Genomic DNA, 121896 nt, shown 5'->3' on the forward strand with positions numbered 1-121896 from the left:
TCATTTCTTCATGTAGGTTCCTTGCTAGTGAGCACATCTGATGCTGAGTAAAGTCAGATTGACCCCCTGGCACAAGAAGAACTAATTGATTGGCCAGAGCTGTTTGTGGTTCAGGGTACAGGAAATTATCAAGGCCTGTGAGGTGGGACTCTTTGGATTGGCATGTGTGATAGAGTAGGAAACCCCAAGTAAGCACAAGCCAAGAAGAATGACTAACACACATGACAACCAGTAATTCCTCTTTTCAATTTGCTACATAAGTTTAATTTTTAGGGCACTCTGTTTTCTTATTTATTTTAAATTACAGACTTGCAGCTACAAACATTAAGAGTGAAACATATTACGTCTTTCACCAGAGAAAGAAGGGTTGATTTATTGTATCAATTATTGATTTTACTCTCCATATTCCTTTCCTCCATACATAGCCTATAGCTAGATTTAAAATATTTATTTTGCCCTCTTTGGCCTTCTCCCTCATGCACCATGCCCACCATGGTTGTGTGGAAATACCCTAAGCTCCTATATCAGGTCTTGGATGTTAGATTTCCTTCCCGTCACATGGTACTATGTATGAATGAAATGAATTCTGACAGTAATCATAGGAGTGGAAGGGAGCCTAAGAAATTATCCAGTCCAGCTGAGAGAGGGGCTATAAACAGAGAAAATTGGCCACTTAAAATTTGGCAGTATTAATTTTCTTTTTATTTCACTTCCCATTAAATAAACACTTAAAGTCATGCATTCTGTTAATTATCCCTTGTTTAAGTATTCTTGTTCCATAACATTTTAAAATATCTATATTTGTTAATAACTTGGGTGCCACAGTGGCACACGTCCAAACAAACGCACATGACCTCCATATTGGTGCACAAGACAAAACTCACTCCGCTCTTGGATGGAAAATCTTAGAGGAAAAGCTGGCTGTCAGCTGCACAGCTCTGCGGGCTGGCTACCCCCGGCCTTGCCCCTGCCACCTGAGGCCCCACCCCTTCTGAGAGCATAAAGCCAGGCCCCCAGCTACCTTGCCCAGCGGCCCACAGGGGCTGTCAGCTCCCTTCTGAGGATTATAGGGGACACCTATGTACCCAAGGTAGACAGATACATCAGCAACTTGCTGGGAGGTGAAGGAACACATCGCACTTTTATAAAATAGGGTAGCCCTTGCTGTTGTCTTTCAATGGTAAATCATTGCGAGAAGAGCAACTCAAAACTGCACTTCCCCTACACTCTTTTAAATGCCTCCACGATTGTTAAATTTGTTTACAAAAATACAATGTGGATACTTTGCACAGCACTTTTCTGCCCAGAAGAACTTTGTCAGCAACAAACGCATGGGTTTATAATGGAAACACCGCCAATGCCTAAATAACAGCAATGCTGTAATTGAAAGCAAGACTCAGCTAGTGAGCACACTAGGCTTGAGTCAGCAAAGTGCCAAAGGAAGGGCTTATCTTTAAGCAGAGGGGAGATCCCAACTGTCTTGCAAGATTTATTGTGCTAATACCCTAAACGTGCATATTAATTTTTGGACCATGTCTCTCATTTAAATGGTTGGTTGCAGATAATTGCTCTCTGTGATGTTGTATCTGCATTACCCTGATTCCATGTTCTAGCTCAGTGGTCCCCAATCTTTTGGGGCTGTCAGGCGCCCGGGGGCAGGGCTGCGCATGCGCCGCGCGCTCGGGAGTGGCACAGCGCATGCACTGGGCGCCCAAGGCGCAAGAATGGCTCGGGCCACCCCTGGTCACTAGGCGGGTGCACATAAATGTCCCAATGGGCACCATGGTGTCCGTGGGCACTGCGTTGGGGACCACTGTTCTAGCTAATGTATCTATCTTCTTACAATGATCACCTAGCTGCCTGACCTGGATCTGAAATTAGCTCTGCACTCCTCATGCAAAACTTGTTGAGAGCATAAGGGTTAAAGCGCATCAGTTACACAGATTCTAAAATCACAACCAGAACTGGTAAAACAGCCGGAAGCACAAAATCAGGGGCAAGTTACTTGTATCTGTGGTACCATAACTGCTTCTGCTTTCTCATCCGCATCAGATGGCACCACAACCATCTGCAGGCCTGTCTCAGAATTAAGTGAATCTAATTCTGGGGAAGTTTCATGGCTTGGCCCTTTGGGCCAAATTCATCCCTGATGTAACTCCACTGATGTCAAGGGCATTACACTGTCGTTTGTCATGTGCTGTAATAACGCCTGTTATGCTCCAGCCATTTGGCAACTCTTCTTTTACTAGTTAGGTGAGGCAATGAAGTAGCATCTCCATTGGACAGGACACTAAGACTGGATTCGGGAAGCTGTATCTATGCCTGGTTCTGTTACTGACGGCCTGTGTGACCTTGGGCCAGACACTTTATCTTTGTTCACTCTCCTACCTTTGTCTGGCTTGTCCACATACATGATAAAACTCTTTGGGGGCAGGGATTGTCTCTTGCTGTGTGTTCATATAGTGCTTAGCAGAACAGGGCCCCATATCAGTTGAGGCTTCTAGTGGCTACTGTCATACAAATGAATAAATATAATAATAGTAGATAAATACCTTTGTCCTTCATATTGTAAATATTCCTTCAAGCCAGTCATTGTTCTTTTCAGGCCAGTGACCACTGCTGTGATGACTGTAGTAAGGTGGAATCCTTCATAGCGTTTAATCAACAGCAGTGCACAGTCATCCTATGGAACTCCTTGCCAGAGGATGTTGTGAAGACCAGGACTTTAACAAGGTTCAAAAAAGAGCTAGATAAATTCATGAATAAATTCATGGTCCATCAATACTTATTAGCAAGGATGGGTAGGAATGGTGTTCCTAGCTTCTGACAAACGGACAGGAGTGACAGAGAGGGATTGCTTGATGATTACATGTTTTGATCATTGTCTCGGTGGTATCTGGCATTGGGCATTGTCGGAAGACAGGACATTGGGCTAGATGGACCTTTGGTCGTTCTCTTCCGAAAAAAGGTTCTTCCGAAAGAAGCCTGCAGTCTAGACGTAGCCAGAGAAGCAGCGAAGTGACAGGAGCTGATGCTGGGGGCAGCCAGCTTAAAAGCCAGTTCCCCCAAGCACTGTCTCTGGGGTGTCTCCTTCCCCCTCTCCCCCGCTGTCTCTATCAGTCCCGGCTCATGCTGATCGCTGCACCTCTGCATTTTAAATGTAGTAAAAGCCCAACCGCTCTTACTACATTTAAAATGCAGAGCCACAGTGAGGGTGGCTCCAGAGCTAGGATTGCTCATTCAAATTGTATCAACTATACAGTTAGCCAGATAGTCATGTTTTAACATCCTGAGTACAACTCCCTCCTGTATCTGACCAATGAGGTACAGGATCACCATTTAAAGTAATTAAAAAGAAAAGGAAGGAAACCTCACAGAAAACAGGTTTGTTATAACATTGAGGCAGCTTTGTATATAACATAGATCTGTAGCTACACCTCACCTTCCTTTTTGCACACAGTGTGAATTCCTTCATAACATTCTAAAACAATTCTACCCTCTTCATAAAAATATCAACATCCTGTTCCCATCCATAATAAATACATCATAGTAAAAGCATGTTGCAATTTCAATGGTCAAACGACTGGTCATCGTCAGCAAAGTGTCCTGCAGACAGCATCTATCTTTAGTTCCAGCATATTTGTAAAGTCATGAAATACCTTCGGTTCTGCTCAGAAAAGACAATATTTCTATTTATTATTTCACATATATAACACTTACTTACACAACATATTGGGTTGACGTCCTGGAGCCAACTCGATCATAGTGAGAAATACAAAGTCAATTGTAACATGTGTTAGAAGATTTGGAATTAAAATACTCCAGCTCTGAACTTCACATTTTAGAATGCTAGAAAAAGGATGCAACAGATTGACTTTAAAAATGGTGTCCCCTGCCAATTCTTTTAAAATAAAATGAAGCCACCTTATGCAATCCAAGCTGTAGTTTTTACATACAAACATGAATGTGAGGGTAGAATTTGGGACACTGGGTTGAAAAGTTGAGTACTGATACTGATTTCAACATAAACAGAAGCACGTATTCCTTGATATTGGGCTATTTCAGCAAGCCAGACAGAGGGATGTCTATGCTATGCAGCTTTTAACAACAGGACTGTGTTGACAAAACCCTGTTGCTAAAAGTCCAGTGTGTGTGAACACTGTTTGTCAGCACTGTGGCCAATAAAATACTTCCAACCGCAATGAGTGGGTTTCACTTTGCCAGTGGGAGAGTGCTCTTGATGAGAAAATAGCGTTCATATGTGCACTTGCTGTGGCAAAACTTTGTCATTCACGGTACAGGGGGAGGCTAAGCCTCCGTGAACAATAAAAGTTTTGTTGAACCAGTGCAAGTGTAGATAGAGCCTTAGAATTCAGAAGTGCCTAACTCCCAGCTCTGCACTCAATATGCTAGACCAAACACCCTTCTAATGATAAGAAACTAGCATGTTATTAAAGACGTGGAAGTTCTCGTAATGCCATAAAATGACTCACTGTATGTTTTAAAGTTTTAAACTAGAGCAGTGATGGGCAACTAGGCTAATGAATTGGCTTTGTGAGGGGTCCTCCCTCATTTCCGTGGGATGCAAGATTGTGTCCAAGATTGTTGTAATCAAGATGGTCTCCTGGGATAAGCTACTTTTGCTAATTGCGCTTGTGTACTTAGCATTTGCGGGGTGTGCCAGTTGAACAATAGCAGTACTTTGATTGGATAGAGAGGGAGCACACGGCTCTCACAATCGATATTGTATGCAATCAGCACGCCTCTCACTTCACTGGCCCTTATATTATATGTGTGTAACTTTAGTAATAGTAGCAGGAAAAAACCTTATGTGGACGGAACCAGCAGAATCTGGCAACTCTACGCATGGGTAACAGTAAACAAAATGTCTCGTAGAATCCCAGTGAACCAGAGTGGCCCATGAAGTGCAGCTTGCCCATCACTGAACTAGAGTGAAAGAACTGTGTTTTGTACATAAGCAATATTAGAGTGCATTTAAACACAGCACACAATATAAGACTCTTAATACCACTGCAGATTTTTTTCTTCATTAACAGCCAGTATTTGGTTTTGCATATGTATGCAATTTTCCAGCTCAATAAAAAGGCACAGTAAGCACTGTAATACAGCTCATCTTTTATTGTTATAGACAAAAAGGAGTACATATAACATAATGGCACCAACCATCACAGCTGTGAACTTGCAGTGAATTCTATCTAGGAAACATCAACTCATTGTTCGCTCTGCTTCTAGCTCATGGTATGCTGCTGCATATGTGAAAATTCAAATGCTATCGATCACTTTATAAATGTGACATATGACAGACCGAACAATATCATTTGTTTATAGGACTTTTCAGACTCTTAAAGTTGTTGTGACAGTAATAAGCATGCAAAATATTGATACAAAGCCATAGATACTATATCCTCCCTCTTCCTTCTCCCTCCCTCCCCCCCCCAAAAAATAGTGAGGCTGTGATAGAAAATCCACAGGTTCAATGGTGCATACTGGGTGAAATTTATCCTCTGTGCAGGGTTCAGCACAAAGCCATTTACGTGGCAAGTGGGATTTAAGTGGCACATTGACCTTGTGCTCTGTCTCTGCACGTGTGGGTTTCTCCCTCATGTGTCCTGCCTGTCAAAAAACATGAGATCTGCAATAGAGATCTGCAGCTACCCACTAGCCATGGTAAAGTACTTCAGAAAATGGTATATTGAGACTAGGAATCGTTTTCTATTTTATAACCTGGTCCCGTGGCCTGATTTCATTGGGAGGATCTGTACCTGAGGACTACATAGGAGAACTCAGTAAATACTGCGCCCCTCCCTCCCACCTAGGGACCTGCACAAGTGGCTTCTCCAGAACACTGCAAGATGCAAAGCCTGGTTCACACCTGTAATGGAGAACGAGAAGAGGTTTAAGCTTTCCTTTCCCTAGAGAATATGGAGTCTAATTCTAAAATCTTTTCTAGGCAAAACTCCTAGGGAAGTCACAGGGTGAAAATCATCTCAGCAGAAAACCAGGTCAAGCTTTATGCATTTACATTTCATCTGGGCCCCATAGCCTACGGAGGATTTAAACAGTGCACAAGATCTACAGCTGGCTCTCCCCCCTGGGCTGAACATCATCTAAACCAACCAAGGACCGCGGCATCAGGCCCAGGAGAGCTGCAGCACTGATCCTCCACCACTGACAGTGAATTCAGAGGCGATGAATCATTTCTGTTTTCGGGCTGTTGTACGTGACAGCTTCTGGAGATGTTCAACAGGATGTTGGTGTTTGGTGGCAGGATTTCAGATGAGTCAGGTGTATCACCCTGGAAATTGTTTACAGGATACCTCCTTCCAGCTGTCAGGACATAAGCCTCAGAGTGGTTTTATAATTACAGCCCTACACATGGTGTCCCAGTAATGCCTCATCCTCCAGTCTTGCAAATCATTTAGCAATTTGGGTACCCTTTGTAATCTAAGGGACTCTGATAACCCCAAAATGAATCTGGGCTTTCTTCTCCCCTCTGAGTTTGCATGTAATTTATACATACGTTATCATGATAATAAATGGTTTGCAGCTAATTGTTTCATTAAGGAAAAAAAGATAGAATCCCCACCATTCTTGAGCAGCCCAGCAGTAACCTGTCAGTTACTTCTAAAAAAGTGCTACTGAATTCAATAAGAATTAAACAATAAGATTGAGTTGATGTTACGTTGAAAACCTGTATCATTTCACACAGAGAATGCTGTCATTTCTATAGAACTTGTAAACTAGCCTATAGCAGTCTATAGCTAGGACATAATTCCCTAGTAAATCTACAGGAGGGTTTTAAAAACCCTGGAGAACATTCATTGTTATCTATAAGACTTTCCATGAGAGGTTTTAAAGAGTAACAGGGCCACCTACTGCAAGCTGCTGCATGTCTCCTGAGAGGTTCTCCTGAGTATTCTACTGACTGCAATTGGGAGCTGAAGACATTTAGCAGGATCACCAGGCAGGAAACAATCAACATCTCGCAGCAGACGGCCCCTTGGGTGAAATTCATGCTCATTCAGAAGTCTCACTCAGTCCCTGAAGTCCTATTTTGAGGAATTAAGTGAGGCACAGGCATTGAGTATGGCCTCTGCCCAATGGTGGCCCATCAATACAGGCAACCTAGGCAGTTGCCTAGGACACCAAGATAAACAGCCGTTGAGGGCTTTGGAGGCTGGGGCGCCGATCACGTATTTCGCCTATGGCGCCAGTTGCCGGCAGCTTGTCTAGGGCCGCTCCTGCCTCTGCCAAAATCATCAGAAGGTCATCTAGAATGGTATGACCCACTACATAGTTTGCTCAATAAAGGACACCCCTTCAGAAAATTTTGGCAGGTACATCCTGTTAAGCTGCCAGGCAGCATTCATGTGACTGATAGCGTTGCTGATTACTTCCTCCTTTCTCCTGCCCATCCAGTAAACCCCTCCTCCTCCAGGCAACCCCTCCCCCCCAAGATCAGATCTATTATATGTCTCTGAAGAAGTTAGTGATGTGAGATACAAATAATTGTGTATAACATACTAGATACTGTTACAACTGGTGTACTGACATGATCAATAACTGCTTTGCAAACACTGCAAAGCAGTAAATGTTAACCATTATTTTCTACATAAATGACTTTTTGTGAATAACTCTTTAGCGGTGCATCATTGTAGAATAACTGCTTTTGTATGTGTCGGACCATATTTTGACAATGGCTACACTCATCATGAATCATCAGTAAAGTCAATAGGAACACCTTGGGGCCTCCTCCCCAGTTGGTATGAACTTGAGTGGAACTATGCTAAATTACATCTGCGGAAGACCTGGCCTGAACATCAGTGGAAAAAACTAGGACTTGAAATTTCAGAACAATGCAAATCTATTGTTATATCAATCCTACCAGTGCAGCTTTGGCACTCTCTCTTCTTTGACATTTCAGCATGTGTGACAAGAGATACGGCAATGATCAACTATGTCAAAGCAAAAAAGATCTAATTCAGCTGAATCAGTTCAGATAAAACATTGTTTTCCTTACAGTGTGTCATATGCTCACAACCTGTACCTAATAAATCTGTCCGTAGTTTATTCAATAGCATTTTTAAAATGAATAATGTCCATTGGCCGCTTCCCAGGGCTCATTTCAGTGCATTGCAGGAAAGCAATCACATAGGCCTCTCTTTTCTGCTCTCAGCAGGAGGGTTTCTGTCTGCAAAAGAACATTAAATCATGGAATTGAATATATCACTTTAAAGGAATACCATATATAATTGATTAGACCTAATCCCTCCGCACTGCTATAGTCAAGGTGCCTTCATGGTAATTATAGCTAGTCTACATGGTGACTTACCTGGCAAACTGATACATAATAAGCATGTTTGGAGCTAAGGAATACAAACTAAACTTTGTGGAAAATATTTGGCGTTTTCAATGTTTTCACTTTCACAGTTAACCTCAAAGGGTTAGACTGTGGGAAATGAAGTGTCTTTCATAAATGCCGGGCAAAAATCCACTCAGTTACACTCTTAATTGCTTCCACTTAACAGCAAGACATCAGCTATTGATGCACCCAGAGCTGTACAATTTAATAGTACCAGTAACTGTGCTAAGGGTTCAATTCTGCTTTCAGTTTCACGCATATAAATCCAGAATAATTGCATTGAATTTATTTGGGCTGACAATTTAACTCCCCTGCGCCACGTTTTCTGAATCTGGACACTGTCCAGTAGGACTGGACTGGAGCTTGTGGTCCTCTTATAATTTGAGAGTTAATTTATTGCCAGTTACACTACTGCCAAACCCAAGTGTTCAAAAATCATGAGTCAGGCTCTCTCCAAAACCCAGGAAACTAGCTCAAACCACAAGATTAACACAAACAAACAAGTTTATTTGACTTTTTGTTTTGGCACTTTTAAGGACCATGTTTAAAGATTTTCTCTGTACTCATAAGGGCTAGAGACCTACTTTAAAAAAAATGAAAGCTGAAATTCTCACTCACCCCCATCATTACAGAAGCCAGGGCTTTCAGACTAAATTTCACATGATTTACAATAAAATCATGACCAACACTATGCACTAACTCAAGATAACATGGGGTGTGTCTAGATTACATCCCTCTTTTGACAGAGGGATGTAAATTAGGCACTTCGAAATTGCAAATGAAGCTGGGATTTGCATTTCCTGCACTTCATTTGCATAATCACGTCATGACACTCTTTTGAAAAAGTGCTATTTCAAAATTTAAACTGCAGTCTAGACATGGTTCTTTCGAATATAGAAGCTTTTTTCGAAAGATGCTGTGAACCTCATTTTTTGAGGTTTACAGGATCTTTCAAAAAAGGCTTCTATTTTCGAAAGAATCGTGTCTGGACTGTGGTTTCAATTTCGAAATAGCACTTTTTCAAAAGAGCGTCATGATGCGATTATGCAAATGAAGCGCAAGATATTTAAATCCCCGCTTCATTTGCACTTTCTAAGTGCTTCATTTACATCCCTTTGCCGACAGAGGGATGTAATCTAGACGTAGCCTAAGACAATAGTGTCTGGATACATCACTTGTTACTGGAAATAACTAACCTTTTAGGGCAGGGGTGGGGAACCTCAGACAGTCCCCGCCTTGCCTGGACCCAGTCCCCAAGGCTCAGGGCTCTCCCCACCCCAGCACTGCAAAGCCTGTGCTGATGCTCCAGCCCTCTTGTCACTCCATCACAGGGCTGGAACACTCAAAATCTACTAGCCTGCTCCCCCAAGCTCAGGGGGACGGACGCTGACTGATTTTTCTGTGCAGCCCCTGACTGATTTTTTTGTGGGTCAGCGGCCCCAACCCTAAAACAGTTCCCCACCCGTTTGGGGCTAAACTGAATCCTAGATCAGGAAGGGTGAACTTTGTTCCGATGGAGAGAGCTGGCACACAGCTTACCCCGATGGGTTAGGATAAATCACAAAGGGTGTGTCTAAATTACATGGCTCTGTTGATGGAGCCACGTAGATTAGGCTGATCGGCAAAGGGAAATGAAGCGGCGATTTAAATAATCGCGGCTTCATTTAAATTTAAATGGCTGATGCGCCGAGCTGACAAACAGCTGATCAGCTGTTTGTCGGCTCAGCACGGTAGTCTGGATGCTCCCGCACTGACCTGAAAGCCCTTTATCGACCTCCCCATTATGCCTTGTAGGATGAGGTTTACCGGGGAGGTCGATAAAGGGCTTTCATGTTGGCAGGGGAGTGTCCAGACTGCCCCAATCTGCCAACAAACAGCTGATCGGCAGAGCGGGGCAGCCATTTAAATTTAAATGAAGCTGCGATTATTTAAATCGCGGCTTCATTTTCCTTTGCTGAACAAACAAATCTACATGGCTCTGTCGACAGAGCCATGTAGTCTAGATGTACCCTTGTACCCTGGGCATTTTCAATAAGGTGTTCATTGATCTGAGTTAAGAGCCTGAATGAACTCACAGGACTTTTAACTAGCCAACTGTCCTTTGCCATGATGCTTACTTTGGCATTCGGTAGGCAGCTGTATCGTTCTCTTACACTACTCCTGTCTTGTTTCCACCGGTTGTCTTTTGTTTTAGAGCTTGTGAACTCTTATGTGCAGAAACTGTCTTTTTATTCTGTATTTGTACAATGCCTAGCACAACAGGATCTCCTAGGCACTGTGGTAACGTATCTCAGTATGCACTATGAACTCCAGTTCAGACATATTTTAGGGGGAAATTCACCTTTGTGCAGAGAATCAGCTCATGTTCCAGGCCTCCGCTAACTCTAACTGAAGCCCTGTTTTGTAGATTTAAACAGCATATTGGCTGTGCGCCAGCTTTCAGCACGAGGTAAATTACACCCTTCCTGAGTTGGGATTTGAGTGCTTTCCCTTCTTCTCCATGTTCCCCCAACCCATTTTTCTTTTAAAAGACAAAAGCTTTGCCTTTCACCATGACATTAGAACAGAAAACTTGCTCCTTATGCCTGTTCGCTTTCAATTATTGGCTTGATGCTGCCGCGTGTGTCATTGAACAATGCTCTTTGGAGGATGCAAAGCTGTGTGAGGCGAATGTTCTTGTCATAAGCCTGGCAGACAACAGAAGATGATCTTTGTACCACAGCAGCTCCCTGGATTGGAATACTCATGTAATGCCAACACACTGATATTCCCACCACACGCTTCCTAAGTGAGTCTCATGATCCTCATGCAAGCTGTGAGGGCTGATCTGGGAGTATTCAATGGCTACCGCATGCAAAAGGACCCCCAAAAATGGCAACACGGGTCCCAGGAGCCCCCTAAAAGAATGCTTCTCTGCAGGCATCGCTTGTCAAAGGTATTCTGACTATTTAGAATACATGAATGACATGAATTTGGTGTAAAACATCACCAAAAAATGAGCTGTCATTGTAGGCCAAACGTGGCTTTGAATAAGGATAACTGAGGATGTAATTTTCATAGGTCATATGGCCAGAGGTGACACTTGGATCATCTGATCTTGTTTCCTGTAAAAACACCAGACCTAGTTACCTCCTGTGTTGATCCCACTAACTTGTATATGGCTAAAGCACATCTTCCAGAAAGGCAGTTGGTCTTCACCTGAAGATTTCAAGAAACAGCAAACCCACCAGTTCCCTTAGTCATTTGCTCCAATAGTTAGTCGCTATTTGACTCCTATCATGCAAGATGGAATTAAAGGAATGTGAAAAGGACCACAAAAAGGCATATAACCCAGCCCCCTGCACTGAAGCAGGACCAGGTCCCTGACAGGTGTTTCTCCATCCTGTTCTTAGAAACGTCCAGTGGTAGAGATTCCACAGCCTCCGTTGGTAACCTATTTCTGTACTGAACTTATTGTTAGAAAGAATACCAAATCCAAATCTCCCTTGTGGCAGATTACTTCTTGTGTCTTCCCTTTAGGGGACACGGAGAACACTGGTCACTTATGGTTTAAAGGACACAGTCTAAACTAAACTCACTAGTAGGGACATCCTGTGGAGAAGGATTTCAAACAGTATTTTTAGATCTGCCTCACTTAGAGGGACAGATCCTGACACAGTGTAACTCAAAGGCCAATACACTCATTAAATTCAAAATGGTGAAAGATCCAGCAAAAGAAGAGGGTCCGTAAGACTCATTCACATCTTCAACAGCCTTTCTGCTTTCCTGGAAATAGTGTTATCCTCCTTTCTCACCGCACAGAGAGGAGTCAAACAGCACTGCTGAAAGTCTCATTGTACACTGTAAAGCATGAGCTCTATCAACTCTATCCTGTTGAGATTTATCTTTTAAAAACTCACAGGGATCTGTCAGTTGTAACATAGATAATGCTTTGTTATCTCTTCCAATTCTTCCCCAGTAGGCCCCATCTGCATTAAGGAAATTCGCACTGGTGTCACTGCATCTTTGCAGTGGAAACCCCTAATGCAGGTATACTGCATCAGCACAAAGCTGGGCTTACACCAGTGCAGCCTCATCTGAAGTAAAACAGTATCAGCCACACCTCCCCAAGAGAAGGCCCTCTGGCATAAGCCTCATCGCATCCCCCTGCAGTAGGGATTAGCACTGGAATACCCACATTGCTTGTCTTGCCACTCACTAGTTAAGTATTATTATTTTAGTGCCTATATCAAAGCAAAGCTCTTTTGAAAACATTGCCCTTAATGTACAGAGAAGCCGGACATGATCAGTTTGCTCCTGATAATCAATGGAAACTGAAGGCACGCAGGTCTATAACCAGTACCTGCCAGTACTGGGCCTCCTTTCACTTCCCAAGGTCACAGAGAGCTGTGGCAGAGCAAGGCAATGGTCATGTTTGACACGCACTGGCGATATACCGTCCTTCAGACTAACCAGCTGTGAATGATGATTTCAGCAGAACACGACCTTAAAGAGACAGGTGACTATAACCTCCAAAGGCACTGCAGTGATCAAAAGCACTGAATAGCTTTGGACGGGGGAAGCTGTTTAAAACTGTCAGCTTGTCAGTGGCTATTGAGCACACAGGCAGAGAGAAGAAATTTCAGATAATGCACACAGAGAGATGCTTTATTAAATAATCATGATTTTTCCCTTCTGACAGAGCGCAGTGCATTTTAAATCCATAAATTCCATCCTGTTCAGATTGTCCATTCACGCGTCTGAATTAATACCCATAGTCGTCGTTAACAATAGTAAATTGATCACGCATTGATTTTCTGTACAGCAGGGCTCTCTATTCGGGTTCTGCAAGAACTTAAGTCACACCCAATTCCCTTGCATCTATCTCTAGGTTTACGTTTTGAATAGCCTCATTTTGTTTTTGTTGCTTGCATCATGGAGCCATTTATAATGAGAAGATAAATAAATCATAGTGTTTGTGATAAGTAATAGCCAATGTGGATTTGAAAACAAATCATATCAGACTAACCTAATTTCTTCTTTAAAAGCTTCTTAGATTAGCAGATAGGGGAAAGCTGCAGACATGATATATGTTAATTTTAATAAGGCTTTAGACACAATTCCAGAGGACATTCTCAAACAACAGCCTAGGGAAATGAGATCTAGATGAAGTTATTATAAGGGTGGTGTAAAACTGGTTGAAAGGCCATACACAAAGAATTGTTATCAATATTTTCATTAATAACTTGGATAACGGAGTGGCCAGTATGCTTATCAAATCTGTAAATGACACAGAGCTGTTAGGGGTTACTAGTGCTTTGATGGACAGAATTAGAATTCAAACAACCTTGCCAAATTGGTCTAAAATCAACAAGATGAAATTCAGTAAAGAGAAGTGCAAATTATTACACGTAAGAAGGAAAATTTAATGGCACAACTACATAATGGGAAGTAATTAGCTAGGTGGTAATTCTGCTGAAAAGAATCTGAGGATTATAGTGGCTCGCAAATTGAATATGAGCCAACAGTGTATGGCAGATACACATTCTGGAGTGCGTTAACATGAGTCCGTATGTAACATATGGGAGGTACTTGTCTCCCACTACTTGGCATTGGTGACACCTCAGTTGGAGCACTGTGTCCAATTCTGGGCATCACATCTTTTAAAAAAAAGGTAAACAAATTGTGGTGAGTTGAGAGGAGAGCAACAGAACAGTTTAAAAAACCAGACCTTTGGGGAAAATTTAAAAAATCCTCACTTAGACAACCACACTCAGGAACAGTCTAGAGCAGGGTGGCCAAGACATGGTTTGCAAGCTGCATGTGTCTCTTTTACAGGTGAAAGTGTGGCTCGCGGAGCCCTCCAATCCTTCCCATTCTCCACCCACCAGACAGAAAGGGTTCTGCCCTGCAGCAGAGCAAGGAAGCCAGGAGCCTCTGCCAGAGATGACTGTTGCCTGCTGAGAGTTGGGGGACACAATGCAAAAGTTTGCTCCCCCAATAGTTGGAAGTCATGCCCTGCCAGGCACGACTCCCTCTTATCCTCAGTGGCCTCCCTGCAGCTTCCAGGTGTTAGCTCCACATGGAGAGACAAAGGCAAAGAGCTGAGAGCTGCAGGGAGGAGCTGCCACTTTTGTTCTGTGAGAAGAGGCAGAAGCAAAAGCGGCGGCTCTCCCTGTAATTGCTTGCTGCTGCGGCTCCCAGCTTGCTAGCTCCACCCACTGCTGTACATGGAGGGGTCCCAGTGGTGCCATGTGACCAAGCCCGGGCAGCAAACTTTAATAAATATGTGGGGGCTGGGCCACTTTACCTCACGTGCCTCACCCATGTATCACCCGTGGGAGGGAAGTCTTGGGAGTTCCAATCCCATGCACCATTTCTGTGGGGGTGCAGGGCATCAGCAGGAGTGAAGCTGACACCTCGGGCCAAGAGGGACACCCTAGCTCTCTGTCGGATGCAGCTCAGAGTATGTTTGGCCACCCTTGCTGAAGGAATACTTCATCCTGCCTCAGCAGAGGGTCAAGGTCCCTTGCAGTGCTACATTTCTATGATTATGATGTGAAAGGTAAGTCCCCTTCATGCTCTTCTCATCTCCTCTATCTCTCTTCATCTCCTCCTCACTCTGTGAGCTCGATGCAGGAACCAGTTGCTGTAATTCTCTAGCCTGTATAATCAGGCTAGATGGTCATAATGGTCCCTTCCGGCCGTAAAACCTACTAAGCTCTGCTTGTGCCCAATACATTTGCCTAGTACAGTCCTATTTATGGAAATGAGAATGAGTTCAGCAAATGATGCTATGTCCGCTCTATGCTGTCAAGGCTAGTTGGTACATCAAGGCCAAGTATCACTTCTAAGGTAACACCTACCCGTGTGTCTAGATTGTACGCGGTCTTCTTTAAATCCTGCAAGGCCCTCTGCATGAATTCAAACGCATGGCAGTCAACACAGGGACGACCTGGAAAAGGGTGCAGTAGAAAGAAGTTGTCACTGAAATGGCTCAGAATTGATATCATGGCTCTTCCAAGAGAATCTTGTATTTTCCTGAAAATTACATTTACCAAAGTGAATGCACCTGGGTTGCACATGTTAGTGCCCCAACTGCATGCACAGGATGCAGCTGCTCATGCACAAAAGCATACGCCTGTATGTACAAATCTCCATTTCACAGGTCATGCCAAAGTACAGCATGTTTTTACCCACTTGCTTTTTGAACCCAGAACCATGTTGTTGAAGAACCTGATTCTGGAATGTGCTGAGTGCTTTTAACTCCCATTTACTTCCCAGGAGTGAAGGCGCTCAGCCCCTCACAGAAAGGGGTCATCTCCCTGCAGGACAAGATGCTAGGGAGATATTTTAAGTGATTCCAGAATTGATACACAACAGTTATTTGTTCAGAAGCCCCCATGCATGTCATGGCAAGAGAGAATCCTTTCCCTCGGGACCATGTTTTCTTTCAGCTAGGAATACAATGCACCTATTGTCTCTGCAGCTGGTGTCCATGTAGGTGTGTGCCCTTTGGTGGAAGGGCCCCCTATTAATTATTAGTATGTGTTGAGGGGGGCAAAATTATTCCTGCGTAGGGCTCCCAATGGGCTAGCACCACCCAACACAGATCTAGGTCTCAGTCTCCTGTGTTTGATCAATGAATGAAGCAAGCCTGCCCTCTGAAGGAAGAGACATCTTATAAAATGGCAGGCTCTGGATAAACAGGAAACAGAGGATTTGTGATGTATGATGATAACAGGGTATCCATTCCTAGAGAAGGGGGACCAGATCCGGGCCCGTCTACACCCTCTCTGTGGGACTCTGACAATGCTGAAGAGAACCCCAAGATGGAGGAGTCTCTGGGTGGTGCAAGGCTGGTACAGCTGTCACCCAGGTGTGGCCTCCCAAGGCAGGGAGTATATCAAAAGAGGGCCAAGAAGGATGTAGCCAAAGCATTTTTGTCAATCCTCAGCTCTGTCAATCCTTGGCAAAGCATATCCATCCTTGGGGGCCATTACCCACCAGGAGAAATTCTGGCAGCCTCCTCTAACTTGCACCAAAAGGTAAACAAGTGCCTTGGTTGTGTGGATGAGGCAAGCAAGCATAGCTCACATTCTTACACACGGATCCTCACATCTGGCAGAGCTTTGAACTGGGGAGACTATGATAGCTGGAAACTGCCTTTAGTCAGCCAGACACTTTATGACAATTTTGCAAGAGTGACATTATCCTTTTTTTCCCCCCTCCTTCTCTCTTCCACCCAGTCCGAAAGGACACCATTGTGCTTCAAGGATCTCTGATTGTTTAATATATTTTGCAGTGTTGAAAAGCTTTAGCGATGGCATTCAACCCCTTGGCAATTTATAACCCTATCTACTGCAATGAGTATTTTTCTAAATTAACCCACTGTATCATCTATAGCTTGTAGTTGTATTCTCATGGATTAATGTGGATTATTGTGATGAGAATTAACCATTCTCTTTTTAGCATGCCTATACATATGTGGACATCAGTTTAGCCAAGACTAAGATGAGACAGGATTCCTCAGAGACATTTTTCTAAACCTCTGCTATTGCTTTCCTATGGTATGAACTCAAATTTCTAACTCGTGTCCATTTTGCTCAATCCTTCTTGCAGAGGATGACTGCTTGCACTTGAAACATGCCAGGCATGGACACCATTGCAGTAAGAGGCATTCCCCTACAAATGACAAGTGTGGTTTCAGTAGCAAAGGCATTACTCTCCAGGGCTGGGTTGAGTGGTGGAGAGGGGCTGGCGATGATCCAGTTTTTAAAGGAACCCAGATATGCAGTGGTTTAAACTAATGGATTTTTAAAGGGTTTCTGATTTAATCATTTTAACTTCTGAGCACCAAATGAGAACCAGCAGAAAGAACACTATCTACCTCCATCTTTTATCAGTACACATATCATTAGCTTGGCATTGCAGCCTACTTTCTTAAATTGCTATCTGTCTTTTGTAAGAGTGTCGTACGATGACTCAGTACGATAAGGAGCTGCCCACACTGAAGTTGTGGTCATTTCAAACATTTCTGGCATCAGAACTTGGTGGAGCAAAAATGAAAGTAGGAAATGCTCATCTCAAAGACACCTGTCTCTGTCTGCATAAGGAAGTGACACTGCAATCTGCAGCCAAATGCTGACTACGCCCCTCACAAAAATCATCAGCAAGCAAGGCTGCAGTGGACGGGCATTAGTTTGCAGAACTTCACTAATTCACGCTGATGGCTAGGAGGCAGATTCCCAAAGGACACATGCTAGAATGAGGCTGAAATTCACCTCTGCAGAGGCTCAGCTCAAGGTCTATGTACCACTTTACTCCCAGTTACACCCTGAATGTGGAACTGCAGCCTCATGCTCTCCCTCTGCACTAGGGATGTTAGAGTGTAACCAGCTAACTGTTTAATAGATAAGCTGATGCTTATCAGTTAATTGTATCAGTTACACTCAGCAGGCTCCTGGGGAGGCAACTTCCCAGGAGCAGAGCTGGCAGGGGCCGACCATCAGGCTACCTGGTATTCTTCACTGCAGGCTCTGCAGTATAAAGCTTATTTAATCTTTTTACTGCAGAGCTCGCAGCAGATGTAACCACTGAGATTTTACCTACTTACCCAAATTTTAACATCCCTAATCTGCACACAGGCAAATTTCATCCCAAACAAACTAGTACAGGGCTTCAGAGGAGTGGTCAAGATAGTCTGTAATTGAAAAAACTAAAAAAAACAATGAATAGTCTTGCAGCACCTTAGAGACTAATAAAACATGTAGATGGCATCATGAGCTTTCGTGGGCACAGCCCACTTCTTCAGATGGAACATGAAACCAGCTACATATTTTGTTAGTCTCTAAGATGCTGCGAGACTATTTGTTGTTTTTTTAGTACAGGGCTGTTTTAATAGTGTTTAATGATGTGTAGGATGCCCTGTATTCAGGCCCATATGCAGGAATTTCTGGGGGTTTGGGTATAAATGTGGAACTCAAGGGTGCAAATGCACCCCCTTAATGATCTCCCAAGCAAGTGTGCTCCAGTTGGCTGGGGGAAAGGCAGGAGCAACATGCTGCCCAAGCATCCCTCCCCCAAGCTCCAGCCAGCCGGGGGAAGGCTGAGGCTGATTTCCCCACACCCAGGAGGATGGGGGAGGGAGGCTCGGGCAGCACGCTGGTCTTGCTTTCCCCCAGCCAGCAGGAGGGGGCAAGTGGGGCAATTAGCCCCGGCCCCCACGAGAATGTCTGAAGTCTGAGGTCTGAGACAGGGAGTATCAGGAAGGGGACCCCGAAATTGCTTTACCCCAAGCCCCCTGAATCCTCTGGGCAGCCCTGCCAGCCAGCCAGAGCACACTTACTTGGGGGAGAATGGGGGGTGCATTTGCCCCCTTTGCTTCTCCCCACATACAGGCCTGGTATTGTAAGTCACTCCAGAGCTCAGTACAATGTTCTGAATCCGCTATTCAGTCTTTGCTGCTATTCAATCTTTGTGGGGATCAGCTGGCATTTGGCGGGGTGGGAGAGACTTAACATGTTTGTGGATTAGCAGAATGAGAATACTCAAGATTCTAATACAATGAAATGTTAATGGCTCTGGTCTACATGGAAATTGTAAAATGTCTTCCTTGTGTTAATGCTGTCCTCGTAAATGACTGCCACTGAAATAATTACTTAAGTCTCATTTATTTTCTGTTGCATGTGCAATTTATTTATTCTTTGCAGTTTATGCAGCTTGGACTGTGAAACAAAACTGGCTGATTCTCATTCTCAAGCTCTCCTGCACCAGCACAAGGCTGTTGTGTCGTGTGGTGTTTGAGTTATAAACACGCAAGGAGAAGCGGCGAGGAGTCCTGTGGCACCTTATAGACATGTTGGAGCATAAGCTTTCGTGGGCAAAGACCCACTTCGTCAGATGCAAGGAGAAGGTTTTCATTTTAAAAAACAGTATTCGATGATATTTAAGGAAAATTATTGTAAAAACATTGAAATTTTTTTAAATGTTTGCACAGTCCTTTGCAGGCATTAAGTCTAAATACCCCAAACAGCAAGGCAAATTATATCAAGAGAAGGTCTAGCAAAGGCAAGTGAATTCTAGCAGGCAAGTCCAGTAAATTCACTAGCCCATACACCACTTGCCCAAGAAGGGAAGTCTCTCAGCTAGGGAGTGCATGCTATTCACCAGAGCACTCTTATGTGTACTATAGTCAGTAACACACATTAGCAGAAAGCTACGTGGCCCTCCTGCTCATAGCAATAGCAAAGTGCACTCCATCATGCATCTCCCAGACCTGCCCTGCTGCATGCTGTCTTGACTGGCAGGATTCCCATACTGCAGGAAGTATTTGCCAGTGTTCTTGTTCTCACTTGCAGCAGAAAAGCAGGGCATATGCTCTCCTAATTTAACACCTCCACCATCACACCCTCATTTGTGGGGTTCCTCAAGGGTCAACACTCTCTCTAGACCTATTCAACATCTATGTACAACCACCAGGTGAACTGGTCAGATGACATGGACTTAGATACAAGCAATATGCGGGTGACACATGGCTTTACTATTGTACATCCCATGCTGTCAGGACTGGACAAAACCAGCTCGCAGCTATAGCACAACAGATTGAAGATGATCCCACACAAGACAAAAAATAGTCTAGTCGCCCCTTAAAAACTAACAAAACATGTAGATGGTATCATGAGCTTACGTGGGCACAGCCCACTTCTTCAGATGACATGATACCATCTACATGTATTTGTTAGTCTTTAAGGTGCTACTAAACAATTTGTTGTTTTTTAAGTTTTTCCTGTTACAGACAAACACAGCTACTCCTCTGAAGCTTCCAAACAAGACAGAACTTACATACGTGGCAGAACAAAGTGATTTCAGCCACAATGACATCAGCCACAATGATGTCTCCTTTGGTTAAAGCAGGGTTTCCCAACGTATGGGTCGGGACCCAAACAGGGGCGGCCCAAGCAAAATGCAGGACAATGTAGCACTTTAAAGACTAACAAGATTGAGCCTAGGCGAGCTAGGCAGCTGCCTAGGGCGCCGCTGGCCCAGGCGCCCGATGATGACATCACGGGGCCGCTCCTGGACCGCTCCTGGACCCAAATATGGGTCGCCATTACATTTCAAAAGGGTCACCAAGTGTCTCCCTAGGTGGCTCTGCCCCCCCTTGTCCCTCATTCTTGAATTGCCTTGGGTCACCAAGTCTTCCTGAATTGTCAAAATAGGTCTCCATCTGGAAAAGGTTGAGAACCACTGGGTTAAATAGTGATAGAGATGCAGCTGTGTTAGTCTGGTCTAGCTGAAACAAAAGACAGGACTATGCAGCACTTTAAAGACTAACAAGACGCTTTATTACCCCACGAAAGCTCATCACCTAATAAACCATCTTGTTAGTCTTTAAAGCGCTGCATAGTCCTGTCTTTTGTTCCACTGGGTTAAAGACACTTGTGATCAGTGTTCCCTCTGTTCAGTAACACAGCTTCACAGGTGATTAATCAGCCCCTGCAGTCAGTCAGCTCCCTGCACAGAGGGAGGCTCTGACTGGGTGGGGCTAATTAATCACTAGCGAAGCCGTGCTGCTCCCCAGCTCAGAGGGAACACTGCTTGTGATGTTGCTCTCCATACTCTTTACGGAAATATGACATAACTGGAACATGCTTTATGCAAAACACTTCACGTGACATATCACAAAAGTTATAATCTGCTGAGTGTGTATATTCTCTTTGTGTGCATGTATTATTCCCGTATTTGGAATTAAAAATATGAAGTATAAATCTGTTTTATTAATCTAGACTTGGTGAGAGCCATTAAGGATGCTTCAGAAACTTCATGGCTCGTGGATAAGGACAATGATCTAGGAATGGGTTTGGTTTTCCTATAAACCAGCTAGTAGGAGGGTCTCAGAGTCCCCACAAGGACATGTGTTAAGGTCACCTGATGCTGGGACCCATCTTGGACATTTTACTTTTCCACTGAAGGTGAGAAAAGTTTGAACTGAACACAAAGGATTCCCACATTGGGCAAAATCTATATAAAGGTGGGAAACCAAACGATAGGGGCTGCAGTCAGACACCAGGACAGCCCTGCTTACCACCCACAATGACTGCTGGAAACATCTAAGACTAAATGGAGGAAGGATCAGACCCAAGCTGGGAAACTTTCCATCTTATGAGAAAGATGGTTAGAGCTACTGTTAGGGTAAGCATTGCATGTAATAAACTTCTTTGAGTATTAGGCTGCCTGACGTGTTTAGTTTTATTTAGTTTAGTAAGTTACTTTGATCTGTCTGCTCTCTTATGACCACTTAAATCCTACTTTATACTTAATAAAATCAGTTTTGTTTATTAATAGACCCAGTGTAAATTATTGTTGGGGGGGGGATAACAGCCGTGTGTCTCTCTTTTTTCATTGATAAAGGGGGTGGACATTTTATGTAAGATGGAGTCATTTGGGGTTCTGGTCCCACAGGGACTGTGAACCTAGGTGCTGTGATCAGTCCATTTGACTGAACCTTACCAGAACTGAACTGATCTTTTGTCTATGTTTCTCTGTTGGGCCCCGACTCTGGAGGAGATCAGAGGGTCTGGCTCAGCAGGACAGGGTGGTACATCAAATGACAGGCTCAAGAGGCTCTCTGTGACTGAGCCTGTCATGATATTCACCAACAATTCACTGAGGAACGCCCCCGGATTCCTCGCTGGTGTTAAGTTCTCACATTGCAGCATCTACCATTTATAGCAGTCCTGACAGATGATGACTGTCCCTGAATTATACACACCTGTCTCATCTCCCAGCTAGATTGGGGCAATGCTGTCTACTTGGGCAAAATGTTACAGGCCCTCCGGAAACACCAGCTAGAACCTATGCGGCAGTGCATCTCCTCAGCAGCACAAGCGACAGAAGTACATCAGACCTGTCTTCCACTAACTACACTAGCTTCCTCCCGTGTCATATTATGTCAAAGGCAAAGCCTCGTTCTGAATCTTCAAGATGCTCATTAGCCTGGACCCAAAGTATCTAACAGTCAGCGATGAGGTGCATGGTTGATGGTGCCATTCAACAGAACCTTCTACCCCACAGGTGGAGATTGTCTGTGGAGAAGTCAGAGCTTTCTCTGCCAGCCCATGTTTGGGGAATAAACTGCTCCACAAACAAGGAACCACCATAGAGCTTCACTACTTTCCATTCAACATGCAAAGCACCCTTCTTTGCCCCACCTTTGCTAATATTATCACATAGTATGGGGCACATATAATTTAACCCCCAACCCCCTCCCCCCCAACACATACATACAATTTTCCCTCTCGTGAATTATGTTAGGGTCTAGTTTTATATATGCAGTCATCTTCTACTCTTTTTTAAATTCCAAGTGAGAGCTGCCTGATATTTTTAGCATTCTAGGGTGTGGACACTCTGTGTTTATGTAGTGCTTTTGATTATCAAAACACTTTATGACACTATCTTCTCAAAACATCTTCTCATCATCTCTGTTACTGTTAGCCTCCTCTGTTTACACTGGGGAAAACTGAACCAGTGACTGGGCCAAGGCCACAAAGGCAGTCAGTGATAAAGTTGGGAAGAGAATTTAGGAGTTCCTGGCTTCCAGATCTGTGTTCAGACCACTGGTTCACATGTTAATATTTTGGTCTGAGGTACAGCAATGCAATTCCAGAATTCCATGTGCATTTCAGGGATAAACTTTGTGGATCAAATTCCTTTGTGTAAATACACTGGGGTTACAACAAAGATGCAGCAAGCTAGCCTAATACGCCTTGTTCCAACCAAAAAACAAAAGACATAAAGACCATGCCTGCAACACCCTAGCAGAACTAATCAACAGTTTGCCTGTAACAGTATCCAGACCAGTAAGGTTTTCTCGTATATAGTTGCACACCTACAGTATCTTCTTGCAGACTTCTGGAAGAAAACAAATATGACCGAAGACTAAGATAATAGCAGATAAACATTTAGTCTGTAATTTGTTGTCAAATAAATGGTGATGAAATAATAATAATGCACAAATTTCATTTACTATCCTGGCGTGTTACAAAGCAGTTTGTACTTCCCAGCAAAATTAGGAAGGGCAGCCTAGCCATGGAGTTTATGAAATGTGTGCATTCACTGGAGTAAGCAAGGTACATAAACAGTGCAGAAATACTGCTTCTGAATCCGAGCATGGCAGGGGTACATACTTTCTGCTGGAATGACACTCCCAGATTCTTGACTGGCCCCGACCAGGTTCACACTCAATAGGCCAGCCACTGAAATTAACAGGATTGTCAGCCACGTCGCTCTCCAGACAGGAGACGCCATTATTATCATCAAGAATTAAAGCTTCTTTCCCAGCCTGAAACAAGAAGAAATAGCTAAGATCAATTGTTTGCTTCCAGCACATTCAGCTTAACAAAGCAGATGTGAAATGACAGCTTTAGGTGCACGCGCGCGCGCACACACACACACACACATACACACACACACCCCCACCCACCCCCCATTACAGCCAAGGGCCATGCACTTGCAAATGAAACTCACCCAAACTACTAATTTGGTAAATGCCTGATCTTCTTCTGTCTTTTGTGCAAGACCCTTGGAAATGGCAGTAGCAAGCAGCCAAGGGAAGCACTGCAGCCATACTGAGCATGCGTCCCCTGCATTCCCCCATTCACTGATTAGGGTCATTGCCATGGAGATTCACTATAGCAACATATAAGAACTAAGCAGCCAAGCAGAGGAGAAGATTTAAAGGGACAGCGACAGGACATATAGTAGCTGCTTTATTTATGAATTGCCTCTGTTCTGGGAGGATGATTTTATGAGCGCGCACACTGGCACGCTTCAGCAACTGCTGCAACCTCATAATACAACAAAGATTTTCATGAATGTTTGGATTGTTGCCTTGTTTCCAAAATGTGGCAATGCTGAAATGTGCCACTCCTGCTCCTTGCTTCGCTGTGAGACATTTACAGCAGGATTTCAGATGCAGCAGAATCAGGCACCTGGTGTCAAACTCTTCCTCTCTGTGGCAAAGATTCTGTTGTGTATCTACAGACAGGAGAGGCTCATCTTTGGTGTTTAACAAGCAACACTAGTTAGAAGCCCATCTCTATGAGCAACAGAAATGAATGTGAGCCAATCAGCTGGATCATGCTTTCCAACTGGTTTCCATGAAGCAGATATAGAATCACAGGAGGTCACATGGATGTCCCAAGCCAATACAAGATAAACACCCTGCATTTTTGGGGGGGAGGGATTCATCATGCAAAGCCAACTCTGAGTTTCTGTGGATGGACCTGGAGAAGGTGTACAGCCATCAAAAAGTGCTGCCTTGCAGTCAGGCAGTGGTTGGCAGGATGGCTCCCCCTGTGAAGTCCAGTCCAGTCCAGTCCAGTCTATTCCTTCAGTATCTCCATCCCAAGAGTTTCTCATCCTCCCCTTTAGTACAGGGGCTTTGAGGGCTGGAGCCTTGAATAATCATAGCTGGTCTCACCCACAGTGAAGGCTATTGTAGTATTGTCCTCTTGGAATTGTAGTAAGATGAGGGCCTGAAACAAAAGCCCATGTAGCACAGGCCTGGTTTGTGGCTTGAGGCCTAGCTAACAATGGACAACACTTGGCTAATATAAAGCAAAGCTAAGCTGTGAGCAAGAGGCAGGCCCCTGCTCACAGAACTTGGCATGAACAGGGCTGAGAGTGTAAGACATTAATTGGTAATAGGCCCAGGTGTAGAACAATAATAGGTACTGGTTGTAAGTGGAAAGCACAATTCAAAAGGATGGTAACACCAGCTCGTTAAAAACGATCTTGGTACACTCTTCCCACAGATACTGTCCCCGGTTCAGGAGAGGGTTTAAAATGACAACATGATGGATAGAGATGTTCTAATCTAACCACAGGGTGATGGGTGGTATCTAAGTAGCTCCAGAGTGTGGTAACCTGACAATGTCAGGGGGTGGCAACCGGACACATCAGGAGTGATGTGCAGTTTGTTTGTACCTGTATATAAAGTGGATCTTGGTGGGACAGTCTTTGTCCACCCAAGGGGGCAGTGGGACCACTCACTGACTGATTGGACTCTGTGGTCCCGTAACATCCCTGGCGTAGGACTCTCTGTTGCCAGAACAGAGAGTCCCGGTTAAGGGAGGTACAACTTGTACCCGTCTCCTTCAGCTTCCCAGAGTAAATCACTTCAATCACGTCTCTGACCTACTTTGTGCATTTGCACAGGTCTTGCTCCATCCTCTGCTTCTACTTTGTGCATTTGCACAGGTCTTGCTGTCAGTACTCCTGGGCTGTAATTTCCCCTGAGAACAGCCATCCTGTACTGCTCTACTCCCCTTTTTACAGTCCTGCCTCCTAATTGTGCAGGCTTTGGGGCTGCCTGGGTCCAGAACTGTTCCTTAACACCTTGCTCTCCACTGTATGGGATTTGCACACCCCATCAGAGGGCCTAACCACCACAAGAACCCAGATCTGAACTCAGGAGTGCTTGAGATCCTTGCCCAAAGCTGACTGAATCCAAGCCCTAACAGGACAGAGGTAATGTTTGTTGGCAGCTGGAAATGATTTGAAAAGCAGGTATCCAGAGTGCAAGTGCCATTGGCTAAGGACTCAAACCCACAATTCATCACTTCAGTCTGCATTTGAAAAGTTCTTCCAGACCGATACCCTGGACTGTGAGTATGACGAAAGTATTCTGCCACCTCCAGCTGGCTAGGAGACTGCATCCACCTGGACTACAGCAACAAAATGTACTTGGGTTTGAAAGCCTCAGCACTGAGAAAATGGCAGTTGGGAAAGAATTCATCATCTGGACTGGCAGCCACACACCACTCGCTCCGCTGGCTTCCTCCAGAATTCCAAGCTCAGCATCTATCCTCACATTCGGGGGGTGTGTCACGTTATTGGATTTTAAGAGGAGCATCCAGATTACTGCTGCGCCCACAGGGGAGGGTTGCCCCAAAGTCTGTACAAAGGGGGCATGTGAGGTGTACAAATGAAAGCTTATGTTCTACTGATTCTATGCATGTTGCTCATGTACTTGTACAATGTGAGTATGGACTGTGTGTGGATACTGGCCTGGACTGCCTGTTGTAAAGAACAATTGTTCAGTCGATGACTATGCTAATTAGCAGGACCCCGAGGACAATGGCTCTCAGAGAGGCCAATACACACCTGAGGAATGTGTCTGGAAACCTGCAAACCAGCCAGGGCAAAATGGCTGCTAACATGTGAAACAGAGATAGGTCACTCAACCATGTGACCTGCTCCACTTGGGAGATAGCAGGAATGGATATAAAAGTCCTATGTGGCGGTCTCCATCTTGTCTTCAATTCTGCTACTGATCCCAGATGCAGCCTTGCGAGGGACAGAAAGCCAGGAAGGATTGTTGGCCCATCCTGACATAGGATATACACTAGACACTTTTAATCTAGCAGTTTATAACATCTCTGCTGAGAGCCTGCATCCAGAACTTGGTTATTGGTGCATGTAATGTATTTTCCTTAACAACCTTACTCTCAACCTATTCTTTCTTTTATTAATAAACCTTTAGATTTTAGATTCTAAAGGATTGGCCCAGCATGCTCTTATGGGTAAGATCCAAAGTGTAAACTGACTGGGGATTTATGGCTGGTTCATTGGGACCAGGAGGACCCATTCAAGGTAGGTGAGATTGAGTTCTATAGTATAACCCCTCACCTATGTGTAGGCCCGGGGCTGATTGTGGCACAAGGGGAGCTGGGATGTCTGAGGGGTTTTGCTCGGTGTGACTGGTTTATGGCCTATTTAGGAAAGGTCTCCAGTCAGAGGCTGTAAGGAGCCCTGGTTTTGAGCAATTTGCCCTGAGTGGATGCCCTCAGTGGTGCCCAGACCCAGCCCGGTCTGTCACAGGGTGGGACAACTTAAAGACAGCCTCACACTCTACCTAGGTGCTTGCCTGCCAGTCACAGTCCTACTGCTTTGGCAAAATGGAAATGTGGCCTAGAACGATGAAGCTCATCTGTGCAGAAAGAGAGGGCTTTTCAGAGCTGACCAAAGGCTGTGAGACTCATGCCCGTAGAAGCTACAACCCACACCACCTTTTGGTCCACATTCAGAGTGCATTCCTTAGCTCTTGCTTTAAAAATACCCACAGCATGTGAGCATATCAACTGAAATATCCTGCCCCCTCCAAACAACTCACATCCAATTTTCTCCCTGAGGAGGGGATCTGAAAGAGGTCTACATTTGACAGATTCTACTCACTTTGTGTCGTTTACATTCTGAAAAGTACTCAGAGTTGTGGGTGTGGTATAACAACCTGGAAAAAAACAGTAACATTTGGCAATTTATGCCCATTTTCACTCTGGTTATCTAGTCCATCCCACACTGCAGGAATATTCCCTGAGGGGCATTTGTGAGTGCTTTATCCAGTCTACCTTTAAATAACTCCAAATGGAAATTCTGGCACAAAATCAGAATGTCACATTTCCATTCTCCCTAGCATTCAGTTGTGTTCTTTGTGCACAGAACACTGGTGCGCTTGTACCATCCTTGGGGTCATACTGTTCCTTTCATTAATATACTAGGATGTAGCAGAGTTCACCAGAAAGTTATATAGAGATAGAGGGACTCATCAGTTTTGGAAGGGAAAAAGGTAATGTCCATTTTAATACTTTTTCCAGAGTTCAATGCAGACTGTTCTGAGCCAGTAAGACATTTGCCAGTTTTTCCTTTATAATTGCTTGATTGTAGCACTTTGAAGTAGGCAGGTGGAGATAGGTGCACAATAATAACTTGAGTTTCAAGAGCTAGAAACAGAAATGTAGCTATTGTGGTACTCACGTATGTTCTCCCACTAACGAAAGAAAAAATCTGTCTCTTGTTAGCATCTTGGGATGACCTTAGAGTTTTCTGCAGTCCAGAGGTAAGTGATTTAGCAGCTGTCAGAGATGAAGGTGGCAGCAAACAGCTGGAGAGCAAATAAGATATAGAAGATATGAAGGAAAGCATTGCAAGCTCTGTGAAAGAGCTGTACAGGGGTAAATCCATCCCCTGCATGCCACTGGGGAGTAATGTGGTAGAAAGGAGTGGAGTAACGCCTCCCCCAGGGTGCATCTACACTGCACCAGAGGTTGAAATAAGATACGCTATTGAGCTATTGTATATCTTATTTTGAAAAAGCTTATTTTGTAATTTGGTGTAACTGTGCCAAATTTCAAAATAACCCGCTATACCAAAATGTGCCTTACTCCTCGTGGAATGAGGTTTACAGGGATGTCAGAATAGCAAACCCGTTATATTTTGAAATAATGGGCTTGCTGATAAGAGACAGGATACCTATTTCAGAATACCTCCATATCCAGAAATAGCGTTGCAGTGTAGATGTAGCCCCAGGCGGTTTAATGACTAGAATAGCCACAATGCCATCATTGTCCATAGGAGAGAAGGGCAAAGGGATCCATACAGTGGTGGATCTTCTGGACCCATCCCCAAGCACATTGCGTGCACTGCTACAGAAGGAACGCCTCCAGAGCTGGAACCTTGAATACAGAGAGTGCACCTGTCCTGTGAAGCTCCAACAGATCCTGCTGCCAACTTGTATAGCAGAACTGCTGCCAGGGGCCCTTCAACGTTGCCCAAGGTGGGACCAGGACAACAAAGCTGAATTCACTCCAGTTGCTTGAGCATTCACATGGCTGGATTCACTGCTTCAGGACATGTACCAATGACAAAGCTTTATGTGGAAACTATTTTTTTAACTTTTCAGTTGAAAAAAAAAACACATTTTTTTGCAGGCCTGCTGTAACTGTGTGGTGTTACTCACCGTATTGCAGAGATGTGCCACTGTCAGGATGTGAGTTCACTGGCCAAGACTGTAGACTAATCAGAAGCCTCATCTGTATTCTTTGCGCACCCAACATTCCCACTGAGGCAGCTTAGGAAGTACAAGTCATGCAGGATCAGATCCAAGAAGCAGAAATATAGAGCCAAATTCAGAATCGTAGAAATTCTGCTGCACTCTACTGATATCAACAAAGTGGCTCTTGCTTAAGTCAAGTGAGAATTTGGCCTATAATGTTTAAACCTTAGACACCTGTGATTTCAATTGGATTCAATATATTCCTCTTGCTTAAATGGTTGTGTAATGTCACTCTGCAGTATTAAAGTGCCACCCTTTTTATCCCATCAGTGGAGGATGAAGTAATTCCTGCATGGAAGACAAGTTGATCACTGGTAGAGTAAAGCACTATTCAATATGGTAGGGAGAACAGATTCTGGATCTTTAGGGTCCTCAGGGATAAAACCCATTTTATATGTATATCTATATCTATCTATATATAGATAGATATTAGGTACTATGAATGAGTCCGTTTAAATTATATGAGAATATTCCTTTTCTAACTGCTGGTTGCTCAAATAAAGTAAAACTAATACTTTGAACTTTTCATTTGAGGACCCTACAACACTTGGAATAATCATAGAACTGGAAGGGACCTCGAGAGGTCATGAGTCTAGTCCCCTGCCTTCACAGCAGGACCAAACACCGTCTAGAAACTCTAGATCAGTGGTCCCCAACCTTTTGGGGCTGCCGGGTGCCTGGGGGCGGGGCCGCTCACACGCTGCGTGTACGGGGGCGGGGCCATTCACAGGCCACGTGACTGGGGGCGAGGCCAAGCATGCGCCGCACGCCCAAGGCCGGTAGCGGCATGTGGCGCCATCCCGGGCAGGGGCTGCCCAGGTTCCGCACGGCCGGGGCCGGTGTGGGCACGAGTGGCGCGGCCAAGGCCAGGGCCAGGGCCAGGGCCAGGGCCAGGGCCAGGGCCAGGGCCAGCAAGGGCACGTGCGGCGCACCCGGGGGCGGGGCCAAAGCCAGGGCCGGCAAGGGCACGCGCGGCGCCGCCAGGGCCAGGGCCAGGGCCAGGGCCAGGGCCAGGGCCAGGGCCAGCAAGGGCACGCGCGGTGCACCCAGGGCTGGGGCAAGGGCCGGCCATGCGCCCGATGCTGGCACCTGCCACACACCTGGGGGCGGGGCCAGCCCAGATTGCTCCGCGGGTGCACGTAAAGGCCGGCGGGCGCCATGGCGCCCGCGGGCACCGGATTGGGGACCACGGCTCTAGATCATCCTTGACAGGTGTCTGTCTAATCTGCTTTTAAATATCTCTAGTGATGGAGATTCCACAACCTCCCTAGGCAATTTATTCCAGTGTTTAACCACTCTGACAGTTAGGAAGTTTTTCATAGTGTCCAACCTAAACCTCCCTCACTGCAATTTAAGCCCATTGCTTCTTCTCCTATCCTCAGAGGCCAAGAAGAACAATTTTCACCCTCCTCCCTGTGACACACTTTTAGATATTTGAAAACTGCTATCATGTCCTCTCTTAGTCTTCTCTTTTCTAAACTAAACAAGCCCAGTTCTTTCAGTCTCCTTCATAGGTCACGTTTTCTAGATCTTTCATCATTCTTGTTGCTCTTCTCTGGACCTTCTCCAATTTCTCCACATCTTTCTTGAAATACAGTGCCCCAAACTCCAATATTGGAGTACTGGACACAATACCCAATCACTACCCATTCTGTATATGTGAAACTGATTGTTCCTTCCCTAGTGGAATACTTCGCTTTTATCCTTATTAAACTTCATCCTGTTTACCTCAGACCATTTCCCTAGTTCAGGGATGGCCAACCCATTTAACGAGAGCCAAAACAGCGGTGGAAAAAACACAAAGAGACGCACCAGAATTGTCAAGGGAAAAAAAAAGGAGGCTGCCCCTTTAAAAAACAAGCGTAGGCTTTTTGGCCATATCAGGCTCCCATCAATGGCTGCCACCTTGGGCGCCATTTTGAATCGCCGCCCCGTTGAGCACAGGGGAGCCAGGGGCTGTTTGAGGGGGGTGCAGGAGTGGCTTTGCGAGCTGCACTTTTGGGGAACACGAGCCACATGCGGCTCACGAGCCACAGTTGGCCACCACAGCTCTTGTTTGTCCAGATCATTTTGAATTATGGCCCTATCCTCCAAAGCACTTGCAACCCCTCCCACCTTGGTATCAGCTGCAGATTTAATAATCATACTCTCTATGCCATCATCTAAATCATTGATGAAGACATTGAACAGAACTTGTCCCAAAGAAGACCCCTACAGAACCCCACTTGTCATGCCCTTCCAGCAGGATTGTGAACTGCTAATAACTATTCTCTGAGAATGGTTATCCAGCCAGTTATGCACCCAGTTTGCAAAGGTTGCTAAATATCATTATTCCCATTTTACTGAGGGATGATGTGAAACACTGAAATCAAGCACCTTGCCCAGTATAGCAGATGAACCCATTTCTTTCTAATTCACAGGGCATCTATGCTGGTATAAGTGAGTACAGTTCCGCTTAAATCAGTGGATCTCTGCTGGGCTAATTTACACCACCAATAGGTTGCTCTAAACTGCAGGTTATGCTGCTTACCTTCTTAAAATATTTGGGGTTATTATTATTGTTATTATTATTATACGTTATTTTTTCCAAACCAGTGAACATTTTTTAGACAGCAGCAATCACTCTCCACTAGGAGCATTTTCAGAACACAGCATTGTGCAATCGCTTCAAATAAAACTGAACAACAGTGAAGCATGAAAGTGACATATGCCTTGGTTTGGCATTATGTATATCATAAATTCACATTCTTACTGTGCCTTTGGATAAAGGCATCTTCTCTCTAGTTACCATCAAGGATATTTGAATTCTAAGCCATCCACAAGAGTCCATTTGGTGTCTAAAGAAAGAAGCAGTGAAATCCCAAATGGCTGTCCAATCAGATTTGCAAGGAGTTTAATCTTCCCCTTCTTCAGAGATGGAAGAAGTTTCTATACATAGTAGGAATCTGATCACAAAAGACCAGAGAATATTCAGCCAGCCAAAAGAATGAAAGGCACCAAACAACTCTTTGGGAAGATGTTTAGTGAGGAGAGACCTCTGGGAGCACTGTAAAATATACTATTGATTTTTCAGTGCCCAGAATATCACCGGTGCTGACAGAACTATGGGAACTAGCACAGATTTGTCTGTGCAGTAAATTAATAAAAAAAAATTATACAGCTACTTCCAAAATTGCTAACATTAAAGGGCATAAGTTAAATACACATGCACAGAAAAAGGAATATTAAGAGGGCAGGCTAAGTGCTCCAGTTTTAATGTATGCCCCAGAATATAAACATTGCTAACATGACCACGGATATAAAGTACATGGTTATAGATACCACTGGGTACATTAGCAAGCTATCTTGTACCACTGCATTACATACCCCAGAACGACATTTGCCTCTTTCACAACTGCATCACATTGTTGGCTCATATTTAACTTGTGATCCATATTAACCACCCAGAGCCAGTTTAGCAAATACTACCACTTAGTCAGTCAGTCCCCATTTTGTACTTGTGCATTTGATTTTTCCTTCCTAAGAGAAATATTTTGCACTTAACTTTATTGAACTTTATCTTGTTGATTTCAGGTCAATTCTCTAGATTTTTAAGGCCACTTTGAATTCGAATCCTGTCTCCAAAGTGCTTGCAATCCCTCTCAGCCTGTTGTCATCTGCAAATGTAATAAGTGTACTCTCTATCTCACTATCCAAGTTATTAATGAAAATATTGAGTAGTACAGGACTAGAGCAGATGCCTGCAGGACCTCACGAGATATGTTTGTTTATATCTCAGAACATTCTCATGTTTTCAATTCCTGTGCGGATTTTTTCTGTCCATGTGCAGAATAAATGTTATGTGCACCAAGGCATGTCCAAATGTGCATCACCAAGAGAAACAAAACCTAGCTGTGGGCTCTTTGCTAATCAGCTGGGCAGCATTGGAATCTCTCCTGAGTGGCTGCACAAGTGCACAGCTTACAGAGAACACTGATCTCAGTAAATAAATACTATGGAGGCCACTTTGCTTCCTTTGAGAGTGAGTGGACCAGTGAGTACAGGAGAAGGGCCAAAAATCAAGTAGCTTAGGAGTTGTCTTGTTCCTCTGTCCAATCAGATACTGGTTCAGCCTTTCTCTTTGCCTGAGAAATGATTCAATGTCTTTTTCAAACATGAAGTCACAGGCTTGGAGAGGAAAAGAATCATGGTATGTCAGCATATAGAATGAACTCCTGTTCATTGGCAGAATGACATTCAGAACTTCCCCCCTTTGAGTTCCATGAAAAAGTCACTACAAGAATTGAAACCCCAGAAGTACTACAAAACCTTTCTGACCCTCAGGGACTAGGAAAGTTAGTACTGTCCACAATATCTCAGTGCAACACAGGAAAATTGAGATATTGATATACTGGTACGACAAATCAGGAAAGAGATCTTGGAGTTATCGTGGATAGTTCTCTGAAAACTTCTACACAGTGTGCAGCTGCGGTCAAAAAGGCAAATAGGATGCTAGGAATTATTAGGAAAGGGATAGAAAATAAGACCCAGAATATCTTACTGCCCCTGGATAAAACTATGGTACGCCCACATCTTGAATACTGTGTACAGATGTGGTCTCCTCACCTCAAAAAAAAATATTTTGGCCTTGGAAAGGGTTCAGAAAAGGGCAACTAAAGTGATTAGGGGTTTGGAACAGGTCCCATTAGGAGAGGTTAAAGCGACTGGGACTTTTCAGTTTAGAAAAGAGGAGACTGAGGGGGGAATATGATAGAGGTATATAAAATCATGAGTGGTGTGGAGAGGGCCGATAAAGAAAAGTTATTTATTAGTTCCCATAATAGAAGAACTAGAGGACACCAAATGAAATTAATGGGTAGCAGGTTTAAAACTAATAAAAGAAAGTTCTTCTTCACACAGCTTGTAGCTGTGGAACTCCTTGCCAGAGGAGGCTGTGAAGGCTAGGACTATAATAGACTTTAAAGAGAAGCTAGATAATTTCATTGAGGTTAGGTCCATGAAAGGCTATTAGCCAGGGGATAAAATGGTGGCCTTGGCCTCTGTCTGTCAGAGGCTGGAGAGGGATGGCAGGAGACAAATCACTTGGTCATTGCCTTCGGTCCACCCTCTCTGGGGCACCTGGTGCTGGCCACTGTTGGTAGACAGGATACTGGGCTAGATGGACCTTTGGTCTGACCCAGTACGGCCGTTCTTATGTTCTTATGGGTACAATAGTAACAAAATTAAGAGAAAGTTTCTCCCTGTCAAGGAACTGATTGACTTCAAATTATACTTTGCTTCACTCAGGTATGATGGAGGAAAGGATCAGGTCAGAAAAACATGTTTGCAATTGATGCAAGAAATCCTTCTTCACCTCTTTAGCATTGCAGGCTGCATAGGCAGCTCACTCTGTTATGTGGGTCACAGCCATACTCTATATCTTGTATGGCCCTGAGGCTGTCACATGGGCCTCAACTGTGTGCTGATTGGGTTGACAGTAGCAAGCACAAGCTGTGAGTTGAGAACCACCAATCTAGATACAATGATGACAGGCATATTAAAAATACGAATCTGATTAATAGTTTTTTTTTCCCATTGCACAAGAAAGGTCATTGTAGGGTTATTGTGGAATGAAGCTCTGTTTTAGGCTCTTGTTTCAAATGAGGAGAAGGTCCATCAGGGCAAACTATGGCTTCCCTACCCTACACTTTGGGCTTGCAGTGGACTTGTGTAGCTACAGCAGAAGCTAGCCATTGCTTGCTGGAAACTGGTCAAATTTCCACTGAAGACAAAGCTTTTATATTGCCCGTGTACACGCTGATTCTTCTGAAAAACCCGTGTACATGTTGATTCTTCTGAAAAACCAGGGTTAATAGCAGCTGGAAGCAACATCAAAGTTTGGACCTGCTGCAGCCAGGTTTAAACTACATATACTGCATTTTCAAAGCAAATTTTTAATAATTGGCACCTTGCGTATTGTCTGGAGAGACTCAAGCAAGCAATATTTGCTTTCTTTGGGTTGGTGTGTTTGGTTTTTTGATCAAGGGGAACAGGTCTGTAAAATCTCTTCTGACTTGTTTGTTTGGTTCATGACAAGTTAGAAATGCTTGCATTCTGAGAACATTTTTTTCTAGGAGGCTTATTTTCTTAACTTCAATTTTTTTTATTAGATTCTTTATTCTACAGCTGCCAGCAACAAACCATTATGACCTGGAGCTGAGGAAGAGGCAGCAGTTTTCCTTCCTAGCCTAGGGGTTCAATCAGACTTTTTTTCAGCTTCAATTCACCTGAATTCATATTGTTTGAGTTTTGCCTGGAAAAGTGACCATGATGCTGAATATGATTGTAAACCAAAATGGTTAAAATACTGTTTGGTCTTACAGGACTGATAAGACAACCTGTGTTTTAACAGCAACATGCTACAGTTATTGAAAACACGGTCAAAACATTGTCCAGTTGCATCTATAATGTAAGACTGTTTGTTAGCTGTGTGTTGTGCTACCATATTGGATGCTACAACATGGAAACTTTCCACAAGGTATGTAGGTCCCTGATAGCCAAGGAAGAGGTCACCATAGTTACTTTTATCTTTGAGTCAGCAAGAAATCACAGATTTACTATATGAATAACTTGCAGGCTTATCATTTAATTAAGGAGGGGAAATATCAAACCTCAAAACTAAGAGGTATGAAGATTTAATCAGTCAAGATTGGTCTCAACTAAAGCCTTGTGTCTGAACACTCAAAACTTTGGGAAATTTTGAACCTGGTTCCATATTTTGTGGATGTCTCCAGGTCTCTAAATGGACCACGGTCTTAGATTTAAACAACACTAAAGTTTGGCTTAGGATTAGGATCTGAAATATATAGGTTGGGCCTGTCTCTATCTACTAGCATCTTACTGCTGTGGTCAATCAATGGACATTTGCTTGATAAACTTGTCTGATTTCATTAAAAATTTGAAACTCAGCAAAGGTTTACTCAAAGCAAAATGACATGGTTCTAACTTTGTGAAGAAACCTCATGCAATTATAAACTTCGTCTGATTGTGTTGTACAGCCATAAATCAACACTGTTTCACTTAAACCTTGGCATGGACTTGAACAAAAATTTCATGAACCTTAGCAAATTTTTCAGAGAACATGGGCAGAATACAGAGTCTTGATACATAAATGCACTCCATCACTTTCTGCTGTATTTTTGTATCACCTCCTTATTTGTACATCTTTTAGTACCTTGTAGCTAAAATGGGTGCTTGTGTTTTCTGTGTTCCTTCTAGCTAACAATCAAAATAAGAGCCAAATTCCTGTGATGCAACAACTGGTACTTTATGAATATGGGAGAGAGAAAAAATATCAGCAGGTTACTGCTTCACAGTCATTGTATGGTTCCAGTGGCCCAAAAGGCATAACACATGGCCAAACATTTTGTGGGTTGAGGAATAAAACACAGGATACAGTACAAAAATAACGTTCCATCTCAAAAAACAGCATTCAGTTTTACATACTGAAGTTATTACTCTAAAAATAACATGAACTATAATGTTTAGACATCAAATTATCATTAGTAAAGTACAGCTTTTTCTGTGCAATAGTCTTTGGCAGTACAGAGACAATCAGTGTAATGTACAGGAAAGAAAACACACACATACATACACATTCAAAATATTCAGGTCCTTAAAAGAAAAGAACTTTAATGCAGGCTTCTCTTGAAATGCATGTCCTGCTAACCCTACAGAACAGCTTACATCACCACTCACACTAGATGATTTTAAACTCAAAAAAGAGCAACTGTATAAAGAGTGAGTTTTCAGCACAGATCCATTTTAAGACTTCACTGACAAAGTAATAAGAATGTAACATGGTTTTACCACCAATTGGCTACTTAAGTGAGACTCAGAGGGTGGTATCATGTACCTTCCTTCAGGGGGTAGCTTGCATTCAAGGCTCATGCAGACACTTTGACGTGGTGGAAGGTTTTCAGCAAGTGCACTGTTCACCATAGAAATCAGCGAGTGACATCAGGAAATAATGAATCAGTTGCAGGAAACAATACTTTGCCTGGTGGGGTCCTGTTTATACCTATTCCACAGTTCAGAATGAAGAAAAGTTTTAAAATAAAATGTTTATGGTGGGTTGTTTCCTTACGCCACTATTGCTGCATGGCTTTGACCACACAAAGACTTACCAAGGGGGACTGATTAAATAAAGAAGTATTTGCAGATCTTGTCTTCTTCATGGTCTCTGACACTTGGAATCTCTCTGACCTACTCTCATGTCTCCACCCTCAGTTCCTTCAAGTCACTTCTTAGAACTCAATTCTTTCATAAGAACTGTGCCCTTCTCGATGCTGTTCTCCACTCCCATGGAGTGACTGTGAGAAGACGGTCATAATATAGAAACTGACCATCTCCATGGATCAGAGGAAAAGAGGAGGAGTTTGGGGTGCATTATGTTATATTTTGCATTTTTGGGTTCATTTTTGTGTATGTATGTTATCAAATAAATAAGGCCCTACCAAATTCACAGCTATGAAAAATGTGCCATGGACAGTGAAATCTGATCTCCCCCCATGAAATTTGGTCCTTTGTGTGCTTTTACCCTATACTATAGGGATATCATGTGGGAAGACCAGCATTTCTCAAACTGGGAGCCCTGACTCAAAAAGGAGCTTCCAGGGTCATAAGGTTATTTTAGGGGGATTCACAGTATTGCCACCCTAATTTATTCACTGCCTTCAGAGCTGGACAGCCAAGAGCAGTAACTGTTGGCAGATGCCCAGCTCTGAAGACAGTGCCCCATCAGCAGCCGCGCAGAAGTAATGGTAGCAGTACTGCAGCGTCCTCTACAGAAACTTTGCAACCCCCCCACAACTCCTTTTTTGGGTGAGGACCCCTACAATTACAACATGGTGAAACTTTAGATCTAAATAGCCGAAATCACAACGTTTATGATTTTTAAAATCCCACGACCATGAAACTGACCAAAACGGACCGTGAATTTCTTAAGCTCCACAAATAATCATTGTATATGAACCTAGAACAACAGATTGGTACATTTAAAATAGGGATGCTTAGTTTATATATTTACAGCATCCTAAAGTGTGCTGGGCACATTCAATACAAATAAGACAAATGCTCTTCCTCAAAGAGCTTCTATTTTAATTTTATAGCAGCACAGCAAGGGGTTAACCAACGCACACTTGAAGGAAAGGAGGAGGAAGGACAAAGCTTACAGTAATCAGATCATATGCATGCCCTGATAGGTCTGTTAAATGTATAAAACCTTTAGTTGTTTGAGGAGTTTTAGATTAATTAACATATTTCTTGTGGGAGGCTTGGCAGCAGCCACCAGAAGTGAGTTTTCAGGAGGGATGGAAACAACAGAAGCTAAATAAATAAGCTCCCTTCCAAGGATGGTCTTAGAGAGCTTGGGGGCATTATTTGGGGGTCAGAAAAGGGGATTTGAGAAAGATTTCTGTCAGGAAGGGTTTAACAGGCCACTTCACCTTGAACAGTCCCTTAGAATACATGCTAACTACTTACCTTCAAGCAGTTCATGTATTTAGCTGTAAGACTGACTACGTTTCCCAAACCTTAAAAACAGCTCTGTGTAGCTGGAGAGCTTCTCTCTCTCAGCAACAGAAGTTGGTCCAATAAAAGATATTACCTCACCTACCTTGTCTCTCTAAATTTTCTCTCTAAATGTGCAAAACTCAGTAATTTCTAAACATAACAAGCGGTCCTGCGGCACCTGAGAGACTAACAAAATACATAATATCATGAGCTGGGCTCGACAATAATGCAATCTACTCGCCCATGGCAAGTAGATTGCAACCCGGAAGAGCCGGGTTCGGGCGATCTGTGCATGCGCAGAACGATCGGCGAATGTGCAGATCGCCAGACAGCACTGCTGGCGAGCAGGGCTTGCTGTGGTTCAGCGAGCCCTGATCATGAGTATTCTGTTAGCTTAAGGTGCCACAGGACCACTTGTTTTTTTCAAAGTTACAGATTAACATGGCAACCCCTCTGAGACTCAGTAATTTTTAATGCTTTCATTTCTCCCCCTTTCCATATTGACAACAGGTTTGTAGAAGGCAAAGAAAACAGCTGTCTAGCAAATAAGCAATGACTTCAGGCGGCACTTAGAAGACATTTTTGATGTGTATAAGGCTTGGCATGTTCAGTAGAGTGTTGCTTTGAGACACCATCTAGGGTTGCCAGGTGTCCGGTATTGATCCGGACAGTCTGCTATTTTCACCTCCTGTCCGGTAAAAAAGATTCAGAAAAAACCAGACACCCAAAATGTCCTGTATTTTCTGTTTTTTTCCTGGCCAAGAGGCAAAAATACTGGGTGCTTACCTAGTTCCACAGGGGAGCTGTCTGGCCCAGAGCACCGGCAGCCTGTTAGGGCAAAAAAAGCCGCAAAGGCATTTCTTAAAGGGGCGATGCTGTTTTTTGGTTGTTTTTTAAAAAATTTTTTAGCTTAATAACTCTCGTGGTCCTTTTTTGCTCAACTACTTTGGTCTCCCCCCTTTTTCCTCTTTTTGGGGATGGAGGGGTGTTCAGTATTTTCTGGCAACCCTAACACCAGCTCAGTGGCAACATCTGAGTGCCATGTACTGGGGGGGCTAACAGACCTGCCGGGCCCCTGAGTAATGTGAGCGGGTGACTCCATACTCCCAGAAGGGGCAGAGCCTCAGGAAGAAGGGCCTCAGCACCACTTGGAGCGCACTGCGCCCTTCTCCACCGCCAGCCCTTGGGAATGCCTGGAGTGCAACACCCAGCACTCCAGCAGCAATTTAAAGGGCCTGGGGCTCCAGCCATCACTGCTGTAGCTGGGCCCTTTTGAATTGCTGGTCCCCAGGGCAAGCACTCCCTTTCTTCCTCCCCCCATCAGTGGGCCTGGCCATGTACCTTTCTACTGTGAAAGTACTTTCTCAAGGAAAAGCTATACAACACAGTGATAGTAAATTAAAATTTGATTCTTCCTTCTCCCATTCACAGTGAACTTTTAGCTTAGCCTATTGTCAAGATCTCATTCAAAGGAAACAAGGTACCTTAGGATATGGGGTTATCTATTTTGCTAATACTTTTATTCTCCTTTTCCTTTTGTACACAAAATGCATTTAGATTGGCAGAACAACAGCTATTTTTACAAGTGATGGCATACAGTGGGAGACTAAGTGGGTAGTGACAATGTACAATTTAATTCATGCATACCTATATTTTCCAGCCAAGTGGACAGCTTCCCAACAGTCCTATTTAGGGCAAAAGTCAGTCCAGTTTTAAATAGCGCCACTGAAATCTACAGAGTTACAAATTGGTTGAATCTGGACCAAATCTACATGATAAACATGCAGAATGAATTGTAGCTGCCATTACCTTTAATATGGAGCTGGAGCCTGCAGAGACTAAAGATCCCAACATGTAATGCCCTGTCTGGATATGATCAATCAGTCAAGCCACAATAGCAGCACCTTCATCCTGGAGCAATCAGGTACAGGCTGTGCTGTAGAACTCTGCTGTAGGCCACATCTGTCTGATGGGTTACACTTGGTCAAACCTAATTTAATCAAAGGAAATAGGCCCTCAACCACAAGCAACAGATTTAGTAATCTGAGCCCTTAGTGGCAATGCAAAGTGAAAACAGAGAGTAGTATAAAAAAACAAGCATAAGACAAACCACCCCACACTCCCACCTGATTTCCTCACTACATTGGGCTTACATGCTTGCAATATGTACTCCATACAGCTGTCCATATTACACACAGCAGTATCTTAAAAAACAGCTGAGCAGGTGACATTCTTTGGCTGTTCTCCAGTGTTCAGTTCAGCGTTTCTGCAGTTATACAGTCACAAAGAGTTCTCTTTTCCACTTGAAAAAGCAGTGTTTCTGTCTGCAAGGGGGGGAGGGGGGAATAAAAAAAAATGAGTGGCAGAATTAAAAAAATAATTAGCTCTTAAAGAAAAGCCTGTTTTATTTTTGTCACAAGAGATATGAGTTTGGTTCTACATGATGAGGCTTGAGAAAAACAAGCAGACATATTTGTTTAGTTTTAGTTGGTAATTAAGCCTTTGGCTATTACATAAGCACAAGAGTATGGCACCACTTCCTGTGAGGATCTGAAAATTATAGGAATCTGGTTTTATTTATTTAATTTCACATTAAAAAACATTAATGTATGTAAGAGGTTTTTAATTATTATTGTGCATTTTAAAAGGCTGTGTGTTTATAATGAGCCCATTTAATGTAGTACCCTGAGTGTTATAGCAGATTGAGGGGAAGTGTGTGGGGACAAGACAGTGCTTTTGTATAAATATTATTTAACAGGAAGTGGTGGATTTCGGGAAGGTGAAATATTTTATGCATGCACGATACAGCATATGGAAGGATTTTAAAAATCAGAAATTTGCCCTTATTTTAGAGGGGAAACAGACAACGAAAAGAATCAGGAGTAGAGCTGGGAAAATAATTGCATTTTCATTTACCATTTCAGGCTCTGGAGCAGAGTATGCTCTAGTGGACACAGATTTTCCTGTACATTCCCAGTCCAGTCTGCTTGCCCAGCAAGTCCTAAACTCCCAATCCCAGAATCCTGCACTCCCCTCCCACTCCAGTTTCTCCTCCCTATAATAAGTTGCACATTTCTTTCCCAGCCAGGCCCAGTCTCTCCCTCCCTATATCCCAACTCCTTGGCTCTACTCTCCTTGTACAACCATTCTCAGTTATCCCTTCCTGGATTGTCCTTATATCTGTCTCTTCTCTCCTTTCACTCTGGTTTCCAATTTCAATCTCCTCGCTGTCACATAAAAAGCCATATGTAGGCCTGAAGGGGTTAAATTTGCATTCCTCTAGGCCAGCCATGAGCCCTGCTGGCAAAAATACCAGGTGTTCTTTATCAGACGGCCTTCATCAGCTGCAACTTGCTAACTGAGAGTCTACTATGGGATAAATAACATGACCTCGGTTCTCAGCCCCGTGGGAATGTTGAGAGTGGCATTGGGCCAATATGTGCACACCCAGTAAACAACTGTAGTATGACTAGTGTAAGGACTCCCATGTCTGCTGAATGTCATCAGGGACCTGGACCTCGGAAGGTGCCCTGGATACCGCTAGCTGGGGTCTCATCGACTGCAGCCAGGTGCGAGGTAACTGGAACAGGACTCCCACAGACTGAAGGGGCGTAAGTATTTCCAAGTGCCTGTTACTCTTTTATGCACTGATCTGCCTATGCCTATTGGCGTATTACTTTGCAGTAGCTGTGCAACCATCTGGCAGTATTAAGCCTATAATAGTAGTGACGTAGTGAGATTAATAAAAGCAACTGTCCCTAATCGACTGTGTCTTGAAGCGAATCTACAACCCTGCTGGGCCCTGGTCCTGTGAGCTGACACTCATCCTGTCAGTGGCAGCCCCACCCCAAAGACCCAGCTCTCATTCTCCTTTCTCTCTTCCTGTCCTAGTCTTCCTGTCCCCTGCATTGGGTTCCCAGTTCTGGCTTCCCCGTACACCTTATCCTAGCATCACAGGCCCTCTCTTAAGGTGATGGAGTTTGCTCAGCAGGGATAGAATCTTTGGAAATTTTAGCTGAAGTCTCTGCAAGAACATGTATAAGCTATGATTTTCAAAGACTTCTACTATGGCCAAATTTGGATGGATTTTCATTGACTTCACTGAATTTCCCATGTAAGGGTACGTCTACACTGCAATACTATTTCGAAATAACTAGCGCTATTCCAAAATAATTTAGTCCGCATCTGCACAGCAGGCAGTTATTTCAAAATGGTGTCAAAATACCGTCAAGTCGGAGGACTTCTTACTCCGACTCCTGTTACCCTCATTGTACGAGGAGTAAGGGAAGTCAGAGAAAGAGTGCTCTATTTTGAAATAAGTGCTGTGCAGACACTCCCTGTTTCAAAATAAGCCATTTGAAATAAGATGCAATTGATATAGCTCAATTTGTGTTGCTTATTTTGAGTTAAGCCCTGCAGTGTAGACGCATCCTTAGACAGGCAGTCAGGAGGGGAGCTGGCATTAAAACCAGAATGTCCAGGGCAGCCACCTTCTTCTCTAACTAATAAACACTTTCTCCCTATACAGTACAAGCGGTGTTATCCGGCACTTTAAAATCCAGAAAACTCTGTTAACCAGCATCAGTCATAGATGGCAATACAATTCCTCTTTCAGTTAACCAGAAAAATTCTGATAGCCATCCAACCTCATTTTTCGACCTTTTCTGGTGCTTGCAGAAGTCAAGTGTGTAAACTTATGGCTGTAAAGTTTGTTCATGATGTGCTTTTGTGTATAATACCATTACTGGTTAGCAGTCAAACCCATCTTCCAACTATGGCTAGTGTAAGGTGAAAAAGCCATGTATCATCAGTGAAAAGCTTGAGTAACTGGCACATTTGATTAACCGGCAACCCCCATTCCTCATGATTGCCAGATAACAAAGCTTGTATTGTATTAATCTTTTGACAGATGTTAAATCATTAAAATACAATTATATGGTATCTGTTTCAGGTTGCCACTCATATTGAGCCACTCTGATTCTGAGTAACAGGGTGTTAATCACCTACAAACAAACTCAATTGTCTACCTTTTAAATATCACCTTTGCTTTACTCATAAAGATTTGTATGATAACCTGACAGCTTGACAATGGTTTCTGAGCTAAGTCTCTAGGCTGCTTTTATATTTCTAGTAAAAAATTATAAACTCGGTCATGGTTAATGTTTTTATTATCTAATTTGATATGATTTGCTCCTGCTAATAAGTAGCTTAGACATGAATAAACAACAAATAGCAGGCTTACTAGCTGTTGTTTGAGCATGATCATAAAACTACACACAAAAAATTAAAATATCCTTAAAATTATTCCTAAAAATTAGAGATGGGCCTCCACTGCTAAATTGGAACCTGGATTGTGACTATCAACATTTAGGGCTGTTCAGAATTGACGTTTTGGTTAGGGCTATTTCAGTGAGAAGAATACACTAGAAACTTTGAATCTAGACCCAAATTCAGATTCTGAGCCCACACAAACGTTCATGGTTGTTTGCCTCCTGTTTTTTGGTTCCTTTATTCTAAATATTCCCAGTCCCTGAATTCTTAACCTTTTTGAATAATAGTAACATATCCAACATCTCATGGCTAACTTTACAAAACACCCATTAGAATTTTGAAGAAGTGAATATCAGTTTAGCCATTATTTATGCAGCTAAACATAACCCATCAAAGCTGACTTCATTGCAAAGGATCCATCATGTTCAGCTAGATATATAAAAAATAGTATTAGACCTTGGGGGAACTTTAGATTAGGGAAGGGAGGATAAAATTCAGCTAAAAGGAGATGGGAGCTCAACTCCTTTCAATGGCACTTTCCCAAGCTGGGACAGGCGGAGAGTGTACATACTGGTGCCCCCCACCAGTTGCCTGTGATTTCTGGGAGTGTCCAGCAAGAGGGACTGGACTCTGCAGGGAGACATCTCCAGGGAACTCAGGAATTGGGGTTCCCTGATCACTAACTGCAAAGCAAGGTTTAGATGGGCAGAGCCTTGAAAAGTTTGCTGGCAAGGCAGACAGGCTGGTGTGTCTGGGCTGACACACACCATAGTAGCAGCAGAGGCAGACGGGGTAGCATACTGTCCTACAGTTCTTAGTGTCCTGAGTGGGACATCTCAATACCAGCAAGGGCAATGTATCAACGGCTTATGGGACAGCAGCAAAGGAACTTGAGTAAGATAACCAAACACATTATACATAACCTGCCAAACATACAATGTCCACCAGTCATACGATAAATAAACTGTCAAACTCTCACATTAATATTTTTGCAAAGCACTAACACTCAGGCTAGAATGAGCTAGTGAGAACAGATAACTCAAAAGCTCCATAAGCCATTAGCAATCACCTGAGCCATCCAGTCCCCAACAACTATTACATGCTTTTTTTTTTCATTTTGAGAACATATGGAGGGAATTCCTAATGGACTCTCCTAATCCAGACATTCAAGGATTCAATCGTTATGATTTAAACAAATTAAGATGGAGAAAGACAGTGTGATGTTCTTAAACTCAGCGGTCACACCTACAATTGGGAAATAATGTCCATGGAGTTTCTCTCAGCTGAACCTCCTCCCATTTCACTTAATTTTCTATCTGCCATTCAGGTAAAAACAGCTTAAAATAACTTTAATTTTAAAAAATTGGGTGAATTAAAAAAATTCACCTCCTAATGTCAGGTGAATGTAGAGACCTGAGAGCCTCTCTTTCATTCAGCCTCACTTCTTCTTTGCTACAGTGACTGGGGCCATGCCATTATAGAACTCAGAAGGGAAACTGCTGAGAATCTTTGTTCACATAGTCAGTCCTGAGAAATCTCCGTGCACACACAAAAAAAAACAAACAAACAAACAATTGAGTTTGAAACTAGTTGGGCAGGTCAGATCTATTTTTTAATCCTCTTTCAAAAACCTAAGTATCAAGGACCTGATGCTGTGTTGTGTGCCGCTTTCTGCAGAGATTCAGCTATGTTTGTAACAGAAGGAAAGATGTACTGACACATTTTGACATGGCATTAATATGTAGTTTTGGCTTTAGAGATGCTCAGCAGATGTATTCATTAAGCAAATTGGTTCATGGAAGAAGCTGATGTACATTTGACTTGTATTCTTATAAACAAACCTGCTTAATAAATACGCCTGCTGTGCACCAATTGGGGCCCTACTGAAACACATTTTTCCATAGTAAAATCTTCAGGGTATCTTCATCCCTGAAGTTTCCTTTTTGTTTAAACATTATGGCTCAACTTTCAAAGGGTCCTCAGGCCAGTCTCTAAAGATGTGCTTTTGGGAGCACAAAATGTGTATTTGTGCTCCCAACCCTGTAAAATACATTTGCTTATATAAATTAGATATCATACAATATAATGCTCAAATTTTAGAGGCTTCTTTTGAAAATGTGCATGAATAGAAAACACAGCAAATGAGCTTCAGCCAACTAGCTCTCATCCCCGCCCCAGCCCCAACCGCAACCAGCGACTGGACCAAGGGCTGATAGCACTAGCTGAGTTAGATGAGATAGAGAGCTGGGTGTCATCAAAATACTGAAAGCTTTGCAGACCAAAGTTCCTCATGAATCCCCTCAATGACCTTATACAGTAAATTGAAAAAGAGGGAGCTAGGGAACTAATGCTATTATCCTGACCAACAAACAGATATTGCCCAACACCATCCCTTAAGAACAGGTACGTATGTTAGATTGATATTGCCCAAACAAAATCTATCCATTTTACCCACTTCTAAGCAAAACAACTTTGTTATATAAAAAAATGCCTCCTTACCCGCGTGTCTAGATTATAGGCTGTCTTCTTTAAATCCTGCAAGGCCCTCTGCATGAATTCAAATGCATGGCAGTCAACACAGGGGCGACCTAGGGAAGAGTTTTAGTAGAGACATTCCTAAATGGTGTGAAATAGTAATCAAAGGGAACGACTATGACTTTTGACTAGGGCTGTCAATTGACCTGCATTATTTTTTTAACGCGTTAATCACAGGCATTAATGCTGCGCTGCCCCTTTGTAGTGCCGCTCCAGCACTTCAAAGGAGCTTTGCAAGGAGGAGCCAGGGATCAGCTTGAGTCCCCGACTGATCCCAGGCTCCTAATGAGCTGTCCCTTTAAAGCGCCACAACGGCATTTCAAAGGGGCAGCGCAAGTGGAGCCCCTTTGAAGTGCCGCTCCGGTGCTTCAAAGGGGCTTTGCAATAGCGGAGCTGGGGATCAACTGAAGTCCCCAGCTGATCCTTGGCTCCTAATGAGCTGTCCCTTCTTCCAAGGGACAGCACTGCATGGAGCCCAGGGTAAGCTCGGGACTCCAGCTGACCCCATACTCCATGCTGTGCTGCCCCGCTGAAACACCGCCGTAGCATTTCAAAGGGGAGGCACACGCGAATAATCGCGATTAAATTTTGTAATTGCTTGACAGCCCTACTTTTGACTGAATCAGGCTCTTCCAAAAAAGCAATAAGTGAGGCAGTGACAAGAACAGTCACTACCAGTCATGGTAACTACTTTAGAAAAGCAGAGAAAGAATACTGTGGTTTAAAAGAAATGAAAAGTTGCAAGTGAAAGTCCGGGAAGCAAATCAACCTATCCATGTGTTTATACCATGCCTATCTCCCTTGTATCTGAGTTCCCCAAAAAGAATTCACAATAAAAAATAAAATTGGGGGTTTAATTTTCCTTTCACTTCTGCCTGTGGCAGTTTGGATTATGTTTTAGTAAGTCATTTAAAAACATTTTTAAATATTATTTTTCCTCCTTTCTCAGACCAGAAGAGTACAAAAGAATAGTGGAAAATAGAGATGTAAAATCCCGTTTAATTGGTTAACTAGAGCAGACGACCGGAGCAGCCACTGTCTGTGATGTGCCAAGGCTCGCCGGAATGGAGAGGATGCTCCAAATGTTGGAGGTGTGGAATGGAGTGCCAAGGTGTGCCACGCTGGCAGAGTATGGCATATGAGTAGTGTAGGGGATAGGACAGAAGAAATACAGAAAGGTGCAGAGCAGTGAGGGGCCTTGGAAGAGTGAATGGGGAGTATGAATGTGATTCAGAAGCCACCCTGGGACTGATGGAGGGGGTACATAGAATATTATGCAGTTTTTTCTTCTAATGCAATGGTGTCCAACACAGTAGCCACATTTGGCTATTTGGCCAGTTGTGTGGCTAGTTCAACTTAGTAGTAGCCACTGCTTCAGAATGGGTTGGATACTACAGCTCTAGTGCTGTGAAACCATGATGTTTCCAAGACTTGCTGGATTGTTTAAAATATTTAAACACCTGTAAATGCTGCATCATTAAATTTGCATTATGTTCAAGGTGTGGTTATGAGAGATCCTGCTTACAGATCAGTACGTACTTTCAGCTGGGATTGCTGTTCCTGCTGCTTGGTCAGCTTTAATGGGCTCCATCATGAGCAGCACAACTACATAAATTAAAGGAACCATGAAGAACAGTCTTCCCAGGAGGCACAGTTTCAGCATCCTAGTAATTGGGGCTTCCTCCTTTATTAGGGGTAATAAACAAGTTAGTGAGAAACATCAAGTTCTGTAAAATAAATTCTTTTTGTCTGTAATGTTTCGTGACAGTTACAAAATGCACAATCCCAGAGATTAGATTCCTCTTTTTATTACAGAACAGGTAAAACATGGACAGTGGCAAAGCGAAGTTCCCCGTCCCACCCCACTCATGTGCCTCAAACCTGATCTAGAGGGACTTCTTGTAGGAATGAGATAGAAGTTGATTTGCCCTGACTCAGCTAGTCTCTGGCCTATTCTGAGATGACCAGTTATGCTGCTAGTTTCATGATATTTATACTTGTTCGATTCTACACAAACCAAAACCAGCAGAGGTTGGTTCATTACTAAGCCATAGGAACTTAAACTCTGTATCCATGGTGCAGCATCACTACTAAACTGATCTGCACTGAAACCTACAGATGAAAAATGCTCTTTCCCTCTCACTTTTAATTAACCATCTTTTCACAAATACCTACAAAAGTAAAGCTGATTTTATAATGACTTCGCAACTAAAATCATAGAAGTTGGTTTCACTCAGCTCCCTTTATGCTGAAGTTTTTCTGAAATCCCAACTCACAGAGCCATAGGCAAAGTCCCTGGTCACAACTAAAACAAAATCAGCAATTTGTTCCTTGACATAAATTACTCTCCCTTGTCTCTCCTCTGATCCCTGCTTGCTTGTCATCCATTTGTTCCTGTATATAAGAGATGGTCAGAGCATGGTCAGAAGTATTACCAAAGTTACTTTATCGGAATACAAAGGTGGAGCCTGTGAAAACTATCAGCGCTTGTATGCAGTGTTTCACCTTGACCCAAGCAAGTAAATTGTTTAATTCAAAATGGAGCATTGTATCCTGGGATCAGTAGATGTCCATTCAAACACAGGCAAAGAGGAAGAACTGTGAAAGTTTAAGCAGTTAGACTAAAACAAAATCCATAAACAGAAAGTGCAGATTCTCATTAGCAGAGCACAGGAAAGCAATAGAATAAGTTATCTGTTCTTTTTCTAATTTTTAAATATTAAAATTGAGCAAAAACGTGGCACAAAAATGTTGACTCCTTGTGCTCGGAATGTGATGCCGGAATACAGCATTACACAGTATAATTTTCATTTCCCTGTCAGAAAAGGTGATTTTTCTCATATTACAACAGAAAAGTAAGGGAATAAACCTGCTGTTTAGAAAGCTACAGGACCACATTTGAAAACACTGGCAACTGAGTTGAATCTGCAAATTTTGCATGAACACCTGCTGCATATGCAAATTGGCAGCTGGGCAAGCAAAGGCGTATTGGTATGTGCAATCATCTGTCACCTATGAACAACCCCCCAGTTGTAAGTATAAGATTATAATGGCAGACATACACATTTTGCAGCCACAAATTCAGGGGACCAACTTCAGGAAAAAATGGGTCCCTTTACTGGGCTCCATCATCTTTGTTTACAAAGTGAAATGCAGTATGAATATTAACACAGCACAAAAGTTTTTTTTAATCAATAGTGATCCATGTGAAAACAAGTCCTGTGAAATCGAAGTCCTTGTAATGAGCTGCCGCAAAGTGGTATCCTCCTGAAATAGCAAATTAGGGAAGTGCCACTGCTGCACAGAAGCATCATGAACAAGGGCCTAATTCTTATTTACTTGCTCATGCTGAAGCTTCAGCACCAGTGAGGCAAATGAAGCAGATGCTCAGTTAAACTTTTTCAGGGCACCTGAGACATGTTCAGTCCTTGCCCCAGCTTAGCTTTTTAATGATCCTCCCCGCCCTCTCCCCCAGCTGGTAAAAGAAACATTCGCATGGGCATCAGTTGTCTCACACAGACTGTCTGTGCAGTATAATCACAATGCGCTTCCCGGCATTGTCTGCCTCTCCATTTGCAATCCGCAGTGGATAAATGTCTGAGCATGGCCTGTTTGGAGTGTTATAAAACAAAAGTCACCCCATCCGAGAAATAATATAGATATATACCTGATCTCTCTTGTCTTTGTGATGGTCTCTTTGACATGGCCGCTGCAAACTGCCAACAGAACAAGTAAAGCATCTCTGAGCATGTGCACTGCTGCTTTTTAACCTTCCCTGAAAAAGGTTATTACTATGGTGAAGGATCTGCCATGGCAACAGTGCAGAGCACTGCAATAACAGAGGCAAGATTTAAAGAAGAACTGGTGGCTACGGCTCAGTTTTACATGGAAGTTTCTTTTTTAAAGTTGTTAAGGTTAGTGTCTGCAGAAGCTACCCCTCCCCACCCACGCTTGAGTCTCAGGAAATTTCTCCAGATTTGTAATCGCTACCACTGGATTAGCAAGACTTGAAGCACTGAACCGGAGTGCAACTAAGGGGCATGCAGGACATGCTGCGCATGCAGGCCCATGGCCACAAGGGACTTTAAAGCCAGAGGTGAAAACTGCCGCACCCTAGTGCGGCACTCTGGCAAGAATTAGCTGACAGACAGGAGGCACTCTGCTGCTGCTCCTAGCCAGGCTCCTGGGACTCTCCTGCAATTGCTTTGCTAATAAACAGGCAGCCAGCCAGTCAATTAAAAGGGATTGGCTAGGGTGTGCAACTCCCCCCCCATCCCCAGTACAAGGCTGCCCCAATCTCTAGACAGCCCCCCTTCCTCCACATGCCCTTTAGGGTATGTCTACACTAGCCCCCTAGTTCGAACTAGGGAGGCTAATGTAAACATTTGAAGTTGCAAATCAAGCCCGGGATTTAAATATCCCACGTTTGATTTGCATCTTCTCGGCCGGTCACCATTTTTTTGAAATTTACAAGTCCGGGCTAAATGCCCACGTCTACACGCGGCAGGGACCCGGTAGTTCGAAATAAAGCCCTAGTTCGATCTACCTGTTATTCCTCCTGGAATGAGGTTTTTTTCCTTAAAAATATTCTTGGGATTGTAAACTATTTGGGGCAAGGATTGCGCTTTAAAAATGAGAAGAGAATATTAATAGCAGTGGGCTGTGCTCACGAAAGCTAGGTTACCAGGTAGACCCCGCCAAAAAACCGGAAACACTTGATCATGGGCGGGAGGGAGGCAGGGCAGGAAGCAGAGTTGGCGGGAGGAGTCCGGGGGCCACAGGGCTAGCCGGGAGGAAGGGGGGGATGGGAAGCAGAGCTGGGAAGGGCCGGGGGCCGGAAAGCAGAGCTGGGGAGGGTCGGGGGCTGCGGGCCTGGATGGGAGGAGTAGTGGGCCCGGAGGAAGGGGGGCAGGAAGCGGAGCTGGCGGCAGGAGGAGGCGTGCAGCAACTGACCGCAGCTGGAGTCCAAGGGGCCACGCCCCCGGCAGGCACTCTCTTTAGTTGCGAGGAGAAGCCAGGCGGGGCAGGGCTGGGAGCCACTCCCCCCGCCTGGCTTCTGCACGCAGCCAGAGGCTCCCAGCTGAGAGCTGGGGCCGCAATTGGCGCTGGGAGTCTCTGGTCACGTGCAGAAGCTGGGCGGCGGAGTGGCTGGGAGTCCCAGCCCCCGCCCCTCCAGCTTTTGCACACGACCACAGGCTCCTAGCGCTAATCATGGCCCTGCCTCCCAGTCGCTCCTCCGACCCCTCCAGGCTTCTGTCCGACGCCCAGCTGGAAATTCAGAAAATACTGGACATTGCACATTTTCTAAATTTTTCTACCGGACAGACGGTGCAAATACCGGACTGTCCAGTAGACAACCGGACACCTGGCCACCCTAACGAAAGCTCATGATACCATCTACATGTTTTGTTAGTCTATAAAGTGCTACCAGACCATTTGTTGTTTTTTAAGTTTATCCTGTACAGACTAACTCGGCTTCCCCCTGAAGCTTGTATACATTAAGGTAGGGAAAGATGAAGAGAATTTGGTATGGAACTCTCTTTACAACTAGCCAGACAGAACAGAATTCTGCCTGCATGCGGATTATGGGACTTGACTAGTTAAGATATTTAATATACCAATTACCCACAAATTAATCTCTTTATTCAGGACCATTCTCTTCTATCCAACCCCATATGACCAGCCTTATGTGCCTTGTGCATGTCCAGCCATCATCTTAAACTCAACATGGCCAAAAGTCAGCTTTTGATCTTCCCTCCTCCAAAGTGCTCCCATCTCCTCACTTCCCTTATCACTGAGAACCACATCAGCCTTCTCCCCATTATTCAGACCCATTAATCAGGTGTCATCTTTGACTTCACCCTGTAGACCGGGGTTTCCCAAGCTATGGGTCAGGACCCAAATATGGGTTGCCATTACATTTCGAAAGGGTCGCCAGGTGTCTCCCCAGGTGGCTCTTAAGGAGTCATTCACACATTTTTTTTAATTGCCCTGGGTCACCAAGTCTTCCTGAATTGTCAAAATGGGTCCCCATCTGGAGAAGATTAGGAACCACTACGTGTAGACCCACATATCTGGGCTGTGTGCAATTCTCAACATGCCTTTCTGTGTAACATTTCAAAGTCTGGCCTTGTCTGTCTGCACTACAGGTTGAACCGCCCAAATTTGGGACACTCTGGTCTCGCAACATCCGTGGCTGTTGCTGAATCAAAGAGCCTGGGAGGCCAGGCGTGGGAGCCAGCTAGAAGAATGCAGGGCCGGGGATCCCTGGCTGGGCCAGCAGCAGCTGGGCCAGATGGCAGCTGCGGAGCCCCAGACAGGCTAGGGAATGCCTGGCATCATTGGAGCATATGGGGTGGGGATCCCCACCCTGACCAGGGAACTCCCAACATCAGTGGGGCCAGGCAGCAAATGGGAAGCCCCCACCCCAGCCAGGAAACCCTCAGCGGCAGCGGGGCCAGACGATCCTGGGCCAGGAAACCCCTGGCAGGAGCAGGGCTGTCTGACTGGCAGTGCTGGGCAACCCTGGACCGGGAACCCCGGAGAAGTCCCAGCAGCAGTGGGGCCAGGCAGCTGAAGAACTCTAGCCAGGGAACCTGGGGAATCCCCACTGGCAGCAGGGCTGGAGTGGCTGGATGGCCCCAGCAAGGGAACCTCTGGTGGGAGCAGGGCCAGGCAGGGGAGCCTTGGCCAGGAAACCCCAGGGAACACTCAGTGGCAGCAGGACCGGTGGTGGAGGAGCTGGGCTGGCGGTGGCCGGGCGACCCCAGCAGGGGAATTCTGGGGAACCCCCAGAGATAGTGGGACCGTCTGAGGCCAGACACCCTGGCCAGAATCCCAGGGAGCTGTGTCAGCAGCGTGGGCAGCAGGGTGGGAGCCCCAGCCTTGGGAATCATTGATCTCCTCTGACCCGGCAAACTCCCTGGTTCAGGACACCTCAGGTCCCCAGGTGCAAGACCAGGGAGGTCCAACCTGTGTAACCACTCTTGTGCAGACCCTTAGCATGTCATGCCCCCACTACTAGAATCCCCTTCTCTTTGGCCTTGATGGCTCCAGCTTTGTCTGTCTCAAATCCATTCATAATGCTGCTGCTAGGATCATCTAGCTGCTCATTGCTCTGACCACTCCCCTCTTTGAGTCCCTCCATTTGCTCCCCATCTTTCCAGCATCTTCTCTTCACCTCTCAGGCCCTTGACTATTTGGCTCCATTCATCCCACCTCACATATCTAGTATTCTATCAGAGGGAGAGACCTTTGCTTCTACCTTAAGCCTATTTTTCCCACCTCCGCCTCACTTTTTGCATACCTTTTTCGGAAAAAGAAACACAATGTAGCTGTACCCTAAGGGAGGATATGATAGAGGTCTATAAAATGGTGGCTAGTGTGGAGAAAATGAATTAAAAAAAGGGAATTTCTCATATCAGAAGAACTAATACAAGAACTTATAACACAAAAACTAGGGGTCATCAAATGAAATTAATAGGCAGCAGGTTTACAACCAAACAAAAAGAAATATTTCTTTACACAATGCACTGTTAACCTGTAGAACTCCTTGCCAGAGGATGTTGTGAAGGCCAGGTATTAAACAGGCTCAAAAAAGAGCTTTCCAACTGTGCTTTGGAAATTGCCTCAGGATAAAAAGGAAAAGGACTGTGGGGGGTTAAAGCTCTTATTTTTCAAAACACATATTCTTGCCATGTCTGTGCTAATGGGACACTTGTGATATGCTAATTTTTCTGTCACAATACTGCCACCTTTGAAGAGTTACAGTACAATCCAACACTGCTCTGAGTCATGGAGGGCAAAATTTGTTCGCACTCAGGGCATGTGGTTTTCATAGTCAGGTTTTTTTAATGTGTGAGTTGAAGTGAGAATTTTTCAAGATTCAAAATGGGAAAAGAAAAAAAAACAAGTCCCAGTGGATTTATGGCAGCTTTACAACATGGTTCAGGTAAACAAAGGTTAAATAACAATAATAAGAACAATTTCTCTTTAAAACAAACAAGGCCACGACTGCATTCCATATCTGAAAAACACACACTGCACATGACAGATAAATTATCATGTGCTACTGCTTCAGTTAAAGCTGAATTCCAACTTCCATTAGAACCCCACACTTAACCTCTTCAATTGCTCATGGCTCTTGAAAACAAATGCATTTAACACTGTAATTTTCCATACTCAGTCTCATCACAGAAGTGAATCATGGGGTAGGAAGAGACAAGTTGAGGAGAACTGGTGCCGTTTGTGCAAAAACTAAACAAATGTACTAATCTTTATTTATTCCGATAGGTGCTGACTTGTGGTTGCTCTGGGCCTGGAGCACCAACAGAAAAAAATTAGCTGATGCTCAGTACCCACTAGCAGCCAACTCACTCCTCCCCAGCACCTCCTACCCACCAGATGAACACCTCATCCTCTCTCCCAGCACCTATTGTCAGCTGCAATCAATTGTTTTGGAGGCCCTGGGAGAAAGAGAGAGGGAGCAGGGATGGGAAATGCTCAGGATAAGGTGCAGGAAGAGGTGGAGATTTGGGAGGATGGGTCAAGTGAGAGCAGGGTGTTGAGCACCCCCAAGGTCTGGAAGAAACTGGTGCTTATGCTTATTCCAGGCAAAAATATTGGCCCTGCATCATTCACAGTTGGCTCAATTTTTTTTATTTAAAGTGGGGCTGTTTTGTAGCAATAGTACAAGCCACCAAAATCCGCCCTATAAACACGCAAAATATGCAGGCACGCAGGGCACTTCAAAATTTGGGACACCAAATTGCCCCAAACTTCATGGTCCCCTAGGCAACTGCATGCTGCATATGCAATAGCACCAGCTCTGGCAGCCAGTCCCATTCCCTGGCCAGCCTCCACATGGGCTGTGCCCAGAAAGGCCATCCCTAGGGAGGCGCAGGATCCAGAACCATCCTCTTTCTTCCACCTCCACTCTGCCTACATTCCACCCCTTCCCCGAAGTCCTTCCCCTGAGCAGTGTGGCCAAAGAGATTAGCAGAGGCCTGGCATTGGCAATGGGGAGGGGGCTTGGATGAAGGGGTAGAATCATCCCCCCAAACTCACTAGCGGCAGGAAGTGGAGTGATGCAGCTGGGAGTCAGGAGAGCGGAGTAGGCTGGGGCTGGTCACTCCCCTTCTTACTGTTGCCAATGCCACTGATAAGTGTGGAAGTGGGCTTGACCCCCTGTTGCCTCCGTTTCTCCCTGCCCTGCTCTTGTGCTCTACAGCTCTGGATCTGCCTCCCACACAGTTCTTGGCGCAGCTCCCCATAACTTCTAGGGGCTGCCCTGCAAGCTACATATGAAGAAAATCTGTTCAGCACTTTTAAAAACAAGATGAGCATATTAAGGGTTTTTTCACATACATAATAGAATTTTTGACTTGGAATTATTTCTGATTTTGTTAAGAACATCTTAAACAATGCAACTCTTATTAGGACTTGGGCTCTCTACCACCTGCCTTTTTCTAAAAGTAAAGACTAAATTGTCACCTTTTCCTAAAGGTAAAGTCATGGAACTAGAAGACTCAAAAGTTTGGTAACATGAAAAACATTTTACTTCTAGGTTAGTAGTGGTTTAAATCTCTCCCAGAATAATAGTGATTAGCACTCAGTATTTTAATAAATAGGTGCACCTCTGGATGTTTTACTGATAGAATGACATTCTTGAAGGAGTACTAATTCTGCCTTCTAAACCCAAAAAGAGAAAATAAATTGTACATGTCAGTGGAGAGAATGAGAAGTATAAAAGGACTAGGGAGCAGAAATAATTCTTCAGAATAAAGGAAAGGCAGCTGTAAGATCCCAATTAAATCATCTTCATTTAGATCAGACACAAGCACTGCAACTTTGAAAAGTGCCTTCATCCACATAACAAACGTAATAGAGTAGTATTGGGACACTGCCCTGCCACGCCAAATTGCATTAGCATTCTTATTCTCACATGCAGACTTGTAAGTTTTGTTTAGTTTGTGCATAACTTTGTGCTGCAGATGCTTTTCAAGTAAAGGAAAATAGAATTCCTGTTCACAGTGGAATAGCTAATTAAAGGTCAAAGACAGACTGAGCTGAACACAACTGTGGGTCCATGAAGGCATGAAAGTATCCACTAATACACAGACAATTCTCAAACTGGAGTATTTTAATAGTGCAGCAAGGGAAAGAGGGGAGAGAGAGAGAACATATTGAAGTACCTCTGTCCCTTTTTTCTCAAGCTGGCTTTGAAATCTCCCAATGGAAATATTTCCTCTGTTTCTAGAGACCAGCTGTTCAGCAAGAGATGGGAAATAGAGCAACATGCAAGCAGCTTTGAAATCTGCTCATGCTGGCACAGTGAAATATATATTAACTCATGCCTAGGATGACAGCAACTAAAGAAACAACAAGACACCTCATGAAGTAATTCTCATTTCACCTCCTCCTCCAATATAATTGGGTGCACAAGGCAATGGGGTTTTGTGACAGGGTTCACTTACTTGTGAACGCCTCCTGTTGGCTGGGTGTGACCCTGCCATCTTTTTTTCTCTCAGTATCCTTCATCAGCTTTTGGCCTGACTGGACATACCTTCAGTGACTCTGCCCAAATCACACACAGCCAAATGCTGTGTCCTTTGTAATGTCAGCCAAATACGAACCAACTCCTCTCAGAGTAAAACGTCCAATAGGGCCTGTCCCTGTGCCCATGGGAATGTCTGCAGTCCTGTCTCTGGGCTCAGTTCTCAGCCTCTTTTAGGTTAGCTTTAAGTCCCTCCCTACCCTATTTTAGAACAGTGCCTCAAGAGCTACCTCCCTGGAAGTCCTGATCTTCACTTGAGCCTGTAAACAAGTCTTATCTGCTTTTGGGGGCTTAGGCCAGACCACCCACTACTCCTGATTCCAACCCAGGGACCCTATTAATAGCAGGAATGTGCTGCTTCCTGTAATAGTTGCTGCTTCTATTCTCTGGGCTACTTTCCATGTAGCCCCTTCCTCCTCACCCCTACCTCAGGGATGAAGTTCTTCATCATGGAATGACAATGTCCCCAGAACCTGTCTTCTGGTTTTCCATTGAGCTACAGCAAGGAACACCTTTCTTGCTCCTCTAGTCTCAGCCAGCAACTGACCTGTTCAGCCCTTGAAGCATCTTTTATCAGAGTCTGCTGTGCTCCAATTGACTGCTTTCCAGCAGCTTTTCTAGGCAGGCCTGGAGGACCCACCTTTACTGCTCCTCTTTGGGGTGGGATGTGGTAGGAGGACCGTGAGGCCTCCAGGAGGGGGCCTCATACATCCTAGTACCCTCAATCACAGGCATATTCAGTGTTCTCCCTCTCTCCTAAACCAGAGTCTAGGGAGGGTGTAAACTAGCCTTAGTGTAATTTGTAGTGGCTGGTGCTAAATTTGTATGCCACCCAACCATCATAACCTTCTCAAGGTGCAGGTCCCAGGAGTATATTAATGGTAATATAATGGGCTATATAGATTAGAATAGGACCTCCTGGGTTTTCATTCTTGTGTTATGTGAACTTGAATCTCGGGGGGGGGAGGGAGGGGGAGGCGGGCAGCACAGCTAGGGATAACAGAGCCAGAGGTGAAAGTAAGCAGGTGTGCCCAGGTGCACAACTCTGGAAAGAGTAGGCTGAGCTGCAGCAAAAGCAAGCAGGGAGCTATTTAAAGAGACTGACAGCACAGTAGAACAGCCACTAGCCCTCAAGAGATACTGAGTGAGCTAAATATTTTCTAGCAAGTTCTCAGTACTGCCTCAGGGAGAATAATGCCCAAAATATAGCAAAAAGTACATCCCAAGTTCCAGCCTGACAGCTCCAGCCTACCCCCCTTCCCCAGAGATTCAAGTTCACATAACACAAACATAAAAACTCCAATCTATATAGGTCCTTATACTGTCATTAACAACATGTGCATCTGTGCATTTAGCATTAAACCATATGACATTTTTTTTTACACATGTACCCATTGCTCTGTGGTCATATTAGATAAGGCTGGTCAAAGATGGGTGCCTGGCACATAGTACAGAAAGTGGTGATGTGTATGATCGTCCTGGGTTCCTTCCTGTGGAGTTTGTTCCACAGTTTGTGAACAGTCCCTGAGAAAACTCTGTCTCTTGGACAGACAAGATTTACCCATGTGTGAGAAAGTTCCACTGTGTATGGGGAGTAGAGTTGTCATCCATGGGCAGGGGCGGCCCGAGGTGGTCTGCGATAGCTGGTGCCTCAGGCAGAACACGCGATAGGCACCCCCACCTGCACGGCTCTCAATGGCGTGACGTCGGCGTGACATCATCATTGGGCGCCCAAGGCGCCCTGATGAAGGTAGCGCCCTAGGCGATGGCCAAGTTGGCCTATACTCACGGGCTGCCCCTGTCTATGGACCTTATCCCAGAAGATTAGGTGAGCTTTTAAATAGGGATGTGAGTAGTCAAATATCCGACAAGCCTAAGCTTATTGGGTAGTCGAGTCGACTACTCGCTTCCCCCCTTTGCAGCCTTGAACAGCAAATGAACAACCTGCAGCAGCCTGGACTAGCCATGGGCAGAGGCTGCTCCACCAGCCGCCCCTGTTTGTGGTGGCTCTGGCTGGCTGTGGGCAGGGGCTGCTAGACCCGGTGTGAGCCAGGACTGAGCAAACCTGGCACAGTCCCAGCTCATGCTAGTCTGGGACCTACCCCCGCTGCAGCTCTGCAGTTTAAATGTAGTAGGAGCTGGGCTGCCTGCATGCCCGGCTCCTACTACATTTATACTGCAGAGCTGCAGTGGGGGTAGCTCCTGGACTGGCATGAGTCAGAACAGAGCACCTTCCCTCAATTACCTGCCCCTTAACATCCTTACTTTTAAATATCCTAAGCCCAGGACACTGAGTCCGTGGAAGGTGAAGACTGAGACCAGGAACTAGACTCAATATCCTGTGGGAAGCCAGCAGAGGGCATGGAAGAGAAGGCTCCAGTGCATGGTGGCTGGTATTGCTGAGAAGTCATGTACTGCAGTGCTCTGTATTAGTTGGAGTTGCCTAAAGGCTGCTGACTTCATGCCCACAACACCTCCCACATACCACTTACCACTGAAGCTGTGCACTATATATCTGCATATCTTTCAGGAGCAAAGAAACCCTTTAAAGAGATAGTCGCTCAGCAAAAACTCAACTGGCATATTCATAATTTTTTACTGTTGTATACCTCTTCATGAAGGATTTCTCCTCCCGTCCTTGCCCCCAGTACCCAGCCCAGTTACCCAAGAAGGGCACTAGATAAAAAATTCAGCACAAGTCTCACAGATCAATAACACACCTCAGAGCCTTTTCAGATAGTCTGCTTAGGATGCCTAGATTAGTTAAGAAGTAAAGGAGATGCTCTTGCCGAAGCTGCCTCGGTAGACTAATAGTGAGCTAAAATGTAATCTTTGTTTAGAGGCGTTTCCTATCTTGTGTCAAACAAATGAGATACAAATCACTGAATCAAAAGAGATAAACTGAAATAAATTACAGGTCTGTATTTCATGGGAGTACATTCCATTCCCACATTTCTTTTAAATGGCAACAAACAGCTGAATTCACATTAGTCATCACCTACATGCCTTAGTCAGCATGATTATGCCAGTCTTCCTGGCATCTTTGCAGACTGATTGGAGTAAAATTGAGTTGCTTATTGTTAGTGTTTCCCTAAAGTGAGAGAAAAGGAATAGCAGACAATATGCTGCCACCTTTTGGTTACAGTTATGGTTCTAGATATTGCTTGGAAAGTTTTTTTTAATGGAAATTAAAGGAAAGCTAAACCCATTTTACACAGTGAAACACTTTAAAATTTCACAGGATGGCAAAAAGCATCCCTTCACATTCTAACCAGTGTACTTAAAATTATCAGAGCAGTTTAGTCATTGGAGGATACTTGAAAAAATGTTGTCTTGTACATTTGCAATCTATTTACTACAAAACTTATCCCTACATTAAGTTTAGTATTGAAAGGGACACCATGAGGACACAAATACATGTAGCTTTAAAAAATCAAAACGCAAAACCCCTTCACTGCATATTTGTTGTGCAAAAAATAAATGCCAGAAAGGAAGGGTATAGGTTCCCCTACAACAATACCTTGGAAAAATGTGTTACTGTATGTGAAACTTTTAAAAAATTTAAGGAAAATACAGATTTCAAAACTTTTTCCAAAATTTTGGCTAGAGCAGTTCATCAAATAACAGAAGACTCTGAGTCCTTTAATTACTTTTGCTTTAGAGGTGGATAAATAATGGTGGCGGGTTTTTTTCTAGTAATTCTGAATAAAATTGAGGAGAAATAGTTTCCGGTTGAACCAAAACCAAAATGTTATGGCATATCACAACTTTAAAAAAAATTGTTTGGGGTTGAGCAAGACATTTTGTTTAACCCAAAACAAAGTGTGTCATTTTAATATTTTAAATTAAAGGAAATTTCTAAACAGTCATTTCAAAGTGAAAAATAAAAATGTCTTATTTTAGAAATGTTTATTTTTTTTGAACATTTATTTTAAGTTTTTTTTACTTAAAACGAAATTGGTACATATTCGCAAAATGTTTTTGTGTTGCCTAATCCGCATTTTTCACTTTAAATTGTTTTTATTGAAACAGTGTGTCCAGCTCTACTTTTCTTGTCCTACATGGGTAAGGCACTTAAGTTGAGGATTGGTTCATTTATAACACAAACGGTGGATGGCAGTTGAAAGTTTTGAAGATTAATTTTTTCTAGGGTTCATTATCAGTGGCACAGGTAGCAATGCCTATACTTAAAGCCTGACACTTTCCAGATCTGGTGTTCAAAGCTTATAATTCTTCCAGGATTTTAATCATTTGGGCCGACATTTTCCATGGCAGTCGTCTGCCTCAAGCTGAGGTTAGTTCAGCTGCTTCTGAGAACAAACGTAGGGGAAAACACGTTGTATTGTTTGTTAGAAAAAAATCATACAACCATTTTGTAGCAATGCTCTTGTGCCTCCATGCTTTGGAGAAGGGAATTCACATTTGGCCTTTGTATCAAGGATCAGAGCCATCCCATTCATAGGATGGTTCAGGGCAGAGTTGTTGACTCGAGTCCCACGACTTGAACTCAAGTCCGACTTAAGTCGCCTAGGTGACTCGACTTGAGACTCGACTCAGGTTCATTGTTTGTGACATGAGACTCGACTTGAGACTTGCTAATTTTGTTAAATCGACTTGGTGAAAAAATTGTCCGAAAATGCCGATATTGATGGCTGTACAAAAGTGACTTGACATTTTTTAAATTAAGACTTGAGACTTAACTCGAAAGTGACTTTAGGGACTCAAGACTCAACGTGAGACTTGAACTGTAGTGACTTGAGACTCGACTTGGACTTGACAATGATGATTTGAAGACAACACTGGTCCAGGGCAACCATCCCAGGCCCCACGCTTTGGGGTGGAGGGGCCTGTAGCAGCCACCTCAACAATCCTAAGGACGGGATCTGCAGGGTGCAAAGTGGCCTGGGAGATTACCTGGGTGGCCTGGCAGGGGGAGGCAGCAGGATCAGGCCACCTGCATTCACTATAGTAGCAGGAGCAGCAGCCAGCAACCTGCTCCACTCTGTCACCATCTCCCAGCCTGCTGCATTCCGCTTTACCATGACAGTAGGAAGCAGAGTGCTCTGGGACTGGGGTCAAGGTGCTGCGCTTCCTATTGCCACAATGAAGTGGAGTGCAACAGGCTGGGAGATGACGGTGGAGTGGAACAGTTTGCTGGGTGGTCTGGCTCCTGCTGATGTGGTAGAAAGGGCTGATCCCTGCTGCTGCCCCACACCAGGCTCCCTGTGTGATCGACCGGGCCAGGTCTGTGCACTGCTGAGGGTGTCAGCTCAGGACGAATTGCTCAAAACCAGGGCTGCTTAAAGCCCTCGACTGGAGACCTTTCCCAAAATAGGCCACAATCCAGTCACACAAAGCATTTCAGCTGCCAATCCGGCCAGCAGGAAGCCACACAAGCAAAACCCCTCAGACACCCCAGCTCTCCCTGTGCTACAATCAGCCCCGGGCCTTACGCACAGGTGAGAGGTTATAAAACCCGATCTCACCAACTCCAAACAGATCCTCCCTGTCCTAAAGAACCAGCCACAGTTCCCAGTCAATTTACACTTTAGATCCGTGGTCACCAACAGGTCGATCGTGAGCTACTGGCTGATCTCGAGGCCTCGACCAGTCGCTCGCAAGGCATCCTGTCCGCCCCGCCCCCATTTCCCTCCCACCCCCCAGAAGCCCTACTTACCTCAAGAAAAAACGGAGGTAGTGTCAGCTTCAGAAGTCCCGCAGCTTAGCGCCACTTCTGGCAATTCCAGAAGTGTGCTAGCTGCTCTGCCGGGTGTACTGCGGGAGGAAGCATCAGCTCCCTGCACCGCACAGGAGGGGGAGTCAGCCACGCGGGAGGCGCGCAGGGGGTTTTCTGGCACGTGCGCAGTTGGGGGGGTTGGCCCCGGGGCAGACGTTTGCGCGGGGCTTCCCTGCGCGGGATCGGCCCCGGGGCAGGCACACGCTGGTTTCCCGGGGGGGGGGGAGGGAGAGAATGCTGGGAGGAGGGAGATGCAGGGGACTCTCTGCCTCCACTGGCACCACACTCCCCAGCCCCCACTTCCCAGCCACAGAACGCTGTCCCAACTCCCCTGTCCCCAGCTATAGAATGCTGTCCCCAGCTATAGAATGCTGTCCTCACTCCCATCCCCACTCCCCTGTCCCCAGCTACAGAATGCTGTCCTCACTCCCCTGGCCTTAGCCACAGAACTCAGTCCCCATTTCTGTCCCCACTCCCCGAACTCTGTCCCCACTCCCCTGTCTCCAGCTACAGAACTTTGTCCCTATTCCCGTCCCACTTCCCAAACTCTGTCTCCACTGGCACCCTGTCCCCAGCTGCAGAAACCTGTCTCCACTGGCACACTGTCCCCTGCTGCAGAACCCTGTCCTCTGCCCTCCCAGCACTCTCTTCCCTCTCCCCTGCCCCCAGCCGCAGTACTGTCCCCACAAAATGTATAATTATAAATGCTTCATTTTAGATTTAAATAGCATGAATAAAAAACAGACAATTTATTTCATAACTATAAACACGTGATTTTAATTGTATGTATCGTATAATTTAAAAATAAACTGTTTATCAGAGTGTGTAAGTAAGGGCTGGGGATAGCAAGTGATGGACAGGAGGAGAATAGAGGGCGGGGCTTAAAGGAAGGGGCGAGGTTTCAAGGAAGGGGCGGGGCAGTAGATCTTCGCCTGTTCTGAGATTTAAAAAGTGATCTTGGGTGTAAAAAAGGTTGGAGACCACTGCTTTAGATCTTACCCACAAGAGCATGCTGAGCCAGTCCTTTAGAATCTAAAATCTAAAGGTTTATTAAAAAAAGAAATAAAAGGTTGAGAGCAAGATTGTTAAGGAGAATACATTACATACATCAATTACCAAGTTCTTGATGCAGGTTCTGAGCAGAGATGTTACAAACTGCTAGCTTAGAAGTCTCTGGTGTACATCCTGTATTAGGATGGGTCAGCAATCCTTCCCAGCTCTCTGTCCCTAGCAAGGCTGCATCTGGAAGCAGAAGCAAGATTGAAGACAAAATGGAGATAGATTCATGGCACTTTTATATCCCTGATGTCTCCCAAATGGGAGCTGGTCACATGATCCAGTGACCTGTCTGTGTTTCACATGCCAGCAGCCATGAGGTACTGGCCGGTCTGCATGTTTCCAGACGCATTCCTCAGGTGTATATTGGCCACTCAGAGCCATTGTCCATGCAGCAGTGCTAGTTAGAATAGGCATTCATTGAACAATGCTTCCTCACAATAGGCAGTCCAGGCCCATTGCTCTCTCCCAGATGGAGAACATTTACAGCTACACGCGGCACAGACTAGCTAGTTCGGATTAGGCTTCCTAATCCGAACTAGCTGTACACCTCGTTCCTCGTTTGTAGGAAGCCTAATCCGAACTAGCTAGTCCGTGCCGCGTGTAGCCGCACGGCACGGGGTTCGACCTAGCCGGCATTTAAAAATGGCGCCAGCCGGCTTTATGCAAATGAAGCCCGGGAAATTCAAATCCCGGGCTTCATTTGCAACTCCGTATGACTATATTACCCCCCCCTAGTTCGAACTGGGGGGGGGAGTGTAGACATACCCTTACATCCTTACTGAGGCCCAGCACCTGTAGTACTGGGTATGTTGCCCTGTGTCCCCCTAAGGATGGCCCTGTCAAGGATGGTCTCATGAGAAACTCTGGTTTCTAAGGCTTATAGCTTGGCCAATCTCATCTAACACATTATCAGCAGACTTGTTAAAATGTTGGCAGCTAAATTCTCTGAAGAATCTGTCAGTACTGGACCTGCTCCATCTCTTCACAGCTTCTGTATGCCAAAATAACTTTGCATATACTATCCCCACAAAGCAACTAAGCATACACCATCTTGAGTACAGGGGCTGAGAAAGACTTCCTTTGCAACTGATGCTCCCAGTTTCTTCAAGTCACTATAGTGCTGAAAGCAGGGAGACTCTCCTGTACCTTCTAATACATTAGTTCCTCCTACTCTGGGTAACTGTAATCCAGAAAGGAAAATAACCACATGAGAGGGTAGATTGGAACACAGATCCCAGGACCAGACTAGAACTGGGAGTTAAGGGAGGAGAAAGGGACAGAAGAGACAGGCTTTCAGCAGGGTTTTGAAGACAGAATAAGGGCAGAAGAGTTTATGACCACTTGAGAATACACCCTTCCAGAACCTTAAATAGAACCAAAGATGAATCACAAACTAAATGAGTTAACAATGTAATAGTGTTGCAAAAAAGTAAACAATCTTGGATGTATAAGCAGGAGTACTGAATACAAAGCATGTTAATTAATTATACCGTATTACTCAGCGCTAATGAGGCCTCAGCTGGAATACTGTGCCCTACACTTCAGGAAAGATGTGGACAAATAGGAGAAAGTCCAGAGGAGAGCAACGAAAATGATTAGGTCATAATTTTTAGGTCTTTATCTGGAAAGATTGAAAAAATTGGGTTTGTTTAGTCTGCGGAAGAGACAACTAGAGAGGTACATAATAATGTGATAAACTGTTCTCCTTAACCATTGCATAAAGGATAAGTAGTAATGGTCTTACACTTCAGAGATTTAAATTAAACAAACAAACAAAAAAAAACCAACCCTTACTATGTGGATAGTTAAGCATTAGAACAAATTACCTGGAGACATTGTGGAATCTCTGTCATTTAAGGTTTTTAGAACATGTCACAAAAACATCTGTCAGGGATGGTCTAGATAATACTTACTTCTAATTTAGTGCAAAGGACTGAACTAGTTGATCTATTGTGGCCCCTTCCAAACCAATATTTCTCATACCTGAAGCCTGCTATTCCTCTGCTATAAGCAAACATCTGTAAAACCCACTGGCAAATTGTGTGTCTCAGACTCATCCAGTGGCCAGTCAGCCTACAGAATGATAACTTACAACCACTACTAGTTAGCGGAAATGTCAGAGGTCTTGTGCTATAGAGGTAAAGGTTCCAACTTTGCTGATGACTCATACTAGTGTCTAAAAGTTTCCACATAATGGATTTTTTTCCACTTTGTTGTTTTACAAACTTAAGAAATTTCAAAACATGTTGTGTGCAGTGTTGTTATAACTGTGTTTGTCCCAGGATATGAGCATTCTCTGGATGAGGGGATAGATTGCACCCTCAGTAAGTTCGCAGATGACACTAAGCTAGGGGGAGAGGTAGATATGCTGGAGGGCAGGAGTAGGGTCCAGAATGACCTGGACAGATTAGAGGATTGAGCCAAAAGAAATCTAATGAGGTTCATCAAGGACAAGTGTAGAGTCCTGCACTTGGGACAGAAGAATCCCAAGCATTGTTACAAGCTGGGGACCAAATGGCTAAGTAGCAGTTCTGCAGAAAAGGACTTGGGGATTACAGTGGATGAGAAGCTGGATATGAGTCAATGGTGTGCCCTTGTAGCCAAGAGGGCTAATAGCATATTAGGGTGCATTAGGAGGAGCATTACCAGCAGATCCAGAGAAGTGATTATTCCCCTTTATTCAGCTCTGGTGAGGCCACATCTGGAGTAGTGTGTCCAGTTCTGGGTCCCCCACTATAGAAAGGATGTGGATGCATTGGAGAGGGTCCAGCAGAGGGCAATCAAAATGATTAGGGGGCTGAAGCACATGACCTATGAGGAGAAACTGAGGGATTTGGGTTTGTTTAGTCTGCAGGAGAGAAGAGTGAGGGGGGATTTGATAACAGCCTTCAACTTATAAATAAAATAAATTTTTAAATTAATGGAGATTGCCTATCTCCTAGAACTGGAAGGGACCTTGAAGGTCATTGAGTCCAGCCCCTTGCCTTCACAGCAGGACCAAGTACCATCCCTGACAAACTTTTGCCCCAAATCCCTAAAATGGCCTCCACAAGGATTGAACTCACAACCCTGGGTTTAGCAGACCAATGCTCAAACCACTGAGCTATCCCTCCCCCCCTTTGGAATTTCCTGAAGGGAGGTTCCAAAGAGGATGGAGAAAGGCTGTTCTCAGCAGAGACAGGTGGCAGAACAAGGAGCAATGGTCTCAAGTTACAGTGGGAAGGGTCTAGGTTGGATATTAGGAAAAACTATTTCACTCGGAGGGTGGTGAAGCACTGTAATGGGTTACCTAGGGAGGTGGTGGAATCTCCACCCTGAGAGGATTTTAAGTCTCGGCTTGATAAAACCCTGGCTGGGTTGATTTAGTTGGGATTGGTCCCGCCTTGAGCAGGGGGCTTGACTTGATGACCTCCTGAGGTCTCTTCCAGCTCTATGATTCTATGAGCAACAGAAGGTAGGTAATCTCTTTTATTGAACCAACTTCTGTTGGTGAGAGAGACAAGTTTTTGACCTGTACAATGATCAGAAGAATTCTGTGAATGGCCATCAGAACTTTCTTGCGCAAGAGCGTCCATGCAGTGTCGACACTCTTCTGTGCAAAAGCACATTGCTTTTGCGATGAGCTTTTGGGGTGTGGACGTGCTTTTGCATAAGAAGTTTTTATGGAAGATCTCTTCTGCAAAAAGCTTTTTGCACAAAAACCCTGCAGTGTAGACTAAGTCTTAGAGAAAAAGTTAGAAGTGACATCTCCTGCCACCAAATAACCTCTTTGTGTTTGGCTCTGTTCTCAGGCAAAAGGTGATGATTTCCTGATTTCTTCCTGATTTCCATAGCTGAGTTTCAGGACAGGTCTTGTAATCTCCCTTCTTAAATGCCTGATCCTTCACTGTAAAAAATAAACAAGAAAGGGGATGAGGGTTAATTTTACTTGAATGAAAGGAGAAACTCTTATGCTGCCTTCTTGATAGCTAAAAACACTACCGTACTCTTAATTAGGAAGCTCTGCCAAAGGATAACCCACAGCAGCCATAAGATATGTGATTGGGTTTGTAGAAGTTCAGATCCTGGAGGGAGGTGGTATAATCTTGCTTTCTCTCTCCCTCTCCAGCCAAAACAGATCAACCATTTCCAAAAAAATGAGTTGTTTTGCCCATGTTAAATTCTGGGTACCTTTTCTCTGAAAGACTCTGGCACCTTCATGCTCTGTTGACATGAGTTTTAGTAGTTACATTCCTGGACAGTCATTGCTCATTAAAAGTACTGTCATATGGGTGGAAATCAGGTAAATATTGCATTTTACTAATATCAACAATGTAGATAAATCTATGTATTATTTCATATGACTTGGCATTGTGCCTCTCCATATAACCTTGTAATTTTGTATTAGAACCTGAATCCATATAACCTTTTAACTTTGTATTAGAACCCTATATAGAAAACTTGTAGAAAACTGAGTATATAGTTAAAGTGGTAAAAATGTCTTTTGCTAGGAGTAGAATAAGATCTTCCCCCCACTCTGTAATCAATTGCCCTGTTGAATGAATGAGGTGAGAATGAGTAAGACTTGAGAGCCAAGCACCTCCAGACAGCTACAGCAGTTGAAGAGGGGGTGGAAGCCCGGCTTCACCCCTCCCCCATCTAACTCACCTGGCCAGTGAAGTTAAGGGGAGCAACTACTTGGTAACAACAGCAAGACGGAGTGTGCTTGTGTGTGTGTGTGCATGAGTGATAGATAGATAGATATGTCATATGCATATGATAAGTATTGATTATTCTATGGCTGCGTCTAGACTGGAAAAACTTGCCAGCTGTCTACACTGGCCGCTTGAATTTCCACAAGAGCACTGACTTCCTACTGTTTGAAATCAGTGCTTCCTGTGGAAATACTATGCTGCTCCTGTTCGGGCAAAAGTCCTTTTGCGCAAAAGGGCCAGTGTAGACAGCTCAGATTTGTTTTGCGCAAAAGGCCCCGATCGCAAAAATGGTGATTGGGGCTTTTTTTTGCACAAAAGCGCGTCTAGATTGGCACGAACGCTTTTCCGCAAAAAGTGCTATCAGCTCAGTTCCCACAGCAAAGCCAGACTGTGAACTCTGCAACTATCTGGTAGTAAAGAATGAGCATGTTTAAAACAAAAACAAAAACAAAAAAAGCCTTAAGCATGCCAAGTTTACCAAGTTCATTCTGTCTCTATGCATCCCCAGAAAGGTTCCCCCATTTTGTTTATTGATATACTAAAATATGCATTTGAAGCTGTATTTATAAAGGTCCTTAATCTAAGCATGTGCTTATCATTACACAGGTGCAAGAAGCTGAGACCCCTTTGTTGCACAGGAAGTTAGGCTTGTGTGTGTACACTTGTATGAAAAGGGCCTGTTTCCCAGTTTCTCCTGTTTATGCACGGAGATTACTTCCTCCTCTTACCAGACACCCCCTACTAAAATCTTTGGGGAGATGATGAAAAAGGGCTTCAACTTCGCTTATGTCAAAGCAGAGCATTGCAAGTAGATTTCATCACCTGTCAATTGGGTAGCAGGCTGGGTGTGTTGTTTGGAAAGGAAGATGAGAGGGGGGGAAACAGAGGACCAAAGGAGAAGAGAGTTGCCCAGCTGCCAGCGGTGGGTACAGATAAGAGTCCCGTGCTGGAGTCGGATCAGTTGTTTTGAATACAAATTTCTATTTTTTCCGGCCAGCTCTACCAAGCCGCCACCGAGTCAGAAAGGGTCGGAGCCGTCCAGCGGGCACAGCCTAGCCAGGCTGCGGAGCAGGGGCGCGCGCAGACCAGCTGTGCAGCGGGGAGGCAGGTGTGGGGCTGGAAGCGGGAGGACGGAGCAGAGGGGCGGGGGCGAGGTGACAGTGTGGGGAGGGAGAAGGGCTGAGGGAACGGGCGCAGGCTGCAGCCCCGTCCCTTGGAGAAGCGCTGGGGGACGCCAGCAGAGGGCGGGGAAGCCAACCTGCGAGGCTTCCCGCGACATGGGGAACGCCATGTTGCAGTACGGAAGGGAGGCTCCATTTCGCACTACGGAAGGCGTTGCTCCCGAGCTCGCTGTTCCTCTCCCACAGGGCGCCGCCATTTTAGATTACGGAACTCCCTGCGCCCCATGGCGAAGCCTCTCCGCGAGGGAGCCGCCATTTTGGGTTACGAGCGAAACGGCGGCCCACAGGGGTCCTCGCCCTCCCTTCGTATAGGTGTCTTCATAAAATGCCTGCTAAAAATCCCCCCTTTTTTCGCCCCGCTCCCAAGATGGCGTCGATGCGGGAGAGCGACACTGGCCTGTGGCTGCACAACAAGCTGGGCTCCACGGACGAGCTGTGGGCGCCGCCGAGCATCGCCTCGCTGCTCACGGCCTCGGTGATCGACAACATCCGCCTCTGCTTCCACGGCCTCTCCTCGGCCGTCAAGCTCAAACTGCTGCTGGGGATGCTGCACCTGCCCCGCCGGGCGGTGGATGAGGTGAGAGCCGGGCAGGGGCTGCGCGGGCACCGGGCGAGGCGGGAGCGGCTCCAGCGCGCGAGTCCTGCCGCGGGCTGGGGGGGGGGGGGGGGCAGGGTAGGGCTGCGAGAGCGAGTGAGGTGCCCGGGGCCAGTTGCCCCAGCAAGCGGCGGCTGGGTGAGGGCGGCAAACGCCCCCGTGTGGTGGCGGCGGCGGTACCCGCCCCCTCCCCGTTAAATGGCGTCGGAGGAGCCGCCCGCCGGACACACCCCCGGGTGGGGGAGGGTATCGGTAACGGCCCGCCGGACACACCCCCGGTGGGGGAAGGTATCGGTAACGGCCCGCCGGACACACCCCCCCGGGTGGGGGAGGGTATCGGTAACGGCCCGCCGGACACACCCCCGGTGGGGGAAGGTATCGGTAACGGCCCGCCGGACACACCCCCCGGCTGGGGGAGGGTATCGGTAACGGCCCGCCGGACACACCCCCCGGCTGGGGGAGGGTATCGGTAACGGCCCGCCGGACACACCCCCGGGTGGGGGAGGGTATCGGTAACGGCCCGCCGGACACACCCCCGGGTGGGGGAGGGTATCGGTAACGGCCCGCCGGACACACCCCCCGGTGGGGGAGGGTATCGGTAACGGCCCGCCGGACACACACCCCCCCCCCCCGGTGGGGGAGGGTATCGGTAACGGCCCGCCGGACACCCCCCCCCCGGTGGGGGAGGGTATCGGTAACGGCCCGCCGGACACCCCCCCCCCCCGGTGGGGGAGGGTATCGGTAACGGCCCGCCGGACACCCCCCCCCCCGGTGGGGGAGGGTATCGGTAACGGCCCGCCGGACACCCCCCCCCCCCCGGTGGGGGAGGGTATCGGTAACGGCCCGCCGGACACCCCCCCCCCCCCGGTGGGGGAGGGTATCGGTAACGGCCCGCCGGACACCCCCCCCCCCCGGGTGGGGGAGGGTATCGGTAACGGCCCGCCGGACACCCCCCCCGGGTGGGGGAGGGTATCGGTAACGGCCCGCCGGACACACCCCCCGGGTGGGGGAGGGTATCGGTAACGGCCCGCCGGACACACCCCCGGGTGGGGGAGGGTATCGGTAACGGCCCGCCGGACACACCCCCGGGTGGGGGAGGGTATCGGTAACGGCCCGCCGGACACACCCCCCGGGTGGGGGAGGGTATCGGTAACGGCCCGCCGGACACACCCCCCGGGTGGGGGAGGGTATCGGTAACGGCCCGCCGGACACCCCCCCCCCCCCGGTGGGGGAGGGTATCGGTAACGGCCCGCCGGACACCCCCCCCCCGGTGGGGGAGGGTATCGGTAACGGCCCGCCGGACACCCCCCCCCCGGTGGGGGAAGGTATCGGTAACGGCCCGCCGGACACCCCCCCCCCGGTGGGGGAGGGTATCGGTAACGGCCCGCCGGACACCCCCCCCCGGGTGGGGGAGGGTATCGGTAACGGCCCGCCGGACACCCCCCCCCCCGGGTGGGGGAGGGTATCGGTAACGGCCCGCCGGACACCCCCCCCCCGGTGGGGGAGGGTATCGGTAACGGCCCGCCGGACACCCCCCCCCCGGTGGGGGAGGGTATCGGTAACGGCCCGCCGGACACCCCCCCCGGTGGGGGAGGGTATCGGTAACGGCCTGCCGGACACACCCCCGGGTGGGGGAGGGTATCGGTAACGGCCCGCCGGACACACCCTCCGGGTGGGGGAGGGTATCGGTAACGGCCCGCCGGACACACCCGCGCGGAGCGGGGGGGGGGGCGTGTCAGTATTGCCCCCCCCCCCGGGTGCTCCTTGGGGGCGCTGCACTCAGTCCTGCCCGCCTGGTGGCAGAGGGGTGCTCAGCACTGCACCCGCAGCCGCTTTTGCCCCCTGGGGGTTACGTTCGGTACCTACTCGCCCCCCAGCCAGTTACCTATACTGTGCCTGGTGCCCCTTCTCCACCTCCCCTGGCAGGGGGCCCTCAGGCACCCTGGCGCGCAGCTGGGGCAAAAGCCAACAGGGCACTATTGAAAGAGCTGGCAGGGTCCCGGGCTGTGGTAAGACAGTACCTGTAAGAAACGTTGTTACTTTTACCGCTGCCCGTAGGATACATAGCTGCCGACCCCTGAGCGGCCAGCCCATGGTGGGATAGCCTGCCCCCCATGTGTCTTAGAGGAGAGAGTGCTAGCTGTGCGTTCATAGGGCCTGGGCACTTCTGGCCTGATGGGTGACCTTGGCGGAGTGTGCCTCTCACCTCGCTTTGCCCATCTGTAAAATGAGTATATTGGTACTGTCCTCCTTTGTATAGTGTTTTGATTAAAGTGTTACCTAAGGACTAGGCATTGTTATTCCTGTGACTCAAGTGTGGCGCTCCTGTGAGTGCTGTGCTCTTTTTCAAAAGGTTCCACCGTTGCCTTCTTGTCTGAAACAGAGAGGGGAGAGAGGAACAGGACAGATTATTTTTCGTATTTAGGCTGATGAGTTTCACCATGTACAACAGCTAGTGCTTTTGACTGCCTTTTTGGGGATTATGTCTCTGGGCCAGCAGTACTTGTGCTTGGAACTAGGCCAGAGAAACAAATTATAGAGGGCAGTGGTTTTCAATCTGTAGTCCGCAGATTGTCTGAATTTTCCAAAGGTGTCTGCGCCTCCATTTGAATTTTTGTAGGAGTCTGCAAATGGGGGAAAAACCACTGATATAGATGTTAGGCCATGCCAAATTTCCTTCACCTCTCTTCCCTCAAGCTGCCATCAGTACAGGAACTGAGTCTAAGGCAAGAGTGGGCAAGATACATTCTGCCCACTCTCCCTGCCACTCTACAGGCCAGTCAAGATCAGAGTTGGGGAATACACAAAGTCATTTGCTGTTCAAAGCGGCTGGCTGCTCCCTTCCCTCACCAAGGGCACACAATGCCTAAAGGGAGCCACCAGCTGTTTTGAACAGTGAATGACTTCATGCATTCTCTTGCCCCGGGTCGGAATTGGCCTGGGGGTGGTGAGTGCGCAAAGTCTCCTTCCCCCTCCAGGGGCGTGCGGGCCTAGAGGAAGCTGACGGCTGTTTAAAATAGCTGGTGGTTCCCTGGGTGTTGCGTGCCCCTGGCAAGGCAGGGGGACAAGAGACTTCATGCGGGAAGCGGGAAGTGCACGAATTTTCCTCCCCCCACTAGGAATGCACGACACCTCTAGGGAACCGCCTCTTTCAGCAGAGGCCTTGCCCTTTCCGGGGGACCTGGAGCCAGTCTGCAGCCACTACCACATTTTTTTAATTGTCCCCTTTGCAAAAATTATTGCCCAACTGCTGATCTAAGGCCTAGTTTACACCTAAAATTTAGGTCACCTATCAACATTGTTCAGGGCTGTGAAAAATTCACACCTTTCAGAGGCATAGTTAAGATGATCTAAGCCCCTTATAGACACCAGCTGGGCTGTGTCTACACTGCATCCTTTTTCCGGAAAAGGGATGCAGATGAGACAAGTCGGAATTGCAAATGCAGCGGGGATTTAAATTTTCCCCGCTGCATTTGCATGAACATGGCTGCCGCTTTTTTCCGGCTCAGGGCTTTGCCGGAAAAAAGCGCAAGTCTAGACAGGGATCTTTCGGAAAATAAAGCCTTTTCCGAAAGGTCCCGTATTCCTGATTTTAAGAGGAATAAGGGACCTTTCGGAAAAGGCTTTATTTTCCGAAAGATCCCGTCTAGACTGGCGCTTTGTTCCAGCAAAGCCCCGAGCCGGAAAAAAGCGGCAGCCATGTTCATGCAAATGCAGCGGGGAAAATTTAAATCCCCGCTGCATTTGCAATTCCGACTTGTCTCATCTGCATCCCTTTTCCGGAAAAGGGGTGCAGTGTAGACACAGCCTAAGAGTCTTAGCCTAGGGAGGACAGCAGCAAGTGCTCACACTTGAGAGGGGAAGAGCAGGGATCTCTCTGGCTATGTCTAGACAGCAGGTCTATTTCAGGATACTGGAAGTATCCTGAAATAGCATTTCTTCATCTTTAAACACACCCATTATTTCGAGATATATTTCAAAATAACAGGCACACTATTCCGGAATCTCTGTAACTCTCATTCCACAAGGATTAAGGGATTTGTTGGAATAGCACTTTATTTTGAAATTTAATTTCAAAATGAGCTGTTTTGAAATCTCAAAATAAGCTACACAATTTGCATAGTGCAAATTGCGTAGCTTAGTTTGAGGTAAGGGTGCTGTGTTGACGCACCCTATGGAGGGGTAGGAGAACGATGTTGAAGCTCAAATGGCTAAGGGCTAGGAAATCAGAGTTGGCATGGCTAACTGGTGTAGGAGGATGTTAACTAAGTAGGCTGTTTTGAAGTGGTGTTGAGTTGGAAATCAGGAAGCGGCTGATATATGGGGGAATAGTTTAACAATGGAAGGTCATTCTGGAGCATACATTTCCACAACTTAAGTCTTGAGGAATCTCTACTCTATTTCATTCCCCACATTGTTCTGTTTCCTGACAATACCAATTCAGATAATGTGCTGGTTCATCTTGATTCTCCTTTTCGTTCAATAGATATGTGTGCTCTTTGCAAGAGACTCATGTTTATGGGTACCACTGTCAGTATATGTTTGTTGCTGAGTTGTGACAGTAGAATTCTAAACAGGGTGTGGGGAAACTGTAAATACAGCAAAAGCCCCTTTTTTCTGGCACTTAACCAACCAGCATGCTTAATTAACCGTCATTTCTGATCTGTACACAGTCTGGTTTATAGTAGGGATGTCAATGAGGAGTCAACTATATGATTACCTGATAAGCCTAGGCTTATTGATTAATCTTGTCAAGTATACACATTTCCCCCCCCCCACCTTGCTGCCTCTGTATCAGAGGCAGCAAGTGGGATGGGGAGCAGGAGCCAGCTTAAAAGCCTGTTCCCCCAGCACTGGCTCCGCAGTGCCTCCCACCCCCTCTCCTCGATACAGAGGCAGCAGCACAGGGTAGCAGGGACCTCCCCAGGAGTGGGGCTACAGTGCAATCTGCCAATCGACAAACTGTCGAATTGTCGTGTAACTGATAAGAATTAATGTATTTACACAACTATTCAGTTATCCAATATCTAACATCCCTGGTTTATAGTGCAGTCGATTTGGGGCCTGGCAGCCGGCTGGGATGTGGGAGGGGCTTAAGATGTCAGACGGGGGCGGGGCAGGGTGCTCACCTACAGCAGCCTCCACAAGTGGCTCCCTGTTCTTACTTTGCTGGCAGAGTCATGGCCAGGTGGCTGTTCAGGTACACTGCCTCCATCCCCCCTTGTAGGGAGCTGACTCTGTGCCTTCTGGCCCATGAGCCGGGAACCACGGCCAATGGAATCTCCAGGGGGCACCGCCTCTGCAGATGGTGGCAGCGTACCTGTTTGCAGCAGAGCAATCTGGCTGCGCCGTCAGGAGGAGCATGGATGGGGAGCTCCTTGCGGAAGCCACTAGAGGGGAGCACTCACTCCCCCATCTGGCACCCTGAGCCCCTCCCAGCCCCCAGCTGAACCCAAGCCCACTCGCAGAGCCTGTGTCCCATACCTTCCGTACACTAACCCCCCCCTTAGTTAACCGATATTGTTAATTTACTGGTACCTTTCCTCCCACATGCTGGATAAAAGGGCTTTTATTGTAACATGCATTAGTGCACGCTGCAACCTTGAGTATTGACAACCAAATGTCCTAGAAGAAGTGTATGCACAAGCATTGTGTTTTGACCAATCCGTTTCAGGGTACTGTGACTCAGCATGACTCCTGTAGGTTTTTCTGTGTAGTCATTCATTCTATTATGTGGTGTTGCAGTCTGTGTTAAAAAGATACTTACTTAGTATATCTGCTTCCTGTGTAACTTTGAGACATAGTCTAACTCCTTGCTAAGTGTCTGTCCCAGCTCTAGGGTCTTTCTTTTAGTATAATTGAATTTGTAATGTAATACAAACACAATAAAATAGCCTTCCCAAAACCAGAAAATAGGAATAGCTCACTCCAGCCATATATGATCCCTCCATATCAAGACCCCAGCCCTCATTGCATGAGAGTTGGCATAAAAGCACCAGTAAGCTTAAGTTTAAAAAAGGGGGGGGGAGGCGGTTGGGAGGTAGGATTTCTTATGTGACCTGAAAGTTACCAGATAGAGGCATTTGGGAGCAAGAGAAGTGAATTGAAAAGTTTAGGGCTCTTTGTGGGGTATACTTGACTGACTCTTGTCTCAGACTGATGGAACTGCAGCTCAGGTGACACTATAAAATAATCTTTTGAAATGCTGCAAAGCCGTCCATATTTGAGATACTCTTTATTAAAATACTGCCTCAAAATTAATCCAAATGTAATAGGCTTGGCAGGTAACTTCATTCAGTTTTGACTTGTTAGTCTTGCAAACTCATTAAAACAATTGAAGAGTGGGCTAGTTTCTATTCCTTGTGTATCGTCAAAAAAGCCAACTAAGTTTTGAATATAGAAAGTTGTACTAGTGTTATTAATGGAGGCAGAAGACAGCTGGTGCTTTCAGATCCTAGATGAAGTTTGTGGAGATAGCAGCTACAAGTAGTATTGTTCGACTTGTAAACTTGAAGGAGACTTGCCAGCTGTCATTTTTAATCCCTTTATAGAGTATTTGTGATTAGAGATATAAGCAACTAGTCAAGGAGTCAAGTGACTACTTTACTACTCCCTTCCCTCCCTTCCCCTCTGCTGCCTCCGTATCCGAGACAGTGGAGGGGGAAGAGATCAGGAGCCAGTTCCCCTCAGCACCATCTCCACGGTGCAGGGGGGAGGCAGAAACGCAGCAGTCCCGAAGCCAACAGCACCGTCTCCAGGAGCTAATCCCACTGCAGCTCTGCACTTTAAAATTTGTAATATTTGGACTGACTTTGGGACTAGGTTGCGTATGAGTTGAATTGACCTGGGAAAATGACTTTGATTCAGTGTGATTGGACTTCATTAGTGTAATGCATGTTTTTCTTTATTCCTCATTAAGGGTGTCAGTGGTTAAAAGTGGTCACGGTGATGCTCACTGGTTACCAGTTAACCAGTGGCCTGTTCAGGCCAGAGCAGCTCTCCAACCACCTGTGATGTGTTGCAGTAGCTTGCTGCACCGCTGGAGGGGGTGTTCCTGCCTTACCCAACCTACTACCTGCTCCCATTTAAATTGTTAACCACTTAAACCTAACATTTAACCGGTTAACTGATTAACTGGGATTTTACATCCATATTCACCATGTACATGTCTGCACCAGTCAGGTGTTAGGACTCAGAATACTGAGCTGGTGTCTGAAAATGGTATGAGATTAGAAAACATGTTGTATCAGCTTTGTGGCTCTGAATGTTGTGTAGACTATGTGTAACGTGTATCGTTTACTATAAGTATTAAACGTTAAATTTTCCTCTGAATGCTAGTTTGAATATAGGATTTTTAAAGTGACAATGTCGTTCTAAAATGACCACCGGGATAAATATATTGTTTAGCGGTGGAACAGGATAATTTGGAAACCACTTCTGGGCCCAGTTCTATGACTACACTGAATGTTGGAATTAATAGAATACATGGTGTTACTTGGTTTGGTTTAAAAAGGATTTTTTTTGACAGTCACTTGTCCATTCTTAATCCCTAACCCTCTCTGGGAAGTATCAAGTCTATCTAAAAATATATCCAGTGAAGGTGATTAACAAATCTTCCTTGGCAGTTTGATCCATTGCTTAAGTATTCTGCTCTTTTTTTTTTCCCTAATATTTTGCAACTTCCTTGATACCTTTCATTCAGGAACTCCAAGTGTTTTACAAGTATTAATGAATTAATCCTTCCAGCACTCCTGTGGGGTAGGTAATTAACCTACATTTTTCTTACCACACCATAAACCCATTACTATTTGTTTGTCCTCACTGACTAATGAGAATAATTGGTACCTGTCTTCTTAACATCACTGTGTATTTGTAGCCAGTGTTTAAATTCATTCTTCGTACTACTTTTCTCTAAGCTGAACATAGCAGCTCTCCTCACCATTTCCTAATGAATTTATTTCCGTAACCTTTTGCTCTTTCTTCTAAAACCTTTCCAGTTAGAGTTTTGAAATATCTAAAGCTCATTCAGTTCATAAGAATAATCTCCCTTATTTTGCACAATATACTCCTGTTAACATGACACAAAGTAGCATATGTACTTTTGTTCAGGATTGAATTCACTACTTTATGGGTAGATTGTGTCATTATGATCAAGCCCTGCTGTTTGGGCAATGTGTTGTAGTGATGCCTCTGGAGTATCCTGGGAGAGTGATTGTCTAAACCTGGAGCAGTGTGTGCACTCTCAGCTACACTAGCATAACTACATGAGGCTTTTCCCTCTTGCCTCCCATCCATCTGCATGGGTGGGGAGCCAGCTGCTCCCTGCACACTAGAAACAGTAGTATAAAGCACCAGCACTAAGGAGGTGTATTATGCCACCTTAGTTCCATGAGCTGCATATAAGACAGTCACTATCTGTCTTAATTTGTCATCATTTACATTTCTGTGGCCTCTACTTAGATTTCCTGTCTTAATTATTTATTGAATCTGATTTTATATTGGCCATTTTTCCATTTTATCAAATATGTACTGTATTGCAATCCCTTGCCACTGGAGTATTTATGATCCTTTTGACCTTTATTATTTGCAGATATCAATATACTTACTCACCACTCCATTCTTCAGGTTAATGAAAATGCTGATTAATAATAGACCTTTGTGGGCCCCTATTCAACATCACCTTCTTAATGGGCACTGAACCATTAAAAACAGTTTCGGTTTTTAGCCAGTTGTGAAATCACTTTATTATTCTATGTAATCCACACTGCATTAGTGGTAGAAGTGGAAAGCAAAATGAATAGGATTTGGTTAGATGAAGTCCTTCTGGAGTGCTTGTGTGGTTCTCGTTTACAGCCAATAACTTGTTCCTTCTCTCTTACTCCTAAGTGCTATGATTATTTAAAGCAGGGCTGGACAGTAAGTGATCTGCTGGCTGGACAGTAAGTGATCTGCTGGCTGGACACTGTTTGTAAGGGTTAGCCACTGGTAGGCTGTCAAATGTTTTATTTACCTGCACATTTGCAGGTACAGCCGTTTGCAGCTCATGATGGCTGCAGTTCACCTTTCCTGGCCAATGGGAGCTGCAGGAAGCAATGATTTCTCTTGTGCTGCTTCCCACAGTTCCCATTGGTCAGGACAAGTGAACCATGGCCAAAGGGAACAAGCAGCCTTCTGCAGACACACAGGTAAATAAATTGTCTGGCAGCCTGCCAGGGGCTAACACTGCCAAGCTTTATCTCACCCGTGGACCACTTATTGCCCACCACTGCTTTAATGTGTCTATGGCTGTTTGTTACAAGTGAAAATGAATTTGGTTTTTCTCATGTTAATCTATTTAGAGATGTTTGTCCGAGTTAAAGCCTTGCCATATTTTTGGCTATACTAAATGTAGTTAGCTCCTTGAATTCATAAGTACTAATGTCACTCACTTCCCCCCTCCCCCAAGTATTTTTGCTAATCATTGATATTTCAGACCAGACCTATAACAACAACTGAAAAACTCAGTCTATGCTTAGCAAGACTCACTGGAATCAGTGAGAAATTAGCTTGAGTAAGGATTTCAAGATTCGGTCCATAATGAAATTAACAATGTTGGAATGTAGTTCTTCTTTGAAAAGTAACTGAAAATGGCATGTGAAATTCTGTGTGCCTCTGACTTCTATATATGCTCAGTTTGCAAATAAATACATACTTTTCTAATTGCCAGATCTGTAAATTTAACCTGAAATCAGTGTCAGTGGTGTTCTTCCTGATGCAAAACTAGAGAAACAAGGTGTTTGAGGAGGGATATAGAGAGGAGGGCATGAGAGTGCGTGACCATACGTAGAAAGCAGCCTGAAGAAAAAACATTAATAGAATGGTGAAAAGAGGAGAAAAAAAGATGTTGACTGAAGAAATGTATAAAAAAAGAACTATCAGTTCAGCTGAACCAGTGTTAAACTTGTGGGAATCAAAATATACTCAGCTTAGTCAGGTTCTAGCATTCTTGCCTTAAAGTTACTGAAAGCAGTATTGACTATGTGCTCACATTTACAATCCCTGAAAATCCCTATTCTCAAGTTTTAAAATTTGCACTGTTGACTGGAGAGGTAAAAGCAATCCTTTGTCCTGAGAACTATCATACTCTTCCTTCCCATTCCCTACTTTATTCCGTTTTATAAAATGTAGCGGAAGCAGCTCTGATGAAGTGTGAAGCCCAATTTGGCCATCTTGCCCTCTGTTCTATGCTGATACTTTTTTTGAAGTGGTTAATTTGTTGCAGGGTTGAGCCTGGTACTCTAGACTTGGCAGTTCAGAGCCCTGGTACCTCTGGGCTTGCTGCATCAGTTATGAAAGTAAACAAAAAAAAAATTTGCTTGAGCTCTGGCACTTCTTTCATTACCAATTAATCACTGTTTTCGTGGCTATTTGGGAGAGGGAGGTTTGGAAGGGGAGCCAATATTTGAAACTCATGGAGATTTCTGTATGCAGCATATATGAGGCCCTAAATTAGCTTTATGTAATTTGGGGGGGGTACATATTGGGGAACGGGGGGTCATTATGTAATCAGCAAAATCAAAAGGAACATGGACTTTTTCTGAGATCCAAAGATGCTTGGAAAAGGAAGAGAGAACTAGGATATAATATAATGGTATTCTATATTGATGTAATGCTTTTTTTTAAACAAGCAAAATATGTTCAAATTACAAAAGGCCTGTTATAAATTAATAAGAGGAAGGAAATCTAGAGTTAAGGATTACAATCTCTCCTTGATTTGTCTTGTGGTGTTTGCACAATTTATACTGTTTGCAGGTATTCAATGTGTACTGCAATATGAGATGATAATAGGATATGGAAAGGGCTACCTCTCAGTATTAACATTTACTTTCCTGCACTTTATCTTAGAACCCATAGTGTTAATCCTGTTTATTGCCAATATGTCTTAATAGAGGTCATATAGTTTATATTGACTCGGTTTTTCTCTTGTGCTCTGATAAGCACATGCTGCCTAAAGCCACGTCTTAGCTCTGCAAAAGACAGGAGAGATTTAAAAATTCAATTTTTAACATTCAAGTAAGACTTGAAATTCAGATTTTAAAACTTTTTAAAACTCTCTCAGGAACTGAGCTACCTGTCAATGAAGTATAATGATTAAAAAACAAAATTCAATTTATAATTTCAGTAAAATGATTGTATTTATTTATGCTACTAAATAATAGATATTTTGATTAGTAGCTGAAATAAATTTGCTCTATTAAAATTTCCCCCCACTTGTGACTCTTTCCCCAATTGAACTCTCAGAAATAAGTGTTTAGAAGACACTTTTTCTTTGTATTATAATTCTAGCAAAAATGATGACCCTGGACATATGGCTTAAAGACCTTGCCGTAATACAGTTAAACACAATCATTTATATGGGTTTCCCGCAGGAAGTAAATATTATGCATGTTTGTGCTAGCTTATGAAAATATTTCCAAATACAAAGTAACCTTCTTAGAATTATTTCCAATTTGTTGATTTTCTTTTCTCTTTTTTGTTAGATGAAAGGTGCACTGACTGAAATTATCCAGCTCGCTACCTTGGATTCAGACCCCTGGGTCTTAATGGTAGCTGATATTTTAAAATCCTTTCCAGATACTGGCTCCCTTAACCTTGATCTTGAAGAACAGAATCCCAATGTTCAAGATATTTTAGGAGAACTTAGGGAAAAAGGTAAGCAATTTATTTTGTCTAAAATTACACTGAATATTTGACGAATATTTGAATATTTTTGCAAGCAAACCATTTTGGGTGAACATCAGTGAGGTCAAGATTACACTCTGTGTGTTCACAGGTCTAATGGGAAGCAATAAATATAGGTCTAACCCACAGCACTTTGCCCTAGGAACTGTTCCATGTGAGGCAACAGAATTATGTTAGCAGTTTCTGAAGTGAAATAAACTAATGTATGATTAATACAGGTTGGACTTCCCTTGTCCGGCACCATCAGGACCTGATCCATTCTGAATGAGGGAGTTTGCCAGATATGGGGAGGTCCCCTGCCACTGGCCTTCCAGGATGCTTCCCCCCTCCCTGCAGTTAGCTCTGCTCTGGTCTCACTGCCACTGGGCTCCAGCCAGCAGGGTTTGGACTTAGGCTCCAGCCTGCTGGAGCTCCCCAGAATGAAGTGGGGACAGTGCGCTCAGGCCTCTGTGGCCCTGTTTCTCCCTGCCAGACTGGGGATCTCTGCCAGTGACAAGGTTTGCTGGTTCTGTTGTTGCCCTGTCTAGCTTGCTGGTCCCGTTGTTGCCTCGCACTCCTGGGTGCCAGGGCTCTCTGATCCAGCAACATCCATAGTCCTGCCAGTCCATGGATGTTGTCAGATGAGAGAATCTTAGATTTTGGAGGTTCAACCTGTGTAACTTTTATAACTTTTACAAGATCATAAATTAAACATTGTTTTATTCCTGTCTTGCATTTTTGTACTAATCTTCAAGGGACTTCCAGGTGTCTATTTGTTTTTGGAAGTTTTTTAAAACCATTGTTGAACTTAAAACTACCACATTAGAGGAGAGGTTCATTTACCATAGCATAATATAATGCTTTCTGTCTTGAAAGCCCGATCTCAAAGCAGTGAGTTTTGTGTGGGAAGATATCTCTATGAAGCCTAGTTAAGGATGTGAGTGTAAATCTGTTTGTGCTATACAGATGGACTGCCTCTACAGCAGTGTTCCCTGTAAGCTGTGTGCTTGTGTGACTGCTCAGGAGAGACTCATATGATGCCTAGCTGATTAGCAGAGTGCCCACAGCTAGGTTTTGTGTTTTTACTGATGGTGCACATTTGCATGTACCTTGTTGCACATAAAAAATTATTCCGGGCATGGATGAGAAAATCCACATGTGGATGTAAAAGATTAGCAGGAACATTGGCCTACACTAGAAGCTCTTAGGAAGTGTACCATTATTGCAGCTTTACTGATGATGGCAGCAATGAGAGCATTAGGGTAGATTAGACTGGCAGTTAAAATACTTGAGCCATGTGTATGCTAGTATTCCATAGTTACTGCTACCAAAGATGCTGTACTAGTGCTATTGCAACAAAAGGAACTATCCCAAAAGTGGGAAGTATATAAGAGCCACCAAATGTAATGGACGGAAATGGTTGTAGGAGCCAGGATATAGCAAGGTAATAGAAAAACTCATTGGAAAGATTACTGCATCATGATTGAAAATAGGAATGATCGTTCACTGATAGAAATTTTCACCTCTCAGAATTTTGTGGTCTACTGGATAGTGTTTCTGGTTTCTGTTCTTTTAAATTTAGCTTCTGAGAATGAATCTTCAGCGTTTTTTTCAGAGTACTGAAATGTGTACAATACTTTTAAAGTAACTTTACATTTGACTAGATCAGGGTTTCCCAACCTATGGGTCGGGATCCAAATATGGGTCACCATTACATTTCAAAAAGGTCACCAAGTGTCTCCCCAGGTGGCTCTGCCCTCCCTCCTGCCCCCGTTTTTTAATTGCCTTGGGTCACTAAATCTTCCTGAATTGTCAGAATGGGTCCCCATCTGGAAAAGGTTGGGAACTGCTGGACTGGACAAACATAATGGCTACGTCTAGGCTGGCATGATTTTCCGGAAATGCTTTTAACGGAAAAGTTTTCCGTTAAAAGCATTTTCGGAAAAGAGCGTCTAGATTGGCATGGACGCTTTTCCGCAAAAGCACTTTTTGCGGAAAAGCATCCGTGGCCAATCTAGACGCGCTTTTGCGCAAAAAAAGGCCATGGTCGCCATTTTCGCGAGCGGGGCTTTTTTGCGCAAAACAAATCTCAGCTGTCTACACTGGCCCTATTGCGCAAAAGTTTTACGCAAAAGGGACTTTTACCCAAACGGGAGCAGCATAGTATTTTCGCAAAAAGCACTGATTTCTTACATTAAGAAGTTAGTGCTTTTGTGGAAATTCAAGCGGCCAGTGTAGACAGCTGGCAAGTTTTTTCCAGAAAAGCGGCTGATTTTCCAGAAAAACTGGCCAGTCTAGACACAGCTAATGTGTTTGTCTTCAGAATAATGTATTTTCTCTTTCATTAAATCCCGGTGAAGGGTCGCTTACTACAATATAGCTAGAGTTGTCAGGTTTCTGGAATACTGATTGAGCAAAATAGAAGTTTCCCTCAGCACTGAATAAATATTTTGTAGTTAAAAATCACCTACACAAGCTATATAAAATTTGTCTGCCTTGTAATTATCTGTGAAGATGTCATTTTATCCACATGCATTATGTTAACTCTCTCTACACAGTAAGTGAATGTGAAACATCAGCTATGTTGCCGTTGGAGTGCCAGTATTTAAACAAAAATGCCTTGACAACACTAGCTGGGCCACTTACTCCCCCAGTGAAACACTTCCAGCTGAAAAGAAAACCCAAAAGTGCCACTCTACGAGCAGAACTCTTGCAGAAATGTAAGTAATAAATCAGCTAGCTGATCATATGCAGTTACAAACAGGATTGTAGAAGGACGGCATAGAATTCAGTTTGATACATATTCCTATACTGAAGAATATCATCCCCCTTTTACAAGAATATGTGGTAATTAATTTTTCCACAATATGCAGTAATGTGTAGACAATCAGGACAAAGCCATTCTGGCTATCACCCTTTTAATTTGCTAGTCTTGTTTTTGTAGTCTTAAATGCTGTTCAGATTTGAAGGTGCAGAAATGGCTCTTTTTTAAGTAGGGTTAGATTCTCTAGTGGTTACATATAGTAGTCAGTTTTAGAGCTTAATCAGGGAGCACTTTGGTTAAGATGCCTGGGGTCCTTACCACAAAAATGGACTTAAAACCTGGCTGAGCTTTATTTTGCCATATGTTTTTGCAACAGGGAGCAGAGGCAGCCAATGTATGCTTTCAATGCTCACTGTGCCTACTGAGAGTGAAAGCCAAGAGGATTTTCATTAACAGGCAGGAAGTCAGCCATTCTTTAGCTGAGTAAGCTTAAAACATTGTATTGTATACTGCACTTTGCTGTAGCAACTTGCTTTTACCTTATATGTGACTTGATTAGTCAGTTTGGTTGAATTAAAATATCAACTTGAGGAGTTAAGCATTTTGAATGAAAATCTGTTCACCTTTTTAACTTTTTTACTTCTGTAACTTAAAAGGACTGTGATTTGTCAAACATTGATGACCAGATCAGTTAGTTTCCTTTTTTGTACTTAGGCCCTAAAAGGATTTATTATAGGATGTGCAGTAGTTTTCGTTTCAAATTCAGATTTTGAAATAACTAAAGCTTGTTCTTTTTAGCAACAGAAACTGCACAGCAGCTCAAGAAGACTGCAGGAGTGCCTTTCCATGCCAAAGGGAGGGGGCTGGTCAAAAAAATAGATACAACAAGTATGACTCATTTTATATTTATTATTCAATAGAGAATAATGTATTTGTCTATATCTCATAGGTAGGTCAAATAGGGTTTGTGACAAAATTGCAAGGTTTATTTTTTTTAAACTGGATTTCTGAGAGAAGGGCAATGAAGCGCAATGGAAATATAACATAAAAAGTAAAAACAAACTACAAATAGTCTAGCAGTACCTTAAAGACTAACAAAACATGTAGATGGTATTATGAGCTTAGGTGGGCACAACCCTAAAGTGTTTTGTTAGTCTTTAAGGTGCTACTAGACTATTTGTAGTTTAAGTTTTTCCAGTTGCAGGCTAACTCGCTTCCCCCTCTGAAAATTATAAAAAGTGTTGCACTTTAATTGAAGTAAACTTAAACATAATATGGGATATGACCTATGTCCCTCCCCTGTTCCAGGTGAAACAGTTTGACATTCCTGCCTAAGATTATTTTTCTTGCATTTATAGATGAGATTATATATAAAATAGTATATTCTCTCTCTCTCTCTCATTTAGATATAAAGAAAGTTTTTCTTGATGGGTGACAGAATGATGTCATCAAACTCTGGCCGTGAGGGCAAAAACAGCCAGACAGAGGGGGGTTTGTGAGTGTAGTGAGCATGGGTTCTTAAAAAACAGTGCAAAACTGTCAAACATAATGACTAAGAACATAAACAGTTCTGCACAAGATAGGGGAAAATACAGATAAAGCCTATCAAACACTGACTTAGACTCACAAGAGCGAGGAATTATTTACATCTGGCCGGCTGGCCATGAGTTCAAGAGCTTTTCCTAAACGCTAGGAGGTAGGAACAGCAAATTTGGTATGAAGCTTTCTCTTATAACTTAAAGAAAGGTTAGGGTTTGTCGTGGCACGTAAGTGGACAGCTATACTCCAGTGACCACGGGGGACAGCAAGCATGCCCTTGCCACCCCAACAGCTATAGATCTGTAGAGTACCTGCCAGCTGGTCAGTACAGCCCCTCTCCCCCGCCCCCTGCTCCAGGGAAGATGTTCCCATCACGCCAGTGGACCCAGGTAGAGGTTCCCAGCAGCCCTGGAGAGCTGTGGAGCAGCTAGCTGCCAGCTGAGCTGCATGGCCCAGGCCTGGCACAAAGCCTCTTCCTCCTCTGCCCCTCAGCATACAGAGCCACATAGAACAGCAGCTGGGAAGAGAAGGGAAGGGAAGCCTGCTTGAGAGTGCTACTGGCCAAGAGCTGCTTAGATAGGCTCTAGCCAGGAGGTGCTTGTCTCTGATACTCCGCCATGTCACACACCCAACTCCTTCCCAGACCCTGTACCCCTCCTATGTCCCTCCCCCTAGGCCAGAATCCTCTCCTTCACCCTAGGGATGTAATAGTGTAGTCGATTAACCAATAAGCAAAAGCTCATAGACTATGCTATAGACTACATGCATTTCCCCCCCTCTCCCTCTTTGCCAGGCTGGCCAGCAGCCCAACTCAGTCCTGGCTTGCAACAGGGCTGGGACCTACCCCTGCTACGTCTCTGCATTTAAACTGTATTAGGAGCTGGGTGCACAAGCAGCCCAGCTCAATTCCAACTCACACCGGGTCGCATGAAGGGAGCTGTTTTTGAAACTGGCTCCCCACATGGACCAGCTCCCTCCTGGCACCCCACACTGCTGCCTCTGTATCAGAGGCAGCAGCACAGATGGCAGGGGACTCCTCCAGAATGGGGCTGGAGCGCAGTCGCTGCTGGCCCCTCCTCCAGGGACTATAGAATAATTGACTAACCAATAAGAATTCGTGAGGTTACTCAACCATTAAATTGTCCTATATTTAGCATCTCTACTTCACCCATACTCCCTTCTGGACCCTGAATCTCAATCCCTGCCCTAGATCATAGCCCCTTCCTTCACCCAAACTTCCTGTCAGACCCCACGCCCTCTTCTGAACCCCAGTCTCCTAGCCTAAACTCCCTTCTGCACCTAACCTCTGTCCCAGATCCCCCACACCTTCCATAGAAAAGTGTGGCCCTTGTCCACTTACCAAAGTGCCCCCCCCCCATCAAAAATTGTGCATCTCTGCTTTAATTCCATGATTACTTACTATTTTCCAAAGGGCCTGCCTCATTCAAGGAATGGATATTTATTCTTATCCTTCACATTCAGTGTGTGCCCTTTATACTTCTTATGCAGTCCCACCAGCACCCTCTGCTGCTATCCACCCTCATTACCAGCTGCTGCACCCCTTGGACTCACCCCATCCTATGGCTCCTTCAATCCCCAGTGTATTTCAGCCAGAGATTTTTGCAGGGTAAAGTAAGCCTCCTGAAGTGCTTCTGATGTGTATCTATAGTCAATTCCATCCAAGAAGCTTTTAAAGCTACAGTACAAGAAATGAGAAATCTCTAGGGTAGGGCTACTCAACACGCAGTCCACGGTGTGGTTTGGTTTATGCGCTGCTCAGCATGTGGCCCATGGGTGGGATCCTTTGAACATGGTCTCCACTGGGAACACGCTCCACAATGGCAAGGTGTCTCCCAGGTTGGGTGAGCATTGAAAGACGCAAGTGGACTGGCTGGTTGGAACAGATGGGTACAGGGAGGAGGTGGCAGGGCATTGTGGGAAATGCTTTGTATTCATGCCAGTCAGTGTAAAAGAAGCTTTTTGCATATATTAGCATACATATTTGCATGTATATGCCACTACACTTAAGTTGTGGCCCTCAGCATGTGCTGAGTATCATTGTGGCCCCCAGGGCTTCCAAAGTTAAGTAGCCCTGCTCCAGGGGTATGTCTACACAGCAGTGTTATTTCGGAATAACTGACGTTATTTCAAAATAATATAGTGCACATCTACACAGCAAGCTGTTATTTTGAAATCATGTCGAGATGAAGGACTTGTTACTCCAACTCCTGTAACCCTCATTTCACGAGGAGGAAGGGAAGTGAAAAGAAGAGTGTTCTTCCTTTAACTTGCTGCTCTGTAGATAGTGCCAAAAGCCGAGTTAAGCTGCTTTGATTTCAGCTACACAATTGACGTACCTAAACTTGCATATCTTAATTTGACTTTTGCCCTACAGTGTAGATATGCCCTATAAGTCCAGATCTCTTCATTCTTTTCAATTAATTGAGCGTTCATTACAACTTATGTTGCTGATTTTTTTCCTCCCCTCCAAAGCCCCGCTCAAAGGAATACCAAAACAAGCTCCATTCAGGAGTCCCACAACACCTAGTGTATTTAGCCCTGCTGGAAACAGAACCCCTATTCCTCCTTCAAGAACACCTCTACGCAAAGAAAGAGGAGTGAAAGTAAGTGATAGCCTTTTTAAGTACTCTTACGTTTTCCCATCAGTCTCAACCTTTAATCAAAAGAGAACTATACTTCGCTGATAGTGGCTATATAGTAGTTAATATTTTTTATTAGTTTTCAAAATATGTAATCAAATACTACAAATAAGGTATTACTCTTAAAAATGAAAAATTAAATGCACAACTATGAAATGTGGAATAACTGGTGAGGTTTTAGTACTGCTGAAAAGGACCTGATGGTTGTAGAGTAGTGTTTCTCAACCAGTGGTACGAGTACCCTTAGGGGTACTGGAGAGAAGTCTGGGGAGTAAGTCAACACAACAGAAATTTGGAAAAAACTGAATTTTTGTTTTAAGTTTTACAGAGTTTTATTTTTGTATTTTTTTACACCCAAACATTTCATTGCCCAATTAAGTTGTTTAAACAAATGTATTGCAATGATAGAAAAAAATTGTGTGTGTTTGAAAACTGTAGGTACTAGGGTGCTTATTTTTTTTAAAGGGTGCTTTATAAAAAAAAGGTTGAAAAACACTGTTGTAGAGAATCACAAATGGAATATAAGCTGATAAACTGATACAGTTGCAAAAAAGGTTAGTATTATAGAGTATTTATTAGGTTGTAAATAAGACAAAGGAGGTAATTATCTTGCTGTATTCAACATTAGTGAGGTCTCAGCTGCAGTATTGTGTCCACTTCTGGGTGTCACACGTCAGGGAAGATGTGGCTAAACTGGAGAGAGTACAGAGAAGAACAACAAAAACAATAAAAAGGTTTAAAAATCCTGATTGATGAGGAAAGGTTAAAAACTAGTTAGGTTTAATCGAGAAAAGAAGACTGAGGGGAGGAATATGATAACTTTCAAATGTGTTAATAGTTAATGGCTGCTTTAAAGATGACAGTGATTAATTGTTCTCCATGTCTGCTGAAGGAAGGACAAGAAGTAATAGCAAGGGAGATATATATTAGATATTGGGAAGAAGTTTGCTTGTGGGAATACTCTTCCAAGGAGGGCTGTGGAATTGAAGGTTTTTAAGAAGAGATTGGACAAACACCCTTCTGAAGTGGTTTAGGTATACTTGATCTTGCCTTGGCAAAGGGGACTAGACTTAATAACCTCTCAAGCTTCATTTCAGCCCTGCATTTCTGTGATATACTTTGGTATGCATTTACATGCAATAATTTTTATTTTTGGTAGCTACTAGATATCTCAGAGTTGGATATGGTTGGCGCTGGTCGTGAAGCAAAGAGAAGAAGAAAGACTCTAGGTTGGTACAGCATGATGTCAGTAAGGTGTATAAATGTTACCAACTGGGCTTCCTTGAAAACAGGATCCAGATATTTCCTAACAATTTCATTTTTGTAAATCCCACTCTTCATTAAACTTAATATAAATTCAGATGGGTGTAAACTTGAGGGGAGATTCCTCCCTTTGAAAAAAATGGTTACTAATGTTACATAACTGTTGGTCTTTGAGATGTTTTGCTCATGTCCATTCCAGAGTAGGTGTTCGCTTGCCCTGAGGTCCACCATTGGAAAGTTTTTCCCTCAGTGGTATCAGTCAGTGTCTCCAGTTATAACACTGGTATAAAGGACCCACCAACTCTTTTATATCTAACACTCAACAGAGGAGCAGATAGGGGGTTGGAATGTACATAAGCAACAAATCTTGAAGAGCCACAGCTATGGAAGGCTAGCAACCATTTTTTCTTCAAGTGCTTGCTCATGTCCATTCCAAAGGTGACTCCCAAGCCACCATGTAGGTGGAAGGTTTGAAGTTTATTGGCATGCTGATCATTAATAATGCTTGGACAAAGCCTGCACCATCTCTAGCCTGCTGGGTGATGGTGTAATGGGATGCAAAATAGTGGATTAATGACCACATTGCTACTCTACAGATGTCCTGGATAGGAACTTGAGTTAAAAATACCGCCAAAGAGTCTTTGTAGAATGGACCATCCTTGTGGAATGGACCATCAGGGCAGGAGAAGCAGAGAACTTTGCTAGGTCATAGCATGTGTGGCTACCGGATGATAAAATTCTCTGGGCTGGACTGGAAGGCCTTTCGTTCTGTCTGCCATAGCTATAAAAGGATGAATAGATTTTCAAAATGATTTAGTCTTTTCTATGTAGAAGGCTAGTGCATACCGGATATCCAAGTGCATGGAGTCTCAGTTCATCCTTGCTGTCATGTGGTTTCAGATAATCTTCCTACTGGTCTTCTATCCTGATTACTACGGAATTATGAGACCACCTTTGAAAGGCAGGCTGGACGTGGCTGCAATTGAGCCATGTCCTTGAAGACCTTATAAGGTGGTTCTGAAGTAAGGGCTCAGATCTTTCAAGATTCTTCTGGCAGAAATAAAGGCCACCTGAAAGGCCACCTTTCAGAATCGGTAGAGCAGAGATCACAATGCCATTGGTTCAGATGGAGGTTCTGTTAGCCTTGCCAACACCAAGTTGAGGTACCAGCTGGAGTGTGGATTCTGTATCTGGGTTTATAACCTCTCCAGACCCTTAGGAAAATGATTACAAATGGTTTGAAAAAACAAAGGCCATTCACTGATGGGTGAAAAGCCAAGATTGTAGCTAGATGGACTCTAATAGATGATACAGGTAGGCCGTATGGTTGTAGAGTTATTAATCTAAAATGAAAGGTGATGTTGATTGTGTAAGTAAGGGAATGTGTAAAAGTGACGGTCTGTCCAAGAAAGGAGAAAAGTGTTTGTGTGACCCAGGAATGAGCAAATTGAAGACATTTCTTGTTATGCTTCATTGCAAGCAGATCTGTCTGGGGAAACCCTCACTTCTGAAAAATGCCTTTGATGGCATCTGGACAGATGGACAACTTGTGGTGGTTGCTAAGGACCTGCTAAGATGATTCACTGGCTTGTTCTGTGCCCTGGAAGAAAGCAGGCTTTGAGTGGGCTATGCTGAATTTCCACAAGCTAAGAACTTCCTGGGAGAGATGGGAGGAGCATACACCACCCTGCTTATTTATATAAAACATTGCTGTTGTGTTGACTGTAAGAACCAATATGCACATGTGCTTCAAATGGGATTGGAAAGTCTCACAGGCAAGGCGAACCATCCTGAGCTCCTGACATTGAAGTGTAGCAAGAGCTCTTTCAGAGACCAGAGGCCCTGAGTCTTGAGGATCCCTAAATGAGCACGACCAGCCCATTGCGGATGCATCTGTGATGAGAGACTTGATCGTTGATGGTGAGGGTCTTGAGCCTCTTCCCATAACTACTGACAAAACAATTGGGCTGCAAAGTCCACTGCATCCAAGGCTTCCGATAGGAAAACTCTGGCCACCGATTTTTTTCATCCTCAACTAGGGCTGTGAATTCACTTTTGGACTCCTGGGGTAGCAATTCCTTGAATTTTGCCATCAAGTTCCAAGAATTAAAATCAGCAGCTCAGGAGTACTTGCTGATTTGCAATCCTGAGCTGGAGGCTGCCAGTTGAATAGGATCTTTTTGGAGAAAAATCTAACTTTCTGACATCTCTGGCCTTGGGGTTGGATTAGCTGACCATGATGCTCCTGTTCTTTGGCCACTCTTACCACCAATGAGCCCCATGGTAGATGGGTATAAAGGAATTCAACCCCGTTGGCTGGAACAAAAAAACGTTTTCCCCTATCCTTTTCTCCGTTGGTTGTAAAGAAACTGGGGTCTGGCATAAGGCCTTGATGGGGTTCATAATGGCCTTGTTTAAGAGCAAAACCACTAGTGAGGGCCTGATGTAACAAAAAAGTACACCAAGTCATGGGAGGACTCGGTAATCTCCTCTACCGGACTCCCAGATTTTTAGCTACTCTTTCAAGGACCTCCTGGTGTGCCCTATAATCATCATACAAGAAGGTGCTATGCTTGTTCCCATCACAGCCTCATCAGGAGAGAAGGAAGAAGAGGCCTGTACATCCAAGGGGCACCATTCCTTGCTCTCAGCAGCAGCTGAGTCTTGTGGTGCTGGGTCTTAAAATTTGACACCAAGCTCAGTACCAGAACATGGATCCTGATCCGAGGAAGGTGCTGGTGGAGTTCTGGACTCTGAAACAACAGAGAAGAATCTCCTAGATATAGGGTACGTCTAGACTACATGCCTCTGTCGCCAGAGGCATGTAGATTAGGCTACCAGACATAGTAAAATGAAGCAGCGATTTAAATAATCGCCGCTTCATTTAAATTTACATGGCTGCCGCGCTGAGCCGACAAACAGCTGATCAGTCTGTGCGCGATAGTCTGGACGCGTGGGTGGCGACATCAAAGGTATTTGTCGACCACCCAGGTATACCTCATCCTAGGAGGCATACCTGGGTGGTCGACAAATACCTTTGATGTCGACACCCGCGCGTCCAGACTATCGCGCTGAGCCGACAAACAGCTGATCAGCAGTTTGTCGGCTCAGCGCGGCAGCCATGTAAATTTAAATGAAGCGGCGATTATTTAAATCGCTGCTTCATTTTACTATGTCTGGTAGCCTAATCTACATGCCTCTGGCGACAGAGGCATGTAGTCTAGACGTACCCTTAGACTACCCAGTAAGCCTAGGCTTATCGGGTGGTCGACTAATTGACTAGTCGCCTACATCCCTAATAGAGTGGACAACTGGCAGGACCCTTTATGGGGTGCTATGAGCATGCAACTGCAGGGGACACTGGAATGGGCCTGACCAATGCCACTGAGGGAAAAACTTGCCAACATTCGTGCTCAGGGTGAGCAAACATCTACTTTGGAATGTACATGAGGATGCATTCAATTAAAGGTAGCCTTGTTTGTTGCTGAATTCTGCTAATTAAATTAGTGTGCCCTAGAAATGCATTGAAAGGATTGAACTAACCATCTATGTCTTCTTGAATACACAAACATCCTGACAAAAATGAATGTCACATTAGCTTCTCCTTTTGTGTTAAGGTTAGAAAAAGTTCTGAAATGTTTTTGTGTAGTCTATACTTTTACCTGTTGCATAACTAAGTGAATTTTTAAAGGATCAATTTTGAATATATATATATATATATATATATATATATATATATATGGATGGTATATGAGGGTCTTCAAGATTTACGTTGAATGATCTTAAAAGAACAAAGAAATATGTTCAGCATTATTTTAATAATAATCCTGAATGAGAAGACTGGGCTATTTAAACACATGTAGAACACAATTTAGATAGCATGTTTTTCTTGGAACACTCTTCATTTTGCAATTTACTAAATGAAAACAAATCAATTCATTTTTGGATAATGCAAAACAAGTTAAACATATTTTTATGAATGAAATCACAATTGTAATGAGTTGTGATGAATAGCTGTGCTCTGTTTTTCTGAGGCTGGTCTGTTGTCTGCTCAAATTCAATATATTGGTGAAATGTAAATTTTGTGGTTAATTTAAGCTTCAGCTTGATTATGAAACTACTTGGGTGTTTTGTACGAGAAACATTGATTTTTTTTTTTTAACTGGCATTTTAGCACGTTATCTAAGAATGACTGATGTGGAAAAAGTGAATAAGGAAAAATTATTTACTTATTCTCATAATATAAGGATTATAGGTCACCAAATGAAATTAATGGGTAGAGGCTTAAAACAAACAAAAGGAAGTTTTCCTTCATTCAGTGCACAGTCAACCTGTGGTACTTCTTGCCAAATGATGTTGTGAAGACCAGGACCTTACCAGCATTTTAAAAAAAATCCTACATAAATTCATGGAGGATAGGTCCAGCAATGGCTATTAGCCAGGATGGGTAGGAATGTTGTCCCTAGCCTCTGTTTGTCAGAGGCTGGATATAGATGACAGGAGAGGGATCACTTGATGATTACCTGTTCTGTTTTTTCCCTCTGGGGCATCTGGCATTGGCCACTGTTGGAAGACAGAATACTGAACTAGATGGACCTTTGCTGTGACCCAGTATGGCTGTTCTTATGTTCTCTTAATCTTTTACATGGATCACTCTAAAAATCTAATTCAGGAATTATATCAGGAAGATAACTTTCCTAACACCTTCTTTTCTATCCAATAGATACAGAAGTGGTGGAAAAACAAGCCAAAGAGGAAACAGTAGTAGAAAACGCAACCCCAGATTATGCTGCTGGCCTTGTATCTACCCAGGTAGGACTTTAAGTTGCAGTGAAATACAGAATTGTGCTGCATATTTTATTCTAAAGATTTGTTCTGTATCCTGTTTCAAGTTTAGCTCTAAGTGAATAATTATTTGTAATTTCACAAAATATTGTTTGTATTTCGCTAACAATTAACAATGCAGAATGAACTCTTAAACGTATTCTAGGAGAATGAGTGAGAGCTTCTTTGATAAATGTAACTTAAGGGGACGTGAAGAGTTTGTGGATCTAGAAATATGGATTATCATTACAAAATGCTAATTCTATAGAAACTTTGAATGATTGACAACTTTTCAGGAAGTTTCTGGAGTTCTATAACTTACATGCATAGAGAAGTTATGCCAGGAAAAGTAGATTCTGAATTCAGTCTGCACTAGGTACAGCATTATAACTCAGGTCTTACTGTAGATGAGGCCACAGTAAGACCGTAGTCCTAAATTAGCCCTCCAATGTCAATTTTGTAAGTGATACATCCACACTACAAAGCCCATTATTCTGGAATAAGGGGCCTGGAATTTGAACTCTGTAGTCCTGATTTTCATGAGGAATAACGCTATTCCCGTACTTGTAAGTCCAAAATAATGTTAGTGTGGATGCTCTGGGCCGCTAATTCAAACTAACTGGCCTCCTGCAGCTCACCAGAGGCAGCACATCCACATTAAAAGAGCCTGCTTTGGACTACATTCAATTCTTCCCTATAGTGAGGACACAGAACTTCGCATTTGTAAAATCAGGTGCCCAGAAGTCGAACTTGGTAAATTCAAAATAATGTTCTATTGTAGACATGGCCTGCGTGAACACTTTTTTTTTTTATTCTAGAAGAAGAGTATCTTCTTCCAGTTTAGTTTATACAGTAGACTTCCGATAATCCGGCACCTTTGGGACCTAGGTGGTGCCGGATTATTGGATATGCCGGAGTATCAGGAGGTATTTCCGGCGGGGGGCTGTGACGGGTCTGCCAGGACCCGCACTGCGTCTGGGGGGCGGTCGGGGAACAGAGCGGCAAGGGGCGAACCCTCCGCCATTTTGCAGGAAAGCGGGGGAAGCCCCACACTGCCACTGCAAGTTTCCGGGAGGGGAGCAGGCTCCCCACCCCCCAGACTGCAGTAGTTATCGCTGAGCAGGGGGGTGAGGGGCGGCACTGCGGGCCCAACCTGGCAGCACCCCACACCCCTCTGCTTTGCGCCGCTTCCCCAAGTCCGCCGCTGCTGAAACTGATGAGCAGCGGACTTGGGGAAGCTGCAGAGCAGAGCAGCTGGGGTGCTGCCAGGCTGATCCCACAGCACTGCCCCTCGCCCCCCTGCTCAGCGATAACTACTGCAGTCTGGGGGGTGGGGAGCCTGCTCCCCGCCCGGAAACTCTCAGCAGCGGCGTGGGGCTTCCCCCGCCTTCCTGCAAAACGGCGGAGGGTTGCCTCTCGCTCTGCCGTTGCCCCCACCTCCCAGCCGGTCGCAGTGCAGGTTCTGACAGACCTGTGACAGGGATATAATCCCCTTCCCCTCTTCTCCCCTTCTCTTTCCCAGCTGCGAGCACCCATGGGGCTCGCTGCAGCTCCAGTTGTCCAGCTGGCCAGAGCACTTCCGGGTTCCAGTTGGTGCCGGACTATTGGGAGTGCTGGATGCCGGACAATTGGAGTTGTATTATATAGTGTTGGAAGCCATTTACAATAAGACACTCCTTAAGATAAGGAATAGGAGTTTCCATGTGTGGAGATAATGATATAATAGCAGTTAACTATATTCGTATAACTGGAAAAATCACCCATTTAAATAAATTCTTATACAAATGCCAAAAAGAAAGAGCTAATGGAGAAATAAAGAAATGACAAAGTTAACATTGTATGTAAAGTGTCAGAATTTTCATGCAGTCACGTAATATATGGCTGCAAAACTCTAAAACCATTTACAACACTTGTTGTTTTACAGAAACTTGGCCCTCTGAACAATGAGTCTGCACTACCTTCTACAAGCTATTTGCCTGCAACCCCTAGCGTGGTTCCATCTTCCTCTTATATCCCAAGCTCTGAAGTGCAGCCAGGTAAAGTAGAAATGCCAGTAGCAGAAATGATTGTTAATACATTGGTTTTCATATATGTTTTTGCTGCCCTTCATTTGTAATTACAAATGCAGGACACAATCCATCAACCCTCTCTGTTGTAAGTAATCCCATTAACTTCAACAACAGGATTATTTGTGAAAGATTTGCAAAAGATCTGTAGTTTTTAGTAACAAAAGACACATCATTTACAGTATTTTTAAAAGGAAAATTCTTACTTTAAATAACTATGTAATAATTTTTAATTATAGAGCTGACAAAGGCTAAGATGCTCTTTATCTCCTTCAATGGTTCACTTGTTTGGCTTTTTCATAGGCAATCTGATAAGCCAATAAACAGGGTTTGACAAATAATACAATCTACTCGCCCATGGTGAGTAGATTGTAACCCGGAAGAGTTGGGTTTGGGCGATCTGCGCTTGCCGGACAGTACAGCTGGCGAGCGGGGCTCGCTGTGCTTTGGCGAGCCCAGCCAATAAGAATACACTGTGGTCCAAAAATTGCCTCATGGCTCTGGGTTTATGAAAGCAAGGGTGATATTTTCTCAATTGTTAAATAATAATTGTGTAATTTAAAAAGCTTACTGCTTTTAACACATGGTGTTCAACAGCAACCTATCTTTCTATCCACCTTCTTATCTTTTTCCTTTCTGTTTCTATGAAGATCAATTGGGTACAGCTGAATGCTTAAATATTAAAAAAAAATCAGACTAAATTTAACAATACAAAATAGGGAAGGAGTACAATAAGTGTTGAATGAATTGTGGAATCAAAGGGTTTAAACATCCCCCCACTTCATGTGCATACACAGCTTTTTCCTCCTCTGTCCCCCTTGTCTGTGTATTCTTAATTAAAGAGTCTTTGGAGCAGGGACTTGTCATCATACATGTCTATATTATAACTAGGGCAGTCATGCAATTAAAAAATTAATCATGATTAATTATGTGATTTAAAAAATGAACCGTGATTAATCGTGCTGTTAAACAAGAAGAGTCCAGTTGACCCCTGGCTCCCAAAGTACTGCCCCTTTGATATGCGCAGCGGCGTTTCAAAGGGGCAGTCCGAGCAGAGCCCAGGATCAGTTGTGCGGTGCTGCCCCTTTAAAATGCAACCACAGCAGAAATGCCTGCGATTAACTCGCGTTAAAAAAAATTAATTAGTTAATTCTGCCCTGCGTTAATCACAGGCGATAATGCATGTTAGTTGACAGTCCTAATTATAACTAATACACCTAAATAATAACAGTTCTCTAATAAAGCACTAGGGGATAAATTCAAAGTCAACAGAGAACTGACATTTCAATTACATGTAACATTCTTTAACCTTATGCTTGTACAGATTTCTACCATAGCAATGTTTATTTCTCACTAAAGGAAATTTGGTACAGTGGTCACTGCAGATGGTTAAATATAAAATGTACATAAGCTTGGCTCAGAAACAGAGCTCCAAGTCTCTCAGAAATCCTGCATAAATCTCTTTCTGGCTGCATCTTGGCAGCTCTAGAAAGTACATAGCCTGAAGCGCCAGCAGTGTCAGCAGCTAGTTTTATTTTCTAGTGTATAAAGCATTGCATCTAACTGCAGAAAAAGCATCGTGAATTTCTGAGCCTTGCCAGTTGCACATTTATTTTTTCTTTCCAGCTGTTTCTTCTGGAGTACGTGTGATATCTGTATGTTGTAGCCAGAGAGTGTAGCATTATCTTGTTTAATTAAAGTACATATAATGAAGACCGAATGTTTTGATTTACTATAATTTGAGCTTTTATAGATCTTTCTTCCAAAAATCTTTTAAGAGTCTAAGACTGTCAACATCCTTGTCCACTAGGTATTTTCTGTTGTACAGATGGGAAAAATGAGATGCAGAGATTAAATGATTTGCCTGGAATCACATAAATTAATGCTAGAACCAGAGATTGAATGAAGAGATCCTAATTCCCAGTACTGTGCTTTCATTGGCTTTCGTGTGCTGTAGTTAATACAAACCTCCCTCCTACTCTTATAGAGTAAACATCAAAGCCTGCCAGAGGTTGTTTTTTCAGGGCCCATGTCCATGAGCTTCAATGAGTTAAATGTTCCTGCAGTTCATAGTTAATCCTGTAATTCATTGTGGGTGGAAAAATTGGCTCCTAAAACTAGATGCACAATTTGAAAATTGAGCCACAGTAATCAATGTAAAAAACACAAGTTATACCAGATTAAATATCTTAAAGTGAAAACTAGAGAACCACATGAACATTGAATTTGGGGGCTTTATTCAAGCATACAGTCTGGATTATGCATACATTTTCTGTTCATCCCAACTGGCATGATATAAATAGGCAAATCTATTTTTAAAGTGGCCCTCAAGTTTACAAGGGGTTCACCATTTGATTAACCCCTTACCATGTTTACCTATGCTTCAGTTGATCTAAAAGTTCTTGAAAACCTTAGATTTATAATATTGTCTCTTTCTTTTTGTCCTTTTCCCTCTTACTTTGTGGTGACCATATCTCTATTTCCATATACTCCTTGTGGCTTTGAATGCCCTACCTGGTTTTCATGGTCAAGGTTAAGACCCTCTTTCTTTAAATCTTTTGTTTCATTGTTGTGGCAGGGAATATTTTAAATTAGTTAGTGCCATACTTCACATATTCAGGATCTAACTGCTTTATAGTTTGACTCTGCATAAAACATAATACAGGAAACTGCATTGTGAAACACTTTAGATATTAACAACCTCAAGAGTAAAGCTGTTGGTGTGGTGTTTTGCTGCACCTTTTTTCTCCCAATTTTTTCTTGTTCTTTTGCTGTCTGTGTTCTCCCAGTCTAGTTTCAATTGACTATGAATTCAAAGACTGCCCTAAGGCCTTTTTGTCCTAAATGGTTTATAATGGTGCTAACCATTGTCAAATAGTAGTAGCATTTTCAATATCCCTTATATAACTTAGGAATCAGTGGGACATGAGGCTTTTGATATTTTTACCCAGCTTCTTTAAGCCAAGTGTGATCTGCATGTGGTAAAGTAAGCTAAGTTATTCATAGATAGATACAATTTGTAAGGCCTTGTGGAAGTCTTCAAATGACAAGATAATAGCTTAATACATTGTAGAATCTTTGATTGGCTATGGCTGATATCACTGTCTGGGATTTTCCTCTAAAATGTTTGAGGTCATAGTGGATTTCAACTAGTTAGTCTGTGGGATGTGGAGGTTAATTGTACTAGTTTATCTGCTTTGGCAGAGAGAGGAGAGCATCCAGTAACCTTTCCTTTCCAGCAGTCATCTAAACAAGTAGTGATCCAGGGACTGCATTTTAATTCTATAATTCCTTTTGCTTAGCCCAGAGGTGGGCTATAATTTTACGGGTGGAGGAGGGTACTCCCAAGATTTTGGAAAGTGGTCAATGGCCACACTCTTCCAGGATATTAATGGAGAATTCTGGAGTCTGGGATGGAGGTTGGGTGCAGATGGGAGCTTGGGGTAAGGAATTGGGATGCCGGAGGGAGAATGGGGCATGGGTAGGAATTTGGATGGAGGCATTTGTGATCTAGGACAGGCAACTGGCATACAGGATTTTGGGATGTGACCTAGGATAGGAGGGGATTGTGATCTGGGCAAGGGGATGGGGTGCCAGATCTGAGAGGGGGCATGTGTGCTGGAGGGGGCAGATGGTTTGAGTATGTGTAAGGGAGGTAGAGAGTTGGTGAAGGGAGGCTCTGGCTAAGAGGCGCTTATCAGCAGAAACCTGAGGCAGACGGTCTACTGCAGGCTGCTCCATGTGGCTCCACTCTGGGCATGAAAGGGAGGGGGAGGAGGAGGAAGGGAGAAGGCTTCCTACCCTGCCCCTGCTCCCAGCAAAAATTCTCAGCTCCTATTGGCCAGAAACTGATAGATTCATAGTATCATAGAGCTGGAAGAGACCTCAGGAGGTCATCAGGTCCAGCCCCCTACCCAAGACAGGACCAATCCCAACTAAATCAACCCAGCCGAGGCTTTGTCAAGATTGGCCAATGGGAGCTAAGAGATTTTGCTGGGTGGGCGGGAACAGCATGAGATGTCTCCATCCTCCCTCTCCAGCTATCCAGAAGGGGGAGCAGCTGGCTTTTTCAAGTGTGAACTGTTCTGTGCCAAAGAGTTCCAGCAAGGCGGCCGCGGGCCAGATCTGGTCCACTGGCAGCCTCTTGCCCACCCCTGGCTTAGCTTGTTTTGAAATCTGTCTTATCAGTGTTCATTTAGGGCACATCTACACAGCAAGACTAAACTGAAATAAGCGACACCATTATTTAGACATTGTCAAAATAACTGCTTGCTGTGTAGACGTGGACTATGTTATTCCAGAATAATGCTGCTGTGTAGACATAGCCTTACTGACTGAGATGTGTAGTTAATTCTGACTTCCTTTTGGAAGTTGTTTCTATTTTTTAGTTTAGATAATGAAACATTTCTCTAATATCAGCTCCTGCATGATAGGTCTTCCTACAAGAATTGTGCTATACTTATTATGGAGTAGAAACTCACAAGTTTATAAAGCATACACCATTCAATACAAGTTTCAGTGTTAAGTATAGTGCAGCACAGATTTGCCTGGTAGAAGGCCCCTGTTTTTCATTATCGATAAAGGTAATGCAGTGGAAAGGGAGAGAGAATGTAGTTTAAATATAATCTAGAAATAAAATAAATGGCTCACTTAATCACATTACTAAAATTGGGCTCTCTGGAACTCTTCTCTGCCTGTATGTAGGTACTTTTAAAATGCACTGTGGTGTCTGAGATCGTTATCCAATTGCAGGTGGTTTTTTATTGTTTAAAAAATTGTTACTTTTGTTCATGCAGCTGGATCTGTGCGAGAGGCCTTGCAGACGAATAGGCAACCCGACGAACCTACAGCTCCAAATACTACTCCTCTTCCTGCTCAGTTTAAACAGCGAACACCCATGTATAACAGTAACTCCAATCCAGCTGCAGCTACACCTACCTCACCTCTGACACCTACGACGCCTCCTGCCATTTCCCCTGTAGCACAACCTCCACAAGTAGTCCCCCAAACTCCACAGCAGCCACCACCCAAGAAAAGCCTTTCTCTGACAGTAAGTAATAACAGATCTGTAGATGAAAAACAGTCTAATTCTTCTTGATGGCTTGGCAGATGCTGGATTTTGGTATTCATGAGGCTGCGGGGAGAGTATCTTCTAGCCAAAGAAAGTAGAAGTGCTCTGCCATCTATGTAATGTTGCTACTGAGTGTTTTTGAGTGTCTTGTGATTTCTATCTGTGCAAACATAATAGTTCAGTAAGGAAGCTTTCTTTACTTGATTTCCTTGTTGTTTAAGTAATACCCCTTCTCCCAACTAATTTTTTGTATTTCGTAACCATAAACCATTCCAATGAGGTTGTTAAAAATCACACATTGAGAGAAATGGAGGTAGGGTGAATTTCCACCATAACTGCTGTTTGTTTGGCTGATGAGGGCTTATAAACTGGCACAGAGGGCATTCAGTGGAAAAAGATAGCAACTGATTGTTTCTAAGTGAAAGTTTTAAATGGTCAAATGCAGTCTAGTAATTTTGTATAGCTGACATTTCCTGCATATCTTTTCTGTTGCTGATTAGAGATTGTAACCTTAATGCATGAGTAGTCCCAGGTTCAATGCCAGAAGGGACCATCAGATCCCTGCTCGGACATCATGTATGTCACAGACCACCAATGCCATCCAGCACCTGTGTGCTAAACCCAACAACCAAACTTAGACCAAAGTATTACAGCCCACCAGGAACCAGACTATTACGTACCACAGGCAGGATGTGAGGGACAGAAGTGTAGCGATACCCAACGCCCTTGCAGTGGAAAGAACATGATTTAAGTGAGACACCCCCAGATGATCCTGGCAAGTGACCCATGTTTCATGCTGCAGAGGAAGGCAAGATACTCCCCCTTACATCCCAGGTTACACACAATCTAACCTGGGGGGGGGGCACTCCTTCTCAGTTAGACAGACCCTGAGCAAGAACAGGCCAGTGAAGCATACGAGGGGGAAAATGTACAGTACCACTGCAGAGCACAGGACTACCTCCATGCAGTGTCCACCTCCAGCTGTAGCCATCTTTGAGTTGGGAGCTGGAATTCCTTCCTGAATCCTGCTAGCTGAAGCCCTCAATCATGAGCTTTGAGTCTTCATTGTTAAACATTTGCATAGACATTTGAAGAATCAGGGCCTTAAGAAAAAGTTGAGTTTATTTTCTTTTCTATGTCTTTCTTAAATCTCTTTCATGGAAACTGTCCCAGCAGCAGCCCTGTTGCCTGCCAGTCTGGGTAGAAAGAATCTGTAACATCACAAAAGGGTGGAAGAAGCAGTTGCTCCTGACTATCCTCAGTGCCTTTTCGTTCATATAAAATGTTAACACTTTGCTGACTATGTGTGGGCAGAAGGGGCAAGGGAACAAAGTGGGGTTCTCCCCCCACCCCTGGAACTTTTACAGCAGAAGCAGCTAAGTTTTAAATACAAAATGTGCTGGTGTAGTCCATAAGGAAAAGTGGATTGGAGGGGTCACCAAGAGGCTATGCTTTGTCACGAAAAGTGACTGCATTAAAATTGTATGACAGTGGGGCTTATAAAGTGAATTCTTTGGCACCCTCAGCAATGCGTGCCACCATGTTCCTGTTACAAAAAGGAATGAGTGGACATATTTTCTATAAGAATAAAGATCGCCATGAAACTGGTGTCTTATCTTTGGATACTGAATGTAACAGACTGTGTTCTCCACTAAGATGCACTTGCTTTAATATCTTTCAGAGGGAGCAAATGTATGCTGCACAGGAAATGTTCAAGACTGCAAACAAAGTTACCAGGCCAGAAAAGGCTCTTATTCTTGGGTTCATGGCAGGATCCAGAGGCACGTAAAACTAGCATTATTTTGAGGGCCAATAGATGTTATGAAATATGGTCTAGAACCACTAAAATATAAAGATGATGCTTTAGTGATAATCTGGGCAGGTCTTACATGTAAAAATTGGGGGGCGGGGCAGAGAGATGGTATGTTTCACTTTGCTTTCTGGTAACAGCTGAATTATACAGCTGCCCCTAGAATATGCATGGAAGGCTTGTATGGCATGGCTGTGACAACATACCGGCTGAAATCTGAAGCATCTTGTGTCATGGTTGAAGGCAATGTTTCCTCTAATCTTTTCCATCCATGTGTGGAATACATTTTGCTATGCGCATCACTAAGAGAAACACAAGCCTAACTGTGAGCACTCTGCGAATCAGCTGTGCAGCATTGGAATCTCCCCTAAGCGGCTGCACAAGCACTCAGTTTACAAGGAACACTGGTTGGAGGGGTGCTGTCTTCTGACTGCCCTGACAAATTGTATTTTTGTCGAGCTACAAAATGTGCCCTTTAGGACATGCACATAATTCACTAAATAACAAATAACCATAATACCATTGCTCACGGTGGCTCTTGGAGAGGGGGGTTATCCCTGCAGACCAGACTAGTCCATACTTGTCAGGTAAAAAAATACATGTGAATAGGCTTTGTGCTGTCCTGAAGCCCAGTGAGTGCTGGTGTGTCACAGCAAGATGAGTGAGAGGTATAGAGCCTGTTCCTAAGTATACAGCCTTTCACTAATTCTTCAGTGTTTTAAATCCGGCAAATATTGACTCAAGTCCTTCAGACGACTTCCAATACTCTGATGAATCTCAGGGAGGGAAGACCTTGTCCCAAGGCATACAGGGCTTTGTATACCACAAGTTAGCACCCCGGGTATAGCTAGAGAATTCAATGCTACTGCAATTCTTGAGAACTGATGCAATGGTCCTGGAGCTAACCAATGCACCAGCAGTAATATCTGTCTTAGCATATAAGGTGCTCATCACTATAGTGTCTGAGCACTTTGAAGCATAACCCATGTAGAATGCATTACTGTAACCCTTTGTCAAAATGACAAAGGTAGGAAATACTGTGATGAAGCCTGGATTTGAAAAAATACAAAGTCCTGTGCACCTTGTGAGGCACAAGTGAGAAAAGGTGTTCTTGGCCCTAGACAGCTCCTGGGATTCCAGGAGCAAGAAGCTCCTACTAGGCTCAAGAAGTACAAACCTAAAAATGAATGTTTCCTAAGAGTGTCCATAACAATAAACTGCGGACCAAACTAAGTTATAATCAGCCAGCTTGTGTAGAGTATGTAAGTTGTACAAAATGGCATTCACATGTAAAACACCTCCAAACTGAATTTTATAGACAATGTTTGCAATGCAGGAGTTATTTTATATCTATAATAGGATGCAAACTATTTTGAGATGTATATTTTATAGCAATACCTGCCCTTTTACAGTGGAGTTGGTTAAGTGGATGACCATATTTCTTAACTTCTATCTGTATTATCTATAGTTCATGGCATTAAGGTAACATGTAATATTCTTCCTAGTGGTGGGATTGTAGTGTAGATTTGAAAGAGGTTTTCACTGAAGCAGTGTTCATCCCATCTTCTAAAATAAATGAAATCTATTAAGACTTTCAGAAAACTATATTAGCAGTATAATTTAGTTTTCTAAAGATTAAAGCTGAACTGACATTAAGATCCTAAAGATCTTTTCATTACAGTGCCACACAAAGTTGTGCAAATGTTCTTTCCAGCCATCCCAACCTAGTTACCTTTGTCATCTCCTTAATTCAGTACTTTGGTGTTGAGTTCCCTTTGTTATACTTCGTGAACTCAGAATGTGAGCTATGAAAGCAGCATGTAGCTTTGTTCTAGGTGCTAGTGATACTGTAACTTATCAAATTTTTGGTTCCCTCCTCCCTGTGGTCCTGACAGATCCAAAGTTTTTCCTTACCCTTAAATTTTGCTAACACACTGTGTTGAAATGGATCTTAACTTGCAGCTTAACTGTTTTTGTTTTTAATTCTTGTCTCCACAGAGAATCCTTGCCAAGAGCAAGGCGACATCATTCAGATTAAACTTAGTGAGCATACAGAAGTTTTACCAAAGGCCGATGGCACTGGGAGCACCACCATGTTAGTTGACACAGTCTTTGAAATGAACTATGCCACGGGCCAGTGGACCAGACTCAAGAAGTACAAACCTATAACAAATGTTTCCTAAGAGTCAGTAACAACAAACTGCGGACCAAACCAATACTAGACTCAGCCAGCTCCTGTAGAGTGTGTCAGTTGTACAAAATGGCATTCATGTGTAGGTTTTTCTTATTCCTTTCTACAACACAAGTTGTGGCTTTCCAAACTAACTGGGCTCAATGAATGCAGTATGAAGATGCTGTCAAACTGATGGATGATTTTTTTCTCTTTTTTTTTTTTTTGGCGGAGAGGGGAAAGTTAATATTTTTGTGATTCAGGCTGCCAGAAATTGAGATCACAGCTGAAAATTTGCTTTTCACTTTGGGAGCATTTCCGTTCTGGACACTGAAGAAAGGAGAATTACAGGATCACAATTTCCCACTAAGAAAGGGCACAGATTTTATTGCAGAAATTTTACTTTGACTTTGTGGGTTTTATTTACATATGTATGCTTGTAGCATTACAGGTATTTACAGTTATTCCAGCAATTTAACTGCAGTAAATCTAACTACTGCAAGCGATAGATGTCTAATGGCACTCACTGTGTGTTTAGCTTGTCTTTTCCAGGGTTAGAGGGTGGGTTTGAGAAGCTTTGTTATCTTTACTGTATTTCAAATGTTAATGCCCTGCACAAATTAATCTGTATTTGGCATAAATCAGTTGAGATAGAGGGGAACTGAATATCTTACCCTTTTCTATATCAAAATTTAGAATTTCCTTAAGTATCAAGTTTAAGATTGCCAAAAAAAACATGTCCTACCCTGATTATAGGCTGCTAGAGATCATAGCACTTTGCTACCATATGAGGCACAGGATGGAGATTAATGTCTGGCTGTTGTGTAGCAAGCCTGCTGGGCAACACACCTTTCTCTTGGAGGGAATGAAGCTTGTATTTGTACTTGCACACCTCTCAAGCACAGTTGAGTGTTACTGCAGTCTTAAGAGTGGCCCTTCTAGCCACAAATAACTTAGTCACATCTGTGAGTGTGGAAGGTTAGCAAGACTGCCATTATGGCAAATTTTTTCTTCCTCTCCTCCCCCACTTTTTTTTTCTTGCTTCAATACAAGTTTGACTAAGCAGTTGCTGGGTACTTGATTACTAAGGCCTGGGCTACACACAGTATTTGTACTGGTATAGCTGTTGAGTGTGACTTTCTTTAAAACTGACAGTTACAGCAGTACAACCCATAGTGTGAATGCAGTTATGCTAGCATAAATGGGTCTTATGCTTGTATAGCTTATTCCTTTTCCCACACAGGAATAGCTATACCATATATGCACACACCAGTATGATTGTACCACTTTAACTGAACTGGTACAGTTAAAGTGATGCATCTTATATGTAGACCAGCCTTAAGTAGTGACTTCAGAATTTGGCCCTTAATGGAGACTTGTATTAAAATATCCAGTTTCTTTCAGCCAGTTTCATATGTGGAGTTGTGCTTGCCTGGGAAGGTTATGCTGAGGAGGGAGAAGTACAAAGATATAAGTCTCACAGCATTGGGAGAGCCTAAGCCTGATGACCCAGGGTTGGCCTTAAAAAGAAACAATTTATTACTCTAGGCCAGCATAAGACTTTCTAAGATCAAAGCAAATATTTTGTAAGTGATTCATCTATGTGCCAACATGACCTATAGATAAAGTCATTCAGTTTATTTTAATATTGGGCATATTTGTTTTCATATTATCCAGCTATGTGACTATCAGAACAGGCAGTGTATTGATGAGGAAATATTTATAACATTTTCTTATAATCTGATCAAAATTATGTATATTTGCTCCAACAAAATTAAGATCCAGAATATCCTAAATTAACTATTCTGACACTTAATGGTTGAGTTATACTGTTGGTACCTTCATGGGAGTTCCATGATCATTAAGGAGTGTGAATGTGTGAGAGAGAATAACTCAGCATAACTGTCACTCTGGAAAATGCCCTTTACTTAATTACTCCATTGCTACAGAGAGATGGACTATTTTCCATGTGATACAAAGCAGCCAAACAAGAAATAGGGGCAAAATAAGAGGGGTTTTAGTTTTTAGAATGAATTCCTATAGGTGCATTCATAATGGATAATGGCTTCTTTAATACAGTACAAGTGAAGGGCTAAAGTCAGAGTATGAAAAGTATGTGTCTTTTTAAAAGTGTGTAAGGAATAAATTGCATTCCTTTTCAATCTCATTTGTTTTCAGGTTTTAAAAATCCATGTGATACCTAGTTTTCTATAACCTACGCCAGTTTGACACTGTTATAACTGCTACTACTTTAATACATTTTGTCCTCTAGTAATACAGGGGTTTGTTTTGTTTAATAAGAAACAGTTTGTAGGATACTGGATGCCTTAGGGGGAGTGGACTTGCATCCAAAGTTACTAGTTCAAAACTCAGCTCCGTTTTGTAGTAATCGGAAGCTGTCATCTGATGGCTCTTCAGTTTACATGAGGAGTTGGGGTTCTCAGTGCAGTGGACAAATGTCCATACCCCAAAATTCAGCTATCAGCAGCAGACAGGAGGACGGAATGGGCAAGATGCCCCCACTCTGAGTAGTCCCTCCAGAACTCAGTTGAAGCACCAGAATGAAACAGGATGGGGGAAGCTTATACTTCTCCTACCTGCTCTATACTTCCTGTGTGGATGGACAAGACTTCAATCTCCAGGCCTACTCTACTAACACTGGTCATCTGCACTAAGACAAGTTCATTTTTAAATAAACAAATGATTTTAAATTAATTACTACTAGAACTGAGACAATTTAACATTGCTAAAATAATTAGCAGTCTTATTTTTAAATACAAAAGCTGCTCTCTCTTGGCTGGATGTAACCGTAAGGGTTGTAACTTTATTTCAACTAGCTATGTGTCTAGTGTCCTTTTTAAAAACAAAAAAGGAAAGGAAAGTAGCCATTGAAATGTTTTCAGAATAATTTCACTTCTGAGAAACTAACCTGAATGTAGAGCCCACTGTAATTAATAGGCTCATTTGAAATTGCTAATTTCTCCCAATGAACCACATTAAGTGTAGACCACTTAAAATAAAAAAGAAACATGGTACTTTGTAGGATTTGAGATGCTCTCACACTCAAAGCAAGATTGGATTAGAGAAAAGACTGAAAAAAACCGTGGAAAGGCTGAACCAGTGCTTTGATAAGAGTGTGCCAGGCGGTTCAGGAAACAGCGAAGCAACCCTTGAATTGCTGTACGCTATTTAATCTTTACTTTACAAAGCAAGTCTGACTCCTTGAATTTGATATTTTAGGTCTTAACTTTTCATTCATTTAGTTGCTAGGTAGATTTTATACTTGAGGTACAGAGTTACATTGCAAAGGTAAACAAAAACCAAGTGTGTGGAAGCCCCCACTGCCTAGGCATGGGAGGTGTACACAGTGCTCAGAGCAAACTTGTTTACAATCCTATCTCATTTCCCTTTACAGTAGCCCAACATTCTAGACCCTAGTCTGAGAGCCAGAACGTCACATGTGCATTAGCTTCTGCAAACAAAACTGCTCCAGAGAATTTTACACTTGAGGGTTAGTGAGGGGCCACTCAAAATTAGCTTAGCTTATTTAGCATGCTAAGGTGAAGTACAGGAGAGAAACCATTAACATGACTCCTTTCTCTTCCTCTGCCTTTCATCTCTCCTTAGGTGAGGAAGTGCTCTAATTCCCTATTCAACCCTCCCCTGCTCCTCAACTGCCCAGTTCTTATGATGACTGACCCTGTAGTACTGGATCAGTGGCTTAAGGATCCTCAAGTTTTTATTTGTAGTTTTTCTGTTAGCCTTTCAGTCAAATAAAATAATGCTGGATGTGATGGGGAAAAATCTTCTGAGTAATTAATAAAATAGGCCCATGTGAGATTGCTAATTTCCCCCTCTGAATGACGTCAAAGTGCAGATCGCTTAAAAAAGAAACATGATATTTTGACATAGTAGAGCTTGAGGTTGGCTCATACTCTCAAAGCAAGATCTGACTAGAAAGATGGAAAATGTTAAGCCAGAGCCCATCGGGAATCTGGTGCCTTTAACAAGAAATGTCATTTTGTAAAATGTTACAGCTATAGTATAGGCTATATGTTTTCTATTAATTGTTTTTTGTACAGTTGTAAATTCAAGATCTTCTGTCTCTGGGTACGTATTTTCAGTGTACTACAGTATGTATAATAAAAGTTTAAATTTTCTAAAAAAAACCTGTAGGGTCAGTTTTTACAATCTTTGCTGGCATTTCTGCATATTGCGCTAACAGTTGAGCTAGTAGTGTGTAGTAGCTGCCTGACAGTGATCTTCTTGTATCACAGTGCATATATATAGCCTATCTTTAAAATAACCTCACTGGATTGTATATAATAGTTATGCAATTACATTCTTTAAAGTTAGCACAGGTGTACCTTTCTATGTAGATCTACATGCAGGATAGGTTGCAGTTGTTAAAATTACCATGCTTATGCCTTGTTTGGGTCATTGCTTGTTAATGACTGACAAATGCATCCTGTTAATAATCTTGGTGTCTTATGACCATTCCCTGGAGAACCAGCTGGGGTTGATACGAAAGTATTTCACATGTTAACTTGAAAACAGTAGTACGCCTCCTCGTGACCAGGAAGTTCAATTTGAATACCCTGTCCTCTTTTACTTGGAAGATGCTGGGAAGCTGTACAATGAATAGTGTTTTGGCTCCCTGATTTGAGTAGCAGTGATGTTATGCTCACTCTGCCAAATGGGTCAATCGCAGCTGACAGTAAGAAGGCACTATTACTGTTTCAGGTTCTAAATGATGTAGCTCTTGCCTCCTTTTTAACTATCCAGGATCTTAAATCAGTCCCTTTGTCCTGATTGACTGATGGTGTATTAAGTAGCACACTACTCATCCATTAGGTTTCCTACCATCATACCTAGGTGTAGTAAGCCTCCTAGCATACTGTTTAATAAATCAATTTACAGGTATCCTAATAGTGATTGAAACATTCCTGACTGTGTAGTGCCAACATGTAGTCACTTTAGCAGGTGTAGTAACTTCAATTTTTTTTACAAGAGAGCTTTCAAACCAAAAATCACGTCTCCTTGTGACGGGCGCCAAATCAACAGCAGAGATGGCCTAGAAGAGGCCAAACAGCAGTGCAAACTTTCCCATTCTGCAACTACCTCATCCCTGACCTGGAGACACTGCTAGCATCACCATTCCCACGCACTCAATCATTCTTGACTTGTTTAATAATTGTGATTTATTTTTAAGTGGGGTTATTGCTACCTATTTTCAAATTGTTGGGCTGTGGGAGGGTGCAGGGTGCCTCTGCTTTCAACCTTTTCTCCACAGAGGTCCAGAAGCTTTTTTTTTTTAAACAAACTTACTTGAGTGTCACGTGCCTTCTGCAGCTGAGATCAAATATTGAAAAACTTGCAATAAAATTGAGAGTTGGCACCATTGGCCCCTTGCTGTGTGATGTAAGAGGATATTTCCACTAGAGATACTAGTGTTTAGTTGAACAAACAATTAACCTGGGCTTATCAGTTAATCCTGTTGACTATACACATCTCTCTCTTCTCCCACCCCTTCCCTCCTTGGTATCAGAGGCAGCAAGGAGGGAGTGGGAGCTGGTGCCCATTAGGAGTGCTGCCTGTAGTTTAGGCCGCACCTAAAGTTGATTTCAGCTACTTTGCTACACAAACATAGCTGAAGTTGCATATTTTAATTTGACTTTAGCCTGCAGTGTAGAGGTACCTCTAATCTTTAAAAGAGGGATAACACCTCCTGAGGCTGTTATGAGGATTGAGATGTTTGTGAAGTGCTCTACGCATTGAAAGTGGTGCATGGCCTGTCTAAGGTCTTGCTTTAGTGCTCTGGCAACGCTCACTCTTGTTTTTCCCCCCCTCAGACAAACCTTTCTGTAGGAAATGGTTGAAGTTTGACTAGACAAAGTCTCATCTCAGCTACTGGACTGAATTTGGGGTAGTTTGGATGAGAGACAAACTTAGCAAGCAGAAGTTAGCAAACTAACTTGGCTATCCCCCTGAAGCAGAGAAATGGATAGACGTGGAGACTAAATCAGCATCTTGAGGCTATAAAGGTGCCTTTTCTAGAACAGACTGGAAACTTTATGCCCGTCTATGCCAAACTAAGTGACTGAGCAACAAAATGACAAATTAAATTTAATGTTGATAAATGTTAAGTAATGCACTTTGGAAAAAATAATCCCAACTATAAGTACAATATAATGGGAACTAATTTAGCTACAACTACTCGAGAGAGATCTTGGAGTCACTGTCAATAGTTCTCTGAAAATATCCACTCAGTGTGCAGCGGCAGTCAAAAAAGCAAATAATGTTAGGAATAACTAGAGGGATAGCGAATAAGACAGAAAATATCTTAATGCCTCTGTATAAAACCATGGTATCCCTACATCTTGAGTACTGCATACAGATGTGGTTCCCTCATCTCAAAAAAGATATGACATTGGAAAAAGTTCAGAAAAGGGCAACAAAAACTAGGAGTTTGGAATGGCTCTCCTATGGTGAAAGATGAAAAATACTGGGGCTGCGTCTGGACTGGCATGATTTTGTCCAAATACTTTTAACGGAAAAACTTTTCCGTTAAAAGTATTTGCGCAAGAGTGTCTATACTGGCATGTGCTTTTGCGCAAAAGCATCCGTGCCAGTGTAGACGCTCTCTTGCGCAAGAAAGCTCCAATGGCCATTTTAGCCATCGGGCTTTCTTGCGCAAGAAATTAAAGTTGCTGTCTACACTGGCCCTCTTGCGCAAGAATACTTGCAGAAGAGGACTTATCCCTGAGCGGGCACGTCTGAGTATTTGCACAAGAACCACTGATTTTGTACATTACGCAAAATCATGCCAGTCTAGACACAGCCTGGGATTTTCCAGTTTGGAAAAGAGGAGACTAAGGGGGATAGGATAGGTCTATAAAGTCATGACTGGTGTGTAAAGAGTGACTACAAGAACTAGGTCACCAAATGAAATAGGCAATAGGTTTAAAACAAACAGAAGGAAGTTTTTGGTTCACTCAGTGCAGCGTCAATCTGTGGAACTCCTTGCCAGAGGATGTGATGAAGGCTAGAACTTTAAGGGGGTTTTAAAAAAGAGGTAGATAGATTCATTGAGGTTAGGTCTATCAATGGTTATTAGCCAGGATGGATAGGAATGGTGTCCCTAGGCTCTGTTTCTCCACTTGAGGGATCACTTGAGGATTACCTGTTGTGGCCCTGCCCTGTGGGGCATCTGGTATTAGCCACTGTCAGCAGACAGCTACTGGGCTGGATGGACCATTGGTCTGAACCAGTATGGCTGTTATGCCTGTTTCTGGGGCGTGTGTCACAACAGAGGAGGCCAGGCACTGAATAGCAGCACAGGAGCTTGATGTCTTCTGTATGCTCCTTCAAGGACAGTGTTGGAGCAGCTCATCTTAAGGCCCAGACTCCTTTCAATGCCCAGTCCTCACATACACACAATACTTACATGTAATCCATTTGGGATTGAAGGCAAGGGCAACAATATTTGGCTTGCAGGTTAGCAGAATTATTGCATGGTCTTTGGCTTTCTGCTGGAAGCCCTAGATGTTCTTCTCTGTGCTCCAAGAAGAAACTTGCAATTCTCAGTCTCCATGCAGGCACTCCTTTTTTGGTACTCAAAACTGCCTGGCATGTGAATGCAGGGAGTTAAAATGCAGGACATTAAATTCTGCATGGGTTCCCCTCTCACCTGCTCCAGCTTGGAAGCTAGTAATCAAATACAAGCCTGCTTCATTAGGGTGTCTGCCTCAGCAGAAGAGATATGCAGGGATACTAGCCCTAGTTAGAAAACTTCATTTCAAGGCAGTTGAGCAGCGAAGTACTGCTGGTTTGATTCCTTCCATCTGGAGCAAAAAAGGCAATTAGAATGGAGACTAGCCGTGTATCCGCTATCCTCTTTCAGTAACTAGGACAGAAGCATGTTAATGGAAGGATGGATGGGAACGGTCTTGGAAAGGAGCCATTGAAAAGCTAGGTCTGAGCAGTCTCATCCCTGTCCTAATCAGTGTAGCCTCCTCTCATTCAGAGGACGAAAGAACCACTGCTTAGAGCATAGCCGTATGTGGTATAACTGCGTGTTCTCCCACAACTGTGCAATGGCCTGCCTGTGAGGAGACTTGAGTCCTCAAATAAAGTTTGAGAGACAATCTTTCTAAAAGCACACCAAAAGACTAAAAATAATAATAAAAAAATGCACCAAAAAGTCAAAAATAAAGTTAAGCTAGCAATGTAGGAGAAAGATTGGATGGCTAACAGTTAGCAACTACCTTGAATCGTACTTAGCCATCCAATCTCTCCTCCATTACTAGCTTAAAATTTTTTGACTTTTTGGTGCACATTATTTTTAGTCTTTTTGGTGTAGTTTTTTAAAAATAGACAAGCTTTCTAAAACTTTTGTTTTTTGGTCTTAAATCTAGTGTTTCAACTAATAACTGCAAGATTCAGTTTGATATGGTTATGTATTTTGAGCTAGACTGTTACCTAGTGCAAAAAAAAGTTGTATTTACATTTTTAATTAGTTGTATTTAAGGCAAGGATATAGTAATTGAGGTGATCGATCAATTGTTTTGTTGGTTCAAAAGAGGAAGGCTTTGAAGACTCTATAGGGTCTTCTTCTAAGGCATCTTTATGACAAACAGTGTCACCCATTAATTTGTTTGGATCAATGTCATCCATCTCTACGCCTTCCAAAAAATGGACTCGACCGAGCGCAACAAATGGTTGAGCTGGTGCAAAGTATTGAGAGCCAAGGTTCACAACTGCTCTATCCACTGTGATCCCTTGCGGTTTGTGGACAGTGACTGCATAAGCATAGATGATTGGAAGTATTCACCGCTCCACCAAGCCTTATCCAAAATTTGCTTGAAAGTGACATATGATTGGCTCGATGTGCTTTGTGACATCGCCTTCTAATTCAATTTCAACTTTAGGGATATCTGTTTCATGAATTTGGTTGCAGTGGAAGTAGGGCCATGTTATAGTGGTGATGGTGCCAGTTTTGCCATTGACCAAGCCTTTTGCTTGGTCAACACTGAACCAAAGCATAACTGTAGTGCCCAAATATATTCCAATTCTCTTTGGAATGCCTGCCATTCGATTGATCTATGTTGGGATAGCTTGATAAAGATTAGGTACATCATCTCTGCTCAATGAGGGTATCTTGCGCTGTGATTGTGAACATTTGGAGGTTCACATGGTTTAAAGTGGACAAAACTTCATTGTGGTGAGAGCTTGACAAACCCTGGTGAGAGCTACTCGCCGGTGCTGCGCATGCGTGAAGTGCCGGTGAACGGGGCGCATGCAGCGACCAGCTGAAATCTACTCGCCACAGGTGAGTAGATTCAGCAGTTTGTTGAGCCCTAATTGTGGTCATCTACCATTTTACAAGTTGGCATGATTCTCAAAGCTTTGCCAGGTGAAAAGTCCCCTTGTTTGCTTTCTTCACATTTACACAGTAAAATATTTAGTTGTTCTTGTGTGAGTGTTTCCTCTTGAAGATTATTTAAAATTTTGATAAATGTATCCCCTCTGTCGCATGTTTTCAGACAATTCACAAAAGCTAAATAGGTGCCAGAGCTGCACAGCCAGGTCTCATTGAAACAGGTTGCTTATAAATGGGAGTGCCTGATAATGGTGGAAGCTGAAGGAGATCACTGAAGAACAAGATGTTCAAGCCTCAAAGTTCAACATCGATCAAATATTTGTTTGCAGAAATTGTTACCCGTAAGCTTCTTCCTCGATCTTGTTCTGGTAGATTTTCTGCTCCTTATTCATCTTCCTCCAGGGCTCCCTCAGACTTTTGAGCCTCTTTGTTTAGCACTCTTACAACTGTGTATTGAAAGTCAGGCTTTCTTGTGTTAACTAAACAACTCTTCTTGTGCTCCCTTTCTTAGGAAGGCCACACAGATGGAAAGCACACTCAAAGGTGGAGACTTGGCATTGATTTAACATTCCCATACTTAAACAACTTTCGAGAAATACTGCTTTCATCCTCTGATTTAAGCAGTAGTGTCTCTGACGCTTCTTTCAAGACTCGTAGGTTCACATTTAGCAATATAATAGGCGATGGCAATAGCAACTCCATATGGTTAAATGTTCACACTCCAGGGGCTTAAGATCGAACCTTCTTGAAGCCTCTGGAACCCATCCCAGTCAATTTGAACTTTTCAGAAGCCCTTCCAACCCTAGCAATACAAATACAATGCACAGCCATATGTTTGTATACATATATGCATAAAGTTGAAAATCCCATGACAGACCAACAAGAACGGTGGCTGTTTAATAGAAAGATGGTCTAATAAAGCAATCAAACAACAGGAGTGTCTGCCTTGTGCCATCATCAAGGACAGAATCAGACCAGAGGCCTTTGTGCTTTGTAGTTAGCCTTCTAAATTCTGCTGAAAATAGATCTCCAATCTGTGCTGCGAAGACAGGCTCTAAGCAGTGGACAAAAGTTGCCTCTGGTGCAAGGCAGTTTCTATGTCTGATTTAATAAAACATACAGCTGCCCAAGTGCCCTGTGCTACAGAGGAAGTGGCATGTCTGGAGCCCCTGGCATAAAAATGTAACATGAAAGTTCTAGAAAGTGCTTAGTTAGGTCAAGCATCTTGACACATGAAACATTCACAAAGCTTGACAGTTCTATGGAACAGACAAAGCCTAAAGCACCGTGCCTGTCTAGGACATTGTTTTAGGGAACAGCTTTTACTATTTGTGTACCAACTGTCCAGTGCCTTAGTGCAATGCTGTCAAGCCAGGGCAAGGTCACAGTTTACAAATTACCCTATTGCAGCTCTTTGAGCAAAAATGCATCTGATTTTTTTTTTTTGGTGGGGGGGGGGGGGCTTGTATAACTAAATCATTGTGTGTCTATATAAACAAGCTAGCCATCTGCACCCACCCCCTTTAAGTAAAGATTAAGTACATCAGTATAAAGAAAACTTGCAAGGGACTGAAAATGGGTTTAGAATGGAATTTCCTTTTCCATCCTCTTTATGCCATTTGTGGCAGAAAAGCCATGGAGGCTTGCAACTCATGTTCCCAGGGATCATAGTGCAACCACTGTCCAAACCAGAGTTCTTGCCATTTACTTTTATCCCTTTGGTCCACTCCTGCATTTTAAATATATTTTCCTATTAAGAGTTAGCTGATCATATTAACCATAACTAGTCTGTGTCTCACACACACACACCCCGGAGTTAACAGTATGTCAGCTAAATCAATTGTTAAAAGTTTAAGTTTTTCTTTTGAGTGTTGGTCCCTATGGGTATTCGCTGTGGGTATAGCTACCCTGTGTCTGTCCAAACCAGAAATGGTTCAATAGCAACATCTGGTGGGCTGGGCCTGTACTGTGTGTTCCCAAGGGCCGGTATGAAGAGCAGCATGGTCCAACAGCCTCTGCAAAGCTCCTTTTCTATTGCTCACCATCTGGGTTGGAAACTGTTTTTCTACTCTGCAGTGTTCTTTGAATCTGTAAGTAGTTTTTAGTTTGGATTGTTTTGTTTTAGTCATAAGTGGAGCACAGGATCTGGAGTTGAGTGTCCAAGAGTTGAATGTAAAAGCAAACCACTCAGTAAAATCAACTATACTGTAATTAAATGTAACATTGTGATAGGTTTCTTTGGTATGTTCCTTCTTTCACAGTAGCATTTAACTCCAAAAATGGGAACTACACAAAAATGAGGAGACTTCCTTTTAATTTCCAATTAACTAGTCACAAGAGTGCAATGCCTACAAGCTGCATGGGAAGTTGTTTAGAAACAGCATAACTATAAGCTCAAACTATATACCCCAAATACAAACTGAAAATAGAAGGAAGACCAAAGAAAAAAAATTCACCTTGGCTAAATGATAGAGTAAAAGATGTGGTTAGAGATTAAAAAAAAACAAACAAAAAAAACCTTTAAAACTTGACCTCAAGTTGAAAGAAGCATAAACTCTGACAAGTCAATTGTAAAACTATAACAACGCAGACCAAAACACACAAGCAAATGACAGCAAATCTTGTTTTAAGTATATAAAAAGCAGCAAGACTGCCAATATTTGGGGTCATTCAATGACCAAGGTGGTAAGAGCTGTTGCAGAGAAGCTAAATGAATTCTTGCATCAGTTTTCACTGATTACATGCCAGTGAGACTAGCTTCAGTACTGGGCAAACTGGTTGAAACTGTAGCAAAGAAAAGAATTATGAGGCATAGCTTAACACAATATGGTGGGGAAGAGGCACTATGCCTTTGTAAGGAAAGTCATCCCTCACCTATATATTAGACCATTTTGAGAGTCAGCAAATATGGACAAGAGTGATCCAATGGATCTAGTATACTTGGACTTTCACAAAATTTGACACAGTCCCTCAAAAACATTTAATCTTAGTAGGCAGTTTGGGGATCAGTTAAAAGACAGGAAATAGAGGCTAAGAATAAATAATCAGTTTTCACAGATGAGAGAGGTAAATAGCAGGGGTCCCCCAAGAATCTGCACTGGTGCAGTTCAATGTATTAAAATATGATCTGGAAACAGGGGGAGGGGAACCAGTAAGGTGTCAAAGTTGCAAAAGATGCAAAATTACTCAAAAGGCCACAGGTGACACAGTATGGCTATTTTCATGTTCTTATAATTAGTTGGGTGTTTCCTGTCCCCCCCCCTCCCCCCTTAGCTCCTTCACCAGTTTGGGCACCTATTCTAGCCAAAGTTCCAAGCTCAGTCTAAATATTGCCTGGCCCAGCCCTTGGTTTTCTCTGTAACTGACCCACACAAGATCTACGTGTATTGACTTGGGGAAGCGCCTGTCTCCTCAAAGCATCTACCATGGAACCAGGACTTTTCAAAAATTAACAGTCCAGACACACCTAATGGAACTCTCCTTTCAGTTTCCTTGCTATACACATGGAGCCTCCATGCAGCAACCACCTGTGTCCAATACCGATGGTTCAAAGTCCTCCTACAAGCACAAACATGAGAGACAAGGGAAAATCCCTCTGCAGGAAATAGGGAAAATACTTGTATAAATCCTCAAAAAAATAGGTTCATTCCACTTCTTCTTCTGGCACTACCCAAAACCCCATGTCCTAGAATGGTTGCACCCAGAGTTCACAGAAAAAAAGAGGGCAACAATAATGGCAGCTTCTAAGGCCTCAAAGCCATTCACCGAAGGGCCAGTAACAAAACCTATGTTGCAGAAGGGATCATTCTCCACCTCCAAAAAGTATTGATCTTCCGCCATATGACATCAGTTCAGATCAAGACCAAGACACTTGGCTGTTCACCGCAAGAGAGACCTCAATACACTCGTGGGGAATTTAGCAATCTACACAGCACGCAAGTGTTTCAGAAATGATCCTACTACAGGAAGTTCCCATGCGGATGAGCCCTGCGTGTGTCAGTACCAGGGCTCAACTAAGAACTGGGGGTCAGTGTCAATCTGTGCTACCCACCTGCTCTGACGGCACCTTGGTCACCGCTGTGGACGCATAAGGACTCCTTTTAATGGGAGAAGAACGGAGCTGGGATCAAGAGTCCCTCCTGCCACCTAGAGGAGGTTTTATCCTGCACATCCCAGCAAAACCCCAGAGACCTCTCCCCAGAAAGGATTCTGAAATGAGGCGGACTCCCTTCTCTGCCCAGGGCAACAGAGACTGTACCACCTCCTCTCACAGGGAAGGACTTTTACTTACATTACTTCCTTTCCCCCAAAAGAAAGGGGGGCTGGAGACCCATTTGGGACTGAGAGCTGAATATCTTCCTATGGCACTGGCAGTTCAGAATGACAACCTGGCCTCTATTATACTCTCCTTCACCTCAAGTGACTGGTTCGCAACCCCCGCTTCGAAAGATGCTCGTTTTCCTTTGGACGTGCACCCCCCCCCCCGTAGTATCTGAGCTTTGCAAGGAGCTCCAAGCACTTTTGATATAGTGCGCGCACCTCTTCAGCCTCTCAGTGCCCCCGACCATATATATGAAAGGATTTGCCGTAGCAACTGCTACGTTTGCAGGTCAGACTGCTATTTCCATATCTGGACAATTGGCTGCACATGGGTTGTTCATGCCAGGAAGGATGAGGAACATCACCATCCATGTAAGGCAATCTAGACAAGTCCATATTAGCACCCATGTAAACCAACAAATTCATCAAGATGGACTCTAACTTGATCACAGTCAGGGCCTACTTGCCTTGGGACCAATTCCTTGCCATGGGGATCTCATCGACCAGCTTTTTTTCAGACACCAGCCCAATTCTGCCTCATTCTGTTAGGCTATGTGGGGCACCTATGTCACCACATTGCATATCCCATTACTGAAAATTTTCCTCACACACCTCATAGTCACATCCCTTCCAGTTTCAAAAGTAGCCCAGCTGGGATCTGGGCCTCTTTGCTTTCACTACGTGATCACTATGTGAACTTTTACTTTCTTGTTCTCTCTTGTCTTTCAAAGTTACCTTCTTGACGGCAATTACCTCTGTCAGAAGAGTTGGGGAACTCAGAGCCCTTGTGGCAGACCAACCTTATACAATTTTCCACAAAAAATAAGTTTTGCTGCAACAGCATCCAAAGTTCATAAGCAAAAGTACCTTCTGAATTTCACCTTAACCAAACTGTTCACCTTCTGGGGTTTTACCCTTAACTTTATGTAACACAGTGCAACTTACCACTGCGACGCCTCCTGCTGGTCACTCAGGGAATCAGCTTTTCAGCCTTGGCGTGCCCCCTTCCAGACAGTGTCTCACCTGCTGTTACCTGTTATTGGTTCCACCACCTTGCATCAGGACCCACATCCCTCCCAGACTGTGATGCCCTTCCCTCCAGATACTGCCCGGCCACAGTGCCTCCGCACTCTGGGGTCCCCCCCGTTAGGGACACTCATCCTCTTATGCCCACCTTGCCTCAGTAACCTACTGCCAGTTGCCATCTAGCCCCTGCCTCAAGGGCAAACTGCAGTCTTGAACTGGCCACTCATCATTGGCAAGGGGTATGGACCAGCTTCCTTCTGCAGCCCTGGCTACTTCCCTGCAGCCCTGATACTCTCAAGCCTTGAGAGCAAGGCCTCAGCCTGGAAGTTTGCCTGGCCAGAGCTTCCCCAGCCCTGCTCTCAGTCAAGAAGCTTCTAGTTTCCCTGGCAGTTAGGTCTCCTACTCCACAGCTAGCAAGTGAGTGAAACTCTTTCCTCTCCTCCCCACCCCTCCAGAAGCCCTTATTTATACTGCCCTCAGCTGGGCCCTAATTGGTAGTATCTGCCTCAGCTGCAGGCTCCATAACCCTTCTTTAGCCAGGGCAGGGCAGATGCCCTGTCACACCTTACCACAGCATGTACGAGATAAGACTTCATTCTCTGGATGTGCATAGGGCTCTAGCTGCCTATCTGAACAGAAGAGGACCCTTCTGGAAGTCTCCCAGGTTATTGCTATTGCTGAAAGAATGAAAGAGAAATCTCTCTCTTCTCAAAGGCTCTCTAGGTGAATTTCCTCCTGTGTTATCCTAGCCTATCATCTGATGAAAACCCCTCCTCCTCAGACTGCCAGGGGCAAGTCTACAAGAGTCCAAGTGGCAGCAGTAGCCTCCTTATAGTATATTCCCCTTTCAGAAATGCAGCACAA

The 121896-nt window shown here is 44.0% G+C and overlaps 2 protein-coding genes across 2 annotated transcripts; one reads left to right on the forward strand and one right to left on the reverse strand.

Moving 5' to 3' along the window:
* Nucleotides 1–35897: 35897 nt before the first annotated feature.
* NICOL1 (NELL2 interacting cell ontogeny regulator 1) lies at nt 35898–50409 on the reverse strand. The gene is made up of 6 exons (XM_075930888.1): nt 50284–50409; nt 48156–48300; nt 46581–46669; nt 40964–41134; nt 40620–40800; nt 35898–40495 (listed from the first exon to the last, which is right to left on the reverse strand). Exons 2-4 carry the CDS (start codon nt 48277–48279, stop codon nt 41063–41065), a joined length of 285 nt encoding a protein of 94 aa, XP_075787003.1. The 5' UTR covers nt 48280–48300; nt 50284–50409; the 3' UTR covers nt 35898–40495; nt 40620–40800; nt 40964–41062.
* A 19614-nt stretch (nt 50410–70023) lies between these two features.
* Nucleotides 70024–106734, forward strand: NELFA (negative elongation factor complex member A). The gene is made up of 11 exons (XM_075930889.1): nt 70024–70419; nt 81957–82128; nt 84696–84857; nt 85700–85789; nt 88934–89064; nt 90260–90329; nt 95087–95175; nt 97112–97223; nt 102050–102303; nt 104006–104105; nt 106133–106734. Exons 1-11 carry the CDS (start codon nt 70168–70170, stop codon nt 106315–106317), a joined length of 1617 nt encoding a protein of 538 aa, XP_075787004.1. The 5' UTR covers nt 70024–70167; the 3' UTR covers nt 106318–106734.
* Nucleotides 106735–121896: the final 15162 nt, after the last annotated feature.

The sequence above is a fragment of the Pelodiscus sinensis genome, chromosome 5 (assembly GCF_049634645.1).
Source record: "Pelodiscus sinensis isolate JC-2024 chromosome 5, ASM4963464v1, whole genome shotgun sequence".
NCBI lineage: Eukaryota > Metazoa > Chordata > Testudines > Trionychidae > Pelodiscus > Pelodiscus sinensis.

What these genes read in the sequence shown, in the direction of transcription:
- NICOL1 (XM_075930888.1), bottom strand. Translation starts at nt 48,279, where the DNA reads ATGCTGAAACTGTGCCTCCTGGGAAGACTGTTCTTCATGGTTCCTTTA. An exon ending in AACAGCAATCCCAGCTGAAA is followed by an intron (nt 46,670 to 48,155) that starts GTACGTACTGAT and finishes ACTCTTCCCTAG; the next exon opens with GTCGCCCCTGTGTTGACTGC. An exon ending in CCTATAATCTAGACACGCGG is followed by an intron (nt 41,135 to 46,580) that starts GTAAGGAGGCAT and finishes CCCCCCTTGCAG; the next exon opens with ACAGAAACACTGCTTTTTCA.
- NELFA (XM_075930889.1), top strand. Translation starts at nt 70,168, where the DNA reads ATGCCTGCTAAAAATCCCCCCTTTTTTCGCCCCGCTCCCAAGATGGCG. An exon ending in GCAAAGAAAGAGGAGTGAAA is followed by an intron (nt 89,065 to 90,259) that starts GTAAGTGATAGC and finishes TATTTTTGGTAG; the next exon opens with CTACTAGATATCTCAGAGTT. An exon ending in AGAAAAGCCTTTCTCTGACA is followed by an intron (nt 102,304 to 104,005) that starts GTAAGTAATAAC and finishes AATATCTTTCAG; the next exon opens with AGGGAGCAAATGTATGCTGC.